Below are 124,737 nucleotides of genomic sequence, written 5' to 3' on the forward strand. Positions count from 1 at the left end.
CGGGCCGGGGTCCGGGCTGTGGGGCGGGGGCGGGGCCGGGGTCCGGGCTGTGGGGTGGGGGCGCCGTCCCCAGCTCCCCTGCTCCAGGCTGCTCCTCCTCCACCGCAGCCGAAGCTCCACGTCGCTTCGGCCGCCATCCCCGGGCCTCGTGCTCCGGGGTAGCTCGGACTCCAGGCGTGAGAGCTTCCGGAACGCCGCTTCCGAGCCGGGACGGAGCCCAGGCCGAGCGCGAGGTTCCCCGCGCCGCGCCTGCGCACACGGCCGCGCCTGCGCACTCGGCCCCACCGCGCCCCTGCGTCCCGGCCGCCAGGCGGAAGTCTCGCGAGAGTGGCGGGTGCGCGAGCGTCCCGGGAGCGTCGCGGCCTCGCGGGCCTGGCCGAGGGCGCCGAGTGGGTCCGGGGCCGCGCCGCGCTCTCCTCGGCCCCCGCCCCGCCCCCAGCCCCCCGCCCCTGCCGGTCCTCCCCGTGCCCTCCGCCCCGACGGCATGGGGGACAACACCAGCCCCATCAGCGTGATCCTGGTGAGCTCGGGCAGCCGGGGCAATAAGCTCCTGTTCAGGTACCCCTTCCAGAGGAGCCCGGAGCACCCGGCGGCCCTGACCAGTAAGTGGCGCCCGGCCCCCGGCCCCCCGCGCCCGCCCAAGCGGGGCCCAGGCTCCCCGCCTCCCCCGGGGCCCCGGCACCCCCTTCCCCAAGGCACCAGCCTGCCCTCCCCCGCCCCACCCCAGGGCCCCCTCCCCCAGGACCCTCCCCCCTCCCCCAGGACCCGGCACCCCCTCCCCCGCCCCGCCTCCCCCAGGATCCGGCTCCCCTTCCCCAAGGCACCAGCCTGCCCTCCCCCCGCCCCACCCCAGGGCCCCCTCCCCTAGGACCCGGCTCCCCTTCCCCAAGGCACCAGCCTGCCCTCCCCCGCCCCGCCCCAGGGCCCCCTCCCCCAGGACCCTACCCCCCTTTCCCTGGGCCCCGGCTCGGCCCCCCTCCCCCAGGACCCGGGACCCCCTCCCCTGCCCCGCCTCCCCCAGGACCCGGCACCCCCTTCCCCAAGGCACCAGCCTGCCCTCCCCCGCCCCACCCCAGGGCCCCCTCCCCCAGGACCCTACCCCCTCCCCCGCCCCGCCTCCCCCAGGACCCGGCTCCCCTTCCCCAAGGCACCAGCCTGCCCTCCCCCGCCCCACCCCAGGGCCCCCTCCCCCAGGACCCAGCACCCCCTTCCCCAAGGCACCAGCCTGCCCTCCCCCGCCCCACCCCAGGGCCCCCTCCCCCAGGACCCGGCACCTCCTTCCCCAAGGCACCAGCCTGCCCTCCCCCGCCCCACCCCAGGGCCCCCTCCCCCAGGACCCGGCACCCCCTTCCCCAAGGCACCAGCCTGCCCTCCCCCGCCCCGCCCCAGGGCCCCCTCCCCCAGGACCCTCCCCCCTTTCCCTGGGCCCCGGCTCGGCCCCCCTCCCCCAGGACCCGGGACCCCCTCCCCTGCCCCGCCTCCCCCAGGACCCGGCACCCCCTTCCCCAAGGCACCAGCCTGCCCTCCCCCGCCCCACCCCAGGGCCCCCTCCCCCAGGACCCTACCCCCTCCCCCGCCCCGCCTCCCCCAGGACCCGGCTCCCCTTCCCCAAGGCACCAGCCTGCCCTCCCCCGCCCCACCCCAGGGCCCCCTCCCCCAGAGCCCGGTACCCCCTCCCCCCTCTCTCCCTCCCCCAGGGCCCCCGCTGGCTCTCTCCACCAGTCTTCTGAAGGTGTGTGGACCCTGGCCGTGAAACCTCCTTGTGTACAGCTCACACGTGCTAATAAAGACAGACAGGATTGGACTGGGGTGTGTTGCAGGCGGTAGAGCGCCTGCCCAGCAGGTGCAAGGCCCTGAGTCCCATCTCCAGCATAGGTGGAGCACTCCGTTGATTGGAACTGAGGTTTGAACTCAGGGCCGGCCCTGTTCCACTTGAGCCGCACCTCCAGTCTAGGTTTTTGATAGTCAAGTCCAGATTCCCATCGCAGGAATTATGACTCATATTTTGGTAATCATCCCTTCTGTTCGTAGATACCAACTGTATGTCTACACATTGGTACCTTACTTTTAGTCCTGCACAGCAACTTACCCTTCTTAGGTGGATGAACATTTTTAAATGTACTTTATTATTATAGAGGTGATATGTAGAAGAGCTACATTTCAATCGGTCAGGTAATAAGTACATTTCCTTTCACAGTGTCATCTGTTCCCTCATTTGCTCCCCCTCCCTCCCTCCCGTCACTGTTCACAAGTTGAATAAGTCATCAATGTCCAGTGGGCTCTCCTGCTGTGCTATTCCACCCTTTTCCCTCTGATTTAGAGCTGTCCCCCACTTTCCCATAGATATGCACATGAATACACCTGGGCTTGGTGGTAACGCTAGCTACTCAGGAGGCTGTGATCTGAGGATCAAGGTTCAAAGCCAGCCCTGGCTATGAATATTATATTTGTTTAGTCAGACCTGGGGCTTAAACTTAGGGCCTGGGCACTGTCCTTGTGCTTTCCTAAAGACTAGCACTGTACCATTGGAGCCATACCACCATTTCTGGCTTTTCTATGTATGTGGTACCCATGAATCGAACCTGGGTCTTTGTGCATGCTTGGCAAGCACTCTTATCAGTGGGCCAAACTCCCGGCCCCTGGAAATTATTTTTTAAATTCGATTTATGAACATTATTTTTAAAACTTGATAATATGATCCACAGTTACAAAAAGGGCTTAGATATCAAAAGTTTATTTTTACTTACCTTTACTCAGCCTCTGGTTTCCCTTGTAAGGACAACCCCGGTAAACTATTTTCCTGTGCATCTTTCCAGAACCTTCTGTATAAGCATCAGTGCATCTTACCAAAACTACCTGTGAAACACAAGCATATACACATTTTATTGTCTAAGCACAATTGAAAATACACTATCCACACTGCTCTGGTTCTGTTTTCATTTCCTGTTACATCTGCATCTTGGTATAGCATCAGCCTGTGGAGTGGCCTTGTACTTTTTAAATGGCTGCAGTGATTTCCACATACTAAGTAGGATTCATTTAGTTAAACCATTTTTTTTTTTGCCAGTGTTGGGGCTTGAACCAGGGCCTGAGCACTATTTTTGGGCTTTCCTCAAGACTAGTGCTGTACTACTTGACCCATAGCACCATTTCTGACTTTTCTATGTATGTGGTACCAAGGAATCAAACCTGGGTCTTTGTGCATGCTAGGCAAGCACTCTACCACTAGGCCAAACTCCCGGCCCAGTTTGAACATTTTTTAGAAAATCTTTTGCTGATTTAAGCTATGCACTTGGCATTTCTGTTTTGTTTTTGTGCTGTTACTGGGGCTTGAACTCAGGGATAGAGGTTATCCCTCGTCCTTTTCACTCCAGACTGACACGCTACCGCTTGATCCACTTCCCACTTTTGGCTCCCTGGGATGCTGAGGAATTGAATCTGGGCCTTCATTCATGCTAGGCAAGCATTCTACCACAAGGCCAAACCCGTGACCCCTGTGTATATTATTTTTCAGGGTATGTATAGGATCAAATTAAAGAAGTAGGGTTGGATCTAATCAAACAATGAACTTTTTATTTTCATTCTTGGCAGTCCTGGGAGGTGGGTCTGTTCTGGCATTTGAACCACATCCATCCATTTTGTTTATTTATTTATTTTTGGTACTGTTCCTGGGGCTAGAACTTAGAACTCAGGTCAGGTGTGGTGGCTCTGGCTCAGACCTAGCTACTCAGGAGGTTGAGATCTGAGGATCATAGTTCAAAGCCAGCCTGGGCACTAAAGTCTGTAACTCTGTGAGACTCCTATCTCCAGTTAACCACTACAGTACCATAAGTGGCACTGTGGCTCCATGGGTAAGGTGGTAGTCTTGAGCTGAAGAACTCAGGGATACTGCCCAGGCCCAGAGATAAGGAGCTAGCCTTATGCTGAAGAGCTCTGGGACAGCACCCAGGCCTAGAGTTCAAGTCCCACAACCTACACATGCACACAAAAAACTCAGGCTGGGAGCTATCCCTGAGATTCCTTTTCCCAAAGTTAGGGTTCCACCATTTGAACCACAGTTCTACTTCTGGCTTCTTTTGAAGTTTGATGGAGAAAAGTCTTATAAGCTAGGCTTATTCCTATAAACCTAACTAGTCATGACGCTAGGATTTGAAGATCTTAGTTCAAAGCCAGCCCAGGCAGGAAAATCTGAGACATTTTTTTTTTCTTGATTAATTAATTATTTTTTGCCAGTCTTGTGACTTGAATTCAGGGTCTGGGCATTGTCCTTGGGTTTCTTTTGCTCAAGGCTAGTATTCTACCACTTGAGCAATAGTGCTACTTCCAGCCTTTTCTGTTTATGTGGTACTAAGGAATTGAACCCAGAACTTTATGCATGCTAGGCAAGCACTCTACCTGTAAGCAACATTCCTAGCCCTATGAGACTCTTATCACCATTAAACCACCAGAAAAGTGCAAATAGCACTGTGGCTCAAACTGGTAGAACACTAACCTTGCATGAAAAAGTTCAGAGACAGTTCTCAGGCTCTGAGTTCAAGCCCCAGGATTGGCTAAATAAACAATAATAATGTTCATATCCAGGCACCAGTGGCTCTCACACCTGTAATCTTAGCTACTCAGGAGGCTGAGAGCTGAAGATTGTAGTTCAAAGCCAGCTCAGGCACAAAAGAGACCAAAAAAAGTCTTAACAAACTTCCTTGCTCAGGTTGGCTTCAAACATTGATAGGATTGCATGTGTGATCAGCTGGTGACTGGCTCTTTGTGTGTGTGTTTTAATATACGAAGTAATTGTCCTTCTGGTAGGGTTTATTTCATTCAGATGTTTTATAGCCACTGAGCCACTTTTGGTTTTCTAGTAGTTGATTGGAGATAAGAGTCTCATGGACTTTAGTGCTGGGGCTGGCTTTGAACCACAATCCTCATATCTCAGCCTCCTGAGTAGCTAGGATTACAGGTGTGAGCCACCATGCCCAGCTTGTTTATCCCTTTTAATGGCTGAATAATATTCCACTGTGTGACTAGACAGTGATTTGGAAAGCATGGGTTTTTAAATAGTTTTGTGATGTTCCTCTTTCTTAGCCCTCTTCCCCTTTCTGCCTTTCCTCAGATAAGCCGCGTAGCAGATATGCTGTTAACAACACAAGTGACCATGCTGAGGACCAGGATGGTGACTCCAGGTAAGGGCTCTGTCATCACTGCAGAGCGGATCGAATTCTGCTCCCAAGCCTGGGCGGAATCCTACTCTCCTACTGACTAAACTGTTCGTCCTCCTGAGAAGGCAAGTGTCCTTTTCTTCACTCACTGGGTACTTGTAGGTAGGGAAGATCTGGGGGTTGTCCTGCCAGTCTTTGGCTTGCTGAATAATTTGGGCACATGCCCCAGCTATGGGCTTGGACAGTTGATAAAGGAGGCCTGGAAGCACATGGGCTCATGTCCACGAGGGTGTTTCTCTGCTACAGAGGAAACAGAGGAAAGCAGGCCCCTTTATTGCTCTTAGAAGTCATTCTTCTAAAAGGTACCCATAGGTCAGATGCAGATGCTCACGTACAGCACAGTCCACCCAGGCCCTTCTGGGTGGACAAACTCTGGTTGTGATTAGGTGATGGGTTTGGGAGCTGCAGCTGGTTTGATGGTGACAGTTTTCTAGATTCAGAGAAAGAATGAGTCTTGGCCTGGCTCATGCCTGTAATCCTAGCTACTCAGCAGGCTGAGATCTGAGGATCGTGGTTCAAAGTCAGCCCTGGTACTAAAGTTCGTGAGACTCTTACCTCCAATTAACCACCAGAAAACCGGAAGTGGCCGGGAGTTTGGCCTAGTGGTTAAAGTGCTTGCCTAGCATGCACGAAGACCCGGGTTCGATTCCTCGGTACCACATATACAGAAAAAAACCGGAAGTGGTGCTGAGGCTCAAGTGGTAGAGCTCTAGCCTTGAGAAAGTCCAAGGACAGTGCTCAGGCCCTGAGCTCAAGCCCAGGACTGGCAAAAACAAAACAAAAAAAAAACAAACAAAAAAAGAAAACCGGAAGTGGCCCTGTTGTGACTCCATGGGTAGGGTGGTAACCTTGAGCTGAAGTGCTCAGGGACAGTGCCCCAGGCCCACAGTTCAAGTCCCACAACCGGGCCGGGGCTGAGGCTGGGGTGGGGGGCGGGGAATGAGTCTTGTCCCTTCCTGTGTTTACTCCCTCTGGGAGACAGAGTGGAAATTACTGGGATTCTAAACTTCTAGGGTTTATTTATTTATTTCGGTCAGTTGAGGAGTTTGAACTGAGGGCCTAGTCTGTCTCTGAGGTCTTTTGCTTAAGGCTAGCACTCTACCACTTTGAGCTACAGTGCCACTTCCAGTTTTTGAGTGGTTAATTGGAGATGAGAGTCTCATGGATATTTTTACCTGGACTAGCATTGAACCACAGTCCTCAGATTTCAGCCTCCTGAGTAGCTAGGATTACAGATGTGAGCCACCAGCGCAAAGTGGTTTTATCCTCTTTTTTTTTTTTTTTTTTTTCCCCTGTCAGTCTCAGGGTGTGAACTCAGGGTCTGGGCACTGTCCTTGGGCTTTCTCAAGGCTAGAATACTACCACTTGAGCCTCAGCACCACTTCCCACTTTTTCTATATATGTGGTACCAAGGAATTGAACCTGGTCTTTGTGCATGCTAAGCAAGCACTCTACCATTAGGCCAAACTTCTGGCCAAGGTTTTATTCTCTTATATGAGAATTATTTTATTTATTTATTTATTTATTTATGAGAATTCTTAAGGGCCTGTGGCATGAGCTGTGACTGTCTTCAAGAGGAGTGAACCTTGAGAGAGAGACCAGTAGGTGGGGATGGCTGGCAGTGGAGGCTTGTTGGCTATCCAAGGGGATTGTCCCTGGTTTTCTTGTCTTTTAAAGATGGTAGCTTGGAGCTGGGCACCACTGGCTTATGCCTATAATCCTAGATGCTCAAGAACTATGGCTCAAGTGGTAGAGCGCTAGCCTCAAGGGAAAGAGTTAAAGGACAAAATCCAGGCCCTGAGTTCAAGACCCAGTGTGGGTGTGGGTGTGGTGGGGGAAGATGGTAGCTTGGAGTAAATTTGTTTATTACAGACACATAGGAAGCTTTTGCTTCTGCATACTGGTCCTCTACCTGTGCTGTAGGTCATTGGAACAGAGCCAGCCACTCTAATTCCTGTAGTTGGTTTTCCGAGACTTCATCATGAAATGATGTTTTCAAGGGAATTATTTCAGTATTTGAAAACCATGGGTGTTTGTATTCAAAATTTCTTCTTATTGCTGGGCTCTTGTGGCCCCTGCCTGTCATCCTAGCTGCTCAGGAGGCTGACATCTGAGGATCGAAGTTCAAAACTAGCCTGGGCACTAAAGTCAGTGAGACTCTTGTCTCCAATTAACCACCAGAAAACTGGAAGTGGCCCTGTGGCTAAAGGGGTACGGCAAATATCCTTGAGCTCAGGGACAATGCCCAGGCCCAGAGTTCAAGTCCCATGACTGACCAAAAAAAAAAATTCTTTTTATTAAATTTAAGAAATGCCTCATTCAGCCGGGGCAGTGGCCCCCTGTAATCCTAGCTACTTAGGAGGCTGAGATCTGAGGATCAAGGTTCAAAGCCAGCTCAGGCACAAAAGGACCTGAGACTCTTAATCTCTAGTTAACCTCTAGAAAATGGGAAGTGGGGCTTGGCTCAAGGGTAGGGTGTTAGCCTTGAGCTGAAGAGCTCATGGACAATGCCCAGGCCAAGTTCAAGCCCCATGACTCACACACACACAAAAAAGCCTCATTTAGTAATTTTAATACAGCATCTGTTAATTCCATGGCACATCCCCATGTTTTCAAGGCAGAAGTCAGTTTCTCTAAGGGCTCAGTTCCGTACTGCTTTGTGTTACTGTGCAGGCCTGTCAGTCCACTGTTCTGTCCTGTAGTGCCTCAGAGCATCTTCCGCATCTTCAAATGTCTATACTTTTCTTGTTGGGTAACTTTCTCTCTCCCTCCCTTCTTCTCCCTCTCTTCCTCTCCCTCCCTCCCTCCCTCCCTCCCTTCCTTCTCTTTCCCCTTTCCCTCCCTCCCTTCTGTTCTTTCCATCATGGGGTTTGAAATTGGGGCTTGGGTGCTATCCCTGAGCTCTTGGCTAAAGGCTGCCACTCTGCCACTTTGATCCATAGTATCACTTCCGGTTTTCTGGTGGTTAACTGGGGATAAGAATCTCACAGACTGTCCTCTCCAGGCTGGCTTAGAACTGTGATTCTCAGATCTCAGCCTGCTCAGTAGCTAGGATTTCAGATGTGACCCACCAGTGTCTGGCTTGGGTAAGTTTCTCTCTCTCTCTCTCTCTCTCTCTCTCTCTCTCTCTCTCTCTCTCTCTCTCGCTCTCGCTCTCTCGTTCTTTCTAGTGGGTCATGGGGTTTGAACTCTTGGTTTGGGCAGAGTAGCTAGGATTACAGGCTTGAGCCATCAGGCTTGGCTTTTTTTTTTTTTTTTTTTTTTGGCAGGTTCAAATCTTGGAGTCTTTTGTTAAAGGCCAGTGACTACAAGGTGGACTGGAGTCTCAAAGGCCAGCAGCTAGAAAACATACTCAATATAGTCAGGAAAGAGGCTAGAGATGACAGAAACAACAGATACAATACCAATAAGAGAGCTGAATTAGGATGCCATGACCTGAACATGGAGACACATGGCAAGGCATACCCACTCCCTCTCTCCCTCCCTCCCTCCCTCCCTCCCTCCCTCCCTCCCTCCCTCCCTCCCTCCCTCCCTCCATTTCTCTCTGTCTCTCCCTCTGTCTCTTTCTCTCCTCCTCCTCCCCCTCTTTCTTTCTTTCTTTTTTTGGTCGGTCATAGGGCTTGAACTCTGTGCCTGGGTGCTGCCCTTGAGCTCTTCAGCTCAAGGTTAGCACTCTACCATTGGAGCCACAGCACCACTTCTGGTTTTCTGGTGGTTAATTGGAGATAAGTGTCTCATGAACTTTCATGCCTGGCATGGTTTTGAGCCATGGTACTCAGATCTCTGAATAGCTAGGATTACAGGCATGAGATTCCAGCCTCTTTCCTTTTTTTCCTTTTCTTCTCCTTCTCCTCTTCCTCCTCCTTTTTTTTTTTTTTTTGCCAGTTCTGGGGCTTGAACTCAGGGCCTGAGCACTATCCTTGGGCATTCCTTAAGGCTAAAATTCTACCACTTGAGCTATAGCACTACTTCTGTTTTTTTCTGTGTATGTGGTACTGAGGAATTGAACCTGGGGCTTTGTGCATGCTAACCAAGCGCTCTACCATTAAGTCACTTTCCCAGCCCTTGGGTAAGTTCTTGATACAACTATTGCCTAATGGTGACTTCTGCTACAAGTACTGTATAGTTTTGTTAAACAACTTTGTAACTTTTCATAGTTTTTAAGAATTTGTTTGTTTGGTCTTGATGGTCCTGTTCCTATTTCAGCAAGCCATGTCCTCCAACCGATGAGCAATTGGTGGCAGGGTAAGACCAAGACTTCCCCACCATGCTCTGTCTTAATTTCTGCTGCCTTTTCTTCTTGTAATTGTGTTTAAATTCCTAATTTCCCTCAATATTGAAGAACGACTAACGAGGCACACAGGCCCTAGCGTGGGCCTCACGTCCCAGTCCCCTGTCAAGAGCCCAGACTTCCTCCTGGCCCTGGGCCTTTCTCTGTGTAATTCTGTGATAGACTGACAACAGATATCTTTCTATGAATTTCTCCTTCCCCCAGGTAGGAACCACCCTTGTGAAAGTGCTGGGCTGGGCTTACGAGCGTTGGGGCTCCATTCCACTGCCATGGAAGAGACTTTGATCATTGTCTCTTCGCTCAGTTTTCAGGGAGGTTAGGCTGTATGGGGGAGATGTCTTTCTTGTATGTACTACCTGTGTTTAGGTGTTGAGTGAGATGTTCAGGCTTGGCTGATATTAAGTAAATCTAGAGATTCAAAATGGTTCCTACATTTTATATTATGGTGCTTGTGTAGGAGCTCCTATAGGAAGTGGGGCTTTCCTGGCCTGCTACCCCTGACTGCCCAGTGGGGTGCCCTCTGAGCCTTGGAGGTCATACTTAAGTATGTGAGCCCCAAAACAAGGAGGCCATAGAGGAGAAGAGTCAGTTCTCTTAGAGTCTGTCCTGGGGCCTGATCTCATAGCCTGGGTGATGTCCCTGAGCTTTCTCAAGGCTAGTGCTCTACCACTTGAACCACAGTGCCACTTTTTTTTTTTTTTTGGGTGGGTCATGGGGCTTGAATTTGGCCTGGGCGCTGCCCCTGAGCTCTTCAGCTCAAGGCTACTGCCCTACACCTGGGCCTGGGTATTGTCCCTGAGCTCTTCAGCTCAAGGCCACTGCCCCACTTCCCATTTTCTAGAGGTTAATTAGAGATAAGAGTCTGAGGTCCTTTTGTGCCAGGGCTGGCTTTGAACCTTGGTCCTCAGATCTCATCCTCCTGAGTAACTAGGATTATAGGCGTAAGCCACTGCACCCGGCTTTCTGAGTAGTTTTATTGGAAATAAGAATCTCATTGCTGTGTGCCAGTGGCTCACGCCTATAATCGTAGCTACTCAGGAGGCTGAGATCTGAGGATTACAATTCAAAGCCAACCTGGGCAGGATAGTCCGTGAGACTCATATCTCCAATTAACTACCAGAAAGTAACTCTGTGGCTCAAGTCATAGCAAGTGGAGGGCACTGGCCTTGAGCTGAAGAGCTCAGGGACAGTGCCTAGGCCTGGGATTTGAACTCTGGGTTCAGACCCCATCACTGACTAAACAAACAAACAAACAAATGTCCTTTCCTGCCTGGACTTGCTTCAAACTGCGATCCTCAGATCTCAGCCTCCTGAGTAGCCAGGATAATAGGCGTGAGCCACTGGCACCCGGTTGTCTTCGTTTTTTTCTTTTAGCCATGGAAACTTAGAGCTGAATTGCTGGGGGACAACGCCCAGATCCAGAGTTCAGGACCCACAATTGACAAAAATAAATAAATAAATAAATAAATACAATGTTGTTAGTTCCTCCTCCCCCGTGGATTGCCTCTTGGAGAGAAGGTAATATAGGAGGGGAAGGAATCACACGGAACTGTCTGTGTCTCCTAGTCCTCTTCAGGATTGTGGGCTGTGTGTAGATCTCCTTGTCTAGGGCAGGAGGAGACCCTAGGGACACTTTGCCCAAGACACTCTGCCCTCCTGACCTGGAAATTAGAAAAGCTTTCCTTGGTGGACTGGTGGGCAAAGGCACCTAGGTTTCTAGCGCAGAGGCTCTCAGGCCTTGGGCTCTTGAGATAAGAACCAGCACCACACCCAGTGCTGGCCACTCCCTTATCTGCATCCCCCAGGCAGAAGGACTAGCTCACGATGGGGAGACACGCTTGCTGACGTGCTCCCTGCACCCCAGTGGTTCCCACTTCCCTCACAGTACTTGATTCTGTATGTCCTGTGATCCTGTAACAGTGTCTAAATAAAATCTAGAAAATTGTAAGAGTTTAAGATAGGGGAAGAGCTGTGAGAAACTTAGCAGTGTGCATGCATTACTGAGCATTGTTCCCTGGCCCTTGACATGGCACTGTGGGAGGTTCCTGGAGGTTGAGAGAGGCTCCCGAGGACAGTGCCACCTCCAGCTGATTCACCTTTACACACAAACTGCAGCTGTTTCTCTCCTAATTTCATATAGCATGCAAGAAATGACAGCATGTGCTTTCAACCTGTGCTTCTCCTGCCTTTTACCTGTAATTCTGGTGATTTTACTCCCCTAACCTGGGATTGCTGCAAGAGAACCATTGATTTTGACTTGTCCATCAGCACTGGGGTAGAGCAGCACCGCTGGGACCCTCCCATCCCGAGGAGGGTGGGCACAATGCTGTGATACGTGGCTATTTTGTTTTCACCTTACCTTCTTAATTTTCAGGTTTTCAGATGTTATTCTAGCAACAATTTTGGCAACCAAGTCTGAAATGTGTGGCCAAAAATTTGAACTGAAGATCGATAATGTGCGATTTGTGGGGCACCCAACACTACTGCAGCATGCTATGGGGCAGGTATGGCCCAGCCTGGGCAGATGAACCTCTCTCCTTATGCAGTTGGGATTGTCCATGGGCAGGCAGGCTTGGCCCTTTCTGGCTCTGGGGGCCTCAGATCTGTGTTCATATGGGCTCTGGTGAAGATAGTCAGGCCCAGTCAGGTACTTGTCATGACTTGGACACCTTTGTAGGGCCTACAGGTCCATCAAGAAAGGTCAGGGTTCTGGGGCCAGGAGTGCCTGCCCAGCATGCTTGAAGATCCAGGTTCAATTCCTTGGTACCACACACACATACACAAAGCCAGCAACAGTGGTACTGAGAAAGCCCACAGGCAGTGCTCAGATCCTGAGTTCAAGCCCCAGGACTAACACACGCACACACGCACGCACACACACAGGAGGGGTTCTGGTTTTTGGAATTTTGTTCTGGTTACTGTAGTGCTCTACCACTCGCTGCTCCTTCCCCTTTCCCCCATTCCCACCCTGCACCCAGAACTAACACATACACACACGCGGGAGGGGTTCTGGTTTTTAGAATTTTGTTCTGGTTACTGTAGTGCTCTACCACTCTCTGCTCCTTCCCCTTTCCCCCATTCCTACCCTGTGCCCAGTGCAGGGATCAAACCTAGGGCTTCCTACATTCTAGGCAAGCACTCTACTACTTAGCTTCCACCTCTCTCCCTGCCATTTGCCTTTGCTGTTTACATTCTGGGTCTCTATTTGCTGTGGCTGTCCTCTATTTGCTGTGGCTATCCCCTTTATACACAGGGTCTTCTGAGGAGCTCAAGAGAATGAGTTTACCAGCACCTTTCAAACCCTTGAACTTTATGCAAAAGTTAACAGGGACTCTTTTTTTTTTTCTGTGAAATCATCTATGAATAGCCAGTTTTATCATTTAACACTTATTTTCCTTTTTCTTTTCTTTTTTTTTTTTTTGGTCGGTCGTGGGACTTGAACTGTGGGCCTGAGCGTCGTCTCTGAGCTCTTCAGCTCAAGGCTAGTGCTGTACCATTTGAGCCACAGCACCACTTGCTGTTTTCTGGTGGTTAAATTGGAAATAAGAATCTCACAGACTTTATTGCTGGCTTTATTAGTGGGCTGGCTTTAAACTGCTATCCTGAGATCTCAGGATAGCAGGATCCTGAGTAGCTAGGATTACACATGTGAGCTGGCGCCCAGCTAGCCCTTAGGATTGTGCTATGCTTTTGATACATGTTCTCTGATGGAGAGCTGGTAGTTGAGGGATCTGTATTCCAGGGCCACTAATCAGCTCTTTGCACACAAGCAGAATTGGTGATAGCATTATTCAGATTCTGAAGGGTTTCTGTGTGATACACATGACTTACCTACATTTATTTATTTATAGTAATTGTTTATTTGTTTTTGCCAGTCCTGGGGCTTGAATACAGGACCTGAGACCTGTCCTTGGGCTTTCTCAAGGCTAGAGCTCTACCACTTGAGCTACAGCACCATTTCCAGCTTTTTCTATATGTGTAGTACTGAGAAATCAAATCCAGGTCTTCATGTATGCTAGGCAATTACTCTACCACTAGGCCAAACTCCTTGCCCTTATTTATTTATTTGCCAATCATGGGGCTTGAACTCAGGGCCTGGGCACTGTCCTTGAGCTTTCCCAAGGCTAATGCCCTACTTGAGCCTCAGTACTACCTTCTGGCATTTTTTGTGTATGTGGTACTGAGGAATCAAACCCGGGGCTTCATGCATGCCAGGCAGGCACTTTACCATTAGGCCACCCTGGGGCCCCTTACCTGCATTTATATAATACAGAAATTGTGTGAGGCTCTCTTCTATGACTTGGAAGAGTTTTCTACAATTAAGCTCATTAAAGACTGCTGAGGTGTGTGATGCCTTGGATGGCACCCTCCTTCCTCATCTGTGGGCAAGGGCAGGGTGGGGGGGTGGAGGAGAATTGGCAGTCGCCCTATAGAACTGGGATGGGTACATTCCTTGGGTGGCCAAGAGAGAAGGCCTGTGCTTTGACTCCTCCTAGTGGCGGCACTTACAGTTGGCTTTGTAGAAGTCTTGTGCCCTGCAGAATGCTACATTTGAGTGCTTTGGTGTTTTTGACCCAAGATAGCTGGATGCAAGAACTGGGAGCACAAACAGGATTTGGTTCTGCAGGGACACTGGCCACCTCCCTCCTTCAGGGATCTCCAAGCCTCTGTTGGCTTTGAGCGTTTTCTCATTTCTAGATGGTTCTGAGTACTTGCCATACCTGGCAAACAGCCTGAGTGGTTGCAAGTGGATACTAGGAATAGCAACAGGGAATGAATGGATCTGGCCTGCTCGTGTAAGCTCCTTTCCAGTCTGCTCAGGCCTGGGCTCTGTTAGGACTGGCTCATCTGTTCACAAGGCCATTCTAGTAAGCACTGATCACTTCTGAAGGACCCCAGGTTGTTTTACTCAAGTTCCCTGGGGCTTTTTCCCAAATAGAATAGCTCTAGACACCTGTCTTTGGAAAGTCATGCCTCTCGTTTCATTAGGATTCTGTTTCTTTTTCAGGTCTCCAAAACAGATCCATCCCCCAAAAGGGAAGCACCTACTATGATTCTCTTTAATGTGGTATTTGCGCTGAGGGTGAGTGTTATATGGTTTAGATTAGGGAGAGGAGTTGGAGGGAAAAGCAACCCATTTTAGTGAATATGTCACTGCCTCAGAGCTCAGACTTCAATGGGGCCATGGTTCTCACCCTTATTGTCACCTCCCCTCCTTCTGTGCGCAGGCGCGTGTGTATGTGTGTGTGTGTGTGTGTGTGCGTGCGTTGGTGCTTGAACTCAAGGGCTCCCACTCTCTCACCTTGACTTTTTCCCTCATGGCTGGCATAATGTGGTTCATAATTTAAATGTTATTTATTTATCTATTGCCCTGAGGATAGAACATAGACCCTCATATTAGACAATTACTCTTCCATTGAACTGAAGTAAATATTCAGCCCCAAATATTTAGTTTTACTAATAAGCCGGCTGTAGTAACACATGCTTGTGATCTCAGCATTTTGGATCATAGACTGAGATGGGAGGATTGTGAATCAGGACTAGCCTAGATATCATGACTCATCTTTATTCATATCCAGAATAGTTTACCACCTGAAAGGAAGCTTCTGCAAACTCAGTAGCAGTTAGCTGTTCCTTATTCTTTCTTTGCTTTTAACCCATCTATTGCCTGTCTCTAGATTTATTCTGTGTAGTTCTTATAGATGGGATCACACGGTATATGACTTTTGGTGTCTGGCTTCTTAGATGTCATATGTTTCTGTAGTTCATCCACGGTGTAGCATGCATCAGCATTTTATTCCTTTATACTGTTCCATTGCATGGATGGTCCACAATTTATGCATCTGATGAGGAAAATTTGAATTATTTTTGTTTTGGCTGTTGTGAATAGTGTTCTGTAGAAGTTTGTTTATGGTTTTGTTTTGTGTTGAGACAAGGTCTCCCTGTATAAATTAGGATAGCCTCATATTTGCTCTGTAGTTTATGATTGCCTTGAGATTCATAATTCTTCTGCTTAAGTCTCCTGAGTAACAGGATTACAGGTGTGTGCTATCTAGACCCAGCTTTGTTTATGAGTTGTTGTTGTTTTTGGCCAGTCCTGGGGACTGAACTCAGGGCCTGAGCACTGTCCTTGTGCTTTCCTCAAGGCTAGTGCTCTACCACTTGAGCCACAGCACCACTTCTGGCTTTTTCTGTGTATATGGTACCAAGGAATGGAACCTGGGTCTTCGTGCTTGTTAGGAAAGCACTCTACCACTAGGCCAAACTCCTGGTCCTGTTTATGAGTTTTTGTACAGGCAGATGTTTTCATGTCTCTTAGTTCAATTGATAACTCCGCTTTTAACCTCTTGAGGAACTTCCAAGCTTTTCTCTAGTGAATGTTCTATTTTACATTCTTATAAGCACTATATGGGAGTCCAGTTTCTCTACATCTCATCCTTATTTGTTATTTTCCATTTTTAAGTTAAGACTAGTTTATTTTTTATTTTTTCAGTTTTTTTTTTGTTTGTTTGTTTTTTTTGGTTCAAACTGAGGTTCAGGTCAGAAGTTAGGATTACAGTCAGGAGCTACTGGCATCTGACTCCAGTTTGATTCTTTGTATCTATTGGAAAGTTATTTCCTATACATAGTGAAAAAACTCAGACAGTGCTAGGAATTACCTTAAGAAACAACCATGAGCTGAACACTGGGGACTCACACCTATGATCTAGTTACCCAAGAGGCAGAGACAGGAGAAAGTCCTCCAAAAAGCTGGAAGTGAAGCTGTGGCTCAAGTGGCACAGTGCCAGCCTTGAGTAAAAAAGCTAAGGGACAATGCCAAGACCCTGAGTTTAGGACCAGCATATGAGAGAGAGAGGGGGGAGGGGGGGAGAGGGGGAGAGAGGGAGAGAGGGAGAGAAAGAGTATGAAGAGTATGGATGAATGAATGAATGAATGAGGCTTAAGCTGAGGGCATGGTTCAAATGGTAGCATGCTTGCAGTAAACAAGAAAGCCAAGGGATAGGCAAGTTTCTTTTCAGTAATCATTTAAAAATGTTAGAGTGGTATAGTGCTTGCCCTGGATTCAATTCCTTGGTACCATAAACACAGAAAAAGCCAGAATTAGTGCTGTAGCTCAAGTGGTAAAGTGCTAGATTTGAGAGAGCCCAAGGATCAGGCCCTAAGTTCAAGCCCCAGGAATGGCAAAAAGAAAAAAAAAAGGAAAAAGCTTTAAAGAACCCCTGAGCCTGTCTCTGAGAACTCATTGTCATTGGCTCTGTTTCTTCCCCTCTCTCTGTATCTCAAGGCAAATCCAAAACCTCATATTTGTTTGTTCATTCTTTCATACTTCAGAGCTCATCTCTATGCAGTAAGAGGTATTTGTATTATGCAGTGATACTTTGTACACATTTGACAGAACTCAAAATAAAATTTGTTGGTTTTAAGTAGTACCTGATCCATTGGAGCTATTCAACTGAAAAAGTATTTCCCCCATTGCTCTGTCCGCAGCAAGACACCAACCCAGCCCACCCAGTACATCAGACTCTTCCCTTTGTCTTGTCCTACATTCTGTATCTCACTGGGCAGATGGCCACACATGCTTTTGTGTATGTATGTCCTGCACACAGGAATGTACCTTTGATAGCCTGGTTACATTAAAGTACAAATCTTTAGTGCAAGGAAGTCTCAGGAATGATGATTCTGCAAACTTGCTATTGCTTCATATATATGAGTATGTTCTTCATGATGGCTATAGAGATGTACCTTCCTTTGACATGGTTACTACTGTGGATATAGAAGCACTGAGACAGGAACGTGGGCCTGAAGTGTGTAGGTTCAATTCAGGCAGTACCCAAGAATAGCATAGGGCTTTGGTTACTGTGCTGTGAATTTTTTTCCCCCCAAAACATGCAACTTGAACTCTGGGCCTGGGCACCATCCCTGAACTCTTCAGCTCAAGGCTAGCGCTCTACCACTTGAGCCACGGTGCCACTTCTGGTTTTCTGGTGGTTAATTGGAGGTCAGAGTCTCACGGATTTTTGTGCTTTGAACTGTGAGCTTTAGATCTCAGCCTTCTGAGTGGCTTGGATTATAGGCGTAAGCCACCATGCCTGGCTTGTGAAAGTATTTTTATACAAACTCTGAATGTGTATTTTGTCTTAAGACATTTGCATACCTTGGCCTCTGGGGTCACTGTGAAGCCAGTGCCCTAGACAGAGGGAAAGAGTGTTGCCTGTGGCAGGCCTGCCCCATGTTGTGTGTGTGAACTTGGTTTGGACCCTGAAGCCTGAACGTGAGCACTGATCCAGCCCTGCTCTGCATTACAAATAAACAGAAGGGGACCCCAGTGGCCAGAGGGTCTTCCTAATCAGTGGTGCCATTTGTCCCTTTCCCTTCTCCACCCTACCCTGTAGTATGAGTCAGCACCCTTGTTGGCCTCCAGGAGTACTGAGTCATGTTGGTTCTGTTATCTCTCCCCAGTGGCCGGCTCCACCCTGGCCTGCCTGGCTGGCCTTGGCCCCTGATAGGTTCTCAAGGGGGAAGGGAGCACTCTGGTCTCTTGACAGCCTCCTGCCTGCTCCTATGACCTAGTCACTACCGTGGGTGTCAAAGATGTACTAAGACAGGGATGGTGGACCTAAAGCGCGTGGGTTCTCTGTTCCCGCCATCTTGAGGACAATATCTGGTCAGTGAACAGTTCACATGGTGCTTCTGTTCCTGTACTGTGAGCCTGTTACAGTGTGGCTTGTGGTGGATGAATTCCCACTTACCACAGGCCATATTCAGGACTGACTACAGACATATCCAAGGGTTGGCTCAGGCCAGGCTCAGTTCTGAGTACTGTTTGATTAGTTTCCTCAACTCAGTCATTGGCTGTTCTTCCCTGGATCAAGACCTGTGTCCCAGAATCACATAGCTTTGGACCTGTGCCCTCAGCTGCACCCTGCTTTTGCTTATAGGTCATGGTCACATAGTAGAGATGTCCCCAGCAGGGGACAGAGTCATCTCTTCAGCTACCTAGGCAGCTGTTCCCAAGAACAGAGGATAGGATGGGAAGCCAGCATTTCTGTGGGTGCTTTCTGGAGGGCCTCTGGAGGGCAGCCTGAACAAGTAGAGTAGAGAGGCTGTCTTCATGATTTTAAGTGTTTTTTTTTTCCTGTGCACATGTGTTAGGTCTTTTTGAACTGTGTGTCTGGCTGTGTCTCTACACATTTGAGTCTAGGGCTTCTTCTGCAGGCTAATGCGGACCCATCCGTCATCAACTGTCTGCACAACCTGTCGAGGCGCATTGCCACTGTGCTGCAGCATGAGGAACGCCGCTGCCAGTACCTCACTCGAGAGGCCAAGCTGATCCTGGCCCTCCAGGATGAGGTGTCTGCCGTGGCTGAGGGTGAGTGCCATGGTGTGAAGAGCGCAGTCTAGGCTGGCTCAGGGCTTCTATTGGGGTGGAGAGCCACGCAGTGGCACTTGCCTCTTACTTTGAAGAATCCGTCTGTGAACTGGCCGTCTGTTTCTAAAAAGTGTGCCTTAGGTACCTGATTGGGCAGGGCATGCTGCCATGTGGCAAGTCTGCTCAGGGTGTAGAGAAGTTCTGTGCCTCTAGAGGCCTCCCTCCCATGTCTCACCAACAGAGTCGGGTGCTCACACCAGGTTCAGGAGTTACGTGGTTTTCCTGGCGGACTGATAGTACCCTGCATAGAAAGACTTGCCTGACTCTATGTGCCTGAATTGACTTCCCAGCTTCCTCCAATACTGGTTTGTGTGGTCACATGTCACACAGGACCAGCACTTCATCCTGCTGGACCTGTGTGTTGCCCTGGGACAAGGGACAGTCTGGGAAGGTCAAGGTGGGTGTTTTCCGTTCTTGGCTTTTAGCTGAATGGCTGGAGCAGCTAACCAATGAAGAGAAATAATCTTGGTTGGTGGATCACTGTACAACTTCTGGTATACCCATAGGCACCAGAAACACAACTGAAGTCAAACTTCGTAGCTACAAATAAAAGCAGTGATTATCATATACACATTAATAGAAAAGAAAAACGCAGGTGGCTCAACACTTATAATCCTAGCTGTGCAGGAGGCTGAGATTCAAAGGACTGGGATTTGAAGCCAGCTTGGTCAGAAAAATATGTAAGATGTAGTCTCCACAATAACGAGCAAAAAGCTGGGCTGGAGGTATGGCTTAAGTGGTAGAGTGCCAGCTAAGGAAGCGAGCCAAGCAGGCACCAAACTCCATGACTTCCAAAAACAACTCCCTCCCTCCAAGAAAAATAGTAAAACCTGTATGATTCAAATACATTCAAGTTATATTTTTTATTTGGAAATTGTTAAATTTTATAATAGAGGGCTAAGAGTAGTAGTAGACTTCTTGCCTAGCATAGTCAAGGTTCTAGGTTTAGTCCCCAACACCACGTACACATAAAGAGATTTTCTGGGGGTGGAAGCATGGCTCAGGTGGTAGAGCACCAGCCAATGAGTGAAAGGGAGCATCGAATACTAAGTTTGCGTCCTGGTCTTGGACACACACACACACACACACAAAACACCCACTCTATTTTGGTCAGTTACTTACTAATTATGATAATAATTCATTTAAAAAAATTTCCTTTAAGCCAGACACCAGTGGCTCACACCTGTAATCCTAGTTACTCAGGAGGTTGAAATCTGAGAATTATGGTTCAAAGACAGCAGTTAACCACCAAAAAAATCCAAATGGTGCTGTGACTCAAACAGAACAGAAATGCTCAGGCACAGCCCTAGGCCCTCAGGTTAAGCCTCATGACTGACCAAAAAAAAAAGCGGGGGCGTGGGCTGGGAGTTTGGCCTAGTGGTTAAAGTGCTTGCCTAGCACGCACGAAGACCCGGGTTTGATTCCTCGGTACCACATATGTAGAAAAAAGGAAGTGGTGCTGTGGCTCAGGTGGTAGAGCGCTAGCCTCCAGAAGGGACAGTGCTTAGACCCTGAGCTCAAGCCCAGAACTGGCCAAAAAAAAAAAAAAAAAGATCTTTAGAAGATGAGATTTATCATTAGAAGTAAAATTTTCAGTTGAAGTAAAATGTTTTATTTTGTTAGCTATCGATGGAGAATGATGAATACAACATTTCAGTTCTCTGTATTTTTCTTAGATATTGATGGAGAATGATTAATACAACATTTCAATTCTCTGTGTGTGTGGTATGCTCGCATATGCACTATCCTGGGGCTTGAACTCAGAGCTTAGGTGCTTTCTCTGAGCTTTCTTGGCTCAAGACTAGCACTCTACCACCTGAGCAACAGCTTTACTTCTAGCTTTTTTTAATACTGGAGATAAGAGTCTCATGAACTTTTTTTTTCCCTCAGACTGGCTTTGAACAGGTATGAGCCACCATTGCAAACTTAAAAATAAATTACAGGGGCTGGGAATGTGGCATAGTAGTAGTGTGCTTGCTTAGTATGCAGAAAGGCCTGGGTTCGAGTCCTTAGTAACACATAAACAGAAAAATCCAGAAGTGGGAGCCGGGAGTTTGGCCTAGTGGTTAGAGTGCTTGCCTAGCATGCACGAAGACCTGGGTTCGATTCCTTGGTACCACATACACAGAAAAAAGCCAGAAGTGGTGCTGAGGCTCAAGTGGTAGAGCTCTAGCCTTGAGAAAGTCCAAGGACAGTGCTCAGGCACTGAGCTCAAGCCCTGGACTGGCCAAAAAAAAAAAAAAAAAGAGAAAAAAGAAAAATCCAGAAGTGGAACTGTGGCTTTAGTGGTAAAGAACTAGCCTTGTACAAAAGAAGCTCAGGGACAGGCCTGAGTTCTAGCCCTAGGACTAGCCACAAACAAACAAAAACGTTGTCTTGGCACTAGTGCCTCAGACTTGTAATCCTAGCTACTCAGGAGGCTGAGATCTGAGGATCATGGTTCAAAGCCAGCATGGGCACTAATGTCTGTGAGACTCTTATATCCATTTAATAACCAGAAAACTGGAAGTGGCGCTGTGGCTGTAGGGATAGGTTGGTAGCCTTGAGCTGAAGAGCTCAGAGATAGCACCCAGGTCCAGAGTTCAAGTCCTACAACTGACAAGAAAAAAAATTCTGAGAGACTCATATTCAGTTAACCAGCCAAGTGCCGGTCATCAATAGAAAAATCCGAGAGTATGAAGCTCTGAGTTTAAGTACCAGTACTGGGAGAAAGAATACATTCACATACACTTTGGAGGAAGATTGAGATGTAGCATGAAAATACCTGATCACAAGGACAGACGTTGGAAACAGTCTATCTAGAGAGTCCTGTGAAGTTCTTAATTCTATGTCTGCAAGGTTGTAGGAGCCAGTAATAAAACTGAAATACAAATAGTCCATGTAAAAGGTGAACAAACAAATTAGCATAAGTATTTTTAATTCACAGGGATGAATGTATTTTATAAAAGAGTTTTCTACTCTTTGGTTTAAAGATACTCAAAGCTATTAGACTTGGACTTGTTTTAAAGACAGTTATTTTTCTTTTCTTCTTTTCTTTTTCCCAGTCCTGGGGCTTGAACTCAGGCCTAAGCACTGTCCTTGGACTTTCTCAAGGTTAGAGCTCTACCATTCGATGCAAGCACTACTCCCAGCTTTTTCTATGTGTGTGATACCGAGGAATCAAACTCAGGTCTTCATGCATGCTAAGCAAGCACTCTACCACTAGGCCAAACTCCCCCCCACCTTTTTTTTTTCCAGTCCTGGGGCTTGAACTCAGGTCCTAGGCACTGTCCTTGAGCTTCTTTTGTACCACTTGTGGCTTTTTCTGTGTGTATGGTACTGAGGAATCAAAACCAGGGCCTCCTGTATGCTAGGTGAGCACTCTGTCACTAAATCATACTCCCAGCCCTTAAAGATAGTTTCCGTTCCAACCCATACATGTTCCCTTGCTTCAAAGCTCTTATGTCCTTATCTGTTGTGATTCTTGCAGCAGATGAAGGTCCTCAGTCTCCATTCCATCATATCCTACCCAAGTGCAAGCTGGCCAGGGACCTTAAGGAAGCTTATGACAGGTAAGACAAATGGGCATGGTCTTTGAGCCTCTCCTTCTTGGGTAGCTTTCACAGGGCTGAGGTGCCTGAGATGTATCTACTATGGGGATCCCTTATGCTGGGCACTGCTGTAGTGTGTCATTGTTGGATTTGTGCTGAGATTGGGGTGAGAAAGGACAGGGAGGAATGGCTATGTGGCCATTCTAAAGAGGAGTGACCTTGATGTACATTTTTTTTTTTTTTGTCATGGGACTTGAACTCGGCCTGGGCACTGTCCCTGAGCTCTTCAGCTCAAGGCTACTGCTCTACCCCTTGAGCCATGGGGCCACTTCTGGTTTTCTGATGATTAACTGGAGATAAGAATCTCAAGGACTTTAGTGCCTAGGCTGACTTTGAACTGTGATCCTCAGATCTCGGGCTCTTGAGAAGCTGGGAATTACAGGTGTGGGGCACTGCACTCCCGGCTGATAGTTCTCACCTCAGACAGTCATCTCCAGACTTCTCCCCTCTTCGGTCTCTCTTTGTCTCTCTCTATTTCTGTCTCTCTCTCTCTGTGTCTTGGTCTCTCTCTTTTCCAGCACTTGGGTTGTAACTCAGGGTTTATGCCTTCTAGGCAAACACTCTACCACTTGAGCCATACCTCCAGCCCCAGACTTCTTTTTTTTCCTCAGTCAGTCGTGGGGCTTGAACTCTGTGCCTGGGCATTGTCTCTGAGCTCTTCAGCTGAAGGCTACCACCCTGCCCCTGGAGCACAGCGGCAACACTTCCAGTTTTCTAGTGGTTAGTTGGGGATAAGAGTCCCATGGACTTCAGTGTCCATTCTGGCTTTGAACCATGATCTTCAGATCTCAGGCTCCTGAGGAGCTTGGAGTACAGGTGTGAGCCACTGCGCCTAGCCCCAAGAGCTCTCTTAATGGAAAAAAAAAAAGAACCATTTTATTGAACATGACAATGCTAAATTCGGACCCACTTTCATTAAGGGGGTGTAACTTTCCCCCCTCATCCATGACTGCACAAGCTCAGTGGATGAACATGGGCTGGCAGTGTTTTCTCTGCTCTTGGGAATAGGATTTGTTGTGCTGAGGTGTCAGTGACATAAGAAAGCATAAGAGATACCATGGAAATTTCATGCTGAGCACCATCTTTATTAGATGAGGACCTGCAAAGAAAAAGATCCTTCCTTTTAAAGATTGTGTGCCCACCTCTCAGTGACCCTCAGTCCATATTCTGGCTGTAGACTCACCCTGCTTCTTAAGTGGTAACTGGATGGAGGAGTCCACAGGCAGCCTCTGGAGCTTTTCTTTTCCTGTCCTCGAGCTCCCAGATCTGCACACTTGGCATCTTGTCACCTAGAGCAAACATCTGTCCTCACTGCAGGCCTGACCTCACCTGTGACCTTTGGCCTCTTTCCATGGCCTCCGGTCTGCACCTTTCCTACTTCATTCTTTTTTTTTTTTTTTTGCCAGTCCTGGGGCTTGAACTCAGGGCCTGAGCACTGCCCTTGGACTTTATTTTGCTTAAGTCTAGCACTCTGCCCCTTGAGCCACAGTGCCACTTCTGGCTTTTTCTATGTATGTTGTACTGGGAATCGAACCCAGGGATTTAGGCCAGCACTCTACCACTAGGCCAAACTCTTAGCCCTGTCCTTGAACTTTCTAAGGCTAGGGCTCTACCACTTGGGTCATAGCACCATTTCTGGCTTTTTCTATGTATGTGGTAACTGAGGAATTGAACCCAGGTTTTGTGCATTTTAATCTGACTGATACTTTTGTTACTGTTTCAGTATCCTATCCTTTCTGGGTGCTGTTGTAATCCTAGCTACTCAGGAGGCTGAGGTCTAAGAATCACAGTTTGAAGCCAGTTCAGACAGGAAAGTCCAGTCTAAGGGACAGCATCCAGACAGCATCTGAGTTCAAGCCCCAGAATCAGCACAAAACCAAGAAAAAAGCCAAAACAAACAAAAATACCAGAAGAAATGAAGCCTAATGAAATTAGAGTGGAAGTTTCCAAAGGAGTCATTTTGAATTGTTATTTTTTTAAATATATTTTTTATTGTAATTAATAGAAGGGTTACATGATATTTGCCAGATAAATGGTGCCTTAATTCCCACACATTGATACCCTTTCACATGTCATGGTCCCCATTTCCCTTCCCCTTCCCCCCTCCCCCACCCCTCATCTTGTTTTCCCCCATTCCCTATCCAATTTCAGATAACCAAATACAATTATATCCGATATGTCAGGTAACAAAGTGAGATAGTGTAACAGTATGAGATAACCAAGGGACAGTAGAAGTGATGAGAGATAACATAATACCTTAAGAACAACAATGACTGATTATATTTTTTTTATTAATTAATTAATTAATTAATTAATTATTTTTGTGAGTCATGGGGCTTGAACTTGGCTTGGGCACTGTCCCTGAACTCCTCAGCTCAAGGCTACCACCCTACCCTTGAGCCAAACCCCACTTCCCATTTTCTTTTTTTTTTCTTTCTTTTTTTTTTGCCAGTCTTGGGGATAGAACTCAGGGCCTGAGCACCGTCCTTGGGCTTTCTCAAGAGCTCTACCACTTGAGCCACAGCACCATTTCCGGCTTTTTTCTACATATGTGGTAGCAAGGAATTGAACCTGGGTCTTCATGCAAGCTAGGCAAGCACTGTACCGCTAGGCCAAACTCCCGGCCCGCCACTTCCCATTTTCTAGAGGTTAATTGGAGATAAGAGCCTCAGATTCTTTTGCGCCCAGGCTGGCTTTGAACCTTGATCCTCAGATATCAGCCTCTTGAGTAGCTAGGACTACAGGTGTGAGCCACCACTCCCAGCTTGAATTGTTACTTTTATCAAAGGCTGAATAGCCTGGTAGTCTTGTCCCCTGGAACACAGGCTGCATGTCTGAGTTGCTCAGGAGGTTCCTCTGACAGCCTCTGTGGCCATGTCTCCCTGGGACACTCCATGACCCCTCATTTTCTTTTTTTTTTTTGTTTTTTGTGTTTTTTTTTTTGCCAGTCCTGGGCTTGAGCTCAGGGCCTGAGCACTGTCCTTGGACTTTCTCAAAGCTAGAGCTCCACCACTTGAGCCTCAGCACCACTTCTGGCTTTTTTCTACGTATGTGGTACCGAGGAATTGAACCCGGGTCTTCATGCATGCTAGGCAAGCACTTTAACCACTAGGCCAAACTCCCGGCCCAAGACCCCTCATTTTCATGAGTGCTGAATTGTGTCTGCCAAAGAGAGCAAGAATGCCCTTCCCTTTGTGAAACATGGCCCTGGGCTCAGCCTGTAGAGGTGCATAGCTCATCCACTGGTGGCTGAGGGAGAAATGGTGACGTGGATTCCGTAGGGTGCGAAGGATGGGGTGTTGAATGGTTCTTTGATTAACAAGAGCTTGTGGTAATGTTGGAGTTTGAGGAACACTGTCCATGTCCTGGCCATACAAGCACTGCTTGGTAGGAGCTGATGAGTATTCAGAACAAGGTTGGACCCACTAGTGTCTCTGTCTCTCATTCCATAACAAGCACACCTGTGTATAAAATGTTGTCTGTGGCATTCCTGTAATTTTACCACCAGGAAGATAGTGAGTTGGGACCAGTCCATGTTATATAGCAAGAACTTGTCTCAAACAAACAAGTTTTGATGTAGACCTTTTGGTCCTACCCATTTCTCTTAGAAAGCCTGACTGGAGTAGGATGGGGTGGGCAGGGGATACAGAGGAAACACAGTTGTGGGAAGACAGAGGACACACAATTAACAGGATGGAGTCTGTCCTGAAGAGACACTGTTTCTACCTAACAAGGTGTCTGTCTGTATTAGGGTAGGAGCTGACACTGAAACCTGACTTTGCAGTTAGGTGAAATTGGAAATTGGCCCTTTCCCTCAGATGCTGACGTGTGGGGAGTAGGATAAGCTGTGCAGTATCTGTCTTGGGTGTGGGAGGTTAACATCATGCTGCCTGTGCATAGTCATTTCATCAGCTCTCAGGGGTCTGGCAGGAGCAACTATCTTTTGCTGCAGACTGGGCTGGGCTGGCCTGGCTGTACAAGTGTTGGATAAGCCTGGGGGACAGTACTTTCCTGCAGAATGTTTTCAGACCAAACAATTAAACACCCCTTAAAAGAGGGGTAAAAGCTTAACAGGAAAATTTCCAGGACATAAACTCTGAAAAAACAAGGATAAACCTTAGTCTTTCCCTCCTCTTGACAGATTTGAGTGTGGCTTCACTTTTGGCTTCTCCCAGGACTAGGGGCTGAAGGTCACACAGGCACATTCCTAGTATACCTCTCATCCTAATCCATTACAGAGATTTTTCCCAGGTGTACAGCTGGCACTCTGGGTAACAACACCCAGTATCTCCATACTGCAGGGTTTAGTTTCTAAACAGGAACCTAACATGGGTTACAGGGAAAGCAGCATAGGTATGTTCTCCTTGGAGGAGAAGGCCCCATGCTGGTGTGGGCACCAGACCAGACCATGGCTGGGGATCCTAGGGCAGCTGCCATGAGGAGCCAGTCAGATGCTACAGAGGCCTTGGGGTGACCCTTAAACCCACGGCTGGCGCTGGTCCTTGTTGTCTCCACACCCTCTGTTCCCTTCTACGTATCTCATCAATTTGTGCTTTTTTTCCCCTTCTCTACATTTATTTACTTGTTTGTTTGTCTGTTTATGTGTAGTTTTTTAGAGGTAGTAGCACTTCATCTTAGGGTTCATGCGTGTTAGGTTGGTGCTGTACCACATAGAACCATGCCCCCAGATTTGTGTCTTTTTCTACAACGGTGGTTTCTACAGTTTGCATATAGCTATATGTGTCTTTCTCCGTGCTCCTAATGGATGCAGGGCTGCATATTTCTCTATTTCCTGCTGTTTGCTAAGTGCCTGGAATAGTCTGTGGGGACTCAGCACTTGTGTGTTGGGTGTCACTTAAATGTGGCAACCCTGAGATCCTTGGTGGAGCAGAACAGCTATATTGGAAATGACGGGAGCTATGATGGCTTTCTGATTCTGGGTTTTTCCAGTAGCTACCTTATACTGTACTCTAAATAGGATAGTTCAAAAATAGAGGCTCTTTTTATATTTAGTTGGCCCCCTTTCTGCCCATGTGGGAAGTTATGTGGAGGTCAGTGTTTTCACAGAGATGCCTACAGTAGTCTGAGGCCTCACTTCCCTTCTCTTCCCATTGGTGTGCGGATGCTGAGGTCCTTCCTGTGCTCAGTCAAATGGTCCAGGAATCTCAGTCCCCTGGGCAGATCTCGTACGCTGTGATCTTTGATTTCTTGGGAGGCCAGGCAGTTTCTCAGGGTTTGTTGTGAGCTTTCTGCCCCGTAAAGATCTTGGCTGGAGAGGGTGCAGCTCTTTGGGTCTCTGTCTCCTCAGACGTACTTTGTTAGCTCCTACATCTAGAAGAAGTGTTTGTTCCAAAATCTTGACTCTCACTAAACTATCTCATACGTTTCTCTGTAGGTGACTCTGGAACACCCTTCACCCACTAGACCTACCCACACAGCTCACTCTGTGCCTCACCGCTGCCCTCCTCCACTGCAGTTCTGAGGCTTGTGGGTGGCAGGCAGGGATTTTCTAGATACTTCTGAGGAAGAGTGAACAGGAGGTGTTTGGAAGGGGCACAAATGTGTTATGTCTTTTTTCCATATTTCTCTTCCTCATCTCTTATTCCTGCCCGAGTGGACCTCAAAGCTAGTGCTTAGGGTGTTTGGTTTGTAGATTGAAGCTTTTGGGAAGAGGCTGCAAGAATCATCTATAGGCAAATGCCAGTGGCACATTCCTGTAATCACTCATAGCTGCCTGGGAGCCTGGGATCTGGGAATCTTGTGTCAGAGCTAGCCCAGATAGAAAGATCTGTGAAATTCCATCTCCAGCTAGCCAGAGACGTGCTAGACTGAAGGCATGGCTCAAGTGGTAGAGTGCAAAAAAGCTAAATGAGGGGCCAGGAGTGTAGCCTAGTGGTAAAGTGCTTGCCTAGCATGCACGAAGACTTGGGTTCGATTCTTTGGTATTGCATACACAAAAAAAGCCAGAAGTGGCACTGTGGCTCAAGTGGTAGAGTGCTAGCCTTGAGCAAAAAGTGTCCCTGAGTTTTAAAGCCCCTAAGCCAGCACGCGTGCACACGTGCACACACATGCACAAACACACACAAGAGAGAAAGGAAGAAATCAAAGAGAACTGTCTTAGTGCTAGTTAGTGAGGGCTGTTGGGTTGCTTCCCAAGTGGTGACAGCTCAGACACTCTGCATTTATGTGTGACATGGCAGGTGCGAGGCACCACCTCCACCTTCTGATCTGGGCAGGAAGAGTCCTTTCAGGCCTTCTGATCTTTTGGTCTGATACCCACACTTAGCTGGATGTGGGTATCGTGACTCATTCTCCAATCCAGGAGCTGGGGATAACACAGTGGGTAGGGAGGTGGTGGGAAAAGCAGTTTTGGGCTTCTCTTCTGAGTGGAGGATAGCAGAGCAAACGTGATGGGGGAAGGTGCTATAGAAAGTGGCAGCTAGGAACAGCGATGTGTCTTGCTCCTTTTTAAGTGTTGCTGTGATAGTATCACAGTGAAGCTTTAGGCTGTGCTCCCTGCATAATGCAGAGAGAAGACCCTCCTTGGCTCTTCTCACCCTGGCTGGAGGAAGACAGATTTTAGGGAACATCTTGCAGGTCCTGCTGGGCAGAATAAGTGGCCACAGGGGGCTTTGCTAGACGGTTGGCTTTCCTCCAACACCACCAAGTGCTGTTGGCACCCAGCAGAGGAACAGCTCCTTTCCCCTGGCTGTGTGTGTGTGTGTGGCTGCTCTCCTCAGGTGTGGTGCTCTCCCTCGGGAGCTGTACCTCCACTTCCAGCTTTTGTACGTGTTGAGTAATTGGACATGAAGAGTCTCATGGTGCTTTTCTTACCAGACTGGCTCTGAACCACGATCCTCAGATGTCTGCCTCCGAAATAGCTAATATAGGTGTGAGCCATTGGTGCCTAGCTCACTTTGTTTGGTACAGTTATAACATTCAATGGGACTTGAGCACCCCCACCCCCTTGGCCTCCTACCTGTTATCCCTTTGGTAACAGATCCTACTCTGCCCAGCTGCCTACTGTGAGTGGCCTACATAGTGTAGGGTAAGCTGAAGATGCTTCACAAGGTGCCAGGTGTCTGCCAGGGCCCCAAGAAGGCAGCCTCCACTGCATTAATGCCTCTGCTGCTTTGAGCCTGCAGGTGAGATGGAGGGGCTCGCCTAGAGCGTGACAGATAGGTTGGACTGCAGTCCCAAGGCTCTCCAGAAATTAATTTGTATGCGTGTATTCTAGTGTACTGAGAGTTGAAAAGATGCTTCCTTGACCTGCCATGACCATCTGCAGCCTTCTCCATGCAGCAGAGCCCTGTACGAGGCAGGGCCTGGAGCTAGTCATGTGTGTGGTGTGTGCGTGTTTAGAAAGATCCTGTGGGAATGTGTAGAAGTCTCTTGCAGTCATGACGTCCACTCTCCCTCAGCCTGTGCACATCTGGTGTGGTTCGGCTTCATATCAACAGCTGGCTGGAAGTGAGCTTCTGCTTGCCCCACAAGATCCACTATGCAGCCTCTAGCCTGATCCCCCCCGAGGCCATTGAGCGGAGCCTGAAAGCCATCCGGTAAGAATCACTTCCTCCTTCCTCCTCCTTGGGACTACTGAGTTTCTTTGTTCCAAATATTCTTTTTTTCTTCCTAATGTGAAACATTGGCATGAAATGCTCTACTGTTAATAAAAGCACATTAAAAAAGAAAAGTCTGGTTCTGTCCAGAAATGTTCCATTGCCTGGTTTTTCCTGGGCCCCTAGGGCCAGCACTGCTTGGCTCCCTGCCAGGACCCTCCCCTGGTGCAGCTCGTGCAGCCTGGGATGGCTTCGTGGTAAGTGTAGGGAAGACCCAGGCCTCCAAAACCTTTGTCTCCATGGTGCTGCTCAGTGACCTGCATAAGAGTCAGAATATATCACAGGGAGTGGTGCTATGGCTCCAAGTGGTAGAGTGCTAGCCTAGAGCAAAAGAGCCCAGGGACCCGGGACGGCACCATGGCTCTGTGGCTCTGTGTTCAAGGGCGGGAAGGGGCGGGTGGAGGGGGGGGTGAGGCGGGAGATGGGGGGGGGGGAGATTTTGTGGGATCTCAATTGCTTTTTGTTTGTTCCAGTCCAAGAATGTCAATTCAGAATCTGGTCACTGTCCCTGATTTTTTTTTTTATTTTTTTGCCCAAGGCTATTATTGCTCTACATCCTGAGTCACAGCTCCACTAGAAGCTGTTTAAGCACTTTTAATTGGAGATAAGAGTCTCACAGACATGTTGGAACTGGTGGTTCACACCTGTGATCCTAGCTACTCAAGAAGCTGAGGTCTGAGACTCAAGATTCAAAGCCAGTTTGGGCATAAAAGTCTTGATGAGACACTTATTCCAGTTAACCACTCAAGATAGGGTGTGGCACTGTGGTTCAGGGGGTAGAGTGCTAGCCTTGAGCACCAAGAGGCTCAGGGACAGTGCCCAGGCCCTGAATTCAAGCCCAACGAACAACCCACCCTCCCCCCCCAGAAAAAAAATGAGTCCCATTTACTTTCCTTTCTAGCCTCAGTCCTCAGAACTTAGTCTCCTAAGTAGCTAGGATTATAGGCAGGAGCCACTGCACCCAGCTTCCATTTCTTGATTATTTCCTGAAAGGAAAGAACTGAGACTAGGAAGTGGCCCTGTGACTCAAAGTGGTAGAAGCTAGCCTTGAGCAAGAGAGGTCAAGGACAGCATGTAGGCCCCATAACCAACAAAAAAAAAAAAAAAGAAAAGAAAAACAACAGCAGGGCCTGGAGCTTGGCCTAATGGTAGAGTACTCACCCAGCATGCACAAAGCCCTGGGTTCAGTTCCTCTGTACCGTATACACAGAGAAAGTTGGAAATGGTGCTGTGGCTCAAGTGGTAGAGTGCTAGCCTTGAGAAAATCCAAGGACAATACCCGGGCCCTGAATTCAAGCTCCAGGACTGACAAAAAAATGAAAAGTTAAGAAAATCAGACTAATTTGGTAGAAGTGTGTGTGAGCACATGCATACCATCATATCATCATTTCTTTGAACAGTTATTTATGTTATTTATGTATTTATTTATTTTTGTGGGTCATGGGGCTTGAATTTGGCCTGGGCACTGTCCCTGAGCTCTTCAGCTCAAGGCTACCCTTGAGCTAAGCCCCACTTCTCATTTTTTAGAGGTTAATTGGAGATAAGAGTCTCAGGTCCTTTTGTGCCCAGGCTGGCTTTGAACTGTGATCCTCACATCTCAGCCTCCTGAGTAGCTAGGGTTACAGACGTGAGCCACCACACCTGGCTTAAACTGTTCATTATTAATTAAACAAAACAAAACAAAGCAAAAAAAAAAAAAACCCCAAAGATCTCCTGGGTGCTGGTGGCTCATGCCTACCATCCTAGCTACTCAGGAAGCTGAAATCTGAGAATCACAGTTTAAAACCAACCCAGGAAGACAAATGGAGAGATTCTACCTCCAGGTAACCAGTGAAAGGTCAGAAGTGGAAGTGTGGCTCAACCACTAACAATGAACCAAGAAGCCGACCGAGAGCAAACCCCAGTACTGGCACACGCACACACATACATATAGAATCTGCAGCTGGGGTTGTAGCTCTATGGTGGAGCACTTGATCAGCATGCACGAGGCTCTAGTTTCATCCCCAGTACCCCGCAGAAAAAGGGAAGAGAATTAAAAAACGAGGCTGAGAGTGTGGCCCAGTGGTAACATGCTCGCCTAACATGCATGAAGCCCTGGGTTCAATTCCTCAGAGCCATATACACAGAAAAAGCCGAAAGTGGCGTTGTGGCTTAAGTGGCAGAGTGCTACCTTGAGCAAAAAGTGTCCAGGGATTGTTCCCAGGACACAAGTTTCAGGACTGGAAAAGAAATTTAAAGAGAAAAAAGAAATCTAGACATACTCCATGTTTGGAAATGGCAGAAAACAAAGCTCTGACTGACCAGTTCTCTCACCCTCCCCATTCACAGTCCAGGTCAGTGCCTTTTCCCGCAGTCTTCCTGCTAAGCACATTTTTTCATGTAGTTCTGTTCTTAGCTATGTAGGAGATTTTGTTATTCCTATGTTTGCTATTCCTATGTTTGACCTTAGAAGGGATTCTCTCTCTTTCTTTCTTTCTTTCTTTCTTTCTTTCTTTCTTTCTTTCTTTCTTTCTTTCTTTCTTTCTTGTTAGTCCTGGGGCTTGAATTCAGGGCCTGGGCACTGTCCTTAGATGTGTTTTACTCAAGGCTGGCATTCTGCCACTTGAGCCACAGCATCACAGCACCACTTCTGTTTTTTTTTCTGTGTGTGTGGTACTGAGGAATTAAACCCACTCTACCACTAGGCCACACTCCTACCTGGGATTCACTCATTTCTTCAAGCTGCAAACATGCTAGCTGATCCCAGAGGTAAGATGTGGAGTTGAAGTATCTAGTCCCTCTTCTTGTTTTGTTCTAATTTGTTTTTTTCCCTGAAGGCAACAGTAATTCTTGTAAATTTTCTTTTTAAAAAAAAAACATTAGTAGTTGGTTGGGGCCAGGAGTTTGGTCTAGTGGTAGAGTGCTTGCTTAGCATGCATAAAGACCTGCATTTGATTCCTCAGTACCACAGACATAGAAAAGCTGGAAGTGAGGGGCCGGGAGTTTGGCCTCATGGTAGAGTGCTTTCCTAGCAAGCACTCCTAGTAAAAAACCGGAAGTGGTGCTGTGGTTCAGAGTGAGAGAGCACTAACTTTGAGCAAAAAAGCTCATCAACGGGACACATGAGTTTTACAAGGAGGATTTCATTGGGATAGTGTGTATGTACGTATGGTTTGTCCAGATCAAATTGAAATATATCCCTCTCCTCTCTCTCTCTCTCTCTCTCTCTTTCTCTCCCTCTCTCCCTCTCTCCCTCCCTCCCTCCCTCCCTCCCTCCCTCCCTCTCTCTCTCTCTCTCTCTCTCTCTCTCTCTCTCTCTCTCTCTCTCTCTCTCTCTTCTCTCTCTGTGCGTGTGTGTTTGCTGGTATTGGATCTTGAACTCAGGGCTTGGACACTGTCCCTTAGCTTTTTTCTCAGGGCCAGCCTTCTACCACTTTAGCCACAGCTCCACTTCTGGCTCCCCCCCCCCTTTTAGTTATTTGGAGATATGAATCTCACGCACTTTCCTGCTTCGTCTGATTTAGAACTTCAGTCCTCAGATCTCAGCCTTTTTGAGTAGTTAGGACTACAGATATGACACTGTCACTGCCTCCCTCTTCCTTACCTCAACACAATTCCTTCCTTCCTTCCCAAAACAATATAAAAAGTTTTGACTGTTCCACTTTCATACATGAAATAAACTACTCTGACCATATTCTTTTTTTTTTTCATTGGTGGTTGAGCTTGAACTCTGGGCCTAGGTATTGTCCCTGAGCCTTTTCACTCTTATTCATCCTCTTTGTTAGTCCTCCCTGCTCCTGCAGTAGAGCCTCTGTGCAGATCTTCTAAAGGTCCCTTGTAGGCTTGTTGGATCACTCCCTCAGCCTCTCCTGTGCACAGTTCAGTGCCTGGGTATTCCAAGCCCATACCTGGTGCTGGGCACCTGTAGCTCTGTATGTCCCTCTGACGTGTAACTCTGTTTGTCAGCCCCTACCATGCCTTGCTGCTCCTCAGCGATGAGAAGTCCCTTTTGAGTGAGCTCCCTGTTGACTGTTCCCCAGCACTGGTGCGTGTGATCAAGACCACCTCGCCGGTGAAGAACCTGCAGCAGCTAGCACAGGATGCTGATCTGGCCTTGTTACAGGTAGGCCTCTGGGGACCCAGCAGCCCTTTGGGTGAAAGCAAGCAAGCTTCTGGCCATGTTGCATCCCCAGGGCCTGCTTCATAGACTGCAGTGAATCAGGTAGCTCTTGGAGTGAAATGTAAGGTCTGGTATCTGAGCCAAACCTGGTTCAGGACTAGCCTTGTAAGCCACAGGAACTCCTTCCTCTGTTGAGGAGAGGTTATGCAAGCTGTAGGAGAAAGGAGAGTTGTTTCTAGCACTAGGCAAAGGCCTGGAGGATGGGATCCTCAGACCGGGATAGGTAGGGTATCAGAGACCTCAGGGAGTTTAGACAGTAGCAGATGAGGTGGCAAGTGAGGTCAGGAAGCTTGACTCAGAACCTGAGCACAGTACTATGCTGTGTGTGCATACCCTGGCTTCTGTTCGTCGTATAAGTGCTACCTTCTTCTGAACCCTGTGCTTGTGGGCTTCCCTTTGGGATCAGAGGCCCCTCAGTCTTGTTGGTGCTTTTGGTTTGAGCGAGCGGGAGGAGAGAGGAAAAGCATAGAAGCTCCAGCCAGGGGCTGCTCATGGGACCATCTCTGCCAGGGCTGTGAACACTACCAAGTCTTGGGGCAGGACCAGACCCAGTCTGGAGGGTGCATACCATGCAGCCACCAGGGGGCAACAGAGACCCACCTTGGGGCTTGGGTTCCTCAGAGGCCACAAGCACTTGGCAGGTGTTGTGCCCTTCCAGCCCCATTTCTTGGTACTGGTTGGGTCTGAGAGGTAGGTCCAGGGAGGTAGGAACATCACAGCTGTCTGGGCCTTACTGACTCCCATGCTGTTTTTTTTTTTTTTTTCCCCCCATAGCACTTTTTTTTTTTTTTAGAACTTTTTAATAAATGTAGAAAGGGGATTGCAAAATTACACAGGTAAATGTAATAGTGATTTCAGTATAAATTTAGTGGTTTGTTTTTGATTGGTACACTGTGTTTTTTCTACATATCCACAATTTATATTTCTCTAAAATTGTGGATAAGCTCTAAACTAGCCAAACCTCAGAACCCATAGCAGCTTTTTAAATTTCTTCTTTCAGAATAAGTCCGTTTCTGCTGGGTGCTGTGGCTCATGTTTGTAATCCTAGCTATTCATGAGGCTTAGATCTGAGGATTGTGGTTTGAAGCCAACTTGTGCAGGAACATATGAGAAAGTCACATCTCTAATTGAACATCCAAAAAGCCACAAGTAGAGCTGTGGTTCACATGAGAGAATGCCAGCCTTTAGTATAAAAGCTCAGGGACAGTGCCTAGGCCTAGGCCCTGACTTCAAGCACCAGAACCAGCACCAAAAAAAAAAAAAAAGGTGGGGGGGCCAGTAGCATGGCCTAGTGGTAGCATGCACGAAGCTCTGGATTGAATTCCCTAGAACCACATGCACAGAAAAAGCCGGAAGTAGTGCTATGGCTCAAGTGGCAGAGTGCTAGCTTTGAACAAAAAGGCCTGCAGGGACAATGCCCAGGTCCTGAGTTCAAGTCCCAGGACTGGCAAATAAATAAATAAATAAAACCTGCTTCCTAAGTACATAGAGACCACGTGTTACCTGCTTTGTGGCATCCTCAGACATAGGAGTTTCAGTGGACTTAGTGTCCCTGCTCTCCTGCAGAGTGAAGGGCGGCCCGTGTGTTCTCATAAGGAATGTCACGTGGAAGGTAGCTGTGCGCGTGTTCAAATCCACTGGTGTGGTGGCTCACCCCTGTAATCCTAGCTACTCAGGGGGCCGAGATCTGAGGATGATGGTTCAAAGCCAGCCCAGGCACAAAAGACTGAGAGAGTTATCTCTGAATGATCACTAGAAAACACTTTGAGCCAAAGTGTAGCTTCCAGTTTTCTGGTGGTTCATTGGCTGTAAGTCTCATGGACTGACTTCCAACTTCATTTCTGAGATCTCAGCCTCCTGAGTAGCTTGGATTACAGGTGTGAGCTACCTGCACTGTGCTATTTATTTGTTTTTGTTTTATCAGTCCTAGATACTTGAACTCAGGCCTGGGTCCTGCTGTTTATTTCTTTAGTCCTGAGAATTGAATGCAGAGCCTTGAACTTGTTAGGCTAGTACCCTACCATTGAATTGTTCTGCCAGCCTTGTTGTTGAGACAGGGTCTTTTTATAGGCTAGGCTGGCCTTGAATTTGTGGCGATCCTGCCTCATCTTGCTGGGATTATAGATGCATGTCTCCAGTAGTATGTGTGTATAGTCACTTATTTTACTTACTTTTGTAGCACTGGAGTTAGAATTTAGGGCTCCTGCTACCTCTGGTTATCTCTGAGGTAGATCTTGCCTCCTTTCCTGAAGCATTCCTGAGCCATTTCTCTGACTAGTGCAGGCTTCCTGACATTGCGGGGATCAGAGGCATGGACCACCATGCCAGCTTCCCTCCTGGAGGAGGGTCTCTTGGACTCTTCTCTGTGGGCGGGATTATAGCAAAGTGTCTGCCATTGTACCCAGCTGTGGTTGAGAGTATGTCTTGGGAACATCTGTGCCTGGGACAGCCTCAAACTGTGATCCTCTTGTTCTCGGATTCCAGGTCGCTAAGATTATGGACATGAACTACTGGTGCCTGCCATTTTTTAAAATTATTTTTGCTTTTTTGAGATACAGTCCGCTGTGTTGCCCGGACTGGACTCAAACTCCTGGGTTCAAGTGACCCACCCCAGCCTGCATTAGCTAGGATTACAGGTGTGTGCCAGCATTCCTGATGACATAAGTGCATTATTTTGGAATAATAGATTTAGAATTACACTGTCTCTTATTTGTTTTCAGTTGAGCATTGTCCCTTGTGGACCTCTATGTCATATTTCCCCAGGTGATGGGTGTGAACCCGTGTGGGGCTTTGCAGACACTATGAAGTTAAAAGATCTTAGACACTGGATGCTGGTGACTCACATCTGTAATCCTAGCTTCTACGGAGACAGATCTGAGGGTGATGGTTCAAAGCTGGCCCTGGCAGGAAAGTCTGTGAGACTTTTTTTGGTCGGTCCTGGGGCTTGAACTCTATGCCTGTGCACTGTTCCTGAGCTCTTCAGCTCAAGGCCACCACCCTTACTCCTTGAACCACAGCACCACTTCCCGTTTTCTGGTGGTTAACTGGAGATAAGAATCTCACAGACTTTAGTACCCAGGCTGGCTTTGAACCGCAATCCTCAGATCTCAGCCTCCTGAGTAGCTAGGATTACAGGTGTGAGCCACCACACCTGGCTATCTCCACCTTTTTTGATACTTAACTGGAGATAAAGGTCTCACAGACTTGCCAGCACGGTGGCTCATGCTTGTAATCCTCGCTACACAGGAGGCTGAGATCTGAGGATCGCGGTTCAAAGCCTGCTGGGACACTGAAGTCTATGAGACTTTTTAATTGTCAGGATAATGTATAGAGGGTTACAGTTACATTCATTAGGTGGTGGGTACATTACTTCTTACACATTGATACCTCTTCTCATGGTTTTGTTCCCATTTCCCTCCCCCCACTCAGTCTATGAGACTCTTATCTCCAGTTAACTACCAGAAAACTGGAAGTGTCACTGTGGCTCAAGTGGTAGAGTGCTAGTCTTGAGCTGAAGAGCTCAGGGACAGTGCTGAGGCCCAGAGTTCAAGCCCCACAACTGACAAAACAAAACCAAACAAAAAGGTGGAGATGGAGGTGGCTCAAGTGGTAGAGTGCTAGCTGTGAGCATAAAAGCTCAAAGACAGGTCCCCAGGAAACACACACACACACACACACACACACAACATTGAGATGAAAGGTAATTCTGGTGGGTCCTAACTGAAATCCTAAGATTACTGTTATTGGGAAAGGGAGAGAGATTTGACTGCACTAGAGAAGAAGATAATGTGACCACAGAGGCAAAGATTGGAGTGATGTGGGCAGAAGCCAAAGGGCTCTGGTATCTGGAAGGGGAAAGAGCAGATTTTCTCGTAGAACCTCCTGCCAGAGCAGGCTTCATTGATTTTAGCCCTGTGGCACTTGGTTGTGGACCTGTAGCCTCGTGCTCTAGCTGCCTCTGCTGTCTTGGAGAGGCAGAGAGACAGGCAGAGCTGCTCCAGGGAGAGCTGGTGGCAGAGGGGGAGATCATGAGGGTGCCTCTGCCAGAGAGCTTGGCAACATTTGGGATGAGGGAAAAGAAGAGCTCTGATGGAAGTGCTGTGTGCCCAGTGGGTGGTACCACTGTGCCATGTTACTCGGTGTGATGTGTCCTTAGCAGTGTAGTGAGTGCTGTATCATGTAGGGGACTCACTGTCCTGTACTGACCTGCTAGGAGAATAGATCTGTTCCCTGAGGACACAGGCGGACACGCTTGGACTTGATACGTGAATGAAGGGCTTTGATGCTGTGCCTCCCTCCATGTAGCCGGGTGTCTTAAAGACCCCTGGAAAGAGTGTCTCCTAGTGTATGAGGAACTAGAAGGATGGGAGGAAGTAAGGGTACTCAGGGGTGGCACCTTGAGTGGAAAGTCGGCTAGGACATTCAGGCAAGTGCTGCCCAGCGTGGCTGACCCTGTGCTCACGGCCCTCTGCTTACGGGTTTGCTACTTGTGCCTACCAACACTGTGCCTTAGCAGTGGCCAAGACCACACAGGGCTCTGATGGGGAAATGGTGATACCGAGCAGCACGTGAGCAAGTGGTCAAGAGCACGGGGAACGCAGTGTACCTGCCATGCCCGGCACCCGTGGAGCTTGGTAAGATGTTCCCTGAAGTCAAGGAAGAAGGCTGTAACATGCGCTGCCTGCGCCCAGGCGGCTCGTCCGGTGTGGGAGACTGTGGCTCCCTGGGCCTGGTCGTGCGTGTGCGTGTGCGTGTGCGTGTGTGTGTGTGAGTGTGCACTGAGGCTGGAACGCAGTTCCTAGAGGCTGTCCCTTCGCTTCTTCACTCAAGGCTGGTGCTCTACCACTTGAGCCACAGCTCCATTTCCAACATTTTGGTGATTCTTTGGAGAGAAGAGTCTCATGTAGTTTCTTGCTCAGGCTGGCTTTGAACTGTTTCAAGCTCTGCCTTCTCAGTAGCTAGGATGACAAGTGAAAGCCCTCGACACCCAGCAAGGCCTGGTCCTCTTGGCTTCCTTTGCCTCAGGTCTTCCAGCTTGCAGCTCACCTGGTGTACTGGGGCAAGGCTGTGATCATCTATCCACTGTGTGAGAACAATGTCTATGTCCTGTCTCCCAATGCCAGCGTTTGTCTGTGAGTACCACTGGCTTCCACGGCCTGTAATCAAAAGTAAGAGGGGATAAGTCTGGCAGGGTGGTACCCCCGGGTGGGCCTGTGCCGTAATGCCCAGCCTTGGATGTGCCCACGTCTGTCTGGATTCTGGTCGGACTCAGGGCCCCGCGCTGTTACTTGTCAAGACTCCCCCTTCCTGGCTAAGATTAGAGGGGCTTGGAGTGGCTGGTGTTTGTGGCAGCTGCCCCCTCTTTTTTTTTTTTTTTCCTTTTTGCTAGTCCTGGGGCTTGAACTCAGAGCCTTAGCACTGTCCTTGAGCTTTTTTTGCTCAAGGCTAGTGCTCTACCACTTAAGCCACAGCGCCACTTCCGGCTTTTTCTGTGTATGTGGTAACAAGGAATCACCCAGGGTTTTGTGTGTGCTAGGCAAGCACTCTACCATTAGGCCAAACTCCCAGTCCCTCTGCCTCCTCTTGAGAGACAGGGCTTTGGGTCTGCCTTCCAGAACGTCTGCCAGGATACCTTACTGCCTCCTGTTCTCATCTGACCTTCCTGGGCTGTAGACCATTTGGTGATTCTCTGCAGCCCAGGGAGAGCCTGTGATGAGAGTGCGCCAGGCGTCTACTCTGCCTGCAGCGGTGTTCTCGTCCCCCAGGTACTCACCACTGGCTGAGCAGTTCTCCCACCAGTTTCCAGCCCATGACCTGCCATCTGTTCTGGCCAAGTTTTCCTTGCCAGTCTCCTTGTCAGAGTTCAGGAGTCCTCTGGCCCCGCCGGTACAAGAGGTGAGTTACAGAAGCCCAGGAACGTGGTATGTGGGTGGTATGTGAGGTGGCTCAGGTACCGCCTTCCTGACTGTCCTGTCTAAAAGGCCTTTCACATTGTTGTCCCTTCTGTCTTGGTATGGGGAGTGTTCTGTGCAGGTGACCCAAAAGCCAGGCTGCCTGTGGACACAGCAGTAGTGACCAGGTTTATGGTACCTCCTGGATGTGTAGTCTCCTTTGGTTAGAACGGAGTTAAGCTTGGCAAGAGAGCAGTGGCCTTTCCTGGCTCATGCTTCCTTCTGGGCAGATAGAGGATGCAATGGTAGCTTCTTCCTCTGAGCCTGGATCCTACCTTCCAAGAGAGCTTGACTCATGTCTCCTTGCTCCTGGGGGCTCAGCCTAAGGGCCCAGAATCTTTTTTTTTTTTTTTTTTTTGCCAGTCCTGGGCTTAAGCTCAGGGTCTGAGCACTGTCCTTGGATTTTTCTCAAGGCTAGAGCTCTACCACTTGAGCCTCAGCACCACTTCCGGCTTTTTCTAAGTAAGTGGTACCAAGGAATCGAACCTGGGTCTTTGTGCATGCTAGGCAAGCACTTTAACCACTAGGCCAAACTCCCAGCCAGGGGCCCTGAATCTTCTTATTCAAAAGGACTGCTGCTGTCTGGTATGGAAAGGCTGTCCTTCAGATGTGGAGAGTGACTTTCAGTGGTTGACCTCCCTTGTATACTTTAAGGTTTCCCTTTTACAGCCTCTTGCTTGGTGACAGACATCCAGGAAACTGTGCCCCCTCCCTTTCATTGACTGCCTGGACCAAGGGCCAGATAGTACAAGTGTTTGAGACAAACTGGATGTTCTCAGTGCTTTGTCTCCAAAGGCAAATTATTGATTTTAATACATGTCAGATCTGCTAGACTAAATGAGTCCTTAAAAGTAAACTCCTGGAGCTAGCGTGGTGGCTTACACCTGTTATCCTAGCTACTCAGGAGGCTGAGATCTGAGGATCCCAGTTCAAAGCCAGCCCGGGCATTACAAAGCCTAGAGACTTATCTCCAATTAATCTCTAGAAAATGGGAAGTGGGGCTGTGGCTCAAGAATAGGGTGATAGCTTTGAGCTGGAGAGCTCAGGGACAGCGGCCAGGCCCAGAGTTCAAGCCCCATGACTCCCCCAGCCAAAAAAAAAAAAAATTAAACTCTTGGGGCCTGGAGTGCAGCTCCAATGGTAGAGTGCTTGTTTAGCATGCACAAACACCCAGGTTTGATTCCTCAGTACCACATGTATAGAAAAAGCCAGAAGGAAAGCCTGTTGACAGTGCTTAGGCCCTGAGTTCAGACCCCAGGACTAGCAAAAAAAAAAAAAAGCCACCTCTTCTTACATTGCAAATGAGAAAAAGATCTTTGTTTTTCAGTTAATTTAGATCCTGAGTGTGACAGACCCTTTGGTTTCCTGGAACTGTGCCAGGTAGTACCCGTTGGATAAAAGACATACTTTGTATCAGCCCTCTCCCTTCCGGCTCCCAGACAGTTCTTGGGGAGGGGCTGGCAGTGTTCCCATCCTAGCAGAGATTTCCCAGTTGTCTTGTTAATGTGGGACTGACTATCCAGGTCATGCTTGAGCTGTTCCTCAGACTTTGCCAGGGTGCTTGGATGCACTGGGTTTGGCTCTGCCAAATCCCAGGGATGCTGTGCTGTTTAATGCTTATGAAGCTCCTGAGCCTGTCTGCCTGCTTGCCTTCCTACCACCTGCCTGCCTGCCTGCCTGCCTGCCTGCCTGCCTGCCTGCCTGCCTGCCTTTCTCCCTGCCTGCCTGCCTTCCTTCCTGCCTGCCTGGCTGCCTTCCTTCCTGCCTGCCTGCCTGCCTTCCTGCCTGCCTCCCTCCCTCCCCCTTTTCTCCTTCCTCCCCTTTTTCTTTCCCACCCTTCCTCCCTCTTTCCTTCCTTCTTAGCGTACATTAGTTGTACAAGAGGGACTTGTGAGGGCCAGGAGTTTGGCTTAGTGGTTGCGTACTTGCCTAGCATCCACTAAGACTCAGGTTCAATTCCTCAGTACCTCATACATAGAAAAGCCAGAAGTGGTGCTGTGGCTTCAGTGGTAGGGCTTTAGCCTTGAGAAAACCCAATGACAGTGCTCAGGCCTTGAGTTCAAGCCCCAGGACTGGTAAAAAAAAAAAAAAAAGGGTAGGGGACTTGTGACATTTGCACACCCATAAATATGTATGTATTCTGACCACACTCATCATCTCTCTAACTCTCCCTTACCTATGCCCCTTCATGCGAAAAGTTTCAACAGATTTCATTGTCTTATTTTCATACAAGCAAATACGTTACTTCAACTGTATTTATCATTCCTCTTTGCCTTCTCCCCTCCATTCAAGAGAGCCTGTTTTACTTTTCGGTTATTATTAATACACATTTAAGTGTGTATTAATTGTACCAAAGATTTTTTTTACCATGTATTTCAGTCATGCATATTTTGTATTTTATTTATTTATTTTTGCCAGTCCTGGGCTTGAGCTCAGGACCTGAGCACTGTCCTTGGACTTTCTCAAGGCTAGAGCTCTACCACTTGAGCCTCAGCACCACTCCTACTTTTTTTCTATGTATGTGGTATCAAGTAATCGAACCCGGGTCTTCATGCATGCTAGGCAAGCACTCGTACCATTAAGCCAAACTCCCAACCCGCATATTTTGTATTTTGCTCAGAATAAACATCTCTATTGCTTTTTCTTTCCTTGTTCCCCAACCCCCTGTTGACAAGCCAATTTCATTGAGATTCCTTATTGTTATCTTCAGTTGCAATGCATTTAGAAATTATTCACCCTCCTGCTGGGCTGGTAGCTCATACCTGTAATCCTAGCTGCGTAGGAGGCCGAGATCTGAGGATCAAGGTTCAAAGCCAGCCCGGGCACTAAAGTCCATGAGACTCTGAACTCCAATTAACCATCAGAAAACTGGAAGTGGTGCTGTGATTCAAGGGGTAGGGTGGTAGCCTTGAGCTGAAGAGCTTAGGGACAGCTCCCAGGCCCAGAGTTCAAGTCCCTCAACCAATAACGAGAGAGAGAGAGAGAGATTGAGAGAGAGAGAGAGGGAGGGAGGGAGGAAGGGAGAGAGAGAGAGAGGGAGGGAGGGAGGGAGGGAGGAAGGGAGAGAGAGAGAGAGAGGAGAGAGAGGGAGAATTTCACACTCCATCTTTCTGTTACCCTTTCCCGAAGGCCCCTCAAGCCTGTAATTAGCATCCTGTCCCATGTTAAGTGTAGATGTTTGTTGTCAGCCTTTTGCCTTATCTTGTGTTGACCATGGTTAGTATATCCAACCTCATGCCCATTCCCTTTCTGGGAGTGACTGGGCAGCTACTTCTAGACAGATAGGAGAACACTGGTGCCCTCTGGCTGTGAGATGACCTAGCACCAGCCTCCACTGCTCTTGGCTAGAGGTCAGGCCCACCTGCTGACCTCTGTCAAGTCTTGTGTGTCACACTTGAGCAGGACGTCCCTTTCCCTGGTTGTCTTCTGAAACCACCTGCATGTCCAGGGCAGACTTGAAAGTAGATCCAGGAGAGAATTTTCAGCTCATGGGCAGTGTCTGGGCTTGGCCCGGAGTGGACTAGACAGCTGGGTGCTGGCCCAGGGCCCAGTGAGGGAGACATGGTAGGCTGACTGTAGGAGAAGCAGTAGGCATTGGCACCGGTGGCGCTGGGGGCTCCTTTTCTGATATGAGGGCTCCTGTTAGGAGTCGTCACCAGGGAACCTGCTAGTGCAACCATGGGTCATGGTTTCCTCGTCCCCAGAAAGGAATTGTGGGATGGGAAAGCACTTCAGCCCCCCGCCTCCCTTTGCTCACACAGACCCAGCTCATCCAGATGGTGGTGTGGATGCTGCAGCGCCGACTCCTCCTCCAGCTGCACACCTATGTCTGCCTGATGGCTTCGCCCAGTGAGGAGGAGCCCCGCCCACGAGAGGACGATGTGCCCTTCACTGCCAGGGTTGGCGGACGCAGCCTCAGCACACCCAATGCCCTCAGCTTTGGCTCCCCAAGTAGGATCCCCTCCTAGGTGTTGGTTGGTGGTGAGGGAGGGCCTTGGGGTGGTGACCAGGAAGCTTGACTGACGTGGGCCCACATGTGCACCCCCGACCTGTCTCCCAGTACTACCGTGGCTCTGAGGACGAGGCACACTGCCCGTAGTCTCGTCAGCAGGGGGTGACTGGAGTTAGGGGCAGCCTGGGATTAGCAGACTGGATACTACCATCACAGATGGTTGAGGCCCTCATCTGCTTTCTCTGAGACACCGTGTCCCCAAAGACAGCAGTGTTGCCATGTTCCAGACAAGGGCCTGCTAGGCTTTGGAAGTGTTTCTTGGCCTGAGGTCTGGTGTTTAAGCTTCAGGCTGTATGCAAGATGCCTACCTACCCAGGGTGCTCTACCCTCATGCTGGCTGAGGATTGTGTGCCCAAGTGTTCCTTGGGTACAGGACACACAGCAGGCTATTCAAAGGGTAGTTCCTTGGGTTCCAGGTTTACCACACAAGAGGACACATGCCCAGGGCTGCAAGTCTCTAGGTGGGGCAGAAGGGTCCCCACCCCCCTGAAATCTTGGAATCTACTCTGACCTATGCTCTCCCCCCCACCCACCCAAATCCAGCCAGCAGTGATGACATGACCCTCACCAGCCCCAGCATGGACAACTCCAGTGCAGAGCTGCTTCCTAGTGGGGACTCACCACTGAACAAAAGAATGACGGAGAACCTGTTGGCCAGTCTGTCGGAGCACGAGCGGGCAGCCATCCTCAGTGTGCCTGCAGCCCAGAACCCCGAGGACCTCCGCATGTTTGCCAGGTTGGGTCCAGACAGCAAGGGAGGGTTGGGGGAAGGGCATAGAGGTGCATGTAAATTAATTGACTGTGGGTGAGGTGTGGTGCCTGTGCACAGAGGTGGTGCGACAGCCTATGTCTGGAGAGTGCAGAGATCCAGGCCTGGATGTGGATCTTTGTCACTGATCGAGAGGCAGCAGGTCTCAAGTTCCCACTCACATGGGTGTTGGAAGCCATTTTTCCATAGGTCCAGTATGCCCATATTATGGTGTCCTGATGGTCTGTCATCCTCACCCTGACCTGGGAGGGGTCAAGAGGCTACACGTTGGCATTCAGTATGGTTAAAAACTGCCCCAGGGCCAGGAGTTTGGCCTAGTGGTTAAAGTGCTTGCCTAGCATGCATGAAGACCCGGGTTCGATTCCTTGGTACCACATATATAGAAAAAAAGCTGGAAGTTGTGCTGAGGCTCAAGTGGTAGAGCTCTAGCCTTGAGAAAGTCCAAGGACAGTGCTCAGGCCCCGAGCTCAAGCCCAGGACTGGCAAAAAAAAAAAAAAAATTATGCCCCAGGCATTATGGACCATCTATAATTCTTCCAAACAGTGGGTCCAGGCTTTGTGCCAGCCTTAGCTGCAGAAAGCCCCCTGGCACAGGGTCCCTGCCACAGCAGCACAGAAAAGCCTCCTGCAGCCCCCTCCCCCATCAGGTGGCTGGCTTGGGCCATCCCTGTTGGAGCAGCAGAGCTTCTTCATGGGTTCACGCCACCTCCACTAGTCACAGGGAACAGTGATGGGTCAGGCCCAAGACATCTGTCTGCCTTGTTGCTTGGGGAAAGCAGGTCCTCACCCCTCCCACCTCAGCTTGGAGCGGATCCTTTCTAGTGGCTGCTGGGCCTTTGTGGGGCTGTCCTTGCGCTAGGCTCCTATCACCTTCTCCCCTCCAGACTCCTTCACTACTTCCGTGGCCGCCACCATCTGGAAGAGATCATGTACAACGAGAACGCACGGCGCTCCCAGCTGCTTACGCTCATTGACAAGTTCCGCAGCGTCCTGCTGGTAACCACCCACGAGGACCCTGTCATTGCCGTTTTCCAGGCGCTGCTCACGTGAGGCCCTAGATGGACAACCACCCCTGGCTCTGCTGAGTGCAGGCCTGCAAAGCCCCTGTCTGTGGACTTCTCAGTCAGGTTCAGCAGCAGCTGTTGGGCTGCCCCTCTTCTAGTCCTCAGGCACCCTGGCATCGCTGCATTGGAGGGACACATAGACAGAGGCTGTGCCTTTCTAACCTTGCCTATCTTCTCTGTGTGCACTGTCTACCCTGGAGAATGCAGAAGCATTTGGCTCAGGGGCCGGGAGTGTAGCCTAGTGGTAGAGTACTTGCCAAGCATGCATGACCACCTGGGTTCGATTCCTTGGTATCACATACATAGAATAGCTGAAAGTGGTGCTGTGGCTCAAGTGGTAGAGTGCTAGCCTTGAAAGCCCAAGGATGGTGCTTAGGTCCTGAGTTCAAAAAAAGAAAAAACATCTGGTTTATCCCTGCCCACTCGGTACCATGTCAGCATATGAGGCCTGAGCACCTGGCCTCTCTATGTGGGCCCCAAAGCCAACACCCCCTCTGTTCATTACATACTCCCTTTCTCCCCCCAGCTTGCCATCTGTCTTTCTTGCCTGGCATTACCACAGCATTATATAAACCACCAGCAGGCTCAGCCAAGCTGCCTCCCTATCCTGATCATATAAAGTACAAGGGCATGGGCTAGCCCAGCTGCATTTGAGTAACCCTGTCACTCAGGTGGTAGCTTGACTTACAGCCTAGAGCCCTTGCCCTGGGTGTCTGCGCACTGGGTGTGCTGCTGTCCTTTCCTGTCAGCAAAGGTGTATCTGAAATGTTGATGAAAGCTGTCTAGAAACCAAGTATTTATTTGACTTTTAAACAATTAAAAAAAGTTCTCTGAGCAGGCTCTATACTCTGGCCGGTGTGTCTTGCTCAGCCACTTTGTCCACCACACTGACCCACGGGCAGCCCCGGATATAGAAGCGCAGGGGCTTCTTTGTCCATTCCCCTGCCTGACCGATGCCCACACGGGCTGCTGCCACTATAGCTGGTCCACTGGGCTGCAGGGATCCATGCTCCAGCCACACAGCCTTGTCCTGAGTCAGGTCCTGCTGGTCAAAGCTCTTGTCAATGGCCAGGGCCTGACACAACTTGGAGGGGCCACTGCAGAGCTCTCGGTCCTTGATGGGATGACTGACAGCACCCTTCCGGTGGGTGCTGCGAAGTTGTCTCATGGTCTCCAGGCCTTCCAGGGGCTCCAGTGCTCGCAACAGGACACAAGACCCATCTCCTGTGGCAGACACACATAACTTAAAAATTAGATTCTCAAGCTGAGCATGGTGGCTCACGCTTGTAATCCTAGCTATTCAGGATGCTGAGATCTGAGGGCTGTGGTTCAAAGCCAGCCTGGGCACTAAAAAAAGTGAGACCTTTTTTTTTTTTTTTGCCAGTCCTGGGCTTTAGGCTCATGGCTTGAGCAATGCCCTTGTTTTTTTTCTCAAGACTAGAGCTCTACCACTTGAGCCACAGCATTGCTTCTGTGCGTTTTTCTATATATGGTACTGAAGAATTGAACCCGGGTCTTTGGGCATACTAAGCAAGCACTGTACCACTAAGCCAAACTCCCGGCCCAAGAACGTGAGACTTTTATCTCCAATTAATCACTAAAAACTGGGAGGTGGGGCTGTAGCCTTGAGCTAAAGAGCTTATGGACAGCACCCAGGCCCAGAGCTCAAGCCCTAGGACCCAAAAACAAAAAAACAGATTCTCCATGTCTCCCTGCCCTCCTTGTGCCTGTGTACATCCAGTGTTGCCTGGGTAGTGCAGTTGCCTTTCTGCATGTACATCTGCACTAACTGCCTTCCGGGTCCACGCACTCTGGCACCAAGGATCTCTCTCTTTCTCTTTCTCTCTCTCTCTCTCTCTCTGTGTCTCTCTCTCTCTCTCTCTCTCTCTCTCTCTCTCTCTCTCTCTCTCTCTCTCTCTCTCTCTCTCTCTCTCTCTCTCTGTGTCTCTCTCTCTCTCTCTCTCTCTCTTTTTCTCTCTCTCTCATTAGTTGTGGAGCTTGAACTCAGGGCCTGAGCACTAGCCCTGAGCATTTTTGCTCATGGCCCTAAGTTTTTTTGCTCAAGGCTAACGCTCTACTAGTTTGAGCCACAGCTTCACCTTCAGTTTTCTGACGATTAATTGGAGGTAAGTCTCACAGACATTCCTGACCAGTCTGGCTTCAAACTATAATTCTCAGATCTCAGCCCCCCGAGTAGCTAGGATATTACAGGCATAAGCCACATGCCTGGCAGGAAAGATTTTCCACCTGCCTCTATTTTCCTCATATCCACATTCATAAGTCAGATGAGCCTTCTCTGAGAGCCTCTGGTATGCAGCAAGACTTCCACCATTGCTCTCATGACACCACAAGTAGCTAGAGAGACGTAAAAACAGCAGCCTTCTCTCTCCGTGGCTTGCCTTCTCCTAGTCCTTTAATAGATGCTAGGTATGCAACCAGCCTTAAGACCCCACAGGACGAGAATCGCTCCCTGTCCAGGATGGAGTTACCCCAGCCTGGTTCCAGGGCTCCCCTTCTAACCATGCCCCCTTAGTATCTCTTTGGCCAAACTGGTACATTGGCAGAGTAGCAACTGGTGAATTCAAGATGCTGGGAGAGCCCTATCCAGGAGGGACACATGGCAGTAGGAGATTCCCTGAAAGATCCCAGATTCCTTGAAGCCTCTTCCAGCCCAGCCTTCTATCAGATGGGACTACTAGAAATGGTGAACTGACGCTCTTGGGCCCAGTGGCCTTATGAGGACAGAGATGCCCAAAGTCTTCCTGCCCTACACTTCTGGAAAGGCTCTTAGCCATGGCAGTGACAACCTGGACCCTAGCAGAGCATCCCTGACTGTACAGTAAGGCTGCTCTCTTGGGATACTTGCTGCCACTCACCTGTGCACCTCTGGCCTTCCAAGGTACCTGGGAGTCAGGTACCTTGGAAGGTACCAGAGGCAGAGTTCTTTGTGGTGGCAGCTGTCCTGTCCATTGTCAGCCTCCCTCTACCTCCTAGATACCAGAACACCCAAACCTCGCCAAAGGGACAGAACTGACCCTGCGTGAGAACTAATCCAGACCTCAAAATAGACTAGTGAAGCTTTCGAGTTAGCCCAGTTCACCACAAGTGGATCTAGCATTACCCACAACTAGTCCCTTCCATACTTATCCTGGTACTGGGCTTTGGGCTCTGAGGCCAGTTGGTCATGGTGAGCAACTAATGCAACTGGCGGTACCCTATGGTGCCCCTTGAGCCAACCTTGGCCCATGACAAGCAACCAGAGCACCTCACCCTGGCTCCTCCTTGCTTACCTACTCTTGGGGTGTCTCAGCTGCCAGCTGAAGGGCTCTACCTTTTGCTTCCCCGAGTCCAGGACCACTAACCTTGGCTGGAGATATTCATGCAGAAGTACATGCCATAGATGATGTACACGTACAGAGTCCCAGGTTTCATGAACATGCCGCGGTTGCGAGGGGTCTGTCGACCACCCCTTGAGTGGGCAGCTTTATCCTCTGGCCCCACATATGCCTCCGTCTCCACTATGCGGCCACGAAGCTTTGTGCCATCAGCAAGTTGCCGGACAAGGACCTGTGGGCAGTCCATCTGTTCAGAGCTATAAGGATGAGTTGCCTCATCTGTCCCCAGCTCAGAGCACTTCTTCTAGGCTCAGGATGTATCCTAGGTTTCTAAGCCCAGCAGGACCTCCCATCTTTTTTCTCCATCCTGCTTCTGGTGCCTCTTGGAGCTTGAAAAGCTGCTGTTGCTGTGGCTACCTCTCCCCCCTCCCACCTGGTATTGGAGCTTGAACTCAGGGCCTTGCTCACTTGCTTGGCTTTTTTACTCAAGACTGGACTCTACCCCCTTTGAACTGTGCCTCCATTTCAAGGCCACTAGTCTTTGCCTGGCCATCATACTGTAGCCTTGCTCACTAAGTGCTGACTTAGATGACAGGCTGTTATGTCACCCATTGCTTGGGGATTTTTGTAAGTTCGATGTTCACAAGACTTCTATTTTCCCATCTCTTCTTGTAGGATTCTCTTGAGAACCACGTTCAGCATGAAGCCAGACAGTGTGAAAAGCATAGGGACCCTACTCAGCCACCTAGGGAATTCCAGAGCTGCATTTTGTCCCCATCCAGTGCTGTCTAAGCAGCCACAAAGGTTCTTTACCTAAGCTGACCCCCACTAGCTCAGAGGCTTTTTTAAGCAGCAGGACTAACCACCATACAGTGCTCCATCCGAGACCATGGTTCTGAAAATGGCCAGCAGTCATTGCCCCTGTGCCAGGAGCCCAGGCTTGACTCAACCAAGGTTCCCACTAGAGCTGTACGGGCTAGTCACATCCATCCACACTGTTGGACTTAGCCGTGAGCCCAGTGGAATCACTGGTAAAGACAGGTCATGTCGCTGGGTGCCGGTGGCTCACACCTATAATCAATCCTAGGTACTCGGGAGGCTGAGATCATGGTTTGAAGCCAGCCTGGGCAGGGAAGTCCATGAAACTCTTACCTCCAATTAACAACCAGAAAACTAGAAGTGGAGCTGTGGCTCAAAGTGGTAGAGCATTAGCCTTGAGGAAAAGTTGCTCAGGGACAGTGCTCAGGCCTTGAAATCAAGCCCCAGGACCACCATCAACAAAGCCAGGCCAGGCAAGAAAGTGTAACAGTTTTCAGTTAACCACAAAAGAGATAGCTCGAGTGGTAGAGTGCTAGCATTGAGCAGAACTAGCATCATACACACACATTAGGGAAAAAGACAAAAGTGGACCATGGGACTCCTAAGAGACCCAGAAGGCCAGGCCTGTGCTTTGGCAAGACCCAGCTGACTCTGGCTGTGTGCACATGCTATCGGGTTGGGCCCTCTCCCTTCTGGTGTGCCTGGCATGCACATCCTCACCTTATATTGAGCTTCCTCAGGGGAAGCCAACACTGATACGGAACCACACAGCAGGAAGGGAGGTCTTAAGCAATTCTCTTTGTTTTGGTGGCAATATTGGTGTTTGAACTCCAGGCCTCATGCTTGCTAAAACAGAGCTCTACCACTGAGCCACATCTCCAGCCCAGTCTTAAGCAAATCTGATGCTAGCAACTCAGTGGCAGCCACATCCACTTCCATGTACCTAAAATGATCACATGGCTATCATACACACAAGCCCAACCAGAGCGTTGCCTAGGCTAACAGACAGGAGGCTCAGCACAGATACCTAATGTATTGTCCACCGTCTTTGCAAGTAACCTTTCCTGAGGAAGACTCCACGTGGAACATGGATGGAGCTTCTATCCCCAGGTGGGAAAGGGTAACAATACAGCTGTTCATAGCATTGCCAGGGCGAGAACTGGACTCACTGCTGCTTCTCACTACTCAGGATAAACAGCACTCTTGGTCTCCTTTTTTCCTTCCAGTGACCTCAGATAACGGAGACCCAACTATCCAGGAACTTGTATGGGCAAAGCAGCATCTGCATGAGCACAGGGAGGGCCAACCAGGGATAGGGTCCAAGGTGCCTAAACACTGATGAGTGTTTTTGTTGCTTTTGTTCTTGTCAGTCTTGGGGCTTGAACTCAGGGCCTGAGCACTCTTCTTAAGCTTTCTGAAGCTAGCGTTGTACCATTTGAGTCACAGCCCTACATCCAGCTTTTTCTGTGTATGTGATACCCAAGATACAGGGTTTCATGCATACTAGGCAAGCGCTCTACCGCTAGCTCACACTCTCAGGCCAGTGATGAGCATTTTAGCAGAGATCACCTTTCTGCACAAACGTTACCTGTCCCAGAAGTGCCTGGGCCAAGGGGACTGCTGGTCGGTTGAAGAACTCTGGCCCTAGCTGCACAACACGATCCTTTGGAGTGGAGAAATAGATGCTGCGCTGCAGGCCCAGGGTCAAGGGTCGTCCCAAGTTGGGCTCCCTAGGAGAAGATGCCTGGGTTGTGTCTGATAGAGTCTGCTGCTCCTCCGCCTCTGCCAGTTGCTGCATTGCTTGTCCTATGTTTCGAGAAAGCTGAAAATGGAGGGGAAACATTAGATCTCTAAGTAGTAGCTCTTTAAGTTGTGTGGTAAGGTCGGGCTGATCTGCCTGCCTTGGTTTCCTCATCTGCAGAGTTCAGTGCCAACTTCATAGGTTAAGAAGCAGCAGAATGTTACAGTTGACACAAGTAGCCTCGGGGGTCTGGGGAAATGACAGGCAATGATAATGGGCTAGTGTTTACAGATGAATGGCTCACTGTCCCAACTGCCCTGCACAAATGGGAGATGCTCGGTTGGGCAGCCCAGGATTGCAGAACCCCCTGATCCGCCAGCCAGCCAGCCAGCCAAGCGGGCTAGGACCCTCTGACTTCCACTCATCACACGGACGCAAAGGAAAGCACTGTTTGTTTCTGGAATCCTACTATTGGTACACAACCCTGACCAGGAAGAGGAATGCTAGGCTGGACGCCACCTGCCCTGCTCCAGTGTGCCAGAGGCCTGGGAAGGGTCCCCAGGATGTGGCACACCGGTCTCCAGCCGACTCCCATCCCAAGCATTCCGGGCATGACCGTGGCAACTTCCCGACCGCCCTCTGCGCAGCAGAAGTGGAGTCACCAGGGGGGCGCGGGGCGGCCTGCGCGGGGCCTCCTCCCTCCTCCCGAGGCGGCGGCTCGCGGGTGGACGGCGGGGGCCGGGCCCCCCGCAGGCCGCCGCTGGTTTTCCCTGTCGTCGGAGGCGCGGCCTGTGCCCAGCTCCTCGGCCTCCCGGGATCGGTGGAGAGAGGGCTCCGCGCCGGCCTCCCGGAATGGCGATGACGCGAGCGTCTCCGCAGCCCGGGCCCTCACCCGGCCTCGTCCTCGGCCGGCCCCGCCGCGTCGGGTCACCCGGGGCGCGGCCCTGGCGCCGGCCCGTCCCGGACGCCGAGGCGCGTCGGGCTCCCCCGCCGCACGGCCGCCGCCGGGGACGCCCGGCCCCCGGGCCGCGCGCGGCGCTCGCATCCGGGCTCCCGAGCCGCGCGTCCCCGGACGCCGGAAGCCGGGGCTGGGGGGGGGGTGGAGTGGGCGGGGCCGCGCCTGCGCGGGAGGCGCCGCGGGAGGGGCGGCGTCCAGCTCCTTCCTCCCTCCCGCCCCCCGCCCCGAGCCTTCCGCCCCGTCTTTGGGCGCCGGCCGGGAGGCGTCCGAGCGGGCGCGGGCCGGGGGCCGGGGGCCGGGGAGGAGGGGTCCTGCCGCCCCCGGCCTTCACGTGGCGTGGGGGATGCGCCCTCCCCGGGACCCGGCCCAGGGCCTCTCCAGCGCCGGGAGGGGAGGAGCGGGGAGGAGGTGCCGGGCCGCAGGGGGAGGGGCGGGCGGGAGGCTCCGCGGCGGACCCACGGCCCGGAGGGCGGCTCCTCCCCGCTGCTCCCCGGGGTCCTCCGCGCCCGCGGGCCTCGGGCCCGGCGCGCGGCTCTGGAAACCTCCCCGGGGCTCGCCTGAGCCGTGCCCGAGGCGCCGGGCCCTGAAGGCTGGCGGGGAGGCGGCCGGGCAGGGCGGAAGGCGGGGCCGCCGCCCTCCGGAGTCCCTCCCCGCTCCCCGCTCCCCGCCGGGGCCCGCTGGAAGCCGCCCCGCGGCGCGCGCTGCACTGCGTGTCTGGGGACGGCGGGGCGCGGTGAGAGGCCGTGCGCCCCAAACCCGAGCCAAAGAGCGGGCCGAGCCCTGGGCGGGGCGGCTCCCCCGGACCCCTGCGGCCACCACCCAAGCGAGGGCTCCCTCCTCCTCCCCGGGGGCTCCCTCGTGGAGTGGCAGCCCGGCCACCGCCCCAGCGTCCCACTGCAGACGTGCTGGCCCGGGTGTGGGGCTGGTGCGGTCCGTGTCCCCACCCCACTCGTCTCTGCACTGGTCCCTGCTGGCGCAGGGTCTGCCCAGAGGCTTTGGCTCCTGTGTGTCCAGATGGGATGGTTGCTGCCACCCTGTCTGGCCCTGTGAGTTGGCTACACTACTCTCGGGAATGGGGGAGGCCAGCAGCTGCTACGCACCCGTTAAGAGGTGGAGTGTGCCACAATGTCCCCTTCGAAAGCTGTGCTGCCAAGGCTGCTAGCCCCTGGGCCCAGGACCCTACTGGGATTTCCTTGCCAAGCCCAGTGCCATGGGGAGGGGGCAGCTGCCTCACACAGTCTATGACTTTAAGTATGTGTCTGCCTGGGCCCCCTTCCATCTCCTCCCCAGTTAGCCAGCAGCTGGTCCCGGGCCCATCCCTGCATCTCTGCTTCCTAGGTGTGGACAGCGGCTTTTGACCTGTCCCAGGGTCCTGAGAAGCCAGGAGCTGACCCAGAAGCTCAGCTGAGGATTCCAGAATAGCTGTAGGAGTCCTCTTAGTGTTAGGGCTCCCCGTTCTCTCACTCACGGAAGCAAGGTCCATCCCCAGACACTTAGCCCGCCCCTCCCCACTGTCACCTTTCCACAACAAATGAACAAAGGGATAGAGATTCCGTGTTGGGCTTCTTATACCACACCACAGGTCAGTAAGGGAGGCCCGAAGCTGAGAGCAAGTCTGAGGAAGCATGTGTCTCTGTGGACTGGGTACACATGTTCTTCTGCTCTCCTCTGCTCACTCTGCCCTGATATCCTTGTTCAGGAGACCAGGGTGTGATGAGCCTGAAGTTTCAGGCTTACTGGCATGGGAGATGGGGATTTGCCTGCAGGAAGCATGCACCTGGGAGGAGCACCAGTGAAAGGTGACAGGGTTTGCATAAGGGACTGTTGAGCAGAGGACTAGCCTTGAGCAGGAGAAGCAGGAGAAGGGACCGTACCTAGGTGCTGAGTTCAAGCCCCAGGACTTGCAAAAGAAAAAAAGAAGGAAAGGAAAGAGAAAGCAAAAGGACGGCTGCAGAAACCCCTAGAGCTTGCCACTGCAGGATCCTAGGGAGGACGAACTCTTGGAAGCCTTTGCCACTCACCGCAGACCATCTTCTTTCGGGAGCACTGCCTCTGAAAGAGACTCCTGGATTGGATCAGGTAAGCCTGTCCACAGGTGTGGGCCAGCTTCAGCTGGTGCTTCTGGCAGCTGGAGATGAGTCTCTAGATCGCAGGTCTGGATGCCACTACATAGTGTCCATTGCAGAGAGGGGACCCACAGATAACTAGATGCCCCACTGTGGCATGTGTCTAGCTTTCCAGAAATGACACCACTGCTGGCCCAGCCATTCTAGTCTAGGCATTCAGGCCCTGAAGGGCCAGCCTATCCTTGGCAGGGGTCAAGAATGCTAGGTATGGAGACAGTCGCGTCCGCAGGCCTGGCACAGGGTTTGCTTAGGCATGTGGTGGCTACAGGAAACCTGAGCATTGCTTCCTCTCACCTCAGGTCCCCAAAACACCAGTAGTCACCCCTCCTCCTAGAGAACCCCCACCACTCTCTCTCTCTCCCTCTCTCTCTCTCTCTCTCTCTCTCTCTCTCTCTCTCTCTCTCTCTCTCTCTCTCTCTCCCTCTCTCTCTCTCTCTGTCTCTCTCAAGCTGCCAAGTCTCCTTCTGTGTAGGAACTGTGTGGGAACTGTCTCATAGTATGGTCAAGGATACAGAAGGATTGTGCCCCTTGCCCAGGCTGTAAGGCCTAGTGCCATATTTTATTCGAGTAGAACATGGTGTGCGACTGGCCACTGGATGCAGCTTTGCTGACTTTTTTGGTATCAGCAACGCCGTTCTGAGAGGGGAAGTGTTACTCGGCCCCAAGGGTGGGTTGGGCAGCACGGTGATGGGGCCAGCTCCTGAGTACTTAGTTGTGGATGTCCGAGGCCTGAGTGACTCACGGGAAGAAGAGAAGGCTTCAAGAGCCAGTCCTTAGAGGTGGAACTCCAGGTTAGCCCTGCGGCTGACGGCAGGTGTAGACAGAGGACCCTGTGTCTGTCTGTCTGTCTGTCTGTCTGTCTGTGTGTCTGTCTGTCTGTGTGCACGCGCGTGTCCCGCATCCCGTCCCCCTCACTCAATCACGGATCCTAGCAGGACAAGGCTGGCTTTGCTCTGCACAGGGCCGAAGCCACTAAGGCCCAGGCCCGGGCCGGGCCGGGCGTCTGTCCGGCGGGCTCCCCGGAGGAGGAGGAGGCGGAGGAGGAGGCGTCTCTCCGCGGCCGGGCCGGGCCGGGCCGGGGCGGGCGGCGGGCGGGCGCATTCCTGAGCCCTGACTCACGCGGCCGCCCCTCGCGGCCCGCCCCGCCGCGCACGCCCCTCGCTCCCCGGCATTCCCGGGCGGGCCGGGCCGGCGCGCGGGCGGGCGCGGCCAGGGACTCGGCGCGGGCGCCCTCCCGGCCTCGGCGGCCCCGGCGGCCCCTCCGGAAGCGCCTCGAGGACCCCGGGCGGCGGCGGCGGCGGTGAGTGGCGCCCGGGCCCGGGAGGGCGGCGTCCGGGGGCCGGGGTCGGAGTGCGGGGCCGGGGTCGGGGCCGGGGGCCGGGGTCGGGATCGAGTCCGGGTCCGGGGTCGGGGTCCGAGTCCGGGATCGGGTCCGGGTCCGGGGTCCGGGTCCGGGGTCGGGGTCGGGGCCGGGGTCGGGGCCGGGGGCCGGGGGCCGGGGTCGGGGTCGGAGTGCGGGATCAGGTCCGGGTCCGGGGTCGGGATCCGGGGTCGGGGTCGGGATCGAGCCCGGGGCCCGGGACCGGGTCCGGGGCCGGGGTCGGAGTGCGGGGGCCGGGGGCCGGGGTCCGGGGTCGGGGTCGGTGCCGGGGTCCGGGGTCGGGGTCGGCGTGCGGGATCGGGGCCGGGATCGGGGCCGGGGGCCGGGGTCGGGGTCGGGGGCCGGGGTCGGGATCGGGATCGAATCCGGGGTCCCGGGTCCGGCTCCGCCCGCCGACTCTGTCGGCAGAGCCTCCCTGCGCCCGCGCCCGCGGCCCGGCGAGGTCCGGAGCGCCCGCCCCGCCCGGCCGGGAGGAGGGCGGCGTCGGGCCCGGCGGAGGGCGGACCTCGTCCGGGCCCCGGCGGGGCGGCCCGGCCCGCGTCCGCCGGTCCGCGGCCACGAGCAGCAGCCACAGTCGGCTCCCGCCTGGGCGAGGAAGGGGGCGCGGGGCGAGCGGGGCCAGAGCGCGGCCCTCGAGGGCGGCCTCCGCGGAGGGCGCGGGGAGCCCGGGGTGGGTGGTGTGTGTGTCCGCGTGTCCCCGTGTCCGCGTGCCCCCGTGTCCCCGTGTCCCTGTGCCCCCGTGTCCGCGTGTCCCCGTGTCCGCGTGTCCCCGTGTCCGCGTGTCCGCGTGTCCCCGTGTCCGCGTGTCCCCGTGTCCGCGTGTCCGCGTGTCCCCGTGTCCGCGTGTCCCCGTGTCCGCGTGTCCCCGTGCCCCCGTGTCCCCGTGTCCGCGTGTCCCCGTGTCCGCGTGCCCCCGTGTTCCCGTGTCCCCGTGTCCCCGTGTCCTCGTGTCCCCGTGTCCCCGTGTCCGCGTGTCCCCGTGTCCGCGTGTCCCCGTGTCCCCGTGTCCCCGTGTCCGCGTGCCGCCGTGTCCCCGTGTCCCCGTGTCCGCGTGCCGCCGTGTCCCCGTGTCCCCGTGTCCGCATGTCCCCGTGTCCGCGTGCCCCCGTGTCCCCGTGTCCGCATGTCCCCGTGTCCCCGTGTCCCCGTGTCCCCATGTCCGCATGTCCCCGTGTCCCCGTGTCTGCGTGTCCGTGTGTTCCGTGTCCGTGTGTCCCCGTGTCTCCGTGTCCGCGTGTCCCCGTGTCCCCGTGTGCCCGTGTCCGCATGTCCCCGTGTCCCCGTGTCCGCGTGTCCTCTGACCTTCTCTGGGCCCCTGAGGAGGGTGGGCGAGGCCTCCTGCCGGCCCCGGAAAGCCCCCTTCCTGCTGGACGGGAGAGGATTCCGGGAGGAAACTGGCTGCTCAGGTTTCGCCCAGTAGAAGTCTGGGCAGTCCCGGCTGGGTTCTGCCTGCTCCCACCCCTGCCGGGAGGATGGGGCTGCAGGGTCGCCGGGCGGAGTCCTCGCCCCTGGAGTCGTTGGTGGCGGGCGGGGGCCTCTTCCCACCGGGAGGCAGGACCGTGGGTGTGGTGGGTCTGGCAGGCTCAAGGCAGTGTGTCCGTCCTGGGGCTCCTTTGCCAGCCCTCTGGCAGCTCCATGGCCGGGGGGCTCCGGCCGGCCTGCGCCCTTCCTGGGAAGCTGGCTTTCTAGGGACGGCTGGCTCTGAGGGTCCCCCAGGGCCTCAGCCCCTTCCCGGGTGGGCTGCGGCCCCCCGCTTTCTCTGGTGGGCTAGACTTTCTTTCCGAGCCAGGGAGCCCTTGTCTTCGGCATGTTTTCTGTGTTGTCTTTGTGAGTGACTCCTTCCCGACTGAGCTGAGGGGCTTCTGAGAATCTTGACAGCCCGGTGCTGAAGGGCCCAGGGGCTCCCACAGCCGCAGGAGGACAGGGCCCCTCCCAGCTCAGCTCCGGCTGACCACTACTTGACCTGCCTGGCTCTGGTGCTGAAGTCCCTCGACGTTCCTTGACCTCAGGCAGTGACTGGCCTGGGTTTCAGTGTGTCGCTAAGATGGACATAAAGGACCGCTCTCTTCTGTGGGTTAGGACAGATCAGAGGAGTTAGTGAGGACCTTTTTATTTACTTTTTAGCCTCCTGAGTGCTGGGATTTCAGACTTGTACTGCCAGGTCTGCCTAGAATCAGGTTTGAGGGAGGTGCGCTAAGTTCTGTGATGGAAGCCATTCTTGCTGCCTTAGTTTCCCTTCCAGGAGCTCCTTTAGTCTTACTCTGCTTTTGCTAGGAAGTATTGCTTCCTGCCATGCAGGGGAATGTGCTGTCTCTTAACTCCTGGTACCCAGCTGGGCTGCACTGGTATCCAGTCGGCAGGTAGCTCACATCCAGGAAGTGATACGGCTGTTCTTACCTCTTTTGGCTCTGGCGTCCTGAACCTTGACATCCGCCCTCCCCCAGGTGTGTCTCTTATTGGTCCAAACTTCGTCAGGAGCTTTGACTCTGGATGTCAGTGATCCTTAGGCCAGCTGTGCTGGCTGGACCATGGCATGTTGCCCTCCCTGTGGGTGGCTACTCTCGCCCCCCTGTGTGCCACCTTCCATGTCAGGGCCCAGAGTACTCTTGGCAGGGACTCCTGACCTGGCCTCAGCAACCTCCCTCACAGACTGCAGTACAAAGCTCTGGTTCCTGGTCCTCTGCATGCCTCTCTGGCGTGGTGACAGATGATAGGGACATGGGAGGAGGCAGGGATCTGGTGCATCCTGAAGAGAGGGAGAAGGTGCTGTGAGACCACTGGCTTGATATCAGGCTGCCCTGTTACACACTGAGACTCGGTTCTCCCGCAGAAAAATGGAGGACCAAGGTGTGCTTTGAGGACTGCTTTGTGGTTTACAAAGGGAGTCTCAAGACGATGATGCTCACAGATGAGGCAAGGAGACACAGAGAAGCTAGGAAACGTTCCTTTTACCAGACAGTAGCACGTGGTGAAGAACTAGAATGTAGACTACAGAGCTGTGATGTTGCCCAAGGAGAACTGAGGCGAAGCACCAGATTGGAAGAGAAAACAGAGGGTCAGGGACCAGGGTGTGAGTGGGACTAAAGCAGACAATAGCAGCAGCTTTGCCTGGCCCTTAACCATGTACTTTCACACTGGCAGTGGCTGACATGTTCCTGGACTCCCAGCGGTTCTGAGCTGCCCACCCCATCCCCTTTGGTGCTAGTCCCAGAGCTGGAGCTGGTTAGTGTCCCTAAGCGTTTTTTTTTTTTTTTGCTAGGCAAGCACTCTACCACTAAGCCAAACTCCTGGCCCATTTTGTTTTTTCTCCTAGTCCTGGGGCTTGAACTCAGGGCCTGAGCACTGTCCTTGGGCTTTCTCAAGGCTAATGTTCTGCCACTTGAGCCACAGCCCCACTTCTGGCTTTTTCTATATATGTGGTACCAAGGAATCAAACCCAGGGCTTCACGGATGCTACACAAGCACCTCCACCGCTAGGCCAAACTCCGGCCCCCCTAAGCTTTTTTAGATCAAGGCTAGCTTGCTACCACTTGAGCCACAGCTCTATTTCTGGACTTTTGGTGGTTAATTAGAGGGCCAGGAGTGTGGCCTAGTGGTAGAGTGCTCGTGTAGCATGCGTGAAGCCCTCGGTTTGATTCCTCAGTACCACATACACAGAAAAGCTGGAATTGGTGCTGTGACTCGAGTGGTAGAGCTCTAGCCTTGAGGAAGCCCAAGGACAGTGCCCAGGCCCTGAGTTCAAGCCCCAGGGTTGGCACACACACACACACACACACACACACACACAAACACACACACAGAAGCGTCTCATGGACTTTGCTGCGTGGTCTGGCTTTCCATTGAGCTTCTTCCCCATGTGTGAGTTACCCGTGCCGAGCATGCCTGGCTCCTACTGGGCCCCCATCTTGGAAGGGCTCCACTGCAAGGTCCTCTACTCTTAAGGCCTTCTCATGCCCTTAGCTTCCACCTGCAGCTCTGACTGCTTTCTTCCTCCTCTCAGAGCTCCCATATGCCCGTAGGCAGCACTTAACGGACACCTCCTGTGTGCCAGCCACTGTCAACACCTGTGGTCCTTCACATGCAAACCCGAGACCTGTCCAGAGTCCTGGGCTACCCGTGCCCCCATGAAGTGCGTCTTCTGGGACAGCCACCGTGGCACCGCAGTCTCCAGAGTGGACTCCAACAGGCCCAGTCTTGGGCTCCCTGACATTCCTCATCCCTCCTCTTCTGAGCTGCGTGGAGCACTTGAAAGGCACCCCTGTTCCATGCCACTCCTGACTCAGTCTCGTCCCTAGGGTTGTTCCCAGCACTTCCTGCTTCATCATGCTAGATGCCCATTTGGGCGTCTCCGAGGGTGCTGGAGTGACTCATGCCACATGACCCCAGGCGGACAGCCCTTCCACAGCCCCTCCTCTGTACTTGGGCCCAGCAAAGTAGAAGAGTCCCTGGGGCTGTCGGGGAACAAGAGCCCACTGTGTGCTTGTGGGAGCCTGGACACTGAGCTGCTGTATGCAGGCAGCCCTGCTCCTTGGCCTGGATACTTTGTCCTGCCTGGGTCTGCCCCTTCCCCAGTATTTCATGGATCCAGCTAACTGGAGGCTTGCAGAAGCAACAGGGTTCACAGCGATGGAACAGGCTGGAGATATAGCACTAAGGAAAGTGTGGGGGTCCTTGCTTTGCTTTTAGATCTAAAGAAGTCTGGGTTCTCTTGTACCTGCCTTCCTCTACCCCAGGAGGAGGGTTTGGGTGGAGGTTGACCTTAGGAAATCTGGCAGGGACTGGATTCACTGCACAGCTCTCAGCCCTTCCACTCTCTTTGCAAGCTGTCCGTGCTCTTATTCATGGCAGACAGAGACCCCTTGAAGGACCAGCTGAGGCCCAGCTGAGGAACCACCATCGCCACTACTATTGGTGACTGTCCTCTGCTACTCTGTGTTTGGGCAAGGAATGTCTCTTGGGTGGGGCGGCTTCCCTGAGGAACAGATCCTCAGACACATGGGAAGCTGGGGGGAATGCATGTGTAGGGCAATGAGGAAAGAAGGTGTGAAGACACAGAAGATCGGAGTGTATGAACCTGGTGGCAAGGGTTGCTTGCAAGCCATCTGGCCACCACCACTCACCCTGTGGATTCCCAGAAGGGTCCCCTGTTGCCATGTTTGACCCCGTTCCACCAGCCTAATGGTTTGATCATTTGCCAGGTGACTAGAGAGAGTCTGGCTAGGTCAGGTGGCTGGTGGGTCATATGACTGAAGACAGTAGCTTCTATCTCTTCCTAGAGGGCTGGGGTCCCCATCTTGTCTGGCTGCTGGCCCTTACCTGCTTGGCTCTGCAGGCATAGCTGTCCTTGGTGAGCTGACTGCCTGGTTCCCTCCAGCAGAACCCTCACAGAATCTGAGGCTTGAGCTCAGGGCCTGAGCACTGTCCTTGGACTTTCTCAAGGCTAGAGCTCTACCACTTGAGCCTCAGCACCACTTCTGGCTTTTGTCAATGTATGTGGTGCCGAGGAATCGAACCTGGATCTTTGTGCATGCTAGGCAAGCACTTTAACCACTAGGCCACACTCCTGGCCTCTCTGAGACTTAGATGTGACTCCTGGCCTCCTGTCTTTAGCAGGTAACTATACTCGGTCTACATGATCCCTGAATGGAGGCCGGGGCTCGATGGGTGATGAGGACTCTGCCTCTCTTAGGAAGGGGCTCTGGGTCCCAGGGCTGGGCTGTGCGAATGGTATTTTCAAATGTTTGAGCCTGGCATGGCTTAGTTTTTATTGCGATCTTGCCTCACCTTCCTGACAGATTCACCCTCCCCAGTGTGGTAGGCGAGAGCTCTGAGGCGGAGAAATGTTCCCTGATCCCATGACCCTGAAAGAGGCCGTGTGAACGCAGGGAGAAGAAGTCAGCCTTCAGAAAGAAAGCCTTGGCTGCTGGGCATGACACTCAGAGGCTGAGGTCTGAGGATCATAGTTCAAAGCCAGCCCGGGCAGGAAAGTCTATGAAACCGTGATCTCCAATTAACTACCGGAAAGCCGGAAGGGACCTGTGGTTCAAAGTGTTAGGGCTCAGGGACAGCACCCAGACCCCGAGTTTAAGTCCCATGACTGACAAAAGAAAAGAGAGTAACTCCCCAGGTGGCAGCCGTATCCGGTGGCATCAGCGTTTGGCTTACACACCCGATAGTACAACTGTTGGGCTGTGCACATGTTGAAGAGACAGAGGAATTTTGTGCTTTCTACCATTCATGCCTTCCAAAGACCCCACCTCCATCCATGTCTTTGTTGTGCTCAGAGGCTCTTCCATCCTTGCATCTACCTTCCCCAGACCCTTGTGGCCCCCCAGGAGGGACTTGTGCAGGCATGCCATCAGCACCCTGGCTGAGAATGCCAAGGAGGACAGACCCAGACTCCCGTGGTACGCTGGGGTCTTTTCCTGTACCTTGGTGCCTGCGTGCTCCCCCATCTGCATCAACAGCCTCACTGCCACTTGGGGTGCATGCTGCCAAACCTGGTGGTGAGAGTGTGAGATGTGCTGTATTGATGGGCTGGAGCCCCACAGGTCTGGTCCTGTGGCCCTTTCTGTCAGTGGCTCCGTGGCCCAGCTGTGCAGAATCCTCACTCCCTGAAGCCTCTGCCCAGCTGTCATGTCACGGGGCCTCACAAGACCCCGCCAAGCCAATTTAATTTGCTGTCCTTTCTGCCTACCCCACAGAGCGTGCGTGTACTTATACAGGGTTGATGTTATATGAACTGTAAATGTCTCCTGTAAGGTTCAGGCGCGCAGGCGCCTGGTTCTCACCAGGTGTATTGTTGGTGGTATGTGCTCAAAGCTTCTGTGGGTTTGCAGTAAGCCTGCCTTATTTGAGGTTTTATTTTATTTTTATGTATTTATTTTTTACATTTTTCAAAAGTTATTTTGTTGCCCATCCTGGGGACTGAACTCAAGACCTGAGCACTGTCCTTGGACACTTTTTGCTCAAGGCTATAGTGCTCTGCCACTTGAGCCACAGCGCCACTGATGGCTTTTTCTGTGTATGTGTTACCGAGTTATCGAACCCAGGGCTTCGTGCATGCTAGGTGGACACTCTACCATTAGGCCAAACTCTTGGCCCCATTTTATTTTTACTTTGATGAAGCTTGGTTAAAACCCCATATAGTAAATCTTCAAATAATAAATCCTCAAAAATGTTGGCTCGGTGGTTCTCACCTAGAATCCTAGCTACTCAGCAGGCTGATATCTGAGGATTGAGGCTCAAAAGCCAGCCCAGGCAGGGAAGTCCATGAGATTCTCATCTCCAATTAACCACCAGAAAACCAGCAGTGGTGCTATGGCTCAAAGTGGCAGAGCTCTAACTCTGAGCACAAGAGGCTCAGTGACAGTGCCCAGGCCCTGAGTTCAAGCCCCAATACTGTCTCCCCCCACCTCCACCCTGCCCAAAGAAAATAAAAATTCAAAACCAAGGTTTTTGTGTATATATTACACAGTTCAGCTGATGCACAGCTGAAGCTCTGTCAATTGTGTTTAAGTAAGTTTATGCTCTGTAATGGTTCTCCGACCCTAATTTTGTGAATATCTGCTTTCAAAAAGCAAAGAGCTGTGCACTGGAGCCTCACAACTGTAATCCTAGTTACTCAGGAGACTGAGCTGAGGATCAAAGCCCAAGAGACTCTTACAGCCAAATAACTACCTATCTCTCACTCAAAAAAAAAAAAAAAAAAAAGGCAAATAGTGCTCCAAAAGCAAGGTAAAAGTCAATGTGCTGCCAGGTGCCATCGGCTCACATCTACAATCCTAGATACTTAGGAGGCTGAGGTCTCAGGATCGTGGTGTGAAGCCGGCCTGGGTAGGAAACTGTGAAATTCTTATCTCCAACTAACACCCTAAAAGCCAGAAGTGGAGTTGTGGCTCAAATGGTAGAGCACTAGCCTTAAGCAAAAAAGCTCAGAGAGTGCACTCAGGGCCTGAGTTCAAGCCCCAGGACACACACACACACACACACACACACACACACACACACACACACGAGTGGACGTGTTTAAGTGATAAGTGAAAAATGTGGGTGTGTACAGGGGGGTTGAACGCTGAGCCTGTGCTTGCTAGGTGGATGCTGGACTGTTGATCCATGCTTCCAGTCCTTTCTCACACTGGGTATGTTCTGGTAGGGTTCTGCTTCCAGCCTGAACGGGGTCCTAGACCACCACCTGCCTGTTGAATACGTCGTGCACAGCTGGGAAGACTCATTCAACATGTGGTTGAGAAGAGGTCTTGTGAACGTTTTTGCCCAGCTGGTTTTGAACTATGGTCCAACCATGTCTCAGCCTCTCTGGTATCTAAAATCACAGGGGTCGGCCACCTGTGCCTGACAGCGATGACAACCATCTGTTGAAAGGTGGCACGTCTTTAGTTGGGGTTGGGTGGTACTATGGGGAAAATGAACCTAGCGTCCTGAGCGTTTGTAATGTTTTTTCTTTTGCCAATCTTGGGGCTTGAACTCAAGGCCTGGATACTGCCGTTAGATACTTTTTGCTCAAGGCCAGTGCTCTGTCACTTGAGCCACAGCACCTCTTCTGACTATTTATTTATGTATTTATTTGCTAGTCCTGGGGCTTGAACTTAGGGCCTGAGCACTGTCCTTGGACTTTCCTCAAGGTTAGCGCTCTACTCCTTGAGCCACAGCACCATTTCTACCTTTTTCTATGTATGTGTTACTGTGGAATTGAACCCGGGTCTTCGTGCATGCTAGGCAAGCAAGCACTCTACCACTAGGCCAAACTCCCAGCCCCTGGGTTTTTCTGTATAGGTGGTACTGAGAAATTGAACCCAGGGCGTCTCGCAAGCTAGGCAAGCACTCTACCACTAGAGCACATTCCTGGCACTGTAGTTTTTTTCTTCGCGACACTCTCCTTGGAACCATATACTCACAGATATACCGAGGCTACTTGTCTTGAGACGTGATCTGGAGAAGCCGGTAGATACGGAGCATGTCAGTGCTTTTGGCAGGCTCATCGCAGCTTCTCCTGCTCCCTGCCTGGGCCCGTTACGGCGTCAGACATGTCAGGGTTATTGTTACTGATCAGCTCTTCATCCCTGCAGGCCCGCCTGCTCCACCTGGAACCATGAGTGAGGCCCGGAGGGACAGCACAAGCAGTCTGCAGCGGAAGAAGCCACCCTGGCTCAAGCTGGACATCCCGGCGGTGGTGCCCTCAGCCGCAGAGGAGCCCAGCTTTCTGCAGGTAGGGTGCCTACCAGGCTCTGGCTGGCAGGGGCTGTGTGTGAGCTCTGCCAGGCCCTTCACCATGCTCTCACTGTCTAGCCCCTGAGGCGCCAGGTTTTCCTGAGGAGTGTGAGTGTGCCCGCGGAGACGGCCCACGGGCCCTCCCCCCACCACGAGCCCCGGCGGCCCGTGCTGCAGCGGCAGACGTCCATCACACAGACCATTCGCAGGTATCCTCGCCCTGGCCACTCACAGGGGCCAGGGGGTGGGGATCACGGGGACAGAGGGCCAAGGTGGGCACCCTGTGGGTATCGGGGCTGGGAATGGCTCCGGAGCCCTTGCCTCAGCTTTCTCCTCCATCTCGGTCCTCACATGACTCTCTCTCTCTTTCCTGTTCTTGGGACTTAACTGTACCCTGCCATCCTTTCCCCGCCTCGAACTCACTCTGTCTCCCCGGCATTAATGCTCTGGCCCCTCACAGCCGACAGGTACGCTTTGGGCGTGTCCACACTCTGCCCCTCTTGAGCCCCAGGGCCGCCCACGGGGTCCCCCCACAGCGCCAGTCTCTCTCTTGGTCCCTGCTCAGGTACCTTAGGCAGATCACAAGTGTGTTGGTACTTTCTTTACTGGCATGTGCATGGGATGCAGCATGAATGGTTGGCATTTTCTGAGGCTCCTAATGGCAGATGATGGCAATATTTTTGTGTTTGCATGTCCAAAGACTGTGGGCAGCTTGCCTGACCCTGCTGCTCCTGTGGTCTGTGCTCTGTGGGGTCCTTGGTTATGGCTGCTGTCAGGCTGACTTCTCTCTCTGGACTCAGGGAGGGATGAGAGCCTGTGAGAAACGCCACTGGGCAAGACCTGTAGGGTGATCTGGTAGGAAACTAGCGAACCAGGGATGGCTAGGGCTGGACTTTGTCTTTGTAATTAGTTCCTCTCTGTGGACTCTGGTCCTGGGCTGAATGGAGGCCTGGAGCTGGGCATGCTGCCCGAGGGGGTGGCTTCTGAGGCTCATGCCTACGAAGAGGGGCGATCTAATGGCCCCTTGCTAAGTTCCTCCCTTGTCAGGGGGACAGCTGACTGGTTTGGAGTGAGCAAGGACAGTGACAGTACCCAGAAGTGGCAGCGCAAGAGCCTCCGTCACTGTAGCCAGCGCTATGGGAAGCTTAAGCCCCAGGTCATCCGGGAACTGGATCTCCCTAGCCAAGACAACGTGTCGCTGACCAGCACGGAGACGCCGCCCCCACTGTACGTGGGCCCATGCCAGCTGGGCATGCAGAAGGTGTGCTTCCTCCTGTTGCTCCCGTAAGCTCTGCATCACACTCCCTGGGTGGGGCGGGGCCCCCACCAGCCTGAGCAGACGTCGGCTCTGTGGAGTGGGGATTGTTGGGAAGGAAGGCAGCTAGATTGCTAGGAGAGGAGCCTGAGAGGGGAAAACAGATCTGGGTCCTTACCGGGGTGAGCCGGGCAGAGAACGTCTCACGTAGATCAGCAGTGCAGGGGGAGAGGAAGAGGAACCCTTCTCCGTGTCCAAGGCCTGTGAGGAGCAAGAGAAGCGCAGTTACGCTTTCCATCTAAGGAATGAGCCGAGCCGCTCAGAGACACTTGGCGCTGACCTGTCTTCTCTCCTGGCCTTCACCAGATCATCGACCCTTTGGCCCGAGGCCGGGCCTTCCGCATGGCAGATGACGCTGCGGATGGCCTGAGCGCCCCCCACACTCCCATCACGCCCGGAGCTGCCTCCCTCTGCTCCTTCTCCAGTTCCCGCTCAGGTTTCAATCGGTTCCCCAGGCGGCGCAAACGTGAGTCTGTGGCCAAGATGAGCTTCCGGGCGGCTGCAGCACTGGTGAAGGTTGGTGTGGGGGTCGGGGATGGAGTTGGGGGCAGACACAGCGTCTGGGTCCTGTGGTGACCTCCTCTGCCCTCAGGGCCGCTCCGTTAGGGATGGCACCCTGCGCCGGGCACAGCGTCGCAGCTTCACGCCAGCCAGCTTCCTGGAGGAGGACACGGTGGATTTTCCCGATGAGCTGGACACATCCTTCTTTGCCCGGGTAAGAATTGCTGGTGGCATCACTCACTCACCTCCTGCCGCCTCTGGCTCCATCCTGACTGCCTGTGTTTGCTCAGGAAGGTGTCCTTCACGAAGAGCTGTCCACATACCCGGATGAGGTGTTCGAGTCCCCTTCAGAGGCAGCACTTAAGGACTGGGAAAAAGCCTCAGAGCAAGCAGACCTCACCGGCGGGGCCCTAGGCCGTACTGAGCTTGAGCGAAGCCATTTGATGCTGTGAGTGCCACAGGCGGGTGATGTGATGGGGATGGAAGGTGAACCCCCCCTTTTTTTTTTTTGGGTGGTCATGGGGCTTGAACTCTGGTACTGGGTGCTGTCCCTGAGCTCTTCAGCTCAAGGCTACCGCCCTACCTCTGCCACTTGGAGTCGTGGAGCCACTTCTGGAGCCTGCATCGGCTGGATGGGGTCCGAACAAGAGGTAAACGAAGCCACGGTTTTTCTCCAGGCCCCTGGAGCGAGGCTGGCGGAAGCAGAAGGAGGGGGGCACGCTGGCTCCCCAGCCCAAGGTGAGACTGCGGCAGGAGGTGGTGAGCACTGCAGGGGCCCGCCGGGGCCAGCGCATCGCCGTGCCCGTGCGCAAGCTCTTCGCCAGGGAGAAGCGGCCCTACGGGCTGGGCATGGTGGGTCGGCTCACCAACCGCACCTACCGCAAGCGCATCGACAGCTACGTCAAGCGGCAGATCGAGGACATGGATGACCACAGGTAGGGCCCGCTGGGCAAAGCTCAGGCGTACAGTGAAGGCTCATGGGCAGGCTCAGGGCTCTGGCTGGGAAGGTGCCCTACTGACATCTTGCCTCACAGGCCCTTCTTCACCTACTGGCTCACCTTCGTCCACTCGCTCGTCACCATTCTGGCTGTGTGCATCTATGGCATTGCGCCCGTGGGCTTCTCACAGCACGAGACAGTGGATTCGGTGAGCTTCAGCCCTCTTCCCAGGCCCCGATGGCTAGAGATCTAGCGGTGGACTCCCCCCTGGGAGAAGAGGGCCCAGAATCTGGTCTGAACCCTGTTTCTGATCTGCCAGGTGCTACGGAACCGTGGTGTCTATGAGAACGTCAAGTATGTGCAGCAAGAGAACTTCTGGATCGGCCCCAGTTCGGTGAGGGAAGGGCTGGCGGTGAGCCTGGAAATGCCCTCGAGGGCAGGAGTCTGGGGCTGCAGCTGCTGGTCTTCTCCACAGGAGGCCCTCATTCACCTGGGTGCCAAGTTCTCACCATGCATGCGCCAGGACCCACAGGTACACAGCTTTATCCATGCTGCACGCGAACGGGAGAAGCACTCGGCCTGCTGTGTGCGTAATGACAGGTCTGGCTGTGTGCAGACTTCTGAGGAGGAGTGCTCGGTGAGTCCCCCAGCTCCCACCCCTGTCTGCAGTGTCCATACCACTTGTAGACTAGGCTTTCTGACTTACCTTTTACTGTGGTTGTTAGTCAGCGTGTGTCACCTGAGGCCCTGTGCCTTTCATGCCTCTTGCTTCCCCAGTTCTGGACTTCACCATTTGACTTCTTGATTCGGTCCTGGCTTGGGTGAGCTCTTATCAGTCCTTAAGGTTTACATCTTTTTTTTTTTTTTTTGCCAGTCCTGGGCTTGAGATCAGGGCCTGAGCGCTGTCTTTGGACTTTCTCTAGAGCTCTACCACTTGAGCCACAGCACCACTTCTGGTTTTTTTTCTATGTATGTGGTACTGAGGAATTGAACCCGGGTCTTCGTGCATGCTAGGCAAGCACTCTACCACTAGGCTAAACTCCTGGCCCCCGGTTTACATCTTATACAGAAGTGCCATAGGTAATACCAGTTTCTCAGTTCAGGAGAGGCTGTTCTTACATAGGAATTCTGCTATTGTTTCCTGTCATCTCTCCCTGTATGCTGTGCATTTCTGTAAGGATTAAGTGTGGGGGAAGACACATGGAACCTGATGGCTTTGCTTTTGATTTCCTGCTTCTGAGCCCCCACATGGCTCAGAAGTGTGCACGGGGCATGCTCTCACCAGAGACCGATCTGGTGTCCCCACAGTCTACGCTGGCAGTGTGGGTGAAGTGGCCTGTCCATCCCAGTGCTCCAGACCTTGCTGGCCAAAAGAGGCAGTTTGGCTCTGTCTGCCACCAGGACCCCAGGTCAGAACTGCTGCTGTCCTCTTACCCGCCTTGGTCTCTGCCTGTGTGAGGGGTATAGGTGTTCCCCTGTTGTTGGCTTGGGCAGGAGGGCGCCAGTGCCAAGGGATAAGCAGGATCTGACCACATCTGGGTGCATGCAGGGTGTGTGATGAACCGTCCTCTGAGGATCCACATGAGTGGCCAGAAGACATCACCAAGTGGCCGGTGAGCTGGGACAGGGGGCTGCTGGGGAGTCATGTTGGTAGGGGCACCCATTGGAGGGTACCGCCTCATGTTTTCAGATGCTCTATCCCTGGCCTTGGCCCAGCCTACCCATTAAGATTGACCTCTTAGTCTGGGAGTGTGGCCTAGTGGTAGAGTGCTTGCCTAGCACGCATGAAGCCCTGGGTTTGATTCCTTAGTACCACATACACAGAAAAAGCCAGAAGTGGTGCTATGGCTCAAGTGATAGTGTGCTAGCCTTGAGCAAAAGAAGCTGAGGGACAGTTCCCAGAGCCTAAGTTCAGGCCCCAGAATTGGGGGAATGGGGAAAATAAATAAATAAAAGATGGAGACATGGTGGGGGTGGTAGAGCTAAATATTCTAGTTTGGCACACAGACCAGAGACCAGTCTAATCTTTTTTTTTTTTTTATCGGTTGTGGGGCTTGAACTCTGGGCCTGGGTGCTGTCCCTGAGCTCTTTAGCTCAAGGCTACTGTCCTATCCCTTGAGCTAAGGGCCACTTTTGGTTTTCTGGTGGTTAATTGGAGATAAGAGTCTCACAGACTTCAGTGCCCAGGCTGGCTTTGAACCGCGATCCTCAGATCTCAGCCTCTTGAGTAGCTAGGATTACAGGCGTGAGCCACTGCACATGGCTCAGCTTAGTCTTCAGGTGCAACAATATGCTGGAAGTCAAGGAAGTGTATTTTTTATCCTGTGAGTTTTCTTGTTTGCCTTGGTGCCAAACGGGACGCCTGGCCAAGGGATGGGAGAGGCCCTTACCCCAGTTGCTCCTGTTTGTGACCCAGATTTGCACCAAAAACAGTGCTGGGAACCATACTAATCATCCTCACATGGACTGTGTCATAACAGGCCGGCCCTGCTGCATCGGTACCAAAGGCAGGTAAGGTGGACCCGTGCAGCTGGGTCCTGGGGGACCAAGCACTGTCATGGAGCTGTGCCATTCTCCCTCACTAAGTTCTGAATAAACCAAGCTTCCTGCATATGTGGGGTGAGAGAGGGCCAACACCGGTGTGTCGGTAGTGTGAGGGTACAGGGTACAGTGCCTGTCCCTGGACTCCAGCAGTCCCCTCCTGCAAGGTGGCACCCTCCAAACCCTAGCCTGACTCTCCAGGTGTGAGATCACCTCCCGGGAATACTGTGACTTCATGAGGGGCTATTTCCACGAAGAGGCCACACTCTGCTCTCAGGTAGGCCTTGAGGGTATGTGCGTGTGTATGTGTGCACGTCTCCAGCCTCCCCCCTACCCTCCGCCCCGATGTAGAGGCTGATTAACCACTCTGCACAGGTGCATTGCATGGATGACGTGTGCGGCCTCCTTCCTTTCCTCAACCCCGAAGTGCCTGATCAGTTCTACCGTCTGTGGCTTTCTCTCTTCCTGCACGCTGGGCAAGTCAAACTGTGGGCTTGGTGGGTGGTCTTAAGTGCCCCAGGAGTGGCTGGCTGGAAGTGGGGGAAGTCACCTTTTAATGGTACCCCCATGCACAGGATCCTGCATTGCTTGGTGTCCGTCTGCTTCCAGATGACAGTCCTGCGTGACCTGGAGAAGCTGGCAGGCTGGCATCGCATAGCCATCATCTATTTGCTGAGTGGTGTCACTGGAAACCTGGCTAGTGCCATCTTTCTGCCATACCGGGCAGAGGTGAGGCTGCCTCCCTGGGCGGGGGTGCTCCGTGCGTACCTATGAACTCCACTAGTGTTGGTCTGGGAGACTCTCCACGGGGCTCCTCTCAGTCTCATGTGCTCTGGGTCTCGGGAGGCAGGCTGGGAAGGTGGACAGCCCTCCTGACTCGTAGTCAATGCTACTGCCCGCAGGTAGGCCCTGCTGGCTCTCAATTTGGAATCCTGGCCTGCCTCTTCGTGGAGCTCTTCCAGAGCTGGCAGATCCTGGCGAGACCCTGGCGTGCCTTCTTCAAGCTGCTAGCTGTGGTGCTCTTCCTCTTTGCCTTTGGGCTGCTGCCCTGGATCGACAACTTTGCCCACATCTCAGGCTTCATTAGCGGCCTCTTCCTCTCCTTTGCCTTTCTGCCCTACATCAGCTTTGGCAAATTTGACCTGTACCGAAAACGCTGCCAAATCATCATCTTTCAAGCAGTGTTCCTGGGCCTGCTGGCTGGCCTGGTGATCCTCTTCTACTTCTACCCCGTCCGCTGTGAGTGGTGCGAGTTCCTCACCTGCATCCCCTTCACTGACAAGTTCTGCGAGAAGTACGAGCTGGACGCTCAACTCCACTGAGTCTGGGGGGCAGAGGTCACACCCGCCTCACAGCCTCACAGGTCAGCAGGCCTCTCCTGCCTGCTCTATGCATTTCCTGAACTCAGACCTCTAGTGCCTTGTTCACTTCTGTCCAACTACTTATACTGCTGGGCATCTGTTGTAATAGTTCCCATCATAAACTTCTACTTAAGTCTTCTGACGACCACCTCATGTGGCCAATAAATGGACCGGGAGCGTTTTAGCTGCCACTAACTACCAGGTTGTTTTCTCCATCCTGGCTTCCGGTGCCGGGGATTGTGGTAGAAAGTTCTTCAGAATCCTGGCCTCCAACATACACCCCAGGGAACGAAGCGTTACATACAGCCACAGGTTCTTTTATCTCCAAGTGAAATTCCTGAGCTAGGTGGGCATATCTTGCTCCACTGCCTTAGAGGAACAGGTATCCAGTGTTGGTACACAGACCTAGGCACGTGCTGTCCCATTTCTGTACACCCACACTGGAAGTATTCTGCCCATATCCCACTGCCACCCCTTGCACCGAGTCCAGAGGCGCTATCTTTACCCCCCTTCCACATGCATGACATGCAGTTCCTAGTTTCTTCACAAGCACATCAGCTTTGTTTTTATTCTCTGCTGGGGAGGTCAGGTAACAGACTCTAAGGGCTGTGGCCACCAGCTCAGGTGTGGCATCTTGGACTAGAGGACTCCTTTATACCAGATGTCTACCCTGAGCTCTTGCCTACAGCAAATCCAGCCCACCCACACAGGCTACCATGGCCTTCTGACATCTCCAAATGTGAAGCAAATAGGTTATAGGTTTATTCTGCACATAAGGCCAGATCTCTAGCCATATCATTTTGTGGTCAGAGTCTTCAGGGCCCAGGGAAAGGGCAGATTTAGGTCAAGTTCCTAGGAAAGCAAAGGACAGAGGCCAGCCCTGCCCTAGTCCTGCACGTCTCAGTTCAAGCTGGTAATTGCTGTGGGGATACACCAGGGATGCAGCCAGCCAAATACATGAGAGTGACAGGAGAGCTCCATCTTGCTGGGAAAGTCCGGGCCACCGGTTAGTAGAGATGTCCTTTTATGAGGCTCACTTTTGCCTAAGCTTCTTGATGAAGGAAACCTCATCCCGATTCCGGATGCCATAACTAAAAGAGAAGGAAAGGTAGTGTCTGTCCTGTGGAAGGGTCACTTGTGAGTCTTCAGCGGGAAGCACATGAGAGATGAAACAACAACAAAAACCAACCAACCAAAAAAAAAACCAAAACAGTATCCCAAAACAACAAAAACAAGGGAGGATGGCTGTGGCATCCAGGAAGGCGAGGCAGGCCGAGAAGTGGCATGGCATTCTCCGCCATGTTGCTCTCGCTTCCTTCCAGGCACTGTGCAGCCCCAGGTTACTGCTGCTGAGTATGAGCAGGACCCTTGGAGCTACTTGTCCAAACACCATTCAAATGAGAAAGGCCTTAAAGAGGTTCCTTGTGGGAGGGTCAGTCCAGCCTGGGACCCTCCTGTCACTTTCCCGTGGCAGAAGTTGGTGCCCTGGAGGACAACACACTAGGTGTTCCTCTATAGTTTGGGACATGGGCTAAACTTACTCTCGGAGCTTCTTCCTGTCCTCTGTGAGCTTCTCTCCTGCAGCAATCAGATGGTATGTTCTCCACACATAGGACCTGCAATAAGAGGTGAGCCACAAGCTACCCTCAGGTAGGGCGAGCTGAGCACATGGTACCACGAGGGCTTGAGGGACACAGCCCTAGGGACCCAGGACAGCTGTAGTTACCTCCTGGGCTTTTCTCCTGCACACAGTATACACCAGACCTGAGGCAGCTGCAAGTTGTTGTATGAGGTGGCTAGTCCCAATGTACCTTACTGATAAACCAATAGACTCAGCTACAGGACACTTGATCCAATAGGAGACCTGGGTCTCAGCACCCAGGTGAGGGAAGGAAGGGGTATACCACCCATAACCACAGAAGCCACTTGCGGACACACAGATGTCCTAAGGTGTCATCCCGTGAGTATCACCATCACTCTGAGATCATCACTGCGGTCACTACCAGGAAACAGAACCTGGGTGTGCACACTGGGAGCTGCTTCTGTTTTCCCACCCCAGCCCTAGGAATGGTTACAGTGAAGAAGCTGCTGCTCTCTCCACTTACCAGCTGATGTGCTGAACGCCCCCCTCGCGCTCCTGCTTGAGCCGCACGAATCTCTGGATGGCCTTCTTCAGGTCCAAGACTGTGGCGTTCTGCACTACGACCACCGCTGCAACCATGGATACACGTGGGAGAAGAACCATGTAGAAAGCCACAGCCAGAGAACCCAGAACCTGCTGGCTCTGGTTTGTTTGGCAGAGCAAATGGTGGTCTCAGTACTCCTGAGCATGCTCCCCCCTCCCCCAAGCTTCTTAGATAAGCTGGGCTAACACCTTGCTCAAGTGTAAACTCAGGCCTACAGGGAGGAGGAGAGGACAGCACTCACGCATTACTTCTCCACCCATCTTGCAAACTCGGACTGTCATTGCTTGGCCATATTCCAGTGCTATCTGGGAATTGACCTCTTCCAAAGTAACCTAGAAATGACCAGAGGTGGAAACTGTCTCTTTTTATCATCACAAAGAGAAAACAGATGACAATGCTCCAAAAGTAGTGCCTCATTATGAAAGACAGGAAGGGCCTTTGTCACTAGGGTTTCACATTTTTTCCCCCATGTCATCGTACCATAATCTTTCATATTCTGTCTCTCTCTATATATTTCCTGCCCCCCCCCCCAAGTCCTGGGGCCTGAACTCAGGGCCTGCTGGGCACTGTTCTTGGACACTTTTTGCTCAAGGCTGGCACCCTGCCACTTGAGCCACAAGTGTCCCTTCCAGGGCTTCAGGCCTACTCGGTGGGCACCCTGCCCCCATGCCAAGCTCCCGAGCTCTGGCCTGAGCTGGGATTCCGCGCTGGCAGCGCTGGAGTTGAGCAGGTATCAGAACTGGTCGTGATCGTAGTTCTTCTGGTGTGTGTGTTGGTCCCGGGGCTGGAACCCGGGCCCGGGCGCCGTCCCGAGCCTGTGCTGCCCACGGCGCAGCGGCGCTTCCACCTGACAGGCGCCTCGCAGGCTGTCCTGTCCAGCACGGCGGTCCTCAGGTCTCAGTCTCCGGGGTCGCTGGCATCTCGGGTGCCCCGTTTCCGGGAAAGCCCCGGCTGGGCTGGGGGCTCGAGCCAGGGCGGGGGGCGCGGCGCCCGCTCACCTGGATGGGAAGATCGCAGAGCAGCGGGTCCTGCACCACCATGGCGAGGCCCTCCTGGAACACGTCCACGGCCTCCGAGTGCGGCAGCGCCTCCTCCTCGTCTTCATCCTCCTCCTGAGCCCCCAGCGCGGCCTCCGCCTCCGCCAGGGCTCCGGCCGGTGGAGCCGGGCCGAGCGAGCGTCGCCGTCACGCAGGGAACGCGCACGCAGGCGCGACGCACTTCCTGGAGAGGCCGAGCAGCCATTGGTCCGTCAGGAGGCTGGCGGCGGCGGTGACCAATGAGACGCCTCCAATTGGAGGGCGGGAGCGTTGTGATAGCCAATCATAAGGAGAGACCGACCGACGGGAAGCGCCTGGCGCGGGGCCCGCTGGGAGCGCGCGGCGGCGAGCGCGGCCCGGGTGCGCGCGCGGCGGCGGCGGGGCGTCGCTGGCGGCGCGATGCTGCTCTTCTGCCCCGGCTGCGGGAACGGGCTGATCGTGGAGGAGGGACAGCGCTGCCACCGCTTCGCCTGCAACACGTGTCCCTACGTGCACAACATCACCCGCAAGGCGAGTCTGTCTGTCTGTCTGTGGTGGGACCTGAGCGCGGGCCAGGCGCGGTCTGCGCCTCAGCTCCAGGCCTCCGCCCCCGGCTCCCCCTCAGCTCCAGGCCTCCGCCTCCCCCTCGGCTCCAGGCCTCCGCCCCGGCTCCCCCTCGGCTCCAGGCCTCCGCCTCCCCCTCAGCTCCAGGCCTCCGCCCCGGCTCCCCCTCAGTTCCAGGCCTCCGCCCCGGTTCCCCCTCAGTTCCAGGCCTCCGCCCCCGGCTCCCCCTCGGCTCCAGGCCTCCGCCCCGGCTCCCCCTCGGCTCCAGGCCTCCGCCTCCCCCTCAGCTCCAGGCCTCCGCCCCGGCTCCCCTTCGGCTCCAGGCCCCCGCCTCCCCCTCAGCTCCAGGCCTCCGCCCCCGGCTCCCCCTCGGCTCCAGGCCTCCGCCTCCCCCTCAGCTCCAGGCCTCCGCCCCGGCTCCCCCTCAGTTCCAGGCCTCCGCCCCGGTTCCCCCCCAGTTCCAGGCCTCCGCCCCCGGCTCCCCCTCGGCTCCAGGCCTCCGCCCCGGCTCCCCCTCGGCTCCAGGCCTCCGCCTCCCCCTCAGCTCCAGGCCTCCGCCCCGGCTCCCCCTCGGCTCCAGGCCTCCGCCTCCCCCGCAGCTCCAGGCCTCCGCCCCGGCTCCCCCTCGGCTCCAGGCCTCCGCCTCCCCCTCAGCTCCGGGCCTCCGCCCCCGGCTCCCCCTCGGCTCCAGGCCTCCGCCCCCGGCTCCCCCTCAGCTCCAGGCCTCCGCCCCGGCTCCCCCTTTGGAGCCCCTCCCGTCCCTCTCTCCCTCCCATCCCTCCCTCCCTCCGGATTCAGCAGTGATGTCGCGGGTGCTGCTTGCTGACTTGGATTCTGAGGACCTGCTCCTACCGTTAGGTAACAAACCGGAAGTATCCGAAGCTGAAAGAAGTGGACGATGTCCTCGGGGGAGCAGCGGCCTGGGAGAACGTAGACTCCACTGCAGGTGAGAGGGAGGCCCTCTGCCCCCGCTCCCCGTGCTGCTAATGATGGGAAACGGAGTTTGCCACCTAAAAGTTACTCCAGAAGCAGCGTCGGTCCACTATTAGAGCCGTACAGGCCTGGGGTAGACCTCGGGTTAAAGGTTTTGGTTGTGGCTCTTGATGCCCGGGTTGAGGATTTCATGGTGCTCAGTGTGGCAGGGGCACTCAGCGGATGGCGGCTCTGATGACAGCAGCAGTGATGCGTGATAAAGGCCAGAGCCCACCAAAACATAAAGGCGTTCTAGTTACGTATTTTTGTGGTGCTGAGGACTGAACTCATTGCCTCACGCCTATTAAGCTGCTGGGCTACACCTTTGTCTTTTTTTTTTTTTTTTTTTTTGCCAGTCCTGGGCTTGAGCTCAGGGCCTGAGCACTGTCCTTGGACTTTCTCAAGGCTAGAGCTCTACCACTTGAGCCTCAGCACCACTCCCGGCTTTTTTCTATGCATGTGGTACCGTGGAATCGAACCAGGGTCTTCATGCATGTTAGGCGAGCACTTTAACCACTAGGCCAAACTCCCGGCCCCTACACCTTTGTCTTTCAATTCTTACATAGATCACAGTCAGAACAAAGGGAACATTGAAGAAAAGGTGAGACAAATGTGTGGTCATGGGCAGTGAAGTTGGCCTGGGTGCTGGGCGCTGTCCCTGAGCTCTGCAAGGCTACCACCCCACCCTTGAGCCAAGCCCCACTTACCATTTTCTGGAGATTAGTTGGAGATAAGTGTCAGGCTCTTTTGTGTCCAGGCTGGCTTTGAACCTTGATCCTCAGATCTCACCGTCCCGAGTAGCTGGGATGACAGGCATGGCCACTGTGCCTGGCTCAAGTATTTTTTAATAGCAGCCCAAAGCAGAATAAGGTAGTTGCCTTCTGTGTTATGCTCAGTCTGTACTGAGATTTCAAAAGGTGGAAAATTGGAGAGAAGAGAGTGTTTTCAAGGTCATGGCGGAAGGGGGAGAGGAGTGTTTTTAAGATCACAGGTCTCTATGCTTTCCTCTATGTTACTGCATTATGGAAAGGATGTTACTGTTTGTAAAGTTGCCATTAAAAAGGGAGACCAGGGGCTGGGAGTGTGGCCTAGTAGTAGCGTGCTTGCCTAGCATGCACAAAGACCGGGATTCAATTCCTCAGTACCACATACGTAGAAAAAAGCCAGAAGTGGTGCTGAGGCTCAAGTGGTACAGCTCTAGCCTTGAGAAAGTCCAAGGACAGTGCTCAGGCCCTGAGCTCAAGCCCAGGACTGGCAAAAAATAAAATTAAATTAAAAAAAGGGAGACAATGCTGAATGAGGTGGCTCACACCTGTAATCCTAGCTACTCAGGAGACTGAGATCTGAGGATTATGGTTCAAAGCCAGCCTGGGCACTGAAGAACTAAAGAATTTGAGACTTATCTCCAATTAATCACTAGAAAAGGGGAGATGGGGCTGTGGCTCAATGGGTAGGGCAGTAGCCTTGAGTTGAAGGGTTCAGGGACAGTGTCCAGACCCAGAGTTCAAGCCCCATGAGGCCCCCACCCCCCAAAAAAAAGAAAAAAAGAAAGGGAGACCCCAGGGTTGGGAATGTGGCCTAGTGGCAGAGTGCTTCCCTAGCATGCATAAAGCCCTGGGTTCCATTCCTTAGTACCACATCCACATCCACAGAAAAAGCTGGAAGTGGCGCTATGGCTTAAAGTGGTAGAGTGCTACCCTTGAGCAAAAAGAAGCTCAGGGACAGTGCCCAAATACTGAGTGCAAGCCCCAGGACTGGCAAAATAAATAAATAAATAAGCAAACAAACAGTTTGGGAGAACGCATCTTTATTGCCTTCAATTATTATTAATTTTTTTTTTTGGTGGGTCATGGGGCTTGAACCGGGCGCTGTCCCTGAACTCATCAGCTCAAGGTTACCACCCTACCCTTGAGCCAAGCCCCACTTCCCATTTTCTAGAAGTTAATTGGAGATAAGAGTCTCAGGTCCTTTTGTGCCTGGGCTGGCTTTGAACCTTGATTCTTAGATCTCAGCCTCCTGAGTAGCTAGGATTAAGTAGTAGGATTAAGGCTGAGCCACCACCCCTGGCTTCAGTTAATTTTTTGAGCTGTTACTGGGTCTCATGCTTTGGGCCTCCCACTCTTGGTTTGCTTTCTTGCTCACTGCTGGTGCTCCACTACTTGAACCATGCCTCTAATTTGCTATTTTCTCAGAGATGGGTCTTTCAGACTTTACTGCTTGGGAGTTAAAAAAAAAAAAGTTTTTTCTATTATGAGCGTTGTTTTAGTGTAGTGTGGATCACATGGTTTTTTTGTTGTTGTTTTTTAATTTTCAGAGCCGTGTCCCAAGTGTGAACACCCTCGTGCTTACTTCATGCAGCTTCAGACCCGCTCTGCAGACGAGCCAATGACCACCTTCTACAAGTGCTGCAGTGCTCAGTGTGGACACCGCTGGCGGGATTAGGTCCAGCATGGCCCGGCTGCCTCATGGTCTCCTTCCCTCTTTCCCTGCAGCGACTCCCAGCTTCTAGAATAGATGAGAGTCCTGACAGTCTTTGTAGTGGGAAGCTAAACCTTCTGAAAGCAGAGGGCCAGTGAGCCAGGAAACATAGTCCATCTACCAGACAGTAAATGCAATCATGAATGTCCAGAGAGGTGTGTGTGCATACCTGTTTACTGAGTAGCGTGTTCACTGAGTAGCGTGGATTGCAGGGTAATCCACCAGCACCTGGTGGGATTTTGTGTTTGGTGAGAGGAGCGCTATGAGGAAGTGCATGTAGTTTAAAGTCCTGTGCATTCATTCACTGTTCACATTTTCTGGTCAGTTGACATTTCCTGATCACCACCTCACACTCTAATGTCTGCACAGGTTACTACATTAAAAAACTAAAGCTGATTCAACTGTTGTAAAGTTATGTAATCAAAACGTAATGTGTGGGCCGGGAGTTTGGCCTAGTGGTTAAAGTGCTTGCCTAGCATGCACGAAGACCCGGGTTCGATTCCTTGGTACCACATATATAGAAAAAAAGCCGGAAGTGGTGCTGAGGCTCAAGTGGTGGAGCTCTAGCCTTGAGAAAGTCCAAGGACAGTGCTCAGGCCCTGAGCTCAAGCCCAGGACTGGCAAAAAAAAAAAAAAAACGTATTGTGTGAGCTTTTCTGCTAGGGTTAGCCTCAAATCACAGTCCTCCCATCCTTAGCCATCATCAGTCACTGGAACCTGGCTATTCTGAGTTTTGGTCAGGACACATTGGGGGAAACAGGAAAACCTTAAGGAATGGAGTAAAAATATATCACTGAAAAAAGTTAATTAAACATGAAAGAAGATCATAAAAGAGGGAAGCCGGGGTTTATACTAGTGGTAAGAGTGCTTACCTAGCATGCATGAAGACCCCAGTTCAGTTCCTCTGTACCACATACTTAGGAAAAAACAAAGCTGGAGGTGTTGCTATGGCTCAAGTGGTAGAGGTGTAGCCTTGAGAAAGCTCAAGGACAGTGCTCAGACCCTGAGTTCAAGCCCAGGACTTGGAAAAAAGAAAAGAAAGAAAAGGGACAAGAAAGTGGTAAAGTCTGCAGAGAGAAAAGACAAAGTAACACAAGGAAGTCTCTTCCTATCAACAGTAAATGTGGATGTCATGGAATAAACTTAGTAAAAGAGAAATTGGAAGAACTTTTAAAAAAGGTTCAAAGAAGTGGAGGAAATGAGATATTTACAGCACATTGGATATGGTAAATATGTAATTAGTTAATATAGTGTATGTAGGCCTCACAGGATTTTTTTTTTTTTTTTTTTTTTTTTGCCAATCCTGGGCTTGAGCTCAGGCCCTGAGCACTGTCCTTGGGCTTTCTCAAGGATAGAGCTGAGCTCTACCGTTAAGCCTCAACACCACTTCGGCTTTTTTTTTTTTCTTCCTATGTATGTCATACTGAGGAATTGAATCAGGGTCTTCGTGCATGCTAGGCAAGCATCTACCATTAGGCAAAACTCCCCGCCCCTCTCACAGGAATTTTATTCCAAGAGCATTTCTGTTTTTATTTTATTTTATTTTTTTCTTTGCCAGTCCTGGGGCTTGAGCTCAGGGCCTGAGCACTGTCCTTGGGTGTTCTCAAGGCTATAGCTCTACCACTTGAGCCACAGCACCATTTCTGGCTTTTTCTATGTATGTGGTACCAAGGAATCAAATTTAGGTCTTTGTGCATGCTAGGCAAGCACTCGACCAGTAGGCCAAACTCCTGGCCCCATTTTTTTTTTTTTTTTGGCCAATACTAGGGCTTGAACTCGGGGCTTGAGCACTGTCCTTGGACACTTTTTTGATCAAGGCCAGTGCACTGCCACTTGAGTCACAGTGCCACTTCTGGCTTTTTGGTTAATTGGAGATAGGAGTCTCTGGACCTTTCCCTCTGGGGCTGGTGAACTGGGACAGATCCTGGTCACTGTGAGCAGCCATGGCCAGAATGCTTCTTTAGTATCCAGAGTGGGAGAGCTACAGACAGAAGACAGCAGCAGGCATCCTCATGTCTAACCAAGCCATGCCCAGAATGGGTCCTTAGTATCCAGAGTGGGAGAGCTACGGACAGAAGACGGCAGCAGGCATCCTCATGTCTAACCAAGCCATGCCCAGAATGGGTCTTTAGTATCCAGAGTGGGAGAGCTACAGACAGAAGACAGCAGCAGGCATCCTCATGTCTAACCAAGCCATGCCCAGAATGGGTCTTTAGCATCTGGAGTGGGAGAGCTACAGACAGAAGACAGCAGCAGGCATCCCCATGTCTAACCAAGCCATGCCCAGAATGGGTCTTTAGCATCTGGAGTGGGAGAGCTACAGACAGAAGACAGCAGCAGGCATCCCCATGTCTAACCAAGCCATGCCCAGAATGGGTCTTTAGCATCTGGAGTGGGAGAGCTACAGACAGAAGACAGCAGCAGGCATCCCCATGTCTAACCAAGCCATGCCCAGAATGGGTCTTTAGTATCCAGAGTGGGAGAGCTACGGACAGAAGACAGCAGCAGGCATCCTCATGTCTAACCAAGCCATGCCCAGAATGGGTCTTTAGTATCCAGAGTGGGAGAGCTACGGACAGAAGACAGCAGCAGGCATCCTCATGTCTAACCAAGCCATGCCCAGAATGGGTCTTTAGTATCCAGAGTGGGAGAGCTACGGACAGAAGACAGCAGCAGGCATCCTCATGTCTAACCAAGCCATGCCCAGAATGGGTCTTTAGTATCCAGAGTGGGAGAGCTACGGACAGAAGACAGCAGCAGGCATCCTCATGTCTAACCAAGCCATGCCCAGAATGGGTCCTTAGTATCCAGAGTGGGAGAGCTACAGACAGAAGACAGCAGCAGGCATCCTCATGTCTAACCAAGCCATGCCCAGAATGGGTCTTTAGCATCTGGAGTGGGAGAGCTACAGACAGAAGACAGCAGCAGGCATCCTCATGTCTAACCAAGCCATGCCCAGAATGGGTCCTTAGTATCCAGAGTGGGAGAGCTACAGACAGAAGACAGCAGCAGGCATCCCCATGTCTAACCAAGCCATGCCCAGAATGGGTCTTTAGCATCTGGAGTGGGAGAGCTACAGACAGAAGACAGCAGCAGGCATCCTCATGTCTAACCAAGCCATGCCCAGAATGGGTCTTTAGTATCCAGAGTGGGAGAGCTACGGACAGAAGACAGCAGCAGGCATCCTCATGTCTAACCAAGCCATGCCCAGAATGGGTCTTTAGCATCTGGAGTGGGAGAGCTACAGACAGAAGACAGCAGCAGGCATCCTCATGTCTAACCAAGCCATGCCCAGAATGGGTCCTTAGTATCCAGAGTGGGAGAGCTACAGACAGAAGACAGCAGCAGGCATCCTCATGTCTAACCAAGCCATGCCCAGAATGGGTCTTTAGCATCTGGAGTGGGAGAGCTACAGACAGAAGACAGCAGCAGGCATCCTCATGTCTAACCAAGCCATGCCCAGAATGGGTCTTTAGCATCTGGAGTGGGAGAGCTACGGACAGAAGACAGCAGCAGGCATCCTCATGTCTAACCAAGCCATGCCCAGAATGGGTCTTTAGTATCCAGAGTGGGAGAGCTACGGACAGAAGACAGCAGCAGGCATCCTCATGTCTAACCAAGCCATGCCCAGAATGGGTCTTTAGCATCCAGAGTGGGAGAGCTACAGACAGAAGACAGCAGCAGGCATCCTCATGTCTAACCAAGCCATGCCCAGAATGGGTCTTTAGCATCTGGAGTGGGAGAGCTACGGACAGAAGACAGCAGCAGGCATCCTCATGTCTAACCAAGCCATGCCCAGAATGGGTCTTTAGCATCTGGAGTGGGAGAGCTACGGACAGAAGACAGCAGCAGGCATCCTCATGTCTAACCAAGCCATGCCCAGAATGGGTCCTTAGTACCCAGAGTGGGAGAGCTACAGACAGAAGACAGCAGCAGGCATCCTCATGTCTAACCAAGCCATGCCCAGAATGGGTCTTTAGCATCCAGAGTGGGAGAGCTACAGACAGAAGACAGCAGCAGGCATCCTCATGTCTAACCAAGCCATGCCCAGAATGGGTCTTTAGCATCTGGAGTGGGAGAGCTACAGACAGAAGACAGCAGCAGGCATCCTCATGTCTAACCAAGCCATGCCCAGAATGGGTCCTTAGTATCCAGAGTGGGAGAGCTACAGACAGAAGACAGCAGCAGGCATCCTCATGTCTAACCAAGCATGGGCTTCATGTGATCAACGCAAGGGCTGTGTAATGGTGGAGAGCAGGGAGTCCCAGGTGAGCACTTCAGCCTCAGAGGCTGGACAAGGCTGAAGCCTGGACGTTAGTAGGTGCTATGATGGGTGAAAGAAAAATCTATAAGCCATCAAAGGAAAGTCCAACAAATTGAAACACTTCAAAGGAAGTCAGTACAAAGATTCCAAAGATAAGCTGCAAAACTCTCCAGACATAAAGTATCCATTAATTCCTAAGTACAGAGATGCAATAAGAGCAGAACATTGAAGAACCTGAGACACACACAGTCTAAAGATGTGAACAGGAAAGGAAGGGCAACGGTTTGTTGAAGCTCCATCAAGTATGCTAGGTGTTAGTACGGAAAAATTCTGAGTTTATCTACCATTTTCTCCTGAACAACATTTTAGGGTTGGGTATCGGATCCAGGACCCTCATACATGCTAACCAGGTACTTATTGATAAAGTTGAGTTTCACATTTTCAGTTCAGAGAGTTGTTTGTATGCATTTGGGAGTACACAAAATGGGGAAGCCATGGTAGGAGAATTCATCAGACCAGCAGATGTCTTACGCTATGACCCTGTCATTCTACTTCTAGATATTTCTTTCTTTCTTTTTTTTTTTTTGCCAGTCCTGGAAGCAAAGCTTGAACCCTCACCTTCGGGGGCGGGCTGCTTTCTTGATGGAAAGGATCCACTAACATTGCCTGTCCCTTGTTCCCCTCCTGTGGGCAGGAAGATGCCCTGCGCTGCTTTTTCCACCCTTGGGAGTTAGCCAACAAAAGCAAGTGGTTCTGTGATAACTGTGGGATGAAGACACATGGAAACCAGATTCAAATACTGCCACTGTGGGTTTCCTGGCCAAGGCTTCCCAGACACCTTCAGTGCCCTTCACGATGCGTGGTGGGGTGGGATCCAGGTAGGGCTGGTGCCAGGATCCCTGGGCTTCCCATGTAGCTTCACCAAGAGAGGAAGCCAGGGGGTGGGGGTGGGTGGGGTTTTCTCTCCAGTTTTAGACCAGCTCCCTATGACAGACGCCTGCTCCTAGGGTTTCAAGGGCCTGTGTGCAGCCCTGGGACGCTCATGGCTTTTTTTTTTTTTTTGCCAGTCCTGGGCTTGAGCTCAGGGCCTGAGCACTGGCCTTGGACTTTCTCAAGGCTAGAGCTCTACCACTTGAGCCTCAGCACCACTTCTGGCTTTTTTCTATGTATGTGGTACCGAGGAATCGAACCTGGGTCTTCATGCATGCTAGGCAAGCACTTTAACCACTAGGCCAAACTCCCAGCCCCGCTCATGGCTTTTGTCCGAGATCTGTAGTGCTGTGTCAGTCAGGTGTCACTTGAGTCTTGGAGGAGCTGAACAGATTCCCCGGTGGGAGCCTTTAGCCCTGCAGTGTGTGTCCTACACACCTCTTCCTGGGTTGAGGAGTAAACCACCAGCCTTGGCATTTCTCCAAATCTTACCATTTCAGGTGCATTGGGTCTTCATCTGCACAGTGATTTTTGCCTTTGCAGGTCTTGATGATGCATTTGCCCAAAACTTTGACCATTCACCTTATGCGATTCTCCCTTAGAAATTCACAGACTGAGAAAATCTGCCACTCATTGCATTTCCCTCAGAACTTGGATCTCAGTCATGTTCTCCTGACTGAGCAACAAGACCTCAGTGAGGCCACGGAGCAGGTGAGGTATTCCCACACTTCTGGATCCATCTCACCAGACAGGACTTCCTTCAGGCTCAGCTGCTCTAACCCCTCAGCTGTTAGATGGCACCTACTCGAGAATTCTCCAGGTCCAGGCTCTTACCAGCCAAGGCCAGTGATTGGGTCTCTTGCTGGCTTCCACTGTGGGGTGAGGTGAGCAGCTGTACTGGCTGCACACTGGCTGAGGAAGGGCAGCGTCTCAGGCAGTGAGGTCTGCCTCCTCTGAGCACCGCTCCCATCTGAGAATGGATGCTGTTTGCTGGCCAGGCCAGGGGAGTACCGAGGAAGACAGGTGGTCCTCAGGTTGTTGTGAGTCACAGGAGCGCAGGTGTATTTTAGGCAGAATATTTGTTTATTCATTTATTTTACCAAGCATAGTGGCACTGCCTGTAGTCTTTGCAGTTGGGAGACACAGGCCAGAGGATCATTGGTTCAAGGCCAGCTTGGGTGACATGGTAAGACCTTGTCTCACAAGAGCAGAAAGAAAGGGGCCAGAAGTGTGGTCTAGTGGTGGAGTGCTGGCTTATTATGCCCGGAGACCCTGGTTTGATTCCTTGGTTCCACCTCCAGAGAAAAGGCTAAAAGTGATGCTGTGGCTCAAGTGGTAGAGCTCTAGCCTTGAGAAAACCCAAGCTCAGGCCCTGAGTTCAAAGCCCAGGACTGGCAAAAAAAGAAGAGACCAAGATGAAACAAAGGCTCCAAAATCTCCTCCCCAAGCCCTTCCCCAAACAAAACCAAACCAAAACCAAAACAATGTTATCCACCCTTCTTTTCTTGGGGGTTAAAACAGATCTTTTCTTGGGGAGTTTCCACTTTGCTTAGGGGACAAAGATTGAACAATCCCTACTGACTGTATGCATGTATCCAATATAAAGCAAGCCATTACAGTTCTGGTTTATAATGTTTCCTTTTAAGTAGCTATGAGATTCTCCAGGCCAAGGACTTTTCTCTAGTACCTTTGAAGTACCAGTGCCTAGCACAGAGCAGTAACAAATGCATGGCAAAATATGCTTCCTTCAAGACTAGGGCTGGGGAAGGCGGGATAAATCACTGAGAGCTTTGTCTTCTTCCAGCCTGAAGGGCAGTATGAACTCTTGCTGTGATCGCCCATGTCAGGATGGCCGACTTTGGTCACTAGTGTGCTTATATCTGGAATGCAGTGGATGGAAAATGGCTCTGCTTCAATGACTCCAATGTTGGCTGGGTGAGGCTTATCATCCACACGTTCTCTTGTTCTGAATTAGCCATCGCTAGTAAATCCTCAGCAGAGTTGAAGACACAGTATGACCTTCTATTTTGTGTGTAGGAGCTGGGGAGTTGTGTGGTTCAAAGCTGTTCCTCTATCTAGATTTAATGTTTTTTTTCTAGTCTTGGGACTTGAACTCAGGGCCTGGGTGCTATCCCTAAACCTGTTTGTGTTCAGGGTTAGCACTGTAGCACTTGAGCCACAGTGCCATTTCCAGCTTCTTCTGAGTAGTGTGTTGGAGTCCCACTGACTTTCCTGCTTGGGTTGGCTTTGAACCACAGCCTCCTGAGTAGCTAGGATTACAGGCCTGAGCCACCAGTGCCCAGCTGGTTTACTGCTTTCTGAGAGTCTGCTTGCTTCAGTGTTTAGGTTTCTGGCCCTGTGGGTCCAGTGCCTTGATGTTTTATGCTCTGTAGGAAACTTATGAAACCAGAAATTAGAAAGATGCAAGATAAAATTCTGGGGGCATAAGTGTAAGAGTTTAAAGATGAGTGAGGACATTATAGAAGGCATTGTTAATACAGGGCATCGTGTCACCAGCTGCCATCACAGTGGGCTTCTTTATAGGAGTCTAATGGGCAGCTTACAGAGCCCTGTATTCCCTGAATACTTCCTGGTTACCAACTAGCTGCTGCTGTCGTCTGTGTGTGTTCTTCCAGGTGTCCTGGGAAGACATCCAGTGCACGTACAGGAGAAATCACTCCCGCTGGTAAGAGAAGCACATGCGTGACGGGGTGTGTTGGGTTCTCAGAGCTTTATGAAAGATGCATGGATGAATTATTGCCTTTCTTCTGAGCATTCCCTAGTTACTAAACCATTCTGTCCATCTTTCAACACTCATCCCATACACCATACTTCTCTGAGAATGAAGGCCTCAGTAGTGCTCAGGTAGAAGTATCATCTGTAAGTATGCACATGTGGTTTCTGGCCTCTTATTACCTGGTCCTAATTTAACCTCTGAGCAAAGGCCTCCTTGTGCTTTCATAATCATGGCCTTCTCTACTGTGCAAAGCCTTTACTGATGCACTCAAGCAGATTGGTAGGAAATCTTATTTGCTCTCATTGCTTCTTGAGCATTCTTCCTTTATTACTTCCAAATTTTTTTTGATTATATGACTCTCCCCCCAATTAGATCATGTACTCTCTTTTTAAATTTTTGGTGCTGGTTCTGAGGTTTGAAGTCCAGTCCTGGGCATTGTCGCTTAGCTTTTTTGCTCTCTACCACACGTCTTGCTTTTGGGTGGGTAATTGGAGATAAGGGCATTAAAGACTTTCCTGCTCTGCTGGCTTTGATCTTAAATCCTTAGATCTAAGCTTCCTGAATAACTAGGATTACAAGTATGAGCCATGGTGCCTAGCAGACCAGGGGACAGGACCACTCTTCTCATCTTTCCCAGTCTGGCCTAGAGGCATGCACTCAGTAAGCATCAAGACATACTTTTAATGGCTATGGAGGTGAAACTAGAAGAAAAGCTGAAGAAAGTTAAGGCAGAGAGGTTTTATATGTGCCCATGGTGGCACCAGCGGTGGTACTGGAGGGCGTACTCAGCCACACAAGGAGGCTTGATTAATTCAAAATTAATGGATTAGGTGGTGTTTATGTTTGATGCTCTCCTCTAACCCACTTTTCCTGTTTTTCTTTCATTTATCCTGAGCACTTCTCTTAGGTACCTGTTCTTAGCTAATTTTGGCTTATTGACTCCTCTGTGATTTAGAACAGGGGTTAGCACACTTTTCATGACCATGGCTAGAGAGAAAGATCCTCAGAGTTTGTGGGGCACAGTTTTTGTAGCTGTTACTCCCTTTGGCCTTGTAACACATTGGCTGCCATAGACAGTGCAGGAATGAGTGAATGAATAAAATTGGCTGTGTTCCAATAAAAGTTGTTTTCCAAAAACAGGGTTGGAGTTGGTTTATACTCCCACTCTCATAATTTGCCTGTCCCTGATTTATTATTTTATGTTATTGATGTATTTATTTGTTTATTTTTGCCACTTTAGGGTCTTGGACTTAGGGCCTGGGCACTGTCCTTGCACTTTCTCAAGGCTAGTGCTCTACCACTTGAGCCACAGCACCACTTCCAGCCTTTTCTGTGTATGTGGTACTGAGGAATGGAACCCAGGGCTTTATGCATGCTAGGGAAGCACTCTGCCACTAGGCCACATTCCAGACCTCTTATTTTATCTTATTTATTTAATTTACTTGTTATGGGTCTTGAACTCAGGTCCTGGGTACAATTCCTGAGCTTCTTTGTACTCAAGACTAGAGCTCTACCACTTGAACCCCAGTGCTACTTCTGGCTTTTTCTGAGTAGTTTATTGCAGATTAGAGTCTCACCATTTTTCTGTCCAGGCTGTGATCCTCAGGTGTGAGCCATCTAGCATCAGGCTGGCTGTGATTTGTGCTAACAAGAGCATAGAAGTGACTATTCCAGGTCACTGTTCTCTCCTTGATGAGATGGATGGTAGGTGATGGGTAGATGAACATTTGCCAACTCACAAGAGCGTAGAAGTGACTTTCCCAAGTCACTGTTTTCTCCTTGATGAGATGGGTGGTAGGTGATTGGATGAGGACTTGCTCCACTAGCCTGGAAGCTTGCTGACCCTCGTTCCTGCTGTCCTTTTGCGGCAGATGTTTAATTTTACTATGCTCATAAATCTCTCTTTAGGCAAGAAACTGCATATCTTCTGGTTTATATGAAGAGTGGAGGCTAATGGAAATACTTCAGACTTTCAGAGACTGACTCATTCTTTTCCCTTTCTGTCCTGGTCTGCTAAGTCTTCCAGGAGATTCTACAACGAAGAAAAAAATAATTTAAAGAATTACCTAATAGTTTATATCTTAAGTTATAACGACGGGTGATTGCTGATGTGATTTGAAGGAGGGTTGCCTCTCAAAGGTCATGTGACAGGAGCCTGCTCCCTTGTACAGCAGTGTTGTGGGGCATAATCTTGTAAGCAGTGAGACTTGTGCAGGGCATCTGGCTCATGCTTGTAATCCCAGCTACTTGGGAAGCTGAGATAGATCAAAGCCAGATAGGGTAGAAAAATCCACGAGACAGACTTTCAACTGACAACAGAAACAAAAAGCTGGAAGTGGAGTTGAAGTGGTAGTGTGCGAGGCTTGAGTAAAAAAGGTATAGCACAGTACCTAAGTCCCGAGTGCAAGGCCTAGTGTGTGACCCAAGTGAACAGTTTCTTTTGGCTAGGCCCCCATTCTGGAGCCTAGAAATCCCTTGAAAATACCACCGCCATCTGGAGAGTAAGCATTCTTCACAGGAGCCTGTGGAGGACATATCTTATTCAAACCATCTCAGTAGTGAAATAGGCACCATATGCAAATAAAGTTGTTTCTCTCAAAAGGATTGTAGAGTGTACAGCTTAATCTGGGGGTAATGAAAACACATAAGATGCAAATGATTTCTGCTATAGAAATCGGAAAGAAGGGCCGGGAGTTTGGCCTTCTGGTACAGTGCTTGCCTAGCATGCACAAAGACATGGGTTCAATTCCTCTGTACCACATACATAGAAAAAACCCAGAAGGCTACTTCAGCTCAAGTGATAGAGCTCTAGCCTTGAGAAAGTCCAAGTACTCAAGCCCCGAGCTCAAAGCCAGGACTGGAAATAAAAAGAAATTGGAAAAAAGCTGGGATTCCTTCTTTAGTAGAAATCTTGAGGCTGTAGAGAGGTCTAGGGGTTAGGATAGTCCATATACTCAGAAAATACATTCAAAGACTCGGCTGAGAAGGTCACAGAAACCCACAAACTTAGATTAGGGTGAGAGTTAGAGTTAGTCAATTCACAGAGGAGAGGACGGTGAGCACAGGCTCAGCGCGCCCTCTGGTGGTAAGTGGACCTCACTGCACCACGGAGGGGAGGTGATTAGTGAGCATTCACCCAGAGCACCCTCTGGTGGCAAGCTGAGCTCACTGCACCACTGAGGAGTGGAGGGTGGTGAGCACAGTCCCAGGCCTCCCTCTGGTGCGAAGCCGAGCTCACTGCACCTTGGAGGGGAGGAGGGTGGTGAGCAGGGGGTCCAGTGCGCCCTCTGGAGGGAAGACGAGCTCACTGCACCTTGGAGGGCGTCCTCTGCTGTTCACGTGGGAAATGTCAGTGTGGCATGTGAACACCATGTGTGGAACAGTGTGGTGGTCACACATCCATAGTTTTCCTTACATTAATTCTGTGTGTGTGTGTGTGTGTGTGTGTGTGTGTGTGTGTGTGTGTGTGTGTGTTGGATTGAGGGAAGGAAGAAGACAGGAAGGGAGAGTGCAAGCTAGTCTTCTTTTCCTTTTTCACTCGTGTTTGCAGTTTATGAAATAAAATAATAAACAAATAAACTAATCTTGGATGGAAGCTGTGAGACAGCGCTTGCTGTCCCTGAACACGTGGCTGCTGTGTCTCCCTGTTTTAAATTTTTGAAGGAAACATTGGTTGATGGAGGCAGAAGATGGAATGTTTTAATTTAAATTCATCTTTACCAACTGGATTCTGTAAAGGTTTATTTCCCCACTCCTAACTGAAAACTGGAAATATCAACAATTCAGCCTGTTTTTCCTTGTCTTGCTTTGCTCTCTGGTCTAGTTTCCTCCGTGTTCTCCACTCACCCCCCCCCACGCCCCGCCCTAACATACTGATAATCCGGGATGCACGAGAGAGGCCGTGCAAGGCCCTAAGCGACTGTCCCTACTAAGTGTCTGTGGAAGGTCTGGCCTGCCTGTCCCATTGGCTCTCCAGTTCCAGTGTCAGCAGGGTGTTCCCAAAGGCTCGTGGGCTGCCGCACAGTCAGGGGTTGATCTCAGGTCTTCTGCTAGGCAGGCAGGTTGGCAGGTGGGCAGTGAAGCGGGAACCTCCTCGGGGGAAGAACTGGGCTGGGAGGGGAGGCCGTGGCCAGGGCTCGTCTTCCTCTGCCAGTACTGAGCCTCCAGGCTGTCTGGAGGAGCTGTGGGGTTTCAGACACTGGTCAACCATTTCTCCCTACCAGGTGCTCACAATCTGGGCCTCCATGCTTCCCAGGGTAGAAGTAAGCAGTGGCACTCGGCCTCAGGATCTGGAGCCCTCCAGGGTCCCTCCACACCCACCCCTGGGTGAGCAACTGATTCCTCCCCACCAACCCAGAACGGACAGCGGGTCCCCCCATGCCCAACCCAGAGCACAGACTCCAAGCCCTGTCCATGGCCACCAAAGCAGATCACCCCCGGAAACTGTCCTGGTTCACAGGCTGCTGCTCTGTTCGCCCCGCCTCTCCAGGTGGGAAGGGGAAGAGGAGGAGCTGAGAGGAGAGCAGCCAAAGGCAGTGGGAAGAACAGCCAGAGAAAAAGGCGGGCTGGAGCCGGAGTGGGGCTGAGGCTTGAGAAGGGCGGGGCTTGTGGGGGGCTGAGCACCGGGGGTGGGGCCTGGACGAGGAACGGAGGTCAGCGGTCTAGGGCGGGGCTTGGAGGGAGAGCTCCAGGGTGGTGGAGCCAGGGCACGGAACAGGTGGTCTGGGGGCGGGGCTAGCAGGTTCAGAGGCTGAGAGGGGTGGGGCGGAGTGAGGATATAAGGGGTCAGGGGCGGGGAGAGGACGCTGAACTGGTTCTGGGCGGTTCTGCCTGGGACCAGTTGGCCTGTGAGAGGCTCCACTGCGGCCACCTTCCTCTGAGAGAGCAGCATTTGTTCCGGGGCCTGCAGAGCTGGACGGGCACTCTCGGCCTGAGACCGGGCGTCTGTTGCCTGTTCACCGGTCCTGTAAGGTGCAGGCAGCGTTTCTTCATGGGGAAGCACCTGAAGGAGGCTGTCTCTACCCAGATGCCGCGTGTGTGTGAGGAAGGCCATATTAGGCCTAAGCCCGGCTTCCGGAGCCAGCTCCCAGTCACAGGTGCACTTTTTAGCCTAGGCAGGCCCGGGGCCTGGTGTGTGGTGGCTGTGAAGGTGTATGAGGTGGGGCCTGCTGCTTCATTTTTCCTCTTCCTGAAGGGGCTTCGCCTATGTTAGGCTGAAGCGTGTCCTCCGGAGCCAGCTCCGTCAGCGGTGAGCTTTCAGTGTAGGCCCAGGGCCAGGTCGAGAGTGGACAGGTGCGGCAGCCCGCCCACCACTGCCTCCTCTTTTGTTTTATTTTCCTCCATCCAGGCCTGGTGCCGCCACGGGAGGGAGGGGTCAGAGCAAATGGGGCTTGGGCAGCTGCCACTCCACTGTGAGGACTTGAGGGGTTGCAGGTGGGGCTTGTGTGTCAGCCAGAGAGGGGTTGGGCGGAGCGAGGACGTGAGAGGTCAGGGCTGGGGCTTACAGGTTAAGAGGCTGAGAGGGGTGGGGCGGAGCAAGCACGTGAGGCGTTAGTGGCGGGGCGAGGACACTGAACTGGTTCCGGTCGGTTCGCCCTGGGACCAGTCCGCCTGTGAAAGGCTCCAGTGCGAGAGAGAGAGAGCGGCATTTGTTCTGGGGCCTAGAGAGCAGGGCAGGACACTCTCGGCCTGTTGTGTGTTCACCCGTCTTGTAAGCTGCCGGCAGCGTTTCTTCTTGGGGAAGGGACTGAAGGAGGCTATCTCTACCCAGACGCTGCATGTGTGAGAGGAAGGCCCTTAGGCCTAAGCCAGGATTCTGGAGCCAGCTCCCTGTCAGAGGTGAGCTTTTTAGCCTAGGCAGAGCCGGGGCCTGGTGCGTGGTGGCTGTGAGTGTGTGGAGAAGTGGGGTGGGCAGCTTCATTTTTCCTCTCCCTGAAGGGCCTTCGGCCATGTTAAGCTGAAGCCAGGCCTCCAGAGCCAGCTCCGTCAGTGGGGAGCTTTCAGTGTAGGCCCAGGGCCTGGTTGTGAGTGGACAGGCACGGCAGCACGCCCGCCACTGCCTCCTCTATTGTTTTATTTTCCTCCATCCAGGCTGGGGACGGTGCTGCCACGGGAGGGAGGGGTCAGAGCAAACGGGGTCTGGGCTGCTGCCCCTCCACTCTGAGGACTTGAGGGGTTGCAGGTGGGGTTTATGGGTTCAACCTGAGAGGGGTTGGGCGGAGCGAGGTTGTGAGAGGTTGTGAGAGGTCAGGGCCGGGGCTTGCAGGGTCAGAGGCTGAGAGGGGTGGGGCGGGGAGAGGACGCTGAACTGGTTCTGGGCGGTTCTGCCCGGGACCAGTTGGCCTGTGAGAGGCTCCACTGCAGCCGCCTTCCTCTGAGAGAGCGGCATTTGTTCCGGGGCCTCTCGGGGCACTCTCGGCCTGTTGTGTGTTCACCCAGCCTGTAAGCTGCCGGCAGCGTTTCTTCTTGGGGAAACACCTGAAAGAGCCTATCTATACTCAGAGGCTGCATGTGTGTGAGGAAGGCCAGGGCTCTGGAGGTAAAGCAGTGCTTCTTGCCAGGTCTATACAAGGCATGGGCAGGTGGTGGCTGTGAAGGTGTGTGAAGTGTGGCCTGCCAAGCCCTGTGCGTTCTTTGTGCTCTTCTTGAAGAGCACATGTTAGGCCCAAGCCAGACCTCCAGAGGCAGCTCACAGTCAGCGGTGAATTTTCAGTTTAGAAGGCCCAGGGCCTGGTGGAGAGTGGACAGGTGTGGCAGTCCACCCACCACTGCCTCCTCTTTTGTTTTATTTTCCTCCATCCAGGCCCGGGGTCGGTGCCGCCACAGGAGGGAGGGGTCAGAGCAAACAGGGCCTGGGCTGCTGCCCCTCCACTGTGAGGACTTGAGGGGTTGCAGGTGGAGTTTGTGGGTTCAGCCTGAGAGGGGTTGGGCGGAGTGAGGACGTGAGAGGTCAGGGCCGGGGTTTGCAGGTTCAGAGGCTGAGAGGGGTGGGGCGGAGTGAGGATATGAGGGGTCAGGGGTGGGGAGAGGACGCTGAACTGGTTCTTGGCGGTTCTGACTGGGACCGGTTGGCCTGTGAGAGGCTCCAGTGCGGCCGCCTTCCTCTGAGAGCGGCATTTGTTCTGAGGCCTACAGAGCTGGCCCGAGGCCCGGCGTCTGTTGCCTGTTTGCCCGTCCTGTAAGGTGCCGGCAGCGTTTCTTCATGGGGAAGCACCTGAAGGAGGCTGTCTCTACCCAGATGCTGCGTGTGTGTGAGGAAGGCCATATTAGGCCTAAGCCCGGCTTCCGGAGCCAGCTCCCAGTCACAGGTGCACTTTTTAGCCTAGGCAGGCCCGGGGCCTGGTGTGTGGTGGCTGTGAAGGTGTATGAGGTGGGGCCTGCTGCTTCATTTTTCCTCTTCCTGAAGGAGCTTCGCCTATGTTGGGCTGAAGCCTGTCCTCCGGAGCCAGCTCCGTCAGCGGTGAGCTTTCAGTGTAGGCCCAGGGCCAGGTCGAGAGTGGACAGGTGCGGCAGCCCGCCCACCACTGCCTCCTCTTTTGTTTTATTTTCCTCCATCCAGGCCTGGTGCCGCCACGGGAGGGAGGGGTCAGAGCAAATGGGGCTTGGGCAGCTGCCACTCCACTGTGAGGACTTGAGGGGTTGCAGGTGGGGCTTGTGTGTCAGCCAGAGAGGGGTTGGGCGGAGCGAGGACGTGAGAGGTCAGGGCTGGGGCTTACAGGTTAAGAGGCTGAGAGGGGTGGGGCGGAGCAAGCACGTGAGGCGTTAGTGGCGGGGCGAGGACACTGAACTGGTTCCGGTCGGTTCGCCCTGGGACCAGTCCGCCTGTGAAAGGCTCCAGTGCGAGAGAGAGAGCGGCATTTGTTCTGGGGCCTAGAGAGCAGGGCAGGACACTCTCGGCCTGTTGTGTGTTCACCCGTCTTGTAAGCTGCCGGCAGCGTTTCTTCTTGGGGAAGGGACTGAAGGAGGCTATCTCTACCCAGACGCTGCATGTGTGAGAGGAAGGCCCTTAGGCCTAAGCCAGGATTCTGGAGCCAGCTCCCTGTCAGAGGTGAGCTTTTTAGCCTAGGCAGAGCCGGGGCCTGGTGCGTGGTGGCTGTGAGTGTGTGGAGATGTGGGGTGGGCAGCTTCATTTTTCCTCTCCCTGAAGGGCCTTCGGCCATGTTAAGCTGAAGCCAGGCCTCCAGAGCCAGCTCCGTCAGTGGGGAGCTTTCAGTGTAGGCCCAGGGCCTGGTTGAGAGTGGACAGGCACGGCAGCACGCCCGCCACTGCCTCCTCTATTGTTTTATTTTCCTCCATCCAGGTCCGGGGACGGTGCCGCCACGGGAGGGAGGGGTCAGAGCAAACGGGGTCTGGGCTGCTGCCCCTCCACTCTGAGGACTTGAGGGGTTGCAGGTGGGGTTTATGGGTTCAACCTGAGAGGGGTTGGGCGGAGGGAGGTTGTGAGAGGTCAGGGCCGGGGCTTGCAGGGTCAGAGGCTGAGAGGGGTGGGGCAGAGTGAGGACTTAAGGGGTCTGGGGCGGGGAGAGGACGCTGAACTGGTTCTGGGCTGTTCTGCCCGGGACCAGTTGGCCTGTGAGAGGCTCCACTGCAGCCGCCTTCCTCTGAGAGAGCGGCATTTGTTCCGGGGCCTCTCGGGGCACTCTCGGCCTGTTGTGTGTTCACCCAGCCTGTAAGCTGCCGGCAGCGTTTCTTCTTGGGGAAACACCTGAAAGAGCCTATCTATACTCAGAGGCTGCATGTGTGTGAGGAAGGCCAGGGCTCTGGAGGTAAAGCAGTGCTTCTTGCCAGGTCTATACAAGGCATGGGCAGGTGGTGGCTGTGAAGGTGTGTGAAGTGTGGCCTGCCAAGCCCTGTGCGTTCTTTGTGCTCTTCCTGAAGAGCACATGTTAGGCCCAAGCCCGACCTCCAGAGGCAGCTCACAGTCAGCGGTGAGCTTTCAGTGTAGGCCCGGGGCCAGGTCGAGAGTGGACAGGTGTGGCAGTCCACCCACCACTGCCTCCTCTTTTGTTTTATTTTCCTCCATCCAGGCCCGGGGTCGGTGCCGCCACGGGAGGGAGGGGTCAGAGCAAACGGGGTCTGGACTGCTGCCCCTCCACTGTGAGGACTTGAGGGGTTGCAGGTGGGGTTTATGGGTTCAACCTGAGAGGGGTTGGGCGGAGCGAGGACGTGAGAGGTCAGGGCCGGGGTTTGCAGGTTCAGAGGCTGAGAGGGGTGGGGCAGAGTGAGGACTTAAGGGGTCTGGGGCGGGGAGAGGACGCTGAACTGGTTCTTGGCGGTTCTGACTGGGACCGGTTGGCCTGTGAGAGGCTCCAGTGCGGCCGCCTTCCTCTGAGAGAGCGGCATTTGTTCTGGGGCCTGCAGAGCTGGCCCCAGGCCGGGCGTCTGTTACCTGTTCACCGGTCCTGTAAGGTGCTGGCAGCGTTTCTTATGGGGAAGCACCTGAAGGAGGCTGTCTCTAGCCAGACGCCACGTGTGTGTGAGGAAGGCCATTGTAGGCCTAAGCCAGGCCTCCGGAGCCAGCTCCCAGTCAGAGGTGCGCTTTTTAGCCTAAGCAGGCCTGGGGCCTGGGTGTGTGGTGGCTGTGAAGTTGTGTGAGCTGGGGCCTGCTGCTTCGTTTTTCCTCTTCTGAAGTGGCTTTGGTCATGTTAGGCCTAAGCCAGGCCTCCAGAGCCAGCTCCTAGTCAGCAGTGAGCTTTCAGTGTAGGCCCGGGGCCTGGTTGAGAGTGGACAGGCATGGCAGCACACCCGCCCGCCGCTGCCTCCTGGGACGGTGCCGCCATGGCAGGGAGCGGTCAGTGCAGATGGGGCCTGGGCTGCTGCCCCTCCTCCTCGAGGACATGAGAGGCAGGGGGCGGGGCGAGGACGCTGAACTGGTTTGGGGCGGTTCTGCCTGGGACTAGTCGGCCTGTGAGAGGCTCCATTGCGGCCGCCTTCCCCTGAGAGAGCAGGGTTTGTTCCGGGCCGACAGAGCTGGGGGGGGGGCCCTCTCGGCCTGAGGCCGTTGTCTTTTCACGCATCCTGTAAGGTGCCAGCAGCGTTTCTTTGTGGGGCGGCACCTGAAGGAGGCTGTCCTACCCAGACACCATGTGTGCGTGAGGACGGCCGGGGCTCTTGAAGTAAAGCGGTGCTTCTTGACTGGTCTATACAAGGCATGGGCGGGTGGTGGCTGTGAAGGTGTGTGAAGTGGGGCCTGCCACGCCCCGTGCGTCCTTCGTGCTCTTCCTGAAGGGAAGGCCTGGCCTAAGCCAGGCCTCCGGAGCCAGCTCCCAGTCAGCGATGAGCTTTCAGTGCCGGCAGGCCCAGGGCTGGTCGAGAGTGGAGAGGCCTGGCCGCCTGCCCGCCGCCGTCTCCTCTTTTATTTTGTTTTACTTTTTTCATTCCACGTCCGAGGACGCTGCCGCCATGGCAGGAAGTGGTCAGTGCAGACTGGACCTGTGATGCTGCCCCTCCACCGCCTGACTTCCGGGCTCTGTCTGCTCTGGTAATCCTCCCCCACTCCCGCTCCCATAATGCTCCCCCAACACCACTTCTGGTTTCTGGCCCCCTAATGCTCCCCCATTTCCGGTCAGTCAGCTCCCATAATGCTCCCCCACCCCCACTTCTGGTCTCTGCCCCCGTAATGCTCCCCACCCCCTACTTCCCGTCTCTGTCCCCTCCCATAATGCTCCCCCACCCCACTTCCGGTCTCTGCCCCGTAATGATGCCCCACCCTCACTTCCGCTCTGTGTCCACTCGTGAAATGCTCCCCCCCTCACTTGTGGCCTCTGTCCACCTGGTAAAGCTCCCCGTCTCCTGTCCCCTCCCTGTCTCCTGTCTCTCCCTGTGTCCTCTCTGTCCACATTTTATTGGGCATATCAGGATTTTGTCTATATTTTGGAGTATGCCTCCCAGCCAGACAAGAACCTTGATGCTGAGCCATGTCCCCTGTTGGTCTCAGGAAGCCATCATTGCCTCAAGCCTGGCTCGGGATCTGCCTCATGAGGAGCTTGGTGGGGTAGCAGAAGGTGGGAGCAGAAAGTGTGTTCTACATGGCTTTTTCTTTTTTTCTTTTTGTCAGCTCTACCCCAGATCCTGCTCAGCGGAAGAGATGCCTCGGGATGCTGAGCATTTGTTCTTCAGAGACTCCTTTCACTGTACGTGCTGTGATGAGAAAAGATGAAGATTCCAGAACCTTTGAATCAATCGTAAGTGTGGGATCTGGGTGTACACTCAAATGTAGGATGGGCTGTATGGATCCCAACACATGTTGCTCCCAGCCCACATCTTGCATGGCGCATGGGGGTTAGGGTGTGAGGGGATGTGTGGAAAGCATTGTTTTTTTGCCAGGTTTTGGTGATCTGTAATCCTAGTTGCTAAGGTGTCCAAGATCTGAGGTTTGCAGTTCACACCTAGCCATGGAAGGAAAGTTCTTGAGGGTCTTTATATCCAAGTATGGGTAAAAAAGCTGAAGTGGAGTTCAAGTGGTAGAACATTAGCCTTGAACAAACACCTAGGTCCTAAGTTCAAGCTCCAGGACCAGCACAGAAATATCGTTGTTTTTATTGTATAGGTCCAATAATCATTTTATTAGACACACAAAAGTAATTTAATTTCTGTTTGGTGAATTCCTGTGATATTGTGTTCCAGGGTCTCTCCCAAGCTGGGCAAGCACCTCAGCCTTTGATTTTCACAATTTCCAGGCTTTGCTGCACTTTGAGAAGAAAATGCACAGAGTCAGGGTAAAATGTGGAGAGACTGGAAGCTTAGGATTGTGAATACAGGTTTAATAGGTATGGCCCAACACAGGATGGTCTGGATGGACTCCATTTGAACTTGTTCTGGTGAAGTCAGGCCTTGCCCAGGCCTCTGGCCTCTCTCCAAGTGTGATCAAGTTTCATCCATACTTTGATCATCCTGGGGCCTGGAGAAGTGGGTGAGGGCATATGTGAGGAAGGGTAGTCTCTCTCCCTCCATGCTTGGTGAGTTGGTGCTTCTCAGGACAACTCTGATGACCCTAGGTCCCTACCCAGGTCTCTGAATCTTCATTGTGATTTCACATCTGCTTTTGGTCATGTCCTTCTCAGTGCCTGTGTGTTGGGGCTGAGGGAATGCGGGAAGTTTCATTTGTAATTACACAGGTCATAGACACATTTTGTTCAACGTATCAATGCATTTAAATTTCTTTTTTTCCTTTTTTTATTGTAATTAGTAAAAGGGTTACATGATATTTGCCAGATAGAAGGTGCATTAATTCACATACATTGATACCCTTTCACATGTCTTGGTACCCGTATCCCTCCCCCCCACACCCCCCACCCGTCTTGGTTTTCCCCTCTTCCCTATCAAATTTCAAATATCCAAATACAAATAAATTCAATATGTCAGATAACAAAGTGAAATACTATACCAATATGAGATAACCAAGGGACAGCAAAGGAGATGAGAGACAACGTAGTACATTAAGGACAACAATCATTCATTATATGGCTTTTGTTTCACTATCCTGGAGGTCCTTTCAATTAGCTTCACATTATATGTCCTTATGTATCAAGATTTTGCTCTATTGCAAATCTCTGCTAGTAGAGCCCAAGGTTTCTACTGATTATGACGAATGAGGGAAACCATTGAGCCTAAGTTCCTTTGAGTCTGGCTTACTTCACTTAATATGATTTTTTCTAAGTCTTTCCATTTTCTAACAAATGGGGCGATGTCATTCTTTCTGACAGCAGCATAGAATTCCATTGTGTACAAATACCACAACTTGTTGATCCACTCATCAACTGAGGGACATCTGGGTTGGTTCCATATCTTTGCTATGGTGAATAGTGCTGCAATGAACATTGTTGTGCTAGTGGGTTTAGTATGCCCTTGTTTCTGGATTGGTGGGTAAATGCCAAGTAGTGGAATTGCTGGGTCATAGGGGAGCTCTATGTTTAGCCTTTCGAGGCACTGCCACACTGCTTTCCACAGTGGTTGAACGAGTTTGCCCTCCCACCAACAGTGTAGTAGTGATCCCTCCTGGCCACATCCCCTCCAGCATCTGTTGTCATTCGTTTTCCTGATCCTGGCCATTCTAACTGGAGTGAGGTGGAATCTTAGAGTTGTTTTGATTTGCATTTCTTTTATGACCAGAGATGTTGAGCATTTCTTCATGTGTCTATAGGCCATTTTTGTTTCTTCTTCAGAGAAGACTCTCTTTAAGTCTTTGGCCCATTTTTTAATGGGATGGTTGTTACTTTGGAGGTTAGTTTTGCAGTGATTCAATTTTTGGAGCTGTTGATATATTTTAGATATGAGGCCTTTGTCCGTTGTTTGGTTGGTGAAGATCTTCTCCCACTGTGTAGGCTTCCTGATTAGTTTACTAGCTATGTCCTTTGCCATACAAAAGCTCTGCAGTTTAATGCAGTCCCACTTATCCAGCCTTTCTCTGATTTGTTGTGATTCTTGGTCCTTATTAAGAAAGTTTCGACCTGTGCCAAGGAGGCCTAGTGCATCTCCTATTCCTTCCTGTAGAGTTTTCAGTGTGTCAGCTTTTACCTCCAGGTCTTTGATCCATTTGGAGTTAATTCTAGTGCAAGGTGACAAAGAAGGGTCCAGCTTTAGTTTTCTGCAGGTGCTTAACCAGTTCTGCCAGCACAACTTGTTGAAGAGGCTATCTTTCTTCCATTCTATTTTTTTGGCTCCCTTGTCAAAGATTAGGTGGCCATAGGTCTGTGGTTTAATATCTGGGTCCTCAGTTCTGTTCCATTGGTCTTCAGGCCTGTTCCTGTGCCAATACCAAGCTGTTTTGAGAATTATAGCTCTGTAATAGAGTCTAAAGTTTGGAATTGAAATTCCTCCAGCGCTGTTCTTTCTGCTAAGAAGTGTTTTTGCTATACGGGGTCTTTTATTATTCCATATGAAATTTTGTATTGCCTCTTCTATTTCTTTAAAGAATGACATTGGGATGTTGATGGGTATTGCATTGAATTTGTAGATAGCTCTTGGCAAGATTGTCATTTTCACAATGTTGATTCTTCCAATCCAGGAGCATGGGAGGTTTTTCCATTTCCTTAGTTCTGCTTTAATTTCCTTTTTTAGGGTTTTAAAGTTTTCATCTAAACGGTCCTTTACATTCTTAGTTAAGCTAATTGCTAGGTACTTTATTTTCTTTGAGGCTATTGTGAAAGGAGTTTCTTTTCTGATTATTGCCTCGTTCCTCTCACTGTTGGCATAAAGGAAGGCAGTTGATTTTTGAGGGTTGATTTTATAGCCTGCTACTCTTCCAAAGCTTTGAATCAGCTCAAGGAGCTTGGGAGTAGAGTCTATAGGATTCTTTAAATACAGAATCATGTCATCTGCAAAGAGGGATAGTTTTATTTCCTGTTTCCCTACTTGGATCCCCTTTATGCTTGCTTCTTGCCTTATTGCACTGGCTAGGAATTCTAGTACTATGTTAAAGAGTAGTGGAGAGGGTGGGCATCCTTGTCTCGTTCCTGATTTTAGAGGGAATGGCTTTAGATTTTCACCATTGAGTGTAATACTAGCAGTAGGTTTCTCATACACAGCCTTTATTACATTGAGGAATGTTCCATGGATTCCTAGTTTCTCCAGAGCTTTTAACATAAAGGGGTGTTGGATCTTGTCAAATGCCTTTTCCGCGTCTATTGAGACAATAATGTGATTTTTGTCCTTGCTCCTGTTGATGTGTTGAATTATATTAATTGATTTGCGTATGTTGAACCAGCTTTGCCTCCCTGTGATGAATCCAGTTTGATCATAGTGTATAATTTTTTTGATGAGTTGTTGTAGACGGTTGGCCAGTATTGAGAAGTTTTGCATCGATGTTCATCAAAGATATAGGTCTATAGTTCTCTTTCTTTGATGAATCTCTGTCTGGTTTGGGGATCAGGGTTATACTGGCTTCATAGAATGAGTTTGGTAAGGAACCTTCATTTTCAATTTCGTTGAAGAGCTTGAGGAGTATTGGTGTGAGCTCTGCTTTGAAGACCTTATAGAATTCAGCTGTGAATCCATCTGGCCCTGGGCTTTTCTTAGGTGGAAGTTCTCTATTTCTATTTCAGAGATTGAATTAGGCCTGTTGAGTTGGCTTAGTTCTTCTTGGTTCAGTGTGGGTATGTTAATATTGTCCAGGAATTCGTCCAATTCATCTAGATTCTCAAATTTGTTGGCATAAAGGTTTGAGAAATATTCCCTTATGATATTCTGGATCTTGGTAATTTCTGTCGTGATATTACCATTTCCATCTGCGATTTTGTTTATTTCGATATGCTCTCTTCTTTTTTTGGTAAGATTTGCTAAGGGCTTGTCAATTTTGTTAATTCTTTCAAAGAACCAACTCCTTGTTTTGTTGATTCTTTGTATAGTTTTTTTGGATTCCAAATCATTTAATTCTGCTTTGATTTTAATTATTTGCTTTCTTCTACTGGGATTAGGGTTGGTTTGTTGCTCTTTTTCCAGGAGCTTAAGGTGAGACATTAACTTGTTGGTTTGCAATTTTTCCAACTTGTTGTTGTAGGCACTCAGCGCTATAAATTTTCCTCTGAGTACTGCCTTTGCTGTGTCCCAAAGGAGTTGGTAGTTTGTGTGCTCCTTACTGTTAAATTTCATAAACTGTTGTATTTCTGTTCTGATCTCTTCGATGACCCATTGGTGATTCAACAATGTGTTGTTCACTCTCCATGGGTTACAGGGTTTTCGTTGGTGGAGATGTGTGTTCAGTTTCAGTTTGATGCCTTTGTGGTCTGAGAGTGTGCATGGAATAATTTCAGTGTTTCTGAATCTGTCCAGGTTTGTTTTATGGCCTAAGATGTGGTCTATTTTGGAAAATGTTCCATGTGCTGCTGAGAAAAACGTATATTGTGTCGTTGCTGGGTGGAATATTCTGCAGATGTCTGTTAGATCTAGCTGGTCTATATAGTTGTTCAGTTCTATGGTTTCTCTGAGTTTTTGCCTTGTTGATCTGTCCATAGGTGAAAGTGGTGTGTTAAAGTCACCGACAATCACTGTATTTCGATCTATGTATGGTGTCAGTGTAAGTAAAGTTTGCCTGATGAAGTTTGGAGCTCTGGGATTGGGTGTGTAAATATTTAGGATCGTTATGTCTTCCTGGAGGAAAGATCCCTTTAGTAGTATGTAGTAACCTTCTTTGTCTTTTCTTACTAATATTAGTTTGAAGTCTATTTTATCTGATATGAGGATGGCAACTCCAGCCTGTTGATGGGGGCCGTTAGCTTGATAGAGTTTATTCCAACCTCTCACTTTCAAAAGATGATTGTTTTGGGGTAAGATGTGTCTCTTGAAGACAGCAGAGCGATGGCTCTTGCTTTTTGATCCAACTAGACAGCCTATGCCATTTAATTGGAGAGTTGAATCCATTGATATTGAGAGTTAGGATTGAGAGATATTTATTAGTTCCTACCATTTTTAAAAGCTTTTATTTGGGCCTGTGTCTTGACAGTTCTTGTGGTCCTTAGATGGCATGCTGTTTAGGTGCCATTTCTTTCCCTATATTGCATTTATTTTGGTTTTCTATGTATAGAACATCTTTCAGAATTCTCTGTAGTGTTGGTTTTGTTGCGACATATTGTTGCAGCTTTTCCCTGGAATGGAATGTTTTTATTGTTCCCTCAGTTATGAATGAGAGCTTAGCTGGCTACAGTATTCTTGGTTGGTAGTTATTTGACTTAAGGGCATGACATATATGCTTCCAGTCACTTCGTGCTTGCATGGTCTCTGCTGAGAAATCTGGGGTTATTCTGATTGGTTTTCCTTTATAGGTTACTGAACCCTTTTCCCTGGCTGCCTTTAGGATCCTTTATTTGGTTTCTATTGATCCAGTTCGGATCACAATGTGGCGGTGGGATGTTCTTTTCAGGTCAGGTCTGTTTGGGGTTCTAAAAGCTTCTTGTATCTGGATGGGCCAGCCCTTCTGGATATTTGGGAAATTCTCTGAGATGATTCCCTGAAGTATATTTCCAATACCATAGACCTCTTTCTCCAGACCCTCCTCAATACCAATTAGCCTTAAATTAGGCTTCCTAATTGTATCTTGGACCTCCTGAAGCGCTCTCTCATTTTTCCTAGATTTGGATTGACTCATTTTCTGTTCTTTCTCTATAATAACTAAATTATCTTCAGCCCCGGAAATTCTCTCCTCTGCATTGTCTAACCTGCTATCAAAGCTATCTACTTTATTTTTCATCTCCCTTGCTACTAATTGCTCATTTTTGATGCCTTGCATCTCTTCTTTCAGATCATGTATGGATTTCTTTAGCTCCTTGGGGGTCGGAGTTCAGGGGCTGGGGGTATGGGGTCAGGGGATTGGGGACTGGTGTCTGAATCTGAGGTCAGGGGTCTTGGGTCTGGGGTCTGGGGTCAGGGGTCTGGGGTCTGGGTATGGGGGTCTGGATCTGGGGTCTGGGGTCTGGGGTCAGGGGTCTGGCATCAGGAGTCAGGGGTCAGGGGTCTGGGGACTGGGGTCTGGGGTCGGGTTTCAGGGGTCGGGGGGGTCGGGGGGGTTGGGGGGTCGGGGGGGTCGGGGGGTCGGGGGGGTCGGGGGTCTGGGGCCTGGGTTGGGGTCTGGGTTCAGGGGTCTGGGGTATGGGGTCTGGGGTCGGGCAGGCTCTACGGGCAGGTTGGGGTCTGGAGTCTGTGGTTGGGGTCTGGGGTCTAGGGTCGGGGTTATGGGGTTGGGGGTCTGGGGCCTGGGGTTGGGGGTCGGGGGTCGGGGTGTGGTGATCGGGAGGGCTCTCTGGGCAGGTTGGGGTTTAGGAACTGTGGTCGGGGTCTGGGATCTGGGTTCTGGGGTCTAGGGTCTGGGTCTGGGGTCTAGGGTCTGGGGTCAGGGACTGGGGTCTGGAGTCTGGGGTTTGGGGCTGGGGTCTGGGGTCGGGGATCTGGGGTCGGGGGTCTGTGGTCTGAGGTCTGGGGTCGGGGGACTGCAGCTGTGGTCTGGGGCCGGGGCCTGGGGACTGGGGTCTGGGGTCTGGGGATGGGGTTCTAGGGTTTGGGTTGGGTCGGTGGTCTGGCATCTCGGTCTGGGGGCTGGGGTCTGGGGATGGGGTTCTGGGGTTGGGGGTCTGGGGTCAGGTGTTGGAGGTCTGGGGTCTGGGTCTGGGGTAGGGGGTCTGGGTCTGGGGTAGGGGGTCTGGGTCTGGGGTAGGGGGTCTGGGTTTGGGGTCTGGGGTCTGGGGTCTGGGGTCTGGGGTCTGTAGTTGGGGGTCGGGGTCTGGGGTCTAAGTTTGGGGATCTGGGGTCTGGGGCCGGGGTCTGGGGTCTGTAGTTGGGGGTCGGGGTCTGGGGTCTAAGTTTGGGGGTCTGGTGTTGGGGGTCTGGGGTCTGTAGTTGGGGGTTGGGGTCTGGGGTCTAAGTTTGGGGGTCTGGGGTCTGGGGTGGGGCATCGGGGGTCTGGGATCAGGGGTCGGGGATCTGGGGTCTGGGGTCGGGGATCTGGGGTCTGGGGTCTGAAGTCGGGGATGTGGGATATAGGGTCTGGGGTTGGGGGTGTGGGGTGTGGGGTGTGGGATCGGGGGTCGGGGTTTGGGATCGAGGGTCGGGGTTTGGGATCGAGGGTCGGGCGGGCTCTCCGGGAAGGTTGGGGTCTGAGGTCTGGGGTCTGGTTTCAGGGGACGGGGTCTGGGGTCTGAGGTTGGGCAGGCTCTACGGGCAGGTTGGGGTCTGGGACTGAGGTCTGGGGTCGGGGTCTGGGGTCTGGGATCTGGGGCCGGATCTGGATTGGGGGTCTGGGGTCAGGTGTCTGGGGTTGGGGGTCTGGGGCCGGGGCCTGGGTTTGGGGTCTGGATCCGGGGGCCAGGGGTCTGGGGTCAGGGTTCTGGAGTCTGGATATGGCAGGCTCTCTGGGCAGGTTGGGGTCTGGGGTCTGGAGCCAAGGTCTGGGGCCTGGGGTCGAGGGTCTGGGGTATGGGGTCGGCGGTGTGGGGCTGGGGGTCCCGGGGCCGGGCTCTCTGGGCAGGTTGGGGTCAAAGGACTGGGGTCAAAGGACTGGGGTCAAAGGACTGGGGTCAGGGGTCAGGGGTCAGGGGTCAGGGGTCAGGGGTCGTAGGTCTGGGGTCTGGGGTCTGGGGTCGGGGGTCTGGGGTCTGGGGTCTGGGGTCTGGGGTCTGGGGTCTGGGGTCGGGGGTCTGGGGTCGGGGGTCTGGGGTCGGGGGTCGGGGGTCGGGGGTCGGGGGTCGGGGGTCGGGGGTCGGGGGTCTGAGGTCTGAGGCTGGGGTCTGGGTCTGGGTCTGGGGCTTGGGTCAGGGTCTGGGTCTGGCATCTGAGATCTGGGGTCTGGGGTCAGGGATCTGGGGTCTGGGGTTGGGGGTCTGGGGCCAGGGTCTGGGTTCGGGGTCTGGAGTCGGGGGTCGGGGATCTGGGATCTGGTGTCAGTGGTCTGGTGTCTGGGGTCAGGGTTGGTCTGGGGTCAGGGTTGGAGGTCTAGGCTTGCGCTCTGGGGACTGGGGTCGGGGTGTGGGGTGTGGGGTCTGCGGTCCTGGGTCTGGGGTCGCGGGTCTGGGGTTGGTGTTGGGGTCTGGGTCAGGGTTCTGGGTGCTGGGTGGGGCCGAGGATCTGGGGCCTAGGTCTGGCGTGTGGGATCTGGGATCTGGGGTCTGGTGTTGGGGGTCTGGGATCTGGGGTTGGAGGTCTGGGGCCTGGGGTCTGGGTCTGGAGTTTGGGGTCTAGGGTCTAGGGTCTGGGGTCTGGGGTCGGGGGTCGGGGGTCTGGGACTGGGGTTTGGGGTCGTGGGTCTGGGGACTGGGGTCTGGGGTCTGGGGTCTGGGGTCTGGGGCCGGGGTCTGGGGTCTGGGGTTGGGAGTTTGGATTGTGGTGTCAGGCATCTGGGGTTGGAGGTCTGGGGTCTGGGTTTGCGGTTCTCGGGTCGGGGGTCGGGGGTCGGGGGTCGGGGGTCGGGGGTCGGGGGTCGGGGGTCGGGGGTCTGGGGTCGGGGGTCGGGGGTCTGGGGTCGGGGGTCTGGTGTCTTGGGCTGGGGCCGAGGACTGAGGTCTGGGGTCGGGGGTCTGGGGTCGGGGGTCTGGTGTCTGAGTTGGGTCTGTGGTCTGTGGTCTGGGACTGGGGTCCGGGGTTGGGGGTCTCGATCTGGGGCCAGGGTCTGGGGTCGGTGTTCTGTGGTCTGGGGTCTGGGTCTGGGTGTCTGGGTCTTGCGCTTGGGGTCTGGGGGCTTTGGTCTGGGTCCGGGGTCTGGTGTCTGGGGTCTGGTGTCTGGAGTCGTGGGTCGGGGTCTGGGGTCGGGTTCTGGGGTAAGGGGTCAGGGGTCTGGGGTCTGGGGCCGGTGCCTAGGGTCTGGGGTCTGTGTTCGGGGTCTGGGGTCTGGTTTTGGAGTCTGGGACCGGTTTCTGGGGTCTGGTCCTGGGGTCTGGGCCAGACCACGAACCCAGATCCGGACCCCAGATCCGGACCCCAGATCCGGACCCCAGATCCGGACCCCAGATCCGGACCCCAGATCCGGACCCCAGATCCCAGACCCGGACCCCAAATATGAGAACTGGGCCCCAGACCACACACCCCAGACCCCCAACCCCAGACCCCCAACCCCAGACCCCAGACATCCGACCCCGGCCCCAGACCCAGACCCAGATCCCAGAGCCCCGACCCCACCTAGACCCCAGAACCCCGTCCCCAGTCCCCAGACCGCGATCCTAGACCACCGACTCAACCCAGACACCAGACCCCCGACCCCAGACCCCAGGCTCCAGGCTCATGCCCCAGAAGCCAGAACCAGACCCCCGACCCAGACCTCCTACCGCAGACCTCTGACACCAGACCCCATACCCAGAACCCAGACCTTGACCCTGGACCCCCGACACCAGACCACAGACCCCAGAAACCCACACCAGACACCCACCCCAGATCCCTGACCCCAGACCCCCTATCCCGGACCTCCGACCCCAAAGCTCCGACCCCCGACCCCAAACCCCAGTCCCTATCCAGACCCCAGACACCTAACCACTGACCCCAGAATCCACACCCCAGACGCCAGACCCCAGACCCCAGACCCCAGACCTTGACCCCGGACCCCCAACAACAGACCACAGACCCCACACACCCACACCAGACACCCACCCTGACTCCTGACCCCCGAACACAGACCCCAGGCCCAAGACCCCAGGCCCAAGATCCCAGACCACAGACCAAAGACTCCAGGACCCAGACCCCAGACCCCAGACCCCAGACCTTGGCTCCAGACTCCAGACCACGGAACCCAGACCCCAACCTGCCCAGAGAGCCCGCCATATCCAGACTCCAGAACCCTGACCCCAGACCCCCAATCCAGATCTGGCCCCAGAGCCCTGACCCCAGACCCAAGACCCCAGGCCCCAGACCACCGACCCCACACACCAGACACCAGACCAAGAACCCAGACCACCGACCCGACCCAACCCAGACACCAGCCACCAGACCGCAGACCCCAAACCTCCGACCCCAGAAACCCGAACCCAGACCTCAGACCCCAGACTCCCGACCACAAACCCCCGACCCCATAACCAGACCACGACGCTAGACCCCAGACTCCAGATCCCCATCCCCACATCCCAGACCCCAGGCCCAGACCCCAGAGACCGGCCCCAGACCACCGACACCCGACCCCAGATCCCGACCCCAGTCCCAGACGCCAGACTCCCGACCCGAGACCCGGCAAGGCAAGGCACCGGAGACCCGAGACCCGGCACCCGGCAAGACAAGGCACCCAAGACCCGGCACCCAGCAAGACAAGGCACCCGAGACAGGGCACCCAGCAAGACAAGGCACCCGAGACCCGGCACCCAGCAAGACGACGCGGGACGCGGGACGCGGGACGCGGGACGCGGGACGCGGGACGCGGGGGCAAGGCAAGGCAAGGCAAGGCAAGGCAAGGCAAGGCAAGGCAAGGCAAGGCAAGGCAAGGCAAGGCAAGGCAAGGCAAGGCAAGGCAAGGCAAGGCAAGGCAAGGCAAGGCAAGGCAAGGCAAGGCAAGGCAAGGCAAGGCAAGGCAAGGCAAGGCAAGGCAAGGCAAGGCAAGGCAAGGCAAGGCAAGGCAAGGCAAGGCAAGGCAAGGCAAGGCAAGGCAAGGCAAGGCAAGGCAAGGCAAGGCAAGGCAAGGCAAGGCAAGGCAAGGCAAGGCAAGGCAAGGCAAGGCAAGGCAAGGCAAGGCAAGGCAAGGCAAGGCAAGGCAAGGCAAGGCAAGGCAAGGCAAGGCAAGGCAAGGCAAGGCAAGGCAAGGCAAGGCAAGGCAAGGCAAGGCAAGGCAAGGCAAGGCAAGGCAAGGCAAGGCAAGGCAAGGCAAGGCAAGGCAAGGCAAGGCAAGGCAAGGCAAGGCAAGGCAAGGCAAGGCAAGGCAAGGCAAGGCAAGGCAAGGCAAGGCAAGGCAAGGCAAGGCAAGGCAAGGCAAGGCAAGGCAAGGCAAGGCAAGGCAAGGCAAGGCAAGGCAAGGCAAGGCAAGGCAAGGCAAGGCAAGGCAAGGCAAGGCAAGGCAAGGCAAGGCAAGGCAAGGCAAGGCAAGGCAAGGCAAGGCAAGGCAAGGCAAGGCAAGGCAAGGCAAGGCAAGGCAAGGCAAGGCAAGGCAAGGCAAGGCAAGGCAAGGCAAGGCAAGGCAAGGCAAGGCAAGGCAAGGCAAGGCAAGGCAAGGCAAGGCAAGGCAAGGCAAGGCAAGGCAAGGCAAGGCAAGGCAAGGCAAGGCAAGGCAAGGCAAGGCAAGGCAAGGCAAGGCAAGGCAAGGCAAGGCAAGGCAAGGCAAGGCAAGGCAAGGCAAGGCAAGGCAAGGCAAGGCAAGGCAAGGCAAGGCAAGGCAAGGCAAGGCAAGGCAAGGCAAGGCAAGGCAAGGCAAGGCAAGGCAAGGCAAGGCAAGGCAAGGCAAGGCAAGGCAAGGCAAGGCAAGGCAAGGCAAGGCAAGGCAAGGCAAGGCAAGGCAAGGCAAGGCAAGGCAAGGCAAGGCAAGGCAAGGCAAGGCAAGGCAAGGCAAGGCAAGGCAAGGCAAGGCAAGGCAAGGCAAGGCAAGGCAAGGCAAGGCAAGGCAAGGCAAGGCAAGGCAAGGCAAGGCAAGGCAAGGCAAGGCAAGGCAAGGCAAGGCAAGGCAAGGCAAGGCAAGGCAAGGCAAGGCAAGGCAAGGCAAGGCAAGGCAAGGCAAGGCAAGGCAAGGCAAGGCAAGGCAAGGCAAGGCAAGGCAAGGCAAGGCAAGGCAAGGCAAGGCAAGGCAAGGCAAGGCAAGGCAAGGCAAGGCAAGGCAAGGCAAGGCAAGGCAAGGCAAGGCAAGGCAAGGCAAGGCAAGGCAAGGCAAGGCAAGGCAAGGCAAGGCAAGGCAAGGCAAGGCAAGGCAAGGCAAGGCAAGGCAAGGCAAGGCAAGGCAAGGCAAGGCAAGGCAAGGCAAGGCAAGGCAAGGCAAGGCAAGGCAAGGCAAGGCAAGGCAAGGCAAGGCAAGGCAAGGCAAGGCAAGGCAAGGCAAGGCAAGGCAAGGCAAGGCAAGGCAAGGCAAGGCAAGGCAAGGCAAGGCAAGGCAAGGCAAGGCAAGGCAAGGCAAGGCAAGGCAAGGCAAGGCAAGGCAAGGCAAGGCAAGGCAAGGCAAGGCAAGGCAAGGCAAGGCAAGGCAAGGCAAGGCAAGGCAAGGCAAGGCAAGGCAAGGCAAGGCAAGGCAAGGCAAGGCAAGGCAAGGCAAGGCAAGGCAAGGCAAGGCAAGGCAAGGCAAGGCAAGGCAAGGCAAGGCAAGGCAAGGCAAGGCAAGGCAAGGCAAGGCAAGGCAAGGCAAGGCAAGGCAAGGCAAGGCAAGGCAAGGCAAGGCAAGGCAAGGCAAGGCAAGGCAAGGCAAGGCAAGGCAAGGCAAGGCAAGGCAAGGCAAGGCAAGGCAAGGCAAGGCAAGGCAAGGCAAGGCAAGGCAAGGCAAGGCAAGGCAAGGCAAGGCAAGGCAAGGCAAGGCAAGGCAAGGCAAGGCAAGGCAAGGCAAGGCAAGGCAAGGCAAGGCAAGGCAAGGCAAGGCAAGGCAAGGCAAGGCAAGGCAAGGCAAGGCAAGGCAAGGCAAGGCAAGGCAAGGCAAGGCAAGGCAAGGCAAGGCAAGGCAAGGCAAGGCAAGGCAAGGCAAGGCAAGGCAAGGCAAGGCAAGGCAAGGCAAGGCAAGGCAAGGCAAGGCAAGGCAAGGCAAGGCAAGGCAAGGCAAGGCAAGGCAAGGCAAGGCAAGGCAAGGCAAGGCAAGGCAAGGCAAGGCAAGGCAAGGCAAGGCAAGGCAAGGCAAGGCAAGGCAAGGCAAGGCAAGGCAAGGCAAGGCAAGGCAAGGCAAGGCAAGGCAAGGCAAGGCAAGGCAAGGCAAGGCAAGGCAAGGCAAGGCAAGGCAAGGCAAGGCAAGGCAAGGCAAGGCAAGGCAAGGCAAGGCAAGGCAAGGCAAGGCAAGGCAAGGCAAGGCAAGGCAAGGCAAGGCAAGGCAAGGCAAGGCAAGGCAAGGCAAGGCAAGGCAAGGCAAGGCAAGGCAAGGCAAGGCAAGGCAAGGCAAGGCAAGGCAAGGCAAGGCAAGGCAAGGCAAGGCAAGGCAAGGCAAGGCAAGGCAAGGCAAGGCAAGGCAAGGCAAGGCAAGGCAAGGCAAGGCAAGGCAAGGCAAGGCAAGGCAAGGCAAGGCAAGGCAAGGCAAGGCAAGGCAAGGCAAGGCAAGGCAAGGCAAGGCAAGGCAAGGCAAGGCAAGGCAAGGCAAGGCAAGGCAAGGCAAGGCAAGGCAAGGCAAGGCAAGGCAAGGCAAGGCAAGGCAAGGCAAGGCAAGGCAAGGCAAGGCAAGGCAAGGCAAGGCAAGGCAAGGCAAGGCAAGGCAAGGCAAGGCAAGGCAAGGCAAGGCAAGGCAAGGCAAGGCAAGGCAAGGCAAGGCAAGGCAAGGCAAGGCAAGGCAAGGCAAGGCAAGGCAAGGCAAGGCAAGGCAAGGCAAGGCAAGGCAAGGCAAGGCAAGGCAAGGCAAGGCAAGGCAAGGCAAGGCAAGGCAAGGCAAGGCAAGGCAAGGCAAGGCAAGGCAAGGCAAGGCAAGGCAAGGCAAGGCAAGGCAAGGCAAGGCAAGGCAAGGCAAGGCAAGGCAAGGCAAGGCAAGGCAAGGCAAGGCAAGGCAAGGCAAGGCAAGGCAAGGCAAGGCAAGGCAAGGCAAGGCAAGGCAAGGCAAGGCAAGGCAAGGCAAGGCAAGGCAAGGCAAGGCAAGGCAAGGCAAGGCAAGGCAAGGCAAGGCAAGGCAAGGCAAGGCAAGGCAAGGCAAGGCAAGGCAAGGCAAGGCAAGGCAAGGCAAGGCAAGGCAAGGCAAGGCAAGGCAAGGCAAGGCAAGGCAAGGCAAGGCAAGGCAAGGCAAGGCAAGGCAAGGCAAGGCAAGGCAAGGCAAGGCAAGGCAAGGCAAGGCAAGGCAAGGCAAGGCAAGGCAAGGCAAGGCAAGGCAAGGCAAGGCAAGGCAAGGCAAGGCAAGGCAAGGCAAGGCAAGGCAAGGCAAGGCAAGGCAAGGCAAGGCAAGGCAAGGCAAGGCAAGGCAAGGCAAGGCAAGGCAAGGCAAGGCAAGGCAAGGCAAGGCAAGGCAAGGCAAGGCAAGGCAAGGCAAGGCAAGGCAAGGCAAGGCAAGGCAAGGCAAGGCAAGGCAAGGCAAGGCAAGGCAAGGCAAGGCAAGGCAAGGCAAGGCAAGGCAAGGCAAGGCAAGGCAAGGCAAGGCAAGGCAAGGCAAGGCAAGGCAAGGCAAGGCAAGGCAAGGCAAGGCAAGGCAAGGCAAGGCAAGGCAAGGCAAGGCAAGGCAAGGCAAGGCAAGGCAAGGCAAGGCAAGGCAAGGCAAGGCAAGGCAAGGCAAGGCAAGGCAAGGCAAGGCAAGGCAAGGCAAGGCAAGGCAAGGCAAGGCAAGGCAAGGCAAGGCAAGGCAAGGCAAGGCAAGGCAAGGCAAGGCAAGGCAAGGCAAGGCAAGGCAAGGCAAGGCAAGGCAAGGCAAGGCAAGGCAAGGCAAGGCAAGGCAAGGCAAGGCAAGGCAAGGCAAGGCAAGGCAAGGCAAGGCAAGGCAAGGCAAGGCAAGGCAAGGCAAGGCAAGGCAAGGCAAGGCAAGGCAAGGCAAGGCAAGGCAAGGCAAGGCAAGGCAAGGCAAGGCAAGGCAAGGCAAGGCAAGGCAAGGCAAGGCAAGGCAAGGCAAGGCAAGGCAAGGCAAGGCAAGGCAAGGCAAGGCAAGGCAAGGCAAGGCAAGGCAAGGCAAGGCAAGGCAAGGCAAGGCAAGGCAAGGCAAGGCAAGGCAAGGCAAGGCAAGGCAAGGCAAGGCAAGGCAAGGCAAGGCAAGGCAAGGCAAGGCAAGGCAAGGCAAGGCAAGGCAAGGCAAGGCAAGGCAAGGCAAGGCAAGGCAAGGCAAGGCAAGGCAAGGCAAGGCAAGGCAAGGCAAGGCAAGGCAAGGCAAGGCAAGGCAAGGCAAGGCAAGGCAAGGCAAGGCAAGGCAAGGCAAGGCAAGGCAAGGCAAGGCAAGGCAAGGCAAGGCAAGGCAAGGCAAGGCAAGGCAAGGCAAGGCAAGGCAAGGCAAGGCAAGGCAAGGCAAGGCAAGGCAAGGCAAGGCAAGGCAAGGCAAGGCAAGGCAAGGCAAGGCAAGGCAAGGCAAGGCAAGGCAAGGCAAGGCAAGGCAAGGCAAGGCAAGGCAAGGCAAGGCAAGGCAAGGCAAGGCAAGGCAAGGCAAGGCAAGGCAAGGCAAGGCAAGGCAAGGCAAGGCAAGGCAAGGCAAGGCAAGGCAAGGCAAGGCAAGGCAAGGCAAGGCAAGGCAAGGCAAGGCAAGGCAAGGCAAGGCAAGGCAAGGCAAGGCAAGGCAAGGCAAGGCAAGGCAAGGCAAGGCAAGGCAAGGCAAGGCAAGGCAAGGCAAGGCAAGGCAAGGCAAGGCAAGGCAAGGCAAGGCAAGGCAAGGCAAGGCAAGGCAAGGCAAGGCAAGGCAAGGCAAGGCAAGGCAAGGCAAGGCAAGGCAAGGCAAGGCAAGGCAAGGCAAGGCAAGGCAAGGCAAGGCAAGGCAAGGCAAGGCAAGGCAAGGCAAGGCAAGGCAAGGCAAGGCAAGGCAAGGCAAGGCAAGGCAAGGCAAGGCAAGGCAAGGCAAGGCAAGGCAAGGCAAGGCAAGGCAAGGCAAGGCAAGGCAAGGCAAGGCAAGGCAAGGCAAGGCAAGGCAAGGCAAGGCAAGGCAAGGCAAGGCAAGGCAAGGCAAGGCAAGGCAAGGCAAGGCAAGGCAAGGCAAGGCAAGGCAAGGCAAGGCAAGGCAAGGCAAGGCAAGGCAAGGCAAGGCAAGGCAAGGCAAGGCAAGGCAAGGCAAGGCAAGGCAAGGCAAGGCAAGGCAAGGCAAGGCAAGGCAAGGCAAGGCAAGGCAAGGCAAGGCAAGGCAAGGCAAGGCAAGGCAAGGCAAGGCAAGGCAAGGCAAGGCAAGGCAAGGCAAGGCAAGGCAAGGCAAGGCAAGGCAAGGCAAGGCAAGGCAAGGCAAGGCAAGGCAAGGCAAGGCAAGGCAAGGCAAGGCAAGGCAAGGCAAGGCAAGGCAAGGCAAGGCAAGGCAAGGCAAGGCAAGGCAAGGCAAGGCAAGGCAAGGCAAGGCAAGGCAAGGCAAGGCAAGGCAAGGCAAGGCAAGGCAAGGCAAGGCAAGGCAAGGCAAGGCAAGGCAAGGCAAGGCAAGGCAAGGCAAGGCAAGGCAAGGCAAGGCAAGGCAAGGCAAGGCAAGGCAAGGCAAGGCAAGGCAAGGCAAGGCAAGGCAAGGCAAGGCAAGGCAAGGCAAGGCAAGGCAAGGCAAGGCAAGGCAAGGCAAGGCAAGGCAAGGCAAGGCAAGGCAAGGCAAGGCAAGGCAAGGCAAGGCAAGGCAAGGCAAGGCAAGGCAAGGCAAGGCAAGGCAAGGCAAGGCAAGGCAAGGCAAGGCAAGGCAAGGCAAGGCAAGGCAAGGCAAGGCAAGGCAAGGCAAGGCAAGGCAAGGCAAGGCAAGGCAAGGCAAGGCAAGGCAAGGCAAGGCAAGGCAAGGCAAGGCAAGGCAAGGCAAGGCAAGGCAAGGCAAGGCAAGGCAAGGCAAGGCAAGGCAAGGCAAGGCAAGGCAAGGCAAGGCAAGGCAAGGCAAGGCAAGGCAAGGCAAGGCAAGGCAAGGCAAGGCAAGGCAAGGCAAGGCAAGGCAAGGCAAGGCAAGGCAAGGCAAGGCAAGGCAAGGCAAGGCAAGGCAAGGCAAGGCAAGGCAAGGCAAGGCAAGGCAAGGCAAGGCAAGGCAAGGCAAGGCAAGGCAAGGCAAGGCAAGGCAAGGCAAGGCAAGGCAAGGCAAGGCAAGGCAAGGCAAGGCAAGGCAAGGCAAGGCAAGGCAAGGCAAGGCAAGGCAAGGCAAGGCAAGGCAAGGCAAGGCAAGGCAAGGCAAGGCAAGGCAAGGCAAGGCAAGGCAAGGCAAGGCAAGGCAAGGCAAGGCAAGGCAAGGCAAGGCAAGGCAAGGCAAGGCAAGGCAAGGCAAGGCAAGGCAAGGCAAGGCAAGGCAAGGCAAGGCAAGGCAAGGCAAGGCAAGGCAAGGCAAGGCAAGGCAAGGCAAGGCAAGGCAAGGCAAGGCAAGGCAAGGCAAGGCAAGGCAAGGCAAGGCAAGGCAAGGCAAGGCAAGGCAAGGCAAGGCAAGGCAAGGCAAGGCAAGGCAAGGCAAGGCAAGGCAAGGCAAGGCAAGGCAAGGCAAGGCAAGGCAAGGCAAGGCAAGGCAAGGCAAGGCAAGGCAAGGCAAGGCAAGGCAAGGCAAGGCAAGGCAAGGCAAGGCAAGGCAAGGCAAGGCAAGGCAAGGCAAGGCAAGGCAAGGCAAGGCAAGGCAAGGCAAGGCAAGGCAAGGCAAGGCAAGGCAAGGCAAGGCAAGGCAAGGCAAGGCAAGGCAAGGCAAGGCAAGGCAAGGCAAGGCAAGGCAAGGCAAGGCAAGGCAAGGCAAGGCAAGGCAAGGCAAGGCAAGGCAAGGCAAGGCAAGGCAAGGCAAGGCAAGGCAAGGCAAGGCAAGGCAAGGCAAGGCAAGGCAAGGCAAGGCAAGGCAAGGCAAGGCAAGGCAAGGCAAGGCAAGGCAAGGCAAGGCAAGGCAAGGCAAGGCAAGGCAAGGCAAGGCAAGGCAAGGCAAGGCAAGGCAAGGCAAGGCAAGGCAAGGCAAGGCAAGGCAAGGCAAGGCAAGGCAAGGCAAGGCAAGGCAAGGCAAGGCAAGGCAAGGCAAGGCAAGGCAAGGCAAGGCAAGGCAAGGCAAGGCAAGGCAAGGCAAGGCAAGGCAAGGCAAGGCAAGGCAAGGCAAGGCAAGGCAAGGCAAGGCAAGGCAAGGCAAGGCAAGGCAAGGCAAGGCAAGGCAAGGCAAGGCAAGGCAAGGCAAGGCAAGGCAAGGCAAGGCAAGGCAAGGCAAGGCAAGGCAAGGCAAGGCAAGGCAAGGCAAGGCAAGGCAAGGCAAGGCAAGGCAAGGCAAGGCAAGGCAAGGCAAGGCAAGGCAAGGCAAGGCAAGGCAAGGCAAGGCAAGGCAAGGCAAGGCAAGGCAAGGCAAGGCAAGGCAAGGCAAGGCAAGGCAAGGCAAGGCAAGGCAAGGCAAGGCAAGGCAAGGCAAGGCAAGGCAAGGCAAGGCAAGGCAAGGCAAGGCAAGGCAAGGCAAGGCAAGGCAAGGCAAGGCAAGGCAAGGCAAGGCAAGGCAAGGCAAGGCAAGGCAAGGCAAGGCAAGGCAAGGCAAGGCAAGGCAAGGCAAGGCAAGGCAAGGCAAGGCAAGGCAAGGCAAGGCAAGGCAAGGCAAGGCAAGGCAAGGCAAGGCAAGGCAAGGCAAGGCAAGGCAAGGCAAGGCAAGGCAAGGCAAGGCAAGGCAAGGCAAGGCAAGGCAAGGCAAGGCAAGGCAAGGCAAGGCAAGGCAAGGCAAGGCAAGGCAAGGCAAGGCAAGGCAAGGCAAGGCAAGGCAAGGCAAGGCAAGGCAAGGCAAGGCAAGGCAAGGCAAGGCAAGGCAAGGCAAGGCAAGGCAAGGCAAGGCAAGGCAAGGCAAGGCAAGGCAAGGCAAGGCAAGGCAAGGCAAGGCAAGGCAAGGCAAGGCAAGGCAAGGCAAGGCAAGGCAAGGCAAGGCAAGGCAAGGCAAGGCAAGGCAAGGCAAGGCAAGGCAAGGCAAGGCAAGGCAAGGCAAGGCAAGGCAAGGCAAGGCAAGGCAAGGCAAGGCAAGGCAAGGCAAGGCAAGGCAAGGCAAGGCAAGGCAAGGCAAGGCAAGGCAAGGCAAGGCAAGGCAAGGCAAGGCAAGGCAAGGCAAGGCAAGGCAAGGCAAGGCAAGGCAAGGCAAGGCAAGGCAAGGCAAGGCAAGGCAAGGCAAGGCAAGGCAAGGCAAGGCAAGGCAAGGCAAGGCAAGGCAAGGCAAGGCAAGGCAAGGCAAGGCAAGGCAAGGCAAGGCAAGGCAAGGCAAGGCAAGGCAAGGCAAGGCAAGGCAAGGCAAGGCAAGGCAAGGCAAGGCAAGGCAAGGCAAGGCAAGGCAAGGCAAGGCAAGGCAAGGCAAGGCAAGGCAAGGCAAGGCAAGGCAAGGCAAGGCAAGGCAAGGCAAGGCAAGGCAAGGCAAGGCAAGGCAAGGCAAGGCAAGGCAAGGCAAGGCAAGGCAAGGCAAGGCAAGGCAAGGCAAGAGGCAAGGCAAGGCAAGGCAAGGCAAGGCAAGGCAAGGCAAGGCAAGGCAAGGCAAGGCAAGGCAAGGCAAGGCAAGGCAAGGCAAGGCAAGGCAAGGCAAGGCAAGGCAAGGCAAGGCAAGGCAAGGCAAGGCAAGGCAAGGCAAGGCAAGGCAAGGCAAGGCAAGGCAAGGCAAGGCAAGGCAAGGCAAGGCAAGGCAAGGCAAGGCAAGGCAAGGCAAGGCAAGGCAAGGCAAGGCAAGGCAAGGCAAGGCAAGGCAAGGCAAGGCAAGGCAAGGCAAGGCAAGGCAAGGCAAGGCAAGGCAAGGCAAGGCAAGGCAAGGCAAGGCAAGGCAAGGCAAGGCAAGGCAAGGCAAGGCAAGGCAAGGCAAGGCAAGGCAAGGCAAGGCAAGGCAAGGCAAGGCAAGGCAAGGCAAGGCAAGGCAAGGCAAGGCAAGGCAAGGCAAGGCAAGGCAAGGCAAGGCAAGGCAAGGCAAGGCAAGGCAAGGCAAGGCAAGGCAAGGCAAGGCAAGGCAAGGCAAGGCAAGGCAAGGCAAGGCAAGGCAAGGCAAGGCAAGGCAAGGCAAGGCAAGGCAAGGCAAGGCAAGGCAAGGCAAGGCAAGGCAAGGCAAGGCAAGGCAAGGCAAGGCAAGGCAAGGCAAGGCAAGGCAAGGCAAGGCAAGGCAAGGCAAGGCAAGGCAAGGCAAGGCAAGGCAAGGCAAGGCAAGGCAAGGCAAGGCAAGGCAAGGCAAGGCAAGGCAAGGCAAGGCAAGGCAAGGCAAGGCAAGGCAAGGCAAGGCAAGGCAAGGCAAGGCAAGGCAAGGCAAGGCAAGGCAAGGCAAGGCAAGGCAAGGCAAGGCAAGGCAAGGCAAGGCAAGGCAAGGCAAGGCAAGGCAAGGCAAGGCAAGGCAAGGCAAGGCAAGGCAAGGCAAGGCAAGGCAAGGCAAGGCAAGGCAAGGCAAGGCAAGGCAAGGCAAGGCAAGGCAAGGCAAGGCAAGGCAAGGCAAGGCAAGGCAAGGCAAGGCAAGGCAAGGCAAGGCAAGGCAAGGCAAGGCAAGGCAAGGCAAGGCAAGGCAAGGCAAGGCAAGGCAAGGCAAGGCAAGGCAAGGCAAGGCAAGGCAAGGCAAGGCAAGGCAAGGCAAGGCAAGGCAAGGCAAGGCAAGGCAAGGCAAGGCAAGGCAAGGCAAGGCAAGGCAAGGCAAGGCAAGGCAAGGCAAGGCAAGGCAAGGCAAGGCAAGGCAAGGCAAGGCAAGGCAAGGCAAGGCAAGGCAAGGCAAGGCAAGGCAAGGCAAGGCAAGGCAAGGCAAGGCAAGGCAAGGCAAGGCAAGGCAAGGCAAGGCAAGGCAAGGCAAGGCAAGGCAAGGCAAGGCAAGGCAAGGCAAGGCAAGGCAAGGCAAGGCAAGGCAAGGCAAGGCAAGGCAAGGCAAGGCAAGGCAAGGCAAGGCAAGGCAAGGCAAGGCAAGGCAAGGCAAGGCAAGGCAAGGCAAGGCAAGGCAAGGCAAGGCAAGGCAAGGCAAGGCAAGGCAAGGCAAGGCAAGGCAAGGCAAGGCAAGGCAAGGCAAGGCAAGGCAAGGCAAGGCAAGGCAAGGCAAGGCAAGGCAAGGCAAGGCAAGGCAAGGCAAGGCAAGGCAAGGCAAGGCAAGGCAAGGCAAGGCAAGGCAAGGCAAGGCAAGGCAAGGCAAGGCAAGGCAAGGCAAGGCAAGGCAAGGCAAGGCAAGGCAAGGCAAGGCAAGGCAAGGCAAGGCAAGGCAAGGCAAGGCAAGGCAAGGCAAGGCAAGGCAAGGCAAGGCAAGGCAAGGCAAGGCAAGGCAAGGCAAGGCAAGGCAAGGCAAGGCAAGGCAAGGCAAGGCAAGGCAAGGCAAGGCAAGGCAAGGCAAGGCAAGGCAAGGCAAGGCAAGGCAAGGCAAGGCAAGGCAAGGCAAGGCAAGGCAAGGCAAGGCAAGGCAAGGCAAGGCAAGGCAAGGCAAGGCAAGGCAAGGCAAGGCAAGGCAAGGCAAGGCAAGGCAAGGCAAGGCAAGGCAAGGCAAGGCAAGGCAAGGCAAGGCAAGGCAAGGCAAGGCAAGGCAAGGCAAGGCAAGGCAAGGCAAGGCAAGGCAAGGCAAGGCAAGGCAAGGCAAGGCAAGGCAAGGCAAGGCAAGGCAAGGCAAGGCAAGGCAAGGCAAGGCAAGGCAAGGCAAGGCAAGGCAAGGCAAGGCAAGGCAAGGCAAGGCAAGGCAAGGCAAGGCAAGGCAAGGCAAGGCAAGGCAAGGCAAGGCAAGGCAAGGCAAGGCAAGGCAAGGCAAGGCAAGGCAAGGCAAGGCAAGGCAAGGCAAGGCAAGGCAAGGCAAGGCAAGGCAAGGCAAGGCAAGGCAAGGCAAGGCAAGGCAAGGCAAGGCAAGGCAAGGCAAGGCAAGGCAAGGCAAGGCAAGGCAAGGCAAGGCAAGGCAAGGCAAGGCAAGGCAAGGCAAGGCAAGGCAAGGCAAGGCAAGGCAAGGCAAGGCAAGGCAAGGCAAGGCAAGGCAAGGCAAGGCAAGGCAAGGCAAGGCAAGGCAAGGCAAGGCAAGGCAAGGCAAGGCAAGGCAAGGCAAGGCAAGGCAAGGCAAGGCAAGGCAAGGCAAGGCAAGGCAAGGCAAGGCAAGGCAAGGCAAGGCAAGGCAAGGCAAGGCAAGGCAAGGCAAGGCAAGGCAAGGCAAGGCAAGGCAAGGCAAGGCAAGGCAAGGCAAGGCAAGGCAAGGCAAGGCAAGGCAAGGCAAGGCAAGGCAAGGCAAGGCAAGGCAAGGCAAGGCAAGGCAAGGCAAGGCAAGGCAAGGCAAGGCAAGGCAAGGCAAGGCAAGGCAAGGCAAGGCAAGGCAAGGCAAGGCAAGGCAAGGCAAGGCAAGGCAAGGCAAGGCAAGGCAAGGCAAGGCAAGGCAAGGCAAGGCAAGGCAAGGCAAGGCAAGGCAAGGCAAGGCAAGGCAAGGCAAGGCAAGGCAAGGCAAGGCAAGGCAAGGCAAGGCAAGGCAAGGCAAGGCAAGGCAAGGCAAGGCAAGGCAAGGCAAGGCAAGGCAAGGCAAGGCAAGGCAAGGCAAGGCAAGGCAAGGCAAGGCAAGGCAAGGCAAGGCAAGGCAAGGCAAGGCAAGGCAAGGCAAGGCAAGGCAAGGCAAGGCAAGGCAAGGCAAGGCAAGGCAAGGCAAGGCAAGGCAAGGCAAGGCAAGGCAAGGCAAGGCAAGGCAAGGCAAGGCAAGGCAAGGCAAGGCAAGGCAAGGCAAGGCAAGGCAAGGCAAGGCAAGGCAAGGCAAGGCAAGGCAAGGCAAGGCAAGGCAAGGCAAGGCAAGGCAAGGCAAGGCAAGGCAAGGCAAGGCAAGGCAAGGCAAGGCAAGGCAAGGCAAGGCAAGGCAAGGCAAGGCAAGGCAAGGCAAGGCAAGGCAAGGCAAGGCAAGGCAAGGCAAGGCAAGGCAAGGCAAGGCAAGGCAAGGCAAGGCAAGGCAAGGCAAGGCAAGGCAAGGCAAGGCAAGGCAAGGCAAGGCAAGGCAAGGCAAGGCAAGGCAAGGCAAGGCAAGGCAAGGCAAGGCAAGGCAAGGCAAGGCAAGGCAAGGCAAGGCAAGGCAAGGCAAGGCAAGGCAAGGCAAGGCAAGGCAAGGCAAGGCAAGGCAAGGCAAGGCAAGGCAAGGCAAGGCAAGGCAAGGCAAGGCAAGGCAAGGCAAGGCAAGGCAAGGCAAGGCAAGGCAAGGCAAGGCAAGGCAAGGCAAGGCAAGGCAAGGCAAGGCAAGGCAAGGCAAGGCAAGGCAAGGCAAGGCAAGGCAAGGCAAGGCAAGGCAAGGCAAGGCAAGGCAAGGCAAGGCAAGGCAAGGCAAGGCAAGGCAAGGCAAGGCAAGGCAAGGCAAGGCAAGGCAAGGCAAGGCAAGGCAAGGCAAGGCAAGGCAAGGCAAGGCAAGGCAAGGCAAGGCAAGGCAAGGCAAGGCAAGGCAAGGCAAGGCAAGGCAAGGCAAGGCAAGGCAAGGCAAGGCAAGGCAAGGCAAGGCAAGGCAAGGCAAGGCAAGGCAAGGCAAGGCAAGGCAAGGCAAGGCAAGGCAAGGCAAGGCAAGGCAAGGCAAGGCAAGGCAAGGCAAGGCAAGGCAAGGCAAGGCAAGGCAAGGCAAGGCAAGGCAAGGCAAGGCAAGGCAAGGCAAGGCAAGGCAAGGCAAGGCAAGGCAAGGCAAGGCAAGGCAAGGCAAGGCAAGGCAAGGCAAGGCAAGGCAAGGCAAGGCAAGGCAAGGCAAGGCAAGGCAAGGCAAGGCAAGGCAAGGCAAGGCAAGGCAAGGCAAGGCAAGGCAAGGCAAGGCAAGGCAAGGCAAGGCAAGGCAAGGCAAGGCAAGGCAAGGCAAGGCAAGGCAAGGCAAGGCAAGGCAAGGCAAGGCAAGGCAAGGCAAGGCAAGGCAAGGCAAGGCAAGGCAAGGCAAGGCAAGGCAAGGCAAGGCAAGGCAAGGCAAGGCAAGGCAAGGCAAGGCAAGGCAAGGCAAGGCAAGGCAAGGCAAGGCAAGGCAAGGCAAGGCAAGGCAAGGCAAGGCAAGGCAAGGCAAGGCAAGGCAAGGCAAGGCAAGGCAAGGCAAGGCAAGGCAAGGCAAGGCAAGGCAAGGCAAGGCAAGGCAAGGCAAGGCAAGGCAAGGCAAGGCAAGGCAAGGCAAGGCAAGGCAAGGCAAGGCAAGGCAAGGCAAGGCAAGGCAAGGCAAGGCAAGGCAAGGCAAGGCAAGGCAAGGCAAGGCAAGGCAAGGCAAGGCAAGGCAAGGCAAGGCAAGGCAAGGCAAGGCAAGGCAAGGCAAGGCAAGGCAAGGCAAGGCAAGGCAAGGCAAGGCAAGGCAAGGCAAGGCAAGGCAAGGCAAGGCAAGGCAAGGCAAGGCAAGGCAAGGCAAGGCAAGGCAAGGCAAGGCAAGGCAAGGCAAGGCAAGGCAAGGCAAGGCAAGGCAAGGCAAGGCAAGGCAAGGCAAGGCAAGGCAAGGCAAGGCAAGGCAAGGCAAGGCAAGGCAAGGCAAGGCAAGGCAAGGCAAGGCAAGGCAAGGCAAGGCAAGGCAAGGCAAGGCAAGGCAAGGCAAGGCAAGGCAAGGCAAGGCAAGGCAAGGCAAGGCAAGGCAAGGCAAGGCAAGGCAAGGCAAGGCAAGGCAAGGCAAGGCAAGGCAAGGCAAGGCAAGGCAAGGCAAGGCAAGGCAAGGCAAGGCAAGGCAAGGCAAGGCAAGGCAAGGCAAGGCAAGGCAAGGCAAGGCAAGGCAAGGCAAGGCAAGGCAAGGCAAGGCAAGGCAAGGCAAGGCAAGGCAAGGCAAGGCAAGGCAAGGCAAGGCAAGGCAAGGCAAGGCAAGGCAAGGCAAGGCAAGGCAAGGCAAGGCAAGGCAAGGCAAGGCAAGGCAAGGCAAGGCAAGGCAAGGCAAGGCAAGGCAAGGCAAGGCAAGGCAAGGCAAGGCAAGGCAAGGCAAGGCAAGGCAAGGCAAGGCAAGGCAAGGCAAGGCAAGGCAAGGCAAGGCAAGGCAAGGCAAGGCAAGGCAAGGCAAGGCAAGGCAAGGCAAGGCAAGGCAAGGCAAGGCAAGGCAAGGCAAGGCAAGGCAAGGCAAGGCAAGGCAAGGCAAGGCAAGGCAAGGCAAGGCAAGGCAAGGCAAGGCAAGGCAAGGCAAGGCAAGGCAAGGCAAGGCAAGGCAAGGCAAGGCAAGGCAAGGCAAGGCAAGGCAAGGCAAGGCAAGGCAAGGCAAGGCAAGGCAAGGCAAGGCAAGGCAAGGCAAGGCAAGGCAAGGCAAGGCAAGGCAAGGCAAGGCAAGGCAAGGCAAGGCAAGGCAAGGCAAGGCAAGGCAAGGCAAGGCAAGGCAAGGCAAGGCAAGGCAAGGCAAGGCAAGGCAAGGCAAGGCAAGGCAAGGCAAGGCAAGGCAAGGCAAGGCAAGGCAAGGCAAGGCAAGGCAAGGCAAGGCAAGGCAAGGCAAGGCAAGGCAAGGCAAGGCAAGGCAAGGCAAGGCAAGGCAAGGCAAGGCAAGGCAAGGCAAGGCAAGGCAAGGCAAGGCAAGGCAAGGCAAGGCAAGGCAAGGCAAGGCAAGGCAAGGCAAGGCAAGGCAAGGCAAGGCAAGGCAAGGCAAGGCAAGGCAAGGCAAGGCAAGGCAAGGCAAGGCAAGGCAAGGCAAGGCAAGGCAAGGCAAGGCAAGGCAAGGCAAGGCAAGGCAAGGCAAGGCAAGGCAAGGCAAGGCAAGGCAAGGCAAGGCAAGGCAAGGCAAGGCAAGGCAAGGCAAGGCAAGGCAAGGCAAGGCAAGGCAAGGCAAGGCAAGGCAAGGCAAGGCAAGGCAAGGCAAGGCAAGGCAAGGCAAGGCAAGGCAAGGCAAGGCAAGGCAAGGCAAGGCAAGGCAAGGCAAGGCAAGGCAAGGCAAGGCAAGGCAAGGCAAGGCAAGGCAAGGCAAGGCAAGGCAAGGCAAGGCAAGGCAAGGCAAGGCAAGGCAAGGCAAGGCAAGGCAAGGCAAGGCAAGGCAAGGCAAGGCAAGGCAAGGCAAGGCAAGGCAAGGCAAGGCAAGGCAAGGCAAGGCAAGGCAAGGCAAGGCAAGGCAAGGCAAGGCAAGGCAAGGCAAGGCAAGGCAAGGCAAGGCAAGGCAAGGCAAGGCAAGGCAAGGCAAGGCAAGGCAAGGCAAGGCAAGGCAAGGCAAGGCAAGGCAAGGCAAGGCAAGGCAAGGCAAGGCAAGGCAAGGCAAGGCAAGGCAAGGCAAGGCAAGGCAAGGCAAGGCAAGGCAAGGCAAGGCAAGGCAAGGCAAGGCAAGGCAAGGCAAGGCAAGGCAAGGCAAGGCAAGGCAAGGCAAGGCAA

The 124,737-nt window shown here is 53.2% G+C and overlaps 5 protein-coding genes across 10 annotated transcripts; 3 read left to right on the forward strand and 2 right to left on the reverse strand.

Annotated features, from left to right (window-relative positions):
* The first annotated feature begins 363 nt into the window (after positions 1 to 363).
* Positions 364 to 46,481, forward strand: Nprl3 (NPR3 like, GATOR1 complex subunit). 5 transcript variants are annotated; one of them, XM_090324905.1, is made up of 14 exons: positions 364 to 602; positions 5,108 to 5,177; positions 9,420 to 9,458; positions 11,879 to 12,008; positions 14,513 to 14,587; positions 18,721 to 18,874; positions 22,404 to 22,485; positions 29,946 to 30,083; positions 34,089 to 34,245; positions 39,328 to 39,434; positions 40,068 to 40,197; positions 44,015 to 44,204; positions 44,809 to 45,001; positions 45,919 to 46,481. In XM_090324905.1, exons 1-14 carry the CDS (start codon positions 485 to 487, stop codon positions 46,082 to 46,084), a joined length of 1,749 nt encoding a protein of 582 aa, XP_090181031.1. In that variant the 5' UTR covers positions 364 to 484; the 3' UTR covers positions 46,085 to 46,481. The 5 variants fall into 5 exon arrangements, with proteins under 5 accessions (XP_090181031.1, XP_090181028.1, XP_090181027.1 ...); XM_090324902.1 differs by lacking the exon at positions 9,420 to 9,458 and having other exon boundaries at positions 365 to 602; positions 29,985 to 30,083; XM_090324901.1 differs by lacking the exon at positions 9,420 to 9,458 and having other exon boundaries at positions 365 to 602; positions 22,407 to 22,485.
* A 398-nt stretch (positions 46,482 to 46,879) lies between these two features.
* On the reverse strand, positions 46,880 to 53,056 carry Mpg (N-methylpurine DNA glycosylase). 2 transcript variants are annotated; one of them, XM_090324907.1, is made up of 4 exons: positions 52,886 to 53,056; positions 51,841 to 52,074; positions 49,461 to 49,665; positions 46,880 to 47,322 (listed from the first exon to the last, which is right to left on the reverse strand). In XM_090324907.1, the coding sequence occupies exons 1-4, from the start codon at positions 53,036 to 53,038 to the stop codon at positions 46,940 to 46,942; spliced, it is 975 nt and encodes a 324-aa protein (XP_090181033.1). In that variant the 5' UTR covers positions 53,039 to 53,056; the 3' UTR covers positions 46,880 to 46,939. The 2 variants fall into 2 exon arrangements, with proteins under 2 accessions (XP_090181033.1, XP_090181032.1); XM_090324906.1 differs by having other exon boundaries at positions 49,461 to 49,680; positions 52,886 to 53,018.
* A 1,498-nt stretch (positions 53,057 to 54,554) lies between these two features.
* On the forward strand, positions 54,555 to 72,537 carry Rhbdf1 (rhomboid 5 homolog 1). Its single transcript, XM_090325054.1, has 18 exons — positions 54,555 to 55,030; positions 65,545 to 65,684; positions 65,765 to 65,895; positions 66,734 to 66,947; positions 67,308 to 67,517; positions 67,594 to 67,716; positions 67,793 to 67,950; positions 68,180 to 68,437; positions 68,537 to 68,648; positions 68,760 to 68,834; positions 68,916 to 69,077; positions 69,749 to 69,849; positions 69,990 to 70,053; positions 70,857 to 70,951; positions 71,183 to 71,258; positions 71,357 to 71,457; positions 71,557 to 71,710; positions 71,884 to 72,537. The coding sequence occupies exons 2-18, from the start codon at positions 65,568 to 65,570 to the stop codon at positions 72,301 to 72,303; spliced, it is 2,571 nt and encodes an 856-aa protein (XP_090181180.1). The 5' UTR covers positions 54,555 to 55,030; positions 65,545 to 65,567; the 3' UTR covers positions 72,304 to 72,537.
* A 545-nt stretch (positions 72,538 to 73,082) lies between these two features.
* Positions 73,083 to 75,716, reverse strand: Snrnp25 (small nuclear ribonucleoprotein U11/U12 subunit 25). Its single transcript, XM_090324582.1, has 5 exons — positions 75,527 to 75,716; positions 74,770 to 74,860; positions 74,448 to 74,553; positions 73,884 to 73,958; positions 73,083 to 73,433 (listed from the first exon to the last, which is right to left on the reverse strand). The coding sequence occupies exons 1-5, from the start codon at positions 75,566 to 75,568 to the stop codon at positions 73,376 to 73,378; spliced, it is 372 nt and encodes a 123-aa protein (XP_090180708.1). The 5' UTR covers positions 75,569 to 75,716; the 3' UTR covers positions 73,083 to 73,375.
* A 199-nt stretch (positions 75,717 to 75,915) lies between these two features.
* Positions 75,916 to 79,954, forward strand: Polr3k (RNA polymerase III subunit K). The gene is made up of 3 exons (XM_090324583.1): positions 75,916 to 76,075; positions 76,967 to 77,054; positions 79,395 to 79,954. Exons 1-3 carry the CDS (start codon positions 75,965 to 75,967, stop codon positions 79,520 to 79,522), a joined length of 327 nt encoding a protein of 108 aa, XP_090180709.1. The 5' UTR covers positions 75,916 to 75,964; the 3' UTR covers positions 79,523 to 79,954.
* Positions 79,955 to 124,737: the final 44,783 nt, after the last annotated feature.

Source organism: Megascapheus bottae, chromosome 36 (assembly GCF_031878675.1).
Source record: "Megascapheus bottae isolate mThoBot1 chromosome 36, mThoBot2.hap1, whole genome shotgun sequence".
In the NCBI taxonomy this organism is placed as follows: domain Eukaryota; kingdom Metazoa; phylum Chordata; class Mammalia; order Rodentia; family Geomyidae; genus Megascapheus; species Megascapheus bottae.

What these genes read in the sequence shown, in the direction of transcription:
- Nprl3 (XM_090324905.1), top strand. Translation starts at nt 485, where the DNA reads ATGGGGGACAACACCAGCCCCATCAGCGTGATCCTGGTGAGCTCGGGC. An exon ending in TGCAGCATGCTATGGGGCAG is followed by an intron (nt 12,009 to 14,512) that starts GTATGGCCCAGC and finishes TTTCTTTTTCAG; the next exon opens with GTCTCCAAAACAGATCCATC. An exon ending in CGGAGCCTGAAAGCCATCCG is followed by an intron (nt 30,084 to 34,088) that starts GTAAGAATCACT and finishes TCTGTTTGTCAG; the next exon opens with CCCCTACCATGCCTTGCTGC.
- Mpg (XM_090324907.1), bottom strand. Translation starts at nt 53,038, where the DNA reads ATGCGAGCGCCGCGCGCGGCCCGGGGGCCGGGCGTCCCCGGCGGCGGC. An exon ending in CCCAGGCACTTCTGGGACAG is followed by an intron (nt 49,666 to 51,840) that starts GTAACGTTTGTG and finishes GACTGCCCACAG; the next exon opens with GTCCTTGTCCGGCAACTTGC. An exon ending in CATGAATATCTCCAGCCAAG is followed by an intron (nt 47,323 to 49,460) that starts GTTAGTGGTCCT and finishes TGTCTGCCACAG; the next exon opens with GAGATGGGTCTTGTGTCCTG.
- Rhbdf1 (XM_090325054.1), top strand. Translation starts at nt 65,568, where the DNA reads ATGAGTGAGGCCCGGAGGGACAGCACAAGCAGTCTGCAGCGGAAGAAG. An exon ending in CGGCTGCAGCACTGGTGAAG is followed by an intron (nt 67,518 to 67,593) that starts GTTGGTGTGGGG and finishes CTCTGCCCTCAG; the next exon opens with GGCCGCTCCGTTAGGGATGG. An exon ending in TTCTGCCATACCGGGCAGAG is followed by an intron (nt 71,711 to 71,883) that starts GTGAGGCTGCCT and finishes TACTGCCCGCAG; the next exon opens with GTAGGCCCTGCTGGCTCTCA.
- Snrnp25 (XM_090324582.1), bottom strand. Translation starts at nt 75,568, where the DNA reads ATGGTGGTGCAGGACCCGCTGCTCTGCGATCTTCCCATCCAG. An exon ending in TCTGCGATCTTCCCATCCAG is followed by an intron (nt 74,861 to 75,526) that starts GTGAGCGGGCGC and finishes GGTCATTTCTAG; the next exon opens with GTTACTTTGGAAGAGGTCAA. An exon ending in GATGGGTGGAGAAGTAATGC is followed by an intron (nt 74,554 to 74,769) that starts GTGAGTGCTGTC and finishes CCATGGTTGCAG; the next exon opens with CGGTGGTCGTAGTGCAGAAC.
- Polr3k (XM_090324583.1), top strand. Translation starts at nt 75,965, where the DNA reads ATGCTGCTCTTCTGCCCCGGCTGCGGGAACGGGCTGATCGTGGAGGAG. An exon ending in TGCACAACATCACCCGCAAG is followed by an intron (nt 76,076 to 76,966) that starts GCGAGTCTGTCT and finishes TCCTACCGTTAG; the next exon opens with GTAACAAACCGGAAGTATCC. An exon ending in GAACGTAGACTCCACTGCAG is followed by an intron (nt 77,055 to 79,394) that starts GTGAGAGGGAGG and finishes TTTAATTTTCAG; the next exon opens with AGCCGTGTCCCAAGTGTGAA.